Source organism: Jatropha curcas, chromosome 3, assembly GCF_041381405.1.
Source record: "Jatropha curcas cultivar XTBG-Jc1 chromosome 3, XTBG_Jcur_1.0, whole genome shotgun sequence".
NCBI classification, from domain to species: Eukaryota; Viridiplantae; Streptophyta; class Magnoliopsida; order Malpighiales; family Euphorbiaceae; genus Jatropha; species Jatropha curcas.
Window position 1 is genome coordinate 25,426,251 of NC_143153.1, and position 131,542 is coordinate 25,557,792.

The 131,542-nt window shown below is 32.8% G+C and overlaps 9 protein-coding genes, 2 long non-coding RNA genes and 1 other non-coding gene across 18 annotated transcripts; 9 read left to right on the top strand and 3 right to left on the bottom strand.

Moving 5' to 3' along the window:
* The first annotated feature begins 30,155 nt into the window (after positions 1-30,155).
* On the top strand, positions 30,156-31,808 carry LOC119370735 (uncharacterized). Its single transcript, XM_089719289.1, has 3 exons — positions 30,156-30,470; positions 30,546-31,397; positions 31,557-31,808. Exons 1-3 carry the CDS (start codon positions 30,156-30,158, stop codon positions 31,806-31,808), a joined length of 1,419 nt encoding a protein of 472 aa, XP_089575415.1.
* A 5,444-nt stretch (positions 31,809-37,252) lies between these two features.
* LOC105636571 (zinc finger A20 and AN1 domain-containing stress-associated protein 8) lies at positions 37,253-38,135 on the top strand. The gene has a single exon (XM_012219879.4). It carries the CDS (start codon positions 37,602-37,604, stop codon positions 38,001-38,003), a length of 402 nt encoding a protein of 133 aa, XP_012075269.1. The 5' UTR covers positions 37,253-37,601; the 3' UTR covers positions 38,004-38,135.
* A 4,577-nt stretch (positions 38,136-42,712) lies between these two features.
* LOC105636570 (spatacsin carboxy-terminus protein) lies at positions 42,713-68,344 on the top strand. Its single transcript, XM_012219878.4, has 27 exons — positions 42,713-42,888; positions 42,986-43,065; positions 44,692-44,881; positions 45,096-47,249; positions 49,699-49,774; positions 50,518-50,640; positions 51,864-52,110; positions 52,200-52,688; positions 52,763-52,948; positions 53,050-53,346; positions 53,641-54,288; positions 55,529-55,913; positions 56,039-56,166; positions 56,917-57,087; positions 57,467-57,667; positions 58,791-59,348; positions 59,502-59,561; positions 59,665-59,984; positions 60,211-60,634; positions 62,361-62,828; positions 64,223-64,339; positions 64,432-64,553; positions 64,648-65,380; positions 65,532-65,786; positions 66,077-66,259; positions 66,824-67,165; positions 67,294-68,344. Exons 3-27 carry the CDS (start codon positions 44,707-44,709, stop codon positions 68,041-68,043), a joined length of 9,612 nt encoding a protein of 3,203 aa, XP_012075268.1. The 5' UTR covers positions 42,713-42,888; positions 42,986-43,065; positions 44,692-44,706; the 3' UTR covers positions 68,044-68,344.
* A 3,881-nt stretch (positions 68,345-72,225) lies between these two features.
* SAMC1 (S-adenosylmethionine carrier 1) lies at positions 72,226-78,474 on the top strand. 5 transcript variants are annotated; one of them, XM_012219876.4, is made up of 13 exons: positions 72,226-72,365; positions 72,453-72,531; positions 72,759-72,869; positions 73,075-73,161; positions 73,714-73,786; positions 74,588-74,678; positions 75,041-75,094; positions 75,165-75,260; positions 75,512-75,601; positions 76,266-76,317; positions 77,023-77,084; positions 77,169-77,249; positions 78,023-78,474. In XM_012219876.4, the coding sequence occupies exons 2-13, from the start codon at positions 72,477-72,479 to the stop codon at positions 78,146-78,148; spliced, it is 978 nt and encodes a 325-aa protein (XP_012075266.1). In that variant the 5' UTR covers positions 72,226-72,365; positions 72,453-72,476; the 3' UTR covers positions 78,149-78,474. The 5 variants fall into 5 exon arrangements, with proteins under 5 accessions (XP_012075266.1, XP_012075267.1, XP_020535959.1 ...); XM_012219877.4 differs by having other exon boundaries at positions 72,264-72,365; positions 72,472-72,531; XM_020680300.3 differs by having other exon boundaries at positions 72,273-72,370.
* Positions 78,475-79,272: 798 nt separating this feature from the next.
* Positions 79,273-82,224, top strand: LOC105636633 (glucan endo-1,3-beta-glucosidase 8). Its single transcript, XM_012219956.4, has 2 exons — positions 79,273-80,108; positions 81,066-82,224. The coding sequence occupies exons 1-2, from the start codon at positions 79,732-79,734 to the stop codon at positions 82,171-82,173; spliced, it is 1,485 nt and encodes a 494-aa protein (XP_012075346.1). The 5' UTR covers positions 79,273-79,731; the 3' UTR covers positions 82,174-82,224.
* Positions 82,225-82,907: 683 nt separating this feature from the next.
* On the top strand, positions 82,908-82,979 carry TRNAK-UUU (transfer RNA lysine (anticodon UUU)). Its single transcript has one exon. It is a non-coding gene; the product is annotated as a tRNA-Lys (tRNA).
* Positions 82,980-85,594: 2,615 nt separating this feature from the next.
* On the top strand, positions 85,595-91,907 carry LOC105636568 (tRNA(His) guanylyltransferase 1). Of its 3 annotated transcripts, none has more exons than XM_089719471.1 (13): positions 85,595-86,205; positions 86,507-86,638; positions 86,746-86,790; positions 87,492-87,661; positions 87,825-87,910; positions 88,289-88,396; positions 88,717-88,973; positions 89,481-89,612; positions 89,713-89,757; positions 89,896-90,065; positions 90,289-90,374; positions 90,523-90,628; positions 91,409-91,907. In XM_089719471.1, exons 1-13 carry the CDS (start codon positions 86,102-86,104, stop codon positions 91,447-91,449), a joined length of 1,482 nt encoding a protein of 493 aa, XP_089575597.1. In that variant the 5' UTR covers positions 85,595-86,101; the 3' UTR covers positions 91,450-91,907. The 3 variants fall into 3 exon arrangements, with proteins under 3 accessions (XP_089575597.1, XP_089575598.1, XP_089575596.1); XM_089719472.1 differs by having other exon boundaries at positions 85,596-86,205; positions 87,551-87,661; positions 90,523-90,621; XM_089719470.1 differs by having other exon boundaries at positions 85,597-86,205; positions 90,523-90,621.
* Positions 91,908-93,294: 1,387 nt separating this feature from the next.
* Positions 93,295-96,464, bottom strand: LOC105636567 (violaxanthin de-epoxidase-like protein). The gene is made up of 3 exons (XM_012219871.4): positions 96,132-96,464; positions 95,358-95,753; positions 93,295-94,758 (listed from the first exon to the last, which is right to left on the bottom strand). Exons 2-3 carry the CDS (start codon positions 95,664-95,666, stop codon positions 93,445-93,447), a joined length of 1,623 nt encoding a protein of 540 aa, XP_012075261.1. The 5' UTR covers positions 95,667-95,753; positions 96,132-96,464; the 3' UTR covers positions 93,295-93,444.
* A 3,994-nt stretch (positions 96,465-100,458) lies between these two features.
* Positions 100,459-102,070, bottom strand: LOC119371099 (uncharacterized). Its single transcript, XR_005178674.2, has 2 exons — positions 101,691-102,070; positions 100,459-101,570 (listed from the first exon to the last, which is right to left on the bottom strand). It is a non-coding gene; the product is annotated as an uncharacterized LOC119371099 (long non-coding RNA).
* A 616-nt stretch (positions 102,071-102,686) lies between these two features.
* Positions 102,687-105,402, bottom strand: LOC105636566 (Tetratricopeptide repeat (TPR)-like superfamily protein). The gene is made up of 4 exons (XM_012219870.4): positions 104,607-105,402; positions 103,778-103,924; positions 103,610-103,690; positions 102,687-103,188 (listed from the first exon to the last, which is right to left on the bottom strand). Exons 1-4 carry the CDS (start codon positions 105,246-105,248, stop codon positions 103,003-103,005), a joined length of 1,056 nt encoding a protein of 351 aa, XP_012075260.1. The 5' UTR covers positions 105,249-105,402; the 3' UTR covers positions 102,687-103,002.
* An 11,561-nt stretch (positions 105,403-116,963) lies between these two features.
* Positions 116,964-119,280, top strand: LOC149497793 (uncharacterized). The gene is made up of 3 exons (XR_016320178.1): positions 116,964-117,389; positions 118,149-118,214; positions 119,068-119,280. It is a non-coding gene; the product is annotated as an uncharacterized LOC149497793 (long non-coding RNA).
* A 1,400-nt stretch (positions 119,281-120,680) lies between these two features.
* On the top strand, positions 120,681-122,706 carry LOC149497794 (uncharacterized). The gene is made up of 5 exons (XM_089719290.1): positions 120,681-120,945; positions 121,062-121,277; positions 121,378-121,533; positions 121,816-122,022; positions 122,490-122,706. Exons 1-5 carry the CDS (start codon positions 120,691-120,693, stop codon positions 122,694-122,696), a joined length of 1,041 nt encoding a protein of 346 aa, XP_089575416.1. The 5' UTR covers positions 120,681-120,690; the 3' UTR covers positions 122,697-122,706.
* The last annotated feature ends 8,836 nt before the right edge of the window (positions 122,707-131,542 follow it).

Genomic DNA, 131,542 nt, shown 5'->3' on the forward strand with positions numbered 1-131,542 from the left:
AGAAGGTAGAGGGCTACTGCTGATAAACAACAGTAGCCCAAACTAAAACTAGGTTAAAAAACTAGAGAAAAAAAGAGAGAAAGGAGGAGGATTAGGGTTTTCTATCAAAGTTTTTTTTTTTAGTAAATAGGTTCAGTTTGATGCAACTAGTAGTATATATAATAATTCTTAATTGGCTAGTCGTGAATAGCCTCAATTGTGGAATAAAGAATTATGCCATACTTACATAATCTTTAAAATAAATCGATGCAATTTAGGAAAAATCAATAGAAGAACATCAATTCAAATCCTAAATTTTGAAATTGATAAATATTAAGATAGATTGAAAATTCTCACTATTTCTTAAAGTTTATAGACTTAAAATTTTTTCTTTTTTAAGAATATATTAAGATTGTATTAATCATTTTAAATCAATACAAATTAATAATATAAATGAAATAGGATCCATTTTTTAAAAATCAGACATAAAATAAATTTATTGTAACAAAAATAGCACAACAAAATTTGTTGATCTAATATGAAATTCTAATTAAAAACTGAAAAGTAGACTTGAAAAAATTGATAAATCTTTTTTTTTTTACTATAAAAGGGTACTTTTTTCTATTTATTAATATTTAACTGTGAAAATATATTTATTTTTAATAGAAAGACGAAATAGTTTGATCTAAATATTAAATACTACTTATAGGATTTATCAAAATAGAAAGACGAGTTAGGAAATTAGATAAAACATAAAGGGCTAGACAGTACGTTCTCCTCAAAGAAATTGCCTAGCTTAATTTGATAGACACAACTTCAAGTCTTGTATAATAATGTAAGTCGAAGAAAAATTTATTGATATTAAATCGGAGACCACTTGAAATTAATTTATAAAATATTTGATATTTTTATTGAAATATTACACTATAATTTAAAATCCGTTAAAAAATAAAAAAAATAAAAACAAATAATTTCTTTATATTAATATAATAAATTAATTGAATGGCGTGGAGAGGTAACAATGTGACATAAAGTTTTTTTTTTCAAAAAAAAAAAAAAAAAAAACAAAGAAAGAGAGACAATGCACATTCTGTAGTCTTTTCTGGGTTCTGCCTTCTGCATATAAAGGACATGTCATCATCAAAATATAATATATAAAAAAAAAAAACATAACTTTCATTTCTTAAAAAAAAGGGGGAAAAAAAAAAAAGAAAAGAAAAAGCCGAAGCTGGACTCCATGGCCAAGTGTCGAGGTTATAAATCCCATGGAATGATTACAGCACGCTCTGTGAAAGAAACAGAGACAAGCGGAGAGCTTTCTGTACAAAAATTCCAAACCCAAAATTTTAAAAAGCTTTGTAGATTCTGCAGCCATATTTGATATTCCATGCCTCTCCCATACCCTGCCATTACTCTTCTCTTCTACTTGACTACTCCTAACTCTGCATCATTACTTTTCCCACGTGCTTTCCTGCTTCTAAGTGTGTGGATTAAATACCCTCGAATGCTTTCTGTTATACTCAAATATATTAATCATAATATTTTTATATAATTTGTTGATTTTATTTTCATTGTAATATTTGTATTTCTGTTAATTGGTAGTAAAATGTATTCGTTATTTGCATAACATGTAAAAAAATCTGAAAGCGTGAATTAATATTTAGTCTCTATTTATACTCCATTAAATTAAATTAATTTAGACCCTTTTAAAATTTAATTATATAATTTTGTTTTTTTTTCAATACACTTGAATATAATCCATCTTTTCTTTTTAATCTGTTCTAAAATATAGTCTACTTTTCTTTTTTTTTTTTACATTATATTTATCATTAAATTGTCTATTATACCCTTATTAAATTTATCTTATTTTCAATAATCGTCATTAATTCTTATTTATTAGTCTAATATAATAATTGCTCATGTGTTATTTAAGATATACATAATAGGAAAATTATATGAATAAAATTATTTTTTAACTATAATAATTGTTATTTTCTTAATTTGTGTGAAAATATAATATGAACTATCTTTTTAGGAAAGGAAGTATCATATTTAAAGTGGTTTGAATTAGCTTAAAATGGTAAGACACACTTGAATTTAATGAATGGTCCATAAAGTCATGTGTTCAACATTTAAAAAAGTACTCTGAGAGAGAAATAGTTTCTAATTACAAAGAGATTAGTTTCATAACTAACTAGACGGTTGGGAATATTTATGAGAAAACTAAAAAAAAAAAAAAAAAAAAAACTTAAATTGATGGAATGTGAAATTCAATTGTAGTAGATAATATTTGCACTTATTTTCATTTTTTTCTATTTACCATCTAGGTTCAAAATTAAACCTACAGTAATTCAGTAAAGATTGGCCTAACGTTTATTTTTTAATATTCTAATATTATTTTATTTTAATTTCAACATAAATTATGATTTAATATTATGAAAAATCTAAACATAATAATTCTAACCACTACTTAATATTATAAAAAAGAAAAATAAACGAATAAATAATGATCAACGACAATATCTAATGCATGTCATAAAAAATTAGCATAGTTTAAACGAGCATCTCAACATCGCTAAACCAATTAAATAGTATATAATGTGAGGAAAATATTTATTTAGATCAGATTCATGACTTTACTCATAAACTAAATTAATAAAATTAAAAATTATTATTGAAAATGAAGGTATTATTGGTATTTTTTATTATACACTTAAAAAAAATATAAAGTCAAAATATTTTTTTAAAAAAAATTTTAATTTTATTGATTCAATGAATATGTGGAATCATGTAACAACGGAGCAGGGGAACGTGGCAGGTTAGTTTGTTATATATGTGTATATGAATATTCTTTTATATCAAAGTATCACAAGAAAAAATCATCGCTGTTTTGGTTTATATGAAAAAAACGTTTAAATTTTTTTAAAAAAATAGGAAAAATAATATAAAAGAGGAAAACGTAGTTGAAAATTGAGAAGGGGCAGTGAGTAGTGGAAAATGGTGGATGTGTCAGTCAGGGGAGATAATCTTTAGCTGACACTGCGTGCGCCACTCTCCCGAGCAAAGATTGGCAGCCGTACAATGGTGTCAATAGTGGCGCGTGGAGTTCACACTCTGCTACTCTGCATAATTTGCAGACTCGGTTTGACTATCTCTGCAACTGCAAAAACTACCACCCCCATTTTGTTTTTTTTTTTTTTCAATTTACATGTAACTATTGTTTGAAGTTTGAACCGGTGTGATCCATTGATAATATTAAAGAATAAATTAATTTTTTATAACATCATTTAAAAAATATTAAAATTATATAAAATTAAAACGCCATTTTTTTTTAATTTACGTATAATTAGTGTTAGAACTAGCGTAATCCACAGAATAATATTAAAGAATAAATTTATTTTTTATAACAGCATTTAAAAATATTAAAATTATATAATAAAATAATAAATTATATCTCATTGAGATATAGCGAAAAATTACAATGCTAAGATTTGTCTTTTTAAATATCTTGTAAAGTCTTTGATAAGATATGCAATAATAAAAACTGTACATAGTATAATCTACATAAAAAAATTCATACACACTATTAATGAATAGTGATAATAATTTTCAGAATTTAACTAATTATATTGAAATAAGAAATTAAGTATATTTTTTATTTATTTGAAATATTAATGTATTACTTATTTAGTGTAGTGTGTCCTAAGCGTGTGAATATCCTACTTTTTTAAAAATTATCATATCTTGTACGTTTCCGTATCTTATATACCGTATCCATGCAACCTAATTCTTGGTATATAAGACTATTCCATATACTAAGCTAATCCATCAAGGTTTCTTTTTACTACCAATAAAAAATGAAGTGGTTTTTTTTTAATTTATTTTGTGTCATTGAAATAAGAAATTAAGTATTTTTTTTATTTTATGTTTATAATTTATTATAAGTGATTGTTCATTTATTTGAAATATTAATATATTATTTATTTAGTGTAATATATCCTAAGCGTATGGATGTTTTACCTTTTCTTAAAAATTATTGTATCTCATATATTTCCGTATCTCATGACCCATGTATGTGTAATCAAGCTCCTGGTATATCAGGCTACTTTATACACCAAGCTAATCAATCAAGGATTTTTCTTTTTTTAATAAAAAATAAAGTTTTTTTTTTAATTTATTTTTGTGTCATTGAAATAAGAAATCGAGTATATTTTATCTTCATCATTTATTATAAATGATTTTTTATTTTATTTGAAATATTAATATATTATTTATTTAGTGTAATATATTTTAAGAGTGTGAATTTCTTACTTTTTTTAAAAATTATCGTATCTTGTATCCCATAACCATGCAATATAACTCCTGATATATGAGACTACTTCATACACCAAGCTAATCAAATAAGATTTTTTGTTATTACCGATAAAAATTGAAGTGTTTTTTTAAATTTATTTTTGTATCATTGAATTAAGAAATTAAGTATTTTTTGTTTTATGTTTATGATTTATTATAAATGATTGTTTATTTATTTGCAATATTAATGTATTACTTATTTAGTGTATTGTGTCTTGAGCGTGTGAAAGTTCTGTCTTTTTTTAAAAATTATTGTATCCTGTATAATTCTGTACCACGTAACTTGTGTCTGTGCAACCTAACTCCTGCTATATGAGATTACTCTATACACCAAATTAATCAACCAAGGTTTTTCCTTATTACCAATAAAAAATATAGTGATTTTTTTCAAATTTATTTTTGTGTCATTGAAATAAGAAATCAAGCATATTTTATCTTTATGATTTATTATAAATGATTGTTTATTTATTTGAAATATTAATGTATTACTTATTTAGTGTAGTGTGTTCTAAGAGTTTGGATGTCCTACTTTTTTTAAAAATTATCGTATCTCGTACGTTTCTATATCTCATGTCCCATGTCCATGCAACCTAACTCCTGGTATATGAGACTACTCTATACATCAAGCTAATCAAGCAAGATTTTTTTTTTTATTACAAAAAAATGAAGTTTTCTTTAATTTATTTTTGCGTCGTTGAATTAAGAAATTAAGTATTTTTTGTTTTATTTTATGATTTATTATAAATAACAAAGATTTTTTTATGACCAATAAAAATGAAGTGATTTTTTTAATTTGTTTTTATGTCATTGAAATAAGCAAATTTTTATTTTTATTTTATGTTTATGATTTATTTTAAATCATTATTTATTTATTTGAAATGTTAATGTATTATTTATTTTGTGTATTGTGTCCTAAACGTGTGGATATCCTATATTTTTTAAAAATTATCGTATCTCGTACGTTCTTGTATCTCGTGTCCTGTGTCTATGTAATCTAACTCTTGGTTTATGAGACTACTCAATACACCAAGCTAATCTGATTTTTTTATTACCAATAAAAAATACAATATTTTTTTAATTTGTTTTTGTCATTGAAATAAGAATTTTTTTTTATTTTTTATTTATACTTTATTATAAATGATTATTTATTTATTTGCAATATTAATGTATTGCTTATTTAGTATAGTATATCCTAAGCGAATGAATGTCCTACTTTTTAAAAATTATCGTATCCGTATGTTTCCGTATAAAAAGAGAGTTGGGAAAATGTCAAAATATAAAAAATAATAAAATAATAAAAAGCTGTAAGTGTATATTATTGTTGGTCCTTGATAGACTTATTTGTAAGTGTATGAAATCACAAACAAGAAATAAAGACCGAGTAGAGTATAATCCAATGAAGATTGCATACCAAGTACTAAAATTGTATTAACCTACTATTATTTAAACGACAATAAAAAGAACAACTGTCAAAATAAAAGAGTTAAATTAAAGCAATGAATAAGAAATCAAGAGTAATTATTAAAAAGAAATCAAAGTTTAAAGGTTATTAAGGATTTTACCTTCACTTAATTTTATCCAGTTTATCCTATTAGTTTAATAATCAATTTTCATTATTCAAGGAGGAGAAATACGCTAAAATCGCCAATAAGCTATCTGGATATTTTATTAGCTATTTTTGCCCAATTCAATTACCCATCTCTCAATGGCGCAGCCAAACATAGATTAAATCGTTGAGTTCCTCTGATTATTCAAGAATCCACAAATTAAAGCCTTTAATTTTATGGAAACCTCCCACGAGTTAAACCATCTAACTTTCGCATCAAGTTATTATTCCCATGAAATTTATTACCATGTTCATATAAAAAACCCTTCTCTTGATATTGATTAATGAAATAAATCAATCCGGGAAAGAAACTCTATCTAGAAGCATTAAGATCAATAATAAATTTTACTTAAATAAATAAAATAAAATCTAATATTATAAACTGGGTTTGAATTGAAGTTACATTATATCCCTAGTAAAAAGATTTAGTTCGACATAGTAAATAAATCAAACCCAATTAAATTTCTAAATAATCCCATAAAAATAACAAACAAAAAGAGAGTTTAGAAATAAAAACTAGTCAAGGCTTGACTTGAGTGGCTTCCTTGAATCTTGATGTCAACTTGAATACTTGAAGTCTTAAAGAGAAAAAACTAAAAAAAGAATAGAACAAAGATCTAAGATCCAAGATTTGATGATTCGATTGCTATTAGTAATCTCCCTTTATATAGATTTCGTAAGATGTCTTTGAATCCGCGTAGGAAACTAGTTGGCCTAATTAAAAAGGAATATTATTTGAGTAGGAAATTGATTTGTGTTGTATTCCTTCCCAATTAGAAGTCTTCTTTGACCAAATAGGCTAGAACTCAAACAAGGTAAGTCTTATATAATTCTCATACAAATTCATGCACAAGACACACTCAGGCTTCAAATCTACACGTGCTAAATAATTAAATTCAACCCACTTGAATTTTCAGTTTTCTTGGAGGACACGGCCGTGGTGTCTGACACGGCCAGGCCGTGTACTTTACTGAATTGGCCATATTGAGCTTTTATCTCCCTATTTTAGCTCCAACCTTTTTTGATGTAAATTTTGACTATTTTCCTGCTAAAAACCCTTCAAATCAGGCTCACCAAGAATCAATAAAATTTAATTAAAAACATAAATAAATCCAAACAAAACTAATTAGAGTAATTAAAAATACTAAAAATCCTAATAAAAACTATAATAAAAATACTATAAAAATGAGACTTATCATCCCTACTGTAGAAAATGTAAAGATCTAATTTGATTGATTTTTTTAGAAAACATTTGTGGTAATTAATTGTTGGTCAAAAATTTAATTGTTGGTCCCTACTTTCCTATTTTTGGTTTTTTAATTTTTAATAGTTAATCAAATTTGTTGGTCCCTACTGTTCCTTCTCATACCTGGCAATTTCAGAGATTTACACTTGGTTTCCATATAATGTAAACTATTCTGCTTTAATATATTATATACATTTTCTTAGGCTGCTAGCATCGCTTCAGTTTTAAACTACTAATTCTAGTTATAAGAAAGGTGAAAACAAAAATAGATCGCTTTTAGGCAATTCTTTTAAGACAATCTTAGAATAGTTGATTTTGATTCTATCCTGGTTTGAAACTAGAATTAGATAATCTTTTTCAAGTTTTTATTTTTTAGTTTTGTAGCTTGAATGAATAATTAATAAATACTATTGAAAAAGATAAAATCAATTTAATAAAGTCTTAAAATCTATTTAAAAAATTATAATAAAAAAATAAATTAAGAGTTTCTTTATATATTTATTTTTAAAATTTCAAATTGCAAGTGTGAGATTTAAATCTAAATCATTGATTTCGATTTTAAAAAGTGAGAAATTGAAATCGGACCATGAACATAAAATTTTAGTTATGGTTTGAAACTAAAAACCTTTAACCATAGTTTGATGTCAATTTTAACCGATTTCATTCAATTTCATTTCGATGTACAACCGAACCATGATTATGCTCGAACCTTATGCTCTTTGAAACATAATATCAAATAAATACAAAATTATAATATCCTAAACCGTGCATGATAAAAAGATTTTAAAACTCTATTCCAGGGTATCTTTTAAGATAACAAGTCAAAATATTATTTGTATTATTTATAATATTTGGTGATAGTATTATATTAATTTTGGAAAAGCGAATCCCGAAACATTATCCTGTTAATATATAGTGAATTAAATTTTACTAGAATACTTAATACTTTCTTCGTCCCATTTTGTTTGCATGGTTTGACAAAACGTGCATATTAAGAATTCAGTCTATAAAAGTTATTTTACATTTCTTTACTCTTAATAACACATTAAGATACTAAAACCCATTCATTCAATAAATAATTATAAAGGTTATTATGGAAAAAATAATTATTTATATGGCTAAATTTAGAAACATTGCAAATATTTTGGGACATCCAAAAAAGAAATAACAAATAAACAAAATGAGACGGAAATATTTGCAAAGTTTCTCAATTTGTTAATATAAAAAATTACTTTTCCCATAATAACTTTTATAATTGTTCATTAAATGAAAGACTTTTATTAATATTTTCATAAGTTATTAAGTGTAAAGAAGTGCGAAATAACTGTTGTTGACTAAATTCTTAATAGGCTTGTTTTGTCAAACCATGACAAGTAAAATGAGACGGAAAGAGTAATATTAATGAACACCTCAAAATTTGAAAAAAAAATATTTTTTTCCAATTGTCTCGAAATATATGTTATTGATACTTATCTTCATTATACTCATTTTCTTTGCTAGATACCAAAAATTCTTAAATAAAGGGATATTGTATTTTAAAATTTAATTTTTTTTTTTTTCATTTCATCGTGAAGGGGTGATAAAACCTAAAAATAACTAATAATTTGTTTAAGTAAATGGCACCAACTCTATAAGCATCTAGCAACTAGCAAGTCATCAATTAAGAAAGAGACTTTATAAGCAACCCTATTAAATATTTGATCTTCTATGTGCTATGAGTTTAAAATTGATTTATTGGGGTTATCAAAAGTTATCAAGTCAACAAATTAAATTTTATTTCTTTTTTTTATCAGCAAATTATGTTCTTTTATTAATTATAAATCAAAGAAAAATTAGAATATGCAAGAATAGTAAAACCAAACCAATAAGTCCCAATCGAGAAGAATATCCTCCAAAAAAAACCTTAGCTGTTTCTCTCTCTCTCTTTTCTTGTGTCGTTCTAAATTTTGTTTCTAAATCATCGTCGACCGTCTTCTTTAGTTGGCGGTGGTTTTTTTTCAACCCTCACTATCGTTTTTTTTATTATTTTATTTTCTTTAGTTTTCTTTTTAATAATTTTCAAACGTATAATCGTTTGGAATAAAATTTAAATTTTATCTCTCAGATTAAATGTTTTTGGTACCCTTTTATTGGGATATTTATTTCTCTCATTTCGTGAAGTTGTTTCTCATTATTTAGGAGTTTTTATTTGAATTTATTTCTCTGACAGTTCGAAGTACAAGACGGATTATTGGTTGATTGTGGTTGGAAACTTCATATCTTTAAGTTTGGGTAAGCTTCTTTTACCAATGAAGTCTGATAATGCAGTCTGTTTCTCCATTAAAGTTTGTTATATTAAACTCTCCTACGGGCGTCAATTGTAACAAGTTTCCGAAAAAACAATATTCGAAGCAATACTGCAGAAGGTTTCTTTTGTCGACTGGTGCAAAATGGACCAGTTTTTACTCGAAAGATTAAACTCTTTTGCCAAGATCAAGAACATCTCCAAATATAAAGTTTAAATTTTTTATATTTGTATTTTTTATTTTTACAGGAATATTATTATGATGTGCTCTGCTTATATTAATTATTAATGAATTATTAATTTTTTTAAAAAAAAAACCAATAGGTCCCTAATACATCCAACTTATGGTGCAAATGATAAGCGAAAAAAATCTAGAAAATCTCAATAATAAGAAAATAAATTACCTCTTAAGATAAGAAATTAAATTTTATTTCTATACGTTAATAAATTTTATTACAGCACTTTTTTTATTAAATTGAAATAAATTTTCATTAAATGTATTTTTTATTCATTAAAATATAGAAAATTAAATTTCAATTAAATCCAGGAATGATGTTGGAGATATATAAATATAATAATTCGTTTCATTTTTCACTTACCTTCCATATCCGAAATAATAACACGGGAAATTTTATAAGCTGGTCTGGTTCAAACAAGGTCATTCAATTTTTTTTTTAAATATTGTGAAAAGTTTCCTCAGAGTTTGTAAATATGTATTTGGTCAGGAATTATATTTTTCACAAGAATATATTTGTTTTACCTTAGCTTAATGATTAAAAAAAAATACAAATCTTTTTAAACTATATTACAATAACGTTTCAAACTAAATTATCTATTATACTCTAATTTTAAAAATTTTTCCAATTACACCTGTTAGATTAAGATTGAAATTAAAATATATAACTTATTATTTTTATGCAAAAAAGAAGTCTTATTTATTTTTTACCCCTACCATTTATCGCCCAACTCAACTTTATTATACCTCCATCGAATTGTCATTAATTACAAAAAATATAAGTTTTAATTTTAAGTAAATGGATATAATTTCCAATTAATATTAGAAATTGTGATAAAATATTATGTTTTTGAAAGATCAAGCTATAATAAGGGTTTAACTATTTTTTTAAGCTTTAATACCATTTTGAAATTCAAGCACAACCTTAAAATTACTAGCTACCTTTATTTGGATGGAGGGAAAGAAGGATTATTAAGATAAGGTATGGTATGGTATTGTAGATTAAGGTTAATATTAATATATTAATATAATGAAGTTAGTAATATCGTGTTGCTTTTAGTAATAATGAAAAGTAAAATTGAATATAAATATTATATTGCCCTTTTTAGGATATTATTTCAGATAAATAGATTTTTTTTAGAATTATTTTTAATAAAATATTAAAATAATTCTTGGTAAACTAAAATTTCAAAGATATTAAAATATAAAATTTTATTGAGAAGAAATAAATAGGACAAAATGGGGTTTTTAATAAATATAAATAGAGAATATGGGAAACAAAAAACTTTTAACCCTTCCCGAGTCCCGAAACCCTTCATACAAATAGAGCAAAGATAGAGGTAATAAGTTATAGGCTCCACGCGTAAATCCACCGGGTATATATTTTTCGGATATATTCAACTTTTATTTTGATCTACTAAATATTTAAATATAGAAAATTAGATTAATTAAATATTTTTTTGACTTATTGAACGCCTTAACTTGTAAAATTAGATCGATTAAACATATATTGAATAATTAAAAAATATAAACATCATTATTTCAAAAGTTATATTAACCACACATGAAGTTAATATTTTATATATAAAGGTTAAAAACCTTTAAAATTATTATTTTCAATGCAAAGAGATGTGAAATCATTATAAAAAGTAAAGTTCAAGATGCCACGAGGTCGATTTTAAAATTTAGCATACCGCACAATTTTTTTTATTAAAATTTAAGAGTTAAATTATGTATGACTATAAGTTATAAGAAAGTTTTGAAATATTTACATAGAGCATATGAGATAAAAGGAATGAAATGGGTTTACTTTGTATTATTAGAATAGTTAGACAATGATTTAATCTATCAAATCCATCAAAATGAAGCTTGCTTAGCTTAGGGCTCAAATTATGATTAGATTATCTTTTAGGGGGTTGGATGTTGTGAGTAAGTAATGAATGTTTTTGGGACTCCATTAAACTGAAATTTTATTGGGTGATATTGGGCATTAAAGTCACTAAATAAACACTACTTTCTCTTTTATAATCTTTCATTTTATAATCCGTTCATGTGTCAAAATAATTACCTACCAATTGAAAAGTTATCACTATATCAGCTTGGTGGCATAATTTGAATTGGGGGTAACAAATGATTGGGGAAAGCAACAAAATCAAACCCTAGTCCTTTTGGGGTTTTGGACATAATTAGGGTTATTTTGATTTGGGACCTACCCTAAAGTGAGAGATTCATATGCCATAAAAGTCTTTTGCTATAATGACCAATGTTTGCCATTACAAGTTACTATGTTTAAGTTTTCTAACAATGTAATTATATTTGATATAATAAGGTTTGACATTAACACATCCATCCAATAGCATATTATTCTGTGACAAACTTATTATATATATAATATTTAGCTGAATATATAAATTAATTTTTTAATATTGTAATTTTAATTTTGTGGCACTTTAAAATTTGTGGATGACCCGTCGTGTATTTTTTGCGATTCACAGTAAACCTGACTAATCCCTCTCGTGCTTGGAAGCAATGGGACTGGCTCATGAAAATTTGTATTGTGGAGATCGAACTCATGACCTAATTCATGATGATCAACTCTCCAAAGTGCTATTTGCCACTAACCTATCCCATTGCATTCACCATTTTCCTCTATGGTTCATGTACCTTGGATACTCTATCATTGAGCAAGAATTTCCAATGGTTTGATGCATCCAATCATAACATATCTTACACTTATTTGGAGGATCTAATCCGTTGACTTGGTATGTTTTCTACATAGGCATTTGTCTTGGACTAAGTTAACAAATGAAGTATTTAGATTGGATTTTCTTGGAGTTATTAGTTGTTTATTTGGACTTTGTTTGTTTGCAAAAAAATATTATGGTTTTTGATTTACTAAACTATAAAAATGTTAAACTTACAAAAAACAAAGTTATATCTTTTCAATTTATTATTAAATAACAAAAATATGAAAATAATATGGTAGCGACAATTGATAATTGTCGCGGGATCACTAGTGATCAATGGTAACTATTAATGGCTATTTGGTCATTAATAATAATAACAATGAATATTATAGTTTAACGATAGTAATAGGTGTCCCATAAAAGATATTAGGCCATGTACGGAAGATTCAATGAGTTTGTTTAGCTAGTCATTTTGAAGATCTATTAATTTTTTCAAATTCACTTTCTAATTTTCATTAAAATTTCTTATTTGATGAGCGTATAATATTTTAATTATAATAATTTTGCTTTATGTCAAGTATTCAGCAGAGGGTTATGTCTTCGCTGCATTATTTGTATTGATTTGAAGTTTTTAATGAAATTCTAATATATTATACTCAGAAAAACAATAGTAATAGGGACATTTTTATATCATTTACTTTTACCACAAACTTTGCAAATATTTTAAAATTTAATTTTTTTAAAAAAATAGAAAATTATTTTGTTGAAAAGAAGAGAAAATGGTTTTGTAAATGATTTAGTTGTTTCTTTAATTAGAAATATTTTTTCATTGATCAATAATTTTTTCAATCCAACGCAAAAATTTATTTTCTGTTTTTAGGAATTTTAGAAAACTTTCATTCATTCTTACAATTTGAAACCATTTAAAATATCTTAATCATAATAAATAAAACTTTGAAAAACCCATAAAAACTTTGATTTTGTTATGAAATTAGTGAATGACTACATGGATTAGAAATCTATATTCCTAATCAGTGAGAACTTTATCTTCTTAATTTTTGTAGGACTCTATTAGAGTTCCACCTATGTACGGTTTTTCATAAATAAGAATTACACTCTTATATTCTCTCTTTATTCTCCTTATTCTCTCTTTACTTTCTTTATTTTTCTATTATTTTATAACAAATTTATAGTTAATCTAATAAATTTATTAATTAAACCGAAGAGTTTTTTTATTAACTAGTAAACTTATATGGGTTTATTGATATAAAAAAATAAATGAAGAATTTAATTATTTTAGAATAAAAATTTATACAAATCAGAATATTAATTAAATTAAAATTTTGATAAAAATTAAAAATAATATAAAATACCACGTTGCTATCTAACAATTCTCAATATTATGCAAGATTACCAAACATACTATATTTTTCCTTAGGTAAACATCCAAACCTTCATTAATTTTTTTTCCTAATATATCCTTATTAAATCTAATATCCACAATAATTATAAGTCCATTCTAAATGAGGTGTTATCTATTCCCGATAATTTTTGAAACGGGTAAAACTATGGTAGAAAATAAAAAATTTCTCTATCAATGAAGAAATCTTTATAGCCATTGGATTTATATGATTTTCATATAAACCATTGGATTTAATTCTAATAATAATATTTGCTATTTGTAAGTTATGTTAATAATATATTACCCACATTATTATTAAATATATAATTGATTTTATGAATAAAAAAATTTTCAATTTAATGTTTTTTAAAAATATAAATGAAAATGATTAATTCTCCTATCTAAAACAATACATTAAAATTTTTTTTTTCTCTTTAATATTGTAAATAAGTTAACTATACCTTCTCAAAATTTAAAAAAAAAAAATAAGCTAGCAAAAAAAATATTTTTAATATTTTCAATATTAAAATGATATGACCATAATTAACTACTTTATAATTTAGACTATCACTTGACATACTGTTTAATAGTATATGGACTATTTATTTTATGTATTTTTTTACTTTTTTTATTTTAATTAGTTCTTTTAATTCTCCTTTACTTGATTTTTAACATCATAACATATTTTAAAAACTATAGAATGTGATTAAAATAAATTTCATTCAAAATATTATTAAAATAAATAAATAAATAATTTATAGATAGAGAATGAAGAGAAAAATAATAGATTTGTATGAATTAAAGAATAACATTTTCAAAAAAAAAAATAAAAAAATAAATGCATTTAAAAATCATGATGTATAATAACATCTTTTATATATATTTACAAAGAAGAAAGTTCTTCTAAGACAAAAGCAAAATAAAATCAAAAGTAAAAAAAAAAAAAAATATATATATATATATATATATATATACACACAATAGGTTATAATTACTTTCTATACTAGGTTACCATACCATATGGCACACCAACACAACTTGTCTACTTATGCAGAATTTTTAAATTTGGTACCATAGTAAAACAAGCCATTTGAAATACCTAACATTACCTTAAAAAAACATATTTATTATTACTTCTTGTTGTCAATATCTAAAATGCTCGATACATAAATTTACCATTTTACTTTTTATGAAAAATCTTGTGACACCTTTAACTTTTATTTTGATCCATTAAACACTTTAATTTATAAAATTGGACATATTAATTAACCCAATAAACATCTAAATTTATAAAATTAGATTGATTAAATAATTATTAAATGGTTGAAAAATATAATAATTATTGTTCTAAAATTTATATTAATCACGTATTAAATCAATATTTTACATATAAAAATCAAAAAAATTTTAAAATTATTATTTTTAGGATAAGGAGATGTAAGATTATTACAAGAAAGTAAAGTTCAGGATGTCACAAAATTTTCTAGTCAAAGTTCAGAGGTTAAATTATATATGCAGATGTTTCTAAAGCATACAACCACAGTTGCTAAACACAGCCCAATCCGAGGAGTCAATCCAAAATACCAATAAACTGGATTCAAAATTACGCTAGTTTTGCTTTGAAACATGTAAGGAAGAGAATTGACTTGAATCAGCTAACCATCGTTGAACCGATTGAACTGCATAGACCCAATTAATCCGGCCATCTTTTTGATATTTTAATTATTTATTATTTTTTTTATTTTTATTTAAATGGTGCAATAACTGTGCCATTAACCTAGGCATAGCCAGTTCAGTGAACCGCCGGTTCCGATTCACTGAACCGCCGGTTCGAGATGTTTAAAATTTTGAACAGGAACCGACTCTTGAACCTCCGGTTCCGGCACGGTTCGACACGGTTCCAGTGAACCGACGGTTCCAATTACGGTTCCGATTCGATTCCGGCATTACGCAAATTTTTAAAAAAATAATAAAATTTTGATTCCGAATTCATAAATAAATAATAAATTTAAAATGTTTAAATTTTATTAACTAAATAAATTATTATAAAATTTTAAAAGAAAAACTTCTATTAACTAACTTAGAACTATTATTACATTAAATTTACAAATTGTGCTAATTCACTAATATAGAAAACTATAAATGGAATATAAAATTAATGGAATGAGTTGGAAATTATTATTTTCAAATTCTAAGAAAATTATTAAAAAAATCAAATGAAGTCAATTTATGAATGGAAAAAATTGAGATTAGAGAAAGAATTTGGAATTGGATGTAAGAAAATAAAAAATGAACAATAGATAATTCCAATATTAAGGAAAATAAAGATAGAAAAACTAATGAACTATGGAAATTTGAGAGAATTTTGATTGAAAATAAGAGAAGAGTTAGGATATAATTGGTTCTGAAATAAAAAATCATCAACTCATCATATTTATACATGTTTCTTATTTATTAGTTTCCCAAATTGTCCCTTATAACAGAAAAATAACAGCTATATTTTTGGATAATTTAGTAAATTACAGTAAATAAATAAATAAATAAATAATTAAAAAATAAATAAAATTTATTTACCAAAAGATAAATAAAAAACACCTATCATATCAAAAACTATCCATTACACTCTTTTTTTGTACACTTGAAAGTTTTTTTTTTATATATAAATCAACTATTTATGTACCATTTTTTGTATATATTAAGTTAAAAAATGTGTATTTTTTCACCACTTTTTATAACTTATGTACCATTGTACTTCTCTTCACCATAAATCAAATTAACTACAATCAAATCAAGTGATACAATTTTTTTTATAAAAATTTTAACCTACAATTTTTTTGCGCATCCGGTTCGAACCGGACTGGAACCGTCGTTCCGGTTCATATTTTAACATTCATATGAACCTTAACTGGCCCTTGAACCGCCGGTTCCGGTCCGGTTTCAATTCGTCTACAGTACGGTTAGATTCCAGTTCGGTTTTAATTAGAACTAAACTGGTGGCCATGTCTACATTAACCCATCGATTAATAACATTGCATGTAACCCAAGCAAGTGAAATTAATCATGTGGATATTTTAAATTTTAGGAAATTGTCGATCTAAAGCACTGTTCTCAAACTCCACCACGCCGGCCGATTGGATCGGTTTAAATGGAAATCGGGCTCTAGTTCTGTCACGACCCGATTCCACGGGCCGGACCGGCACTAGGGCCCAGGTAAGCTTAAGGCCCCCGAGGCCCGTAGTAAGCCTGGAACACTAAAATTTGTTATCTTAATATAAATTTCAAATATTCAGCCCATATTACAAAAAAAAAATAATAATAAACCTCAAGATTTTATTTCATCTCATTTCTAATATAGGCTCACAGAATCATTTCGTCTATGATAATACACGACTAAATGTAAGTAAATTCTTCAACTGCGGAGTCACTAACTGTTTGATATACATAGTCTTTTATACATGCAGTTACATAGTGAAATAATTATGGAACTAAGGAAAATTTCTTTGGTGCCTTGCGTCGAAGAAACGTAACTTAAATCGAACTAAAGAGGAACTTACTTCCTGAAAAAATGAAACAAGACATGTGAGTTTTTCCTAAAGTGATAATTATTGCACAACACATACAGTCACACAAATGTGTAAACATATCAATCTAGTCATCCGACTAGTTATATGCTCACGCAGCCAGTCACACAAATGGCATGTCACCAACACTCACAAACAATATCACCTTCAAATAATCACATCACGTGGAAATTGGTCTGTGGCGTCACCGAAACCTCCGATGAGCCGTCCTCTCACATGGCCCATCCTCTCATAACGTGTGCACCAGGGAGCCGATCCCCCATACTGGCCGACCGGTCTAATCCTCACTTGACCAGCCCTCTCATTGTTTTTCCATTCTCTCTTTTCTTTTCCCATACCAACAGGAGGCAACCCGGTCGTCTCCATCAAATCTAGATCATCAGGCGCTCACAACAGGAGGCCACCCTGCGGGCTGCGATCAAACCTAGATTATCAGGTGCGCCCAATAAAGAAGCCAACCTGTGGTTTTCCATATCATACAAATCACAACAGTAGGTACACACGGGGGCGCCGATCTCCCATTTACCCGGCCGACGGTCCAACCGTCCTCACAAACCCGTGGTGACCCACTTCATCCCAATTCCACACAGCAAAGCACAGCATTATCACAACACAATCAATCAAACATTGCAATTAAATGCAGACATATTGATCAGCTACATATCGAAATGTAATGCACGACTAGACATTCATACTCAAATGCAAACAAATAAATAAATAATATTGACAATAAACAACAATGATGAAATAAATAATTAATTGAATAATTAAATGAACAATCATAATAATAATAAAATAATCAGAGCACTTTATTTATTAAATAACAAGTCAAAGAATTAATCTAAATAAACTTATTGATTATGTTATTAATTAAATCTAGAATAGGTTCTACCGAAATTTCGGCACCACCTCCCCTAAAAAAATGAGATTATCTACCTGCTTAAATATCAGCAATATTATGTCCATCAACCATTACACACCCAGCCCATCCTTCGGGCAATCAAACAAATTAATTTCCCTTCCTCCGTCCAAAATAATCACATCAATATTTAATCGTCAATGTCAAACCTCAACTTATTATATAACATTAAGTAAGTAAATAAGTAAATAAGCAAATAAGCGAAAAATAGCTATTTGATTAACCTCCACACGTTACTAGTTAAACAATTTAATATGAATCCTTAACAATCATATAAAACTATAGCTTATGTATTTAATAATCATCAACTAAATTCGGAGTTTTTCGATACCAAAATTATATATTACACATGTTTCGGCTTCTAATAACAACTAATACATATTCACAAACCATATAAGAATATTTATTAAATCATAAGCTTAGTAGAATTACACACCTAACCGCTCTTAACCGACTAAGCACTCATTTTACTTTTCTTATGCATAATCAACTAGTTTTAGACTAATAGCTACCTAAATATCTAATTAACTATTTCCAATTTATGTTTCACATTTTGATTACCAACTATTATCTTAAAGGACTTAAATTCTAAAGTTTCAAAATTTATTGTATATAACTAAAGCAAATAGTGATTTTAATTACACACCCATAATCTAATATAATCACAACTCTAATAATTATATCCTAGGCTCACATTCTCCTAAAAATTCTTCAACTAATTCACAGCATATTATTATAAATTTGGAATTTATACCGAGAATTAGGAACGGAGCCTAAGAGCGTACCAATTGAAATTTGGGCGAAGATTCCACGATCAGCATGAAGAGAAGAGAATTCTGCCTCTCAGGGTCTCGCCGGAGTGTCGCCGGCCGGTCACCGGACCGCCGCCGCCGGCCGTCGTGCACGGGGGCCGGAAAGTCGATTCTACCCAGAATTTCACGTTATCCACACCAAATTGCTAGAAATTCCTTAGGGAGCCCAAATCTGACGCTTGTTTGTTGAACCAGTAGCTCATTTGGCCGGAAAACGGAAAGAAAAGCAGAAAATGGGGGCTGTGTAAATCGGTCTAACGCAACCCAAGCGCCCCCCCCTTGCTGCGCTAACGACGCCGACACGAAGTGTGAGAGAGATCGGAGAGTTGTCGCCGATGAGAAGGACCGCTCGACTGGTCTACAATCGCCGGAGACGCGACTGTCTCGAGCGAAATGGAATCGCGACTCGCTCGTGATTCCCATGCTTTGCCGGAATCGGAGACGAGGGAGGAGAGGGAGAAGCTCGCCGTCGATGAAGGAGAGGACTGGAGCCGTTTGGTGATGATAAGGTCGCCGGAAAGTCCGTGGAGGGAGGAAGAAGAGAGAGGGGGAGTCGCGCGCTGTTGCTGGCGCAAGGAAGAAGAAGGGAAAAGAAAAAAAGGAAAAAAAAGAAAAAGAAAAGAAAAAAGAAAAGAAAAATCTTGGGCTTCTAGACCATTCCGGTTCGATTCGAACCGGTTTGGTCTAATTTAATGATTCGGCTCGATTTTACTCGGTTTACAGGGTTTTTCACTAGGTCTTCGAATAATCAATTTGCGTTTCGGGTCCGGTTCAATTTATTTTACTTATTTTAATTAGGTTTCATAACATTTCCTCCATTAGCTAAATAAAAATAAAAATAATAATAATAAAAAAAAAAATAGTTAGTAATCATATTTGATTTAGGACAATTAATTTATATATATATATACATAATAGATTAATTGCTGGACTTTCATTTTATTACTCGAAAATTTAACTGTTCTCGGTTTCAAAATTTTCGACATTATATTTAGGCTTGGGCCCAATTTGCAAAACTTGAACTCAAATTAAGATTGTTCACTATTTACGGCCTATACCGTTAAAAATTCAAATTTTGATTTAATAAAAAATTCAAATGTTTTGAAAATAAAAATTCAGGGTGTTTCAATCTGCCCCCCTTAAGACAATTCGTCCTCGAATTGAAATCTAGTAGGAGAGATTAAGAATGAACACACAGAGAATTTCAAAGCCATAAGAATTTACTTCCAACACCAAGGGCACAGCTCGAGAGTAGATAATATGAACCTAGGAAAGAAAAGGGTCAAGTATTCTAATTGTAATCCTCTCGCCAACCATCTTATTTAGTGCCACCTAGCTAACACTCATAAGAGTTTGAGTTTATTACCTAAATCTCCAATCACTATCTTTAGACAGCTACTGAAATCTTTAGAAAATCTTTCATTGAATAAAATTTAACAATAAAACCAGGTTTAACAGGAAAGTACATATCATATATCATAGATTTTTCTCAAAATCATGTAACTTCATTTGAAAATTTCAATTTTATTAGACATTCGTCTGTGAAGGCCAAACATGATTTACAAAGGCAAACAATTGTAATTATGATTTACTTACAATCATAAGAATTAACTCGTTTAATTACATATATGAGTACCAAAACTTTTCTTAATCAAAAGTTCAGAAATCACTACTTTAATCCAATACTTTAAGAAAAATCGTCTTGTAACTTTCGTTGTCTATTAGTATCACAGGGCGACTCAAGCTCATTCTCTTTAACTTAATCTCTCAAATTACCATAAAACTTATCACCTAATGGACTTTCACAATAACACCTTTTATCTCTCCTAGCTCTTATATTTTTAATAACTTTTCATTCCACAAATGTTGCTATTAGTTCGTCCTAAGGATATTAAATATTCTTATTAATTATTTTGCCCACTTGGTTTCTTTCATACTACTAGTCCTCATCACTCACGACTTACATAATCACTAACATTTTTAACCTATCATTTATTATGTACCCTAAATATTCACCTTATACCTAATACTCATCAATACTAAGGTTTTTAATAAAATTTCTTAATTCTTGACCTAATGCTGCCTTACCATTCAGATATCACATCAAATCGATCTCATTAACTCCTTCGAGTTTGATTTACATATACAATTAACTTCTTTACTCTTTTGTCCATATCCTCCTGGATTACAATTTCAAACCATAATGCTAACCTTTTAATTAGTCTTATTTAACTAAGTGTTAGGCACCATATGTGGAGCTATTAACTTAGCATCTATCTATTGCTAACTTATATCAAATTCAGATTCAACTCACTTGTCTCATGTAACATCCCTTCCCAGTCCACCCGTTAACTCAAATGAACCGAGCTGAGACGCTACAATCTGGTTGAACCTATGTCCTTTCATGCTAATATCATGTTGTATGCTGATTATGATGTCAAGCTTATCACAAAAGTATGAAAATCAAGAAGGGCTACTTACTTGGATAGAGTTCTAGGTTGAAGTTAGTGTTTAAATCACATGAAAATGGATGGAGAAAGGAAGGAGATGAAGAGAAAGATGAAAGGAGATGAAGAGGAAGATGAAGATGAAGAAGACGTTGAAGATGAAGATGAAGAAAATGAAGAAGGCAAACTGAAATGGAAGTCTCGTGTAGTCCAAATTTATCTTTGATTGTGTGTTAAAAATTACCAAATAGTACCTATATTTTCCATATGTTACATTTTAATACCTAAACTTTATATTTTAGTGCAAGTAAGTCCTACTCCTTATACTTTGATCTTTTTGTTTCATTCAAGTAAGTCCACTTCTTTTACTTATTTAAGTTACATCCCATTCTACCCCACTCTGGATTTAAATGGCTCGAACCGGGTTCTTGTTCGGCCCAACTCGACTCGACTCTATGCAACGATTCGATTCAGTAGGATGTTACATCTCACCTATCCTTGACCTCATATTTGACTTTAGAATTTTTCAACAAATCCTTTTCTTATCTAAGCCTAGTAAAATATTCATGAATTCTTCTAAATTTTTTTTTTTTTCTGCTACTTACTCCTCATATATACATTACAACTCGTCATATATCATTCCTTATACCCTTAAATTCTCCAAGTTCATTGCTAATGTTATTTCTTCCATTTATTACATTAAACAATCCTATATTCCAAATCTAATCGCCACTTAACTTCTATACCAAGATTGGCTACGCGACGTTTCTAGCGTTCATGTTCTCAACTTGACTATTAACTGTCTACTTACTTATTATTATCACCACCAGTCTTATTCTTCTTTTTCCAATCTTCTTTCAAATTTTACTATCCTTGTAGTCATTTCATTTTATGATCTGGTCCAATTGGCCCCATGATATAAATAGACAACTTTCAAAAATAATTTTCTATATAAATAATCAATTTCAAATTATTTATCATAACACAATTTGAATTCAAAATTAAAAAGGGGTTTTAAATTTTAAATATCAAATATCAAGTAAATAAAATAATTAAAAGATTATCTTTTGAATAAATTCTAAAGAAATTCAGTAGCCGAGCTGAATACTAAAATGCCGATTCCTAATCACTCAAAGTTCATCAATCCGCCATTCAAATGAAAAACCTATTTATTCTCTACACTATCCTATTCACTGTAGGAATAGAGCTCACATGAAAAGTAATGCATTGGCTGATCAGGCCAATCCACTACTATCCAAGTATTACTCCATTCCCTAGCCTAAGGGTTGATACCTGCTTTAGCCCCTACAGGCATTGTGATATATTTATCTTATTGTCTGATACTTTCACTTCAAACCTTGAATTACTCCTTCTATAATCCTTGATCTACGCTATAGGTGTGGATTTTCCCACCTCATAGGGACCAGTGCGTCCACCATCCCTAGGGACTAAAAATCACACAGTTCCTATCCTTATGTTGGTTACGGCCGATCCCAACATAAGGAAATTTCCTATACTCCGCAGTTGTGTCCTAGAACCCTAACCTAAGCTCTGATACCAACTTTGTCACGACCCGATTCCACGGGCCGGACCGGCACTAGGGCCCAGGTAAGCTTAAGGCCCCCGAGGCCCGTAGTAAGCCTGGAACACTAAAATTTGTTATCTTAATATAAATTTCAAATATTCAGCCCATATTACAAAAAAATAATAATAATAAACCTCAAGATTTTATTTCATCTCATTTCTAATATAGGCTCACAGAATCATTTCGTCTATGATAATACACGACTAAATGTAAGTAAATTCTTCAACTGCGGAGTCACTAACTATTTGATATACATAGTCTTTTATACATGCAGTTACATAGTGAAATAATTATGGAACTAAGGAAAATTTCTTTGGTGCCTTGCGTCGAAGAAACGTAACCTAAATCGAACTAAAGAGGAACTTACTTCCTGAAAAAATGAAACAAGACATGTGAGTTTTTCCTAAAGTGATAATTATTGCACAACACATACAGTCACACAAATGTGTAAACATATCAATCTAGTCATCCGACTAGTTATATGCTCACGCAGCCAGTCACACAAATGGCATGTCACCAGCACTCACAAACAATATCACCTTCAAATAATCACATCACGTGGAAATTGGTCTGTGGCGTCACCGAAACCCCCGATGAGCCGTCCTCTCACATGGCCCCCTCTCATAACGTGTGCACCAGGGAGCCGATCCCCCATACTGGCCGACCGGTCTAATCCTCACTTGACCAGCCCTCTCATTGTTTTTCCATTCTCTCTTTTCTTTTCCCATACCAACAGGAGGCAACCCGGTCGTCTCCATCAAATCTAGATCATCAGGCGCTCACAACAGGAGGCCACCCTGCGGGCTGCGATCAAACCTAGATTATCAGGTGCGCCCAATAAAGAAGCCAACCTGTGGTTTTCCATATCATACAAATCACAACAGTAGGTACACACGGGGGCGCCGATCTCCCATTTACCCGGCCGACGGTCCAACCGTCCTCACAAACCCGTGGTGACCCACTTCATCCCAATTCCACACAGCAAAGCACAGCTTATCACAACACAATCAATCAAACATTGCAATTAAATGCAGACATATTGATCAGCTACATATCGAAATGTAATGCACGACTAGACATTCATACTCAAATGCAAACAAATAAATAAATAATATTGACAATAAACAACAATGATGAAATAAATAATTAATTGAATAATTAAATGAACAATCATAATAATAATAAAATAATCAGAGCACTTTATTTATTAAATAACAAGTCAAAGAATTAATCTAAATAAACTTATTGATTATGTTATTAATTAAATCTAGAATAGGTTCTACCGAAATTTCGGCACCACCTCCCCTAAAAAAATGAGATTATCTACCTGCTTAAATATCAGCAATATTATGTCCATCAACCATTACACACCCAGCCCATCCTTCGGGCAATCAAACAAATTAATTTCCCTTCCTCCGTCCAAAATAATCACATCAATATTTAATCGTCAATGTCAAACCTCAACTTATTATATAACATTAAGTAAGTAAATAAGTAAATAAGCAAATAAGCGAAAAATAGCTATTTGATTAACCTCCACACGTTACTAGTTAAACAATTTAATATGAATCCTTAACAATCATATAAAACTATAGCTTATGTATTTAATAATCATCAACTAAATTCGGAGTTTTTCGATACCAAAATTATATATTACACATGTTTCGGCTTCTAATAACAACTAATACATATTCACAAACCATATAAGAATATTTATTAAATCATAAGCTTAGTAGAATTACACACCTAACCGCTCTTAACCGACTAAGCACTCATTTTACTTTTCTTATGCATAATCAACTAGTTTTAGACTAATAGCTACCTAAATATCTAATTAACTATTTCCAATTTATGTTTCACATTTTGATTACCAACTATTATCTTAAAGGACTTAAATTCTAAAGTTTCAAAATTTATTGTATATAACTAAAGCAAATAGTGATTTTAATTACACACCCATAATCTAATATAATCACAACTCTAATAATTATATCCTAGGCTCACATTCTCCTAAAAATTCTTCAACTAATTCACAGCATATTATTATAAATTTGGAATTTATACCGAGAATTAGGAACGGAGCCTAAGAGCGTACCAATTGAAATTTGGGCGAAGATTCCACGATCAGCAAGAAGAGAAGAGAATTCTGCCTCTCAGGGTCTCGCCGGAGTGTCGCCGGCCGGTCACCGGACCGCCGCCGCCGGCCGTCGTGCACGGGGGCCGGAAAGTCGATTCTACCCAAAATTTCACGTTATCCACACCAAATTGCTAGAAATTCCTTAGGGAGCCCAAATCTGACGCTTGTTTGTTGAACCAGTAGCTCATTTGGCCGGAAAACGGAAAGAAAAGCAGAAAATGGGGGCTGTGTAAATCGGTCTAACGCAACCCAAGCGCCCCCCCCTTGCTGCGCTAACGACGCCGACACGAAGTGTGAGAGAGATCGGAGAGTTGTCGCCGATGAGAAGGACCGCTCGACTGGTCTACAATCGCCGGAGACGCGACTGTCTCGAGCGAAATGGAATCGCGACTCGCTCGTGATTCCCATGCTTTGCCGGAATCGGAGACGAGGGAGGAGAGGGAGAAGCTCGCCGTCGATGAAGGAGAGGACTGGAGCCGTTTGGTGATGATAAGGTCGCCGGAAAGTCCGTGGAGGGAGGAAGAAGAGAGAGGGGGAGTCGCGCGCTGTTGCTGGCGCAAGGAAGAAGAAGGGAAAAGAAAAAAAGGAAAAAAAAGAAAAAGAAAAGAAAAAAGAAAAGAAAAATCTTGGGCTTCTAGACCATTCCGGTTCGATTCGAACCGGTTTGGTCTAATTTAATGATTCGGCTCGATTTTACTCGGTTTACAGGGTTTTTCACTAGGTCTTCAAATAATCAATTTGCGTTTCGGGTCCGGTTCAATTTATTTTACTTATTTTAATTAGGTTTCATAACATTTCCTCCATTAGCTAAATAAAAATAATAATAATAATAAAAAAAAAAATAGTTAGTAATCATATTTGATTTAGGACAATTAATTTATATATATATATACATAATAGATTAATTGCTGGACTTTCATTTTATTACTCGAAAATTTAACTGTTCTCGGTTTCAAAATTTTCGACATTATATTTAGGCTTGGGCCCAATTTGCAAAACTTGAACTCAAATTAAGATTGTTCACTATTTACGGCCTATACCGTTAAAAATTCAAATTTTGATTTAATAAAAAATTCAAATGTTTTGAAAATAAAAATTCAGGGTGTTTCAAGTTCAGTTCGAATTGGATATTAAAATAGTGGCTTAAAAATTGGTGTGATCTAATGATAACTTAGTGTCAACTGATGAACGAAACCGTAATTAGTACGGTTCAAAATCTAGTTTTTCTTCAACATATGGAAGCCTTTAAACTTTGAATTTCTTAAAAATTTGGATACTGCTTTTTTAACTTTGGCCCAGAGAAGCCCAAAAGTTTCATTATTTTAATCAAAATAATTAAATTGCCTAATTTCAAAGTCAAATGTGAAAAATAATATTATATTTTATGGTAATTGATTGATTTGTAATTTAATACTAAATTTAGTCATTATTTTTTTTTTATTCTTTTATAAAAACCAAATTTGAGCCTTTTTCTTTTAGTTCATATTAAAGTTATTTTTTAACATATATTTTTAAATGTATTTAATAAATATATTTAAATATTTTATATACAAATCCAATTGAATCATATTAAATTCGATTTATCTCTATGGTTCAGTTAATCCCTACTTTAATGAATTTATTTTTCTTTTTAAAGTGTAACTCACTAATAGTAATATCAAAATTACAAATAATCACCAGATATAGAACTTTACCATTCGTAACTAATAGAATTCGGTGATTATTTAACAAAACAAAAGAATTTATATTCTTTTGAATAATGAAACTAAAATTCAAAAATATAATATTAGATCTTTCCACTTGGAATTGATCTTGATAAAAAATATAAATTTTCATAGTAGCAATTAATCTGTTAATTGATTTGAACGATAAAATAATAATTTATCTGGATCTTCTATATCTGGATTGCTCTTCCAAGAATTTGCAACATATGACGAACACAGATGAGTGTCGCCATGTGTCAATAACATCAATGGAGAAATAGGCCACACTATTGGACTTCATTGATCGAAGATCCATACATGCAAATCAAAATATATCCAACTAAAAAAAATCAAATATCGTATTTTTATTTAGTAACAAACCCTCACAAAGAAGGGACAAAAACTCTAAATATGAAGACTAAATAACAATAATAAAAAGAAGACAAATCTATTATAAAAAAATATATCTGATTAGTTTATTAAAGTGAAAAAAAAAATGAAGCAAAAGAAAAAATAAAAGATAGGGCTACCGCTAATAAATAGCAGCAGCCCAAACTAAAGAACTAGAAATAGAGAGAAAGAGGGACTAGGGTTTTATGCACTTAGGAATATCCTTCATCAATTAATTGACCGATCCAATTATTAAACCCTAATCTAAAATTCTGAGAAAACACGCAGCTAAAGATATATATATAAAACAATAATAAGAAATTAATAGAGGTTTAGTAGAAGTAATAGCAATAGGTAATAATACAAATTTCCTTATTAAATTAGCATTCTGCTGTATGGGAAATAGCAATTTAAGTCTCTATTTAAGAATAATTTGTCTCAAAAGTACTTTTCAGATCTTTTAAATATTTTGAACGCTTAAGAAAATTTATCAACATAAGATATTTCTATGATTAAAAAAAAAAAGTCATTTTAAAGGGAAAAAAAAATTTTTGGAATATTAATAATCTTAGGGAAATTTATTATTTAGTCCCTCAGGTTTTACATAATTAACCAACTAATCTCAAGTTTTGCGCAAATATCTAGCTAGTCCCTCAGGTTTAACTCCGTCTAATTAAAAGGTCATTCCGTCCAAAAAGTTGGTTTTTTCCGTTAATTGAAGACTAAAAGACTAAAACACCCCTCCCTAACTGACGTGGACAAGTATGACCTTCCAAGCGAGGGAAACTGTAGGTCAGACTGTCCTAGAGACGGAACTCTCTCACGCAAAAACGTCTTCATCTCCAGTGGAAGTGATGAAGAATCCATGCTAGAAAATGATGTTTATTGACGAAACGAATTGAGTGGTCGTTGCATGTAGTGCTTTGTTTGCGTGGAATCACAGTCTTAAAGCTTCGTTTTGAGGTAAATACCACATACTCAGACCCACTTCATTTTTTGCTTGAAAAAAAATTGAAAATCAATATTATTGAGGATGTTTATGATGATGATTTTTGGTATATTGAAATGCTTAAGCATCGTTATGAGTTGTTTTGTGTGTAATGATAATGTATTGAGGGTTTTTGCAGACGTTTTGTGTGTAATGATAATGATAATGATAATGCTTAATCATAATGTATTGAGGGTTTTTTGTAACACCTGTGTTAAATTACAATGTAGGAAAACTTGAATTTGATGGCTTTGCCTGAAAGTTACACCATTGGGGTCATATATTAAGGGGATACAGTGTATTTGTATGATGCACAACCTGACAGAATGAGTTACATTGTCCTCTTACAAAACTTATGCAAAGTTCACAAGATAAAGGATGGGAATGTGGATATTAAATGCTCTGAAAATATAGAATAGAGAATGATGCAGACGTTACTCTAATGTTTGAAAGATTCAAGGACACTGATTATATTGAACTGAATTTGGTTAGGAGGCAAGGTGAACCGAGTGTTGTTATGCTAAATGTGTTCCACAGTCAGGTGGCAGATAATATGAGTTTACATAATGAAAATTTGCAGCCTAATAGGGAAGTTCCAGGAAATGGTGTTGGGGAGGCAGAAAGTAATATTGGGTTACAAACTGAGATAAGTGGGGATGTTGGAGATGTGACCATTATTGAGCAAGAAAATGTAGGTGTTGGGATTGGAAATACAGAGGGTACAGGTAGTGGTAAGGGGAAGGGGGCAGAAATGTTGATAGGATCACAGATGTGGGATATTGTGCTGGCTGACAACACTGAGTATTCAGGCTATGTAAACCAGTTAGGCAGGGGAAAAGGGAGGGGGAGAGGGCGATATAGAGGCAGGGCAAATGTTCATGAGGCCAATGTGAATAGGGACAATAGGAAGGGGAAAAGAGCAATTGCAGTTGGAGCCTCTTACAGCTTTAGAGATAGAGTACAAGAACAACAACCATTGGAGTGGGAGGGGGGAGAAACAGAAACTGTTGTTGATAGTCAGTCCACAGATGATGACTATGTCTTTTCTGATACTGAAGATGAGAGTAGTGAAGCTGAAACACCTGAGGTAATGGAAACAGATCCAGAAGAGGAAGTTGACTTCAATGGTGATGTTGATGATGGTCCCAGTGATGTTGATACTGACAAGGAACAGTCAGCTCAAAGTAGTGACATGGAGTTTAATGCACCAAGAAGGAGAGGACCTAAAAAGAAAACACGAGATCCTTGGAAGAAAATATATGACAATATATTTGAAACACCAGTTGAAGGTGATATTGAATTCAGAGTTGGGCATGCATTCTTAACTGTTGATAGTTGTAGGGAAGCTTTAAGGGATTATGCTGTTAGGGGAGGGTTCATACTGAGGATGATCAAGAATGATAGTAGAAGAGTGATAGCAAAATGTAAGGGGGAGGGCTGCACATTTAGGTTCCATGCTAGTGTGGCTCCAGACTTAATGAGTTTTGTAGTAAAAACCATACAACCTGAGCATACATGCATGAGGCCATTAAACAACAAGAATCCCAATGCAACAACAAAGTGGGTGAAGAAGAAACTGGAATCTCAATTGGCTGCTGATCCAGGAATGAGCTATGCTTTAATGCAAGCTGAGTTAAAGGCAAAATGGGGCATTGAGACTGAATAATGGCAGCTTCATAGGGCAAGGACAGCTGCTAGAGAGCAACTTGCAGGTTCACACGTTGAGAGCTACAATAAGTTGCATGAATACATTGCACAAGTTCAAATGTCAAACCTTGGAACTTTTATCAAATTTGAATCAATGCCAAGGAACAATTTGGATGAGCCACTTGTCTTTAGCTCCATTTTCATATGTTTTGAAGCAATGAAAGTGGGATTTTTGGAGGGATGTAGGCCTCTCATTGGATTGGATGGATGCTTCCTGAAGGGCCCTTTTGGAGGATGTTTACTGAGTGCTGTTACACTAGATGGGAATAAGGGGGTGTTCCCACTAGCTTTTGCAATTGTTCAAAATGAATGCACTGCAACATGGACCTTCTTCCTTGACTGTCTTAGACAGTGCACTGGACCGGGATGTGATTCAAAGCCATGGACATTCATTTCAGACAGACAAAAGGTAATTTCCTCCAAAGTATTTCATATTTCACTTTCAACTATTTAGCTAATGATGTTGAATTCTTTTTGAACATAGGGATTGCTTGAGGCTGTGAGGACACAGTTTGAAGGTTCAATCCACAGATATTGTTGTCAACATTTGTTAATGAACTTCAAGAAGCACTTTCCAGGGGTGATGTTGAGGAAGGAACTTTGGATGGCAGCTAAGTCTAGCCATAGTTATGCATTTAAGCAGCATATGAAGAATGTTGAGGCTAAGAATGAGGGAAGGGCTGTAAAATGGTTACTGGATATTCCTATTTCACATTGGAGTAGACATGCCTTTCATCCAGCAGCTAAAAGCGTTGATGTGACAAATAACATGACAGAGAGTTTCAACAGTTGGCTTGGAAACTTGAGGAACAAACCTATTGTTGAGCTAATAGACTTTATTAGGCAGAAATGCATGGTTATGCTTCATAAAAGGTTTGCAGTGGCTTTTGCTTGGGAAGGGAGAGTAACTCCAAAATGCAAGAGTACATTGAACATATTGATAAAAGAATCTAGACAATGCAAGATACTACCAAGCAATAATAATGAGTTTGAGGTGAGAGAGGGGCCTGTGGCTTTTGCTGTTGACATTGGGAAAAGGACATGCACCTGCAATTATTGGGAGATTTCAGGTCTTCCATGTAAACATGCTTGCATTGCACTTGGATACATGAGACTCAATCTTGAAGACTTTTGTCACGAGTATTTCACAGTAGAGAAGTATGTAAAGGCCTACAAAGGAGTCATTCATCCAATTCCAAATTACAACATCCCACCACAAACTGACTTTCCATTCCTAAAGCCTTCAACCGTTAAAAGGAAGCCTGGCAAACCAAGAGAAAGGAGAAAACTTCAAGAGGAAGAAGCTCCTCCAAGCACAGCTAAAAGATCTTGCACAGTTAGGTGTGTGACATGTAAGCAACTAGGCAATAATAAGAGAACATGCGAGCAAGCCCCACCAACCATATCTCAGGCCAGATTCACTTTTGCAATCTCAATAATTACTATGATGTTTTATACTATGTGAATACTTACTACGTACCATTTGTTTTATTAGAGGAACAAACAACTTATGCAAAGAGGAGGAAAAAATTCATCTGGATCTGATGCTATTGTGGAAAGAGGTGCTGCTTCTGCTATGGGAAGAGGTGTTATTGCAACAAGAGGGAGAGGTGTTGCTGCAACAAGAGACAGAGGTGCTTCTGCTTTGAGAGGGAGAGGTGCTTCTGGTTTGAGAGGGAGAGGTCCTTCTAGTTTGAGAGGGAGAGGAGCTTCTAGTTTGAGAGGGAGAGGACATCCTATATCGTGAATACTAATATTTTGGTATGTGTTAAGAATGATAGCAGATTTGGTTTTTTGGTTCAAATGTTGAAGATGGTTTTTTTTGTGAACTAATATGATGCGGATGTTCTTTTGGGTTGTTGAGGTGTTGCAGATGGTATTTTGGGCTTCACATCTTGCAGTATGGATATCCTGCTATGTGCATTTTGTGTGAAGAGGTGCTGCTGCTGACAACAGATTGAAAAGTTAGGGAGAACAAGGAATCTTTTGATTTTCTAGCAAGCACAGTAACAAATGTGTAACTTTTTTTTTTTTTGTATTGTGTCTGTCTTTTTCTTGACAGCAAACATGCAAGTGTGGACCAAGTTTGATTTGAGTAGGGTTTTTGTGATGCACATTATGTAAATATGTTGTTTTTGTCTTTTGTGAATTGCAAACATTTGACTAATGACAATGGCACTATTTGTAACCACTCTTCTGCATGGGAGCCAAGTTTGAATTAATATGTTTGCTTTGCAGTTGCTATACTTAAGAAAAAGTACACATTTCATTGCAGAACGTATATTACATTCAAGTCATCTTCAAATTGACTGTGCCCAGCTGAGCTACTAACATTCAACAACTAACCCACCACATTAACACAGCCAACTACAAAAACAACATAAACTACAAAAAACTAACCAAACTTGTGACATCCTACTCCGAGTCGAGTCTTAGCATAGAGTTGAGTAGTCGAGTTGAGTCGAGTTGAACCAAACCCGGTTGGGGTAGAATGAGATTGTAAGTGGATTTGAGTGAGAGAAAAAGATTAAAGCATATAGGTGAGGAGTGATTTGCATTAAAAGATTGAGCTTGGGTATTAAGTTGTAGCCTGTTAACAATTGAGGTACCATTTAAAACTTCTACACACAAATCCTTTGATTTTGATGGCCTACCCATAATACCCATTTCACTTTTCCATTTTCATGTTTATCTTCATCTTCTTCCTTTCCTCTTCCACCTTACTTTCAATATTCATGGTAGTTAAGCCTTAACTTTAACTTCTCTTTTATCCAAGTAAGTAAACCTTCTTGAAGTTCATAATTGAATCATTTGGTGCTATTATTTTAGAATTCATAAGAATTCTTATTTATAGGTGAAGGGAGTTCTAAGAGTGTAGAGAAAAGAAGCTAAGAGGAGCTCAAGCTTTTGGAGTAAAGGTTTGATATCTCTTGTTATTTTTTATTTTCTTTGCATGAGAATTGTGTGGTGTGTTGCTATTGAGACAATCTTGCTTCATGTTGAGTGGGAGGACTGGTAATGGTGAGAAAACAGGGGAAAACAGGGGAGGTATTGAATAAATGAAGTAAAGAGTAGAGTTTATGTTGAAACAGGTTTTGTTGGAAATTTTACCAGTAGCTTCATCTTGATTTTGACCCCATTTATTGATGGAATTAGGAAGTGTCATAGAAGAGTTATTTGTTCCTCTATGTGTTAGCTTTACATGGGTTTTTGAATCATCCAAATTGGAGTTGTATATTGAGAGATATGACCAAAAGCGTACAGACAGTGCAGGCTGGAAGCGCGCGCGCGAATTGCATGATGAGTTCGCGTTGCCTTCTCGCGCTCGCGAATTTGACCTACGCGCTCGCGACTTTCACCTGAAACTCTCTGACTCTTATTTAGCACATCTCGCGCTCGTGACTTTCAAGTATGCGGTCGCGACTTTCAAGTACGCGGTCGCGACTTGTGCTCGCAAACTCTCTGACTCTCATTTGGCACATCTCGCGCTCGCAACTGTGAAGTGCGCGCTCGCGTACTTGGCCCTTGGCCTGTAAGCGCTCGCGACCTTCATAGCGCGCTCGCGAATTTAGCCTGAGAACTCACTGTCTCTCATTTGGCACTTCTCGCGCTCGCGACTTTCAAGTACGCGCTCGCGACTTGTGCCCGATAACTCACTGTCTCTCATTTTGCATTCTACGCGCTCGCGACTTGTGTTTTCATGCACTTTTGGATTTCTTTTTCAATGCAATTGTATTTCTTCGCTTCACTTATATGCCTCCAATCATTTTAACATCAAATACAACATTAGAACATGTATCAAAACAACATTCAAGGATGCAAATGATGTGAAATCAAATAAACATTATGATGCAAATGAAGTTATGAACTATTAATGTGATGTTGTGTTATATTATTGCTATACCAACATTATGCTCCATTGAGGTTAGGTAGAAACCATGTAGATAAGGCTATGTCGCGACATAGGATAGCAGATCTGCACCTCATACAGTTTGGTACTCCGGCTACAGGCCGTTGAGTGGATATGATTATATGGGCCATAGCAGCCAAGCATACAGTATTCATCCAGTTTCATACAGTTTTTCTTATCACTTCGGTTTCACTATAACCTTATGGAGCCATACAGATATCTTGACATAACATTTCATGAATTATACAGTATTATAAACAGTACAAAAGATAATCAAAGTATCATAATGTGTGAGCTTATATGTGCCATATATGTTTACATGGTTGGTTCTTTCTATATATATATGTGCTTATTTGTTTCTTTATATGTTGAGAATCCACTGAGCATTATTTGCTCAGCGAGTTACCTGTTTAACTCGCAGGTTTTGAGATTGGATCATAGAGAGTCGGCTTACAACTGCTGCAGTTCATCTGTAGAAGACTCAGTCTTCAGGGTAGCTACTCATTTTAATGTGTACCTTTTGTCTCTCCTTCTATGGCATGTACAGGGCACTTAGTTGGGCCCATTTCATTTTTGTAAACTAGTATCATGTTTTGTAAGTATAAATTACATTATTTTTGTAAACAGTACCAGCATGTTATTATATTCAATATACAGTATGTTTTCAGCATGTCAGACCATACAGTCAACCAGTTTGTAGCGTCTCGACTCGGTTCATTCGAGTTTACGGGTGGACCGGGAAGGGATGTTACAAAACTACCCTAAATACATAAAAAAAAAATTATTATTCACAATCCTCTGTTACCCTTGAACAGCAACATTACAAGTAAGGTGAAAAGCATCATGATAGCCATCAAGCATATGAAAATCAACTTCTTTAGGCTGCCAATCTCCGACTCCAAGCACTCCTTTTTTCCTCCAATGGTCACAATCTCACTGTACATTTTCATCATCTCCCTCTTCATGTACAACATCTCTTCCTTAAATTCAAACAAGTCAGTAGCTACACTTCTTTGCCTCACTTCGACTTCGCTTCCTTGAGATCGATCTGATGAATCTATAGCTTTACACCAACCAAGAAAAGACCCGCATGCATTTTCAATACAGTAATAATACAGTCGATTTTTGTTTTTTTGTGTCTCTGAGATCCTAATGCCTGCTTTTTTCCCACACTTGCAATACATATTCACATACCTTTCTTCACATGCTCCATCGGCTGCGCTTGAAGAAGACATGTACGCTGTCGCTTGTTACCTACAAATGAAATGGAGATGAGTTTGTTTTTTTCCTTTCTTCCTTTCTCTGCGTTTTTGTGAGAATGAAATTTCGTCAAACCTTGTTGATAGTAATAGGAGCTTCAGTAAGGGCATTCTTTGTCATTACAGAATGTCTGCCTTTGTTTTGTACTGATTTTAACGGAAAAAAACCAACTTTTCGGACAGAAGGATCTTTTAATTAGACGGAGTTAAACCTGAGGGACTAGCTAGATATTTGCACAAAACTTGGGATTAGTTGGTTAATTATGTAAAATCTGAGGGACTAAATAATAATTTCCCATAATCTTATCATCAAGCACTTGTCATTGTCAACTACACTCGCTAATCAACAACAACTATCAAAATTCTATCGTTTTTATGTACATTTTTCATATTTAATAATAAATTTTTAAAATATGCAAATTGTGTTATAAATTAAATTTTTTTACCTTTTTAATTAATTTTTATATTGTAAAAAATAAAATAAATTATTTAGAAAATGTTTTATAAAAATATTTTTTCAACAAAAGGTTTAACCTTCAATTTCACCACGAATTTTTCGAGTAGTTGCAAGTTCACTCTAAATTAATCTTTGTAATCTAGATACTTTGAACTTATCAATTTAGTTGTAATTACACCCTAATTTGAATTAACATCAAACATATTATTTTTACATCTTAAAATTAGTTTTAAATTGATTTTTTTATTATTATATGAATACTTGGGTATGATTTTATTATTTATTGTTTGAATATTTAGGTATTAAGTCTTTTTTTTATATTATTAATTACAATTTCAGTTTATTTTTAAAGTGTAATTGCAATAAATCGATAAATTCAGGGTATTGTAATTCACTTTTAGGATGCAATTGCATTCTAAAAAGCAAATTAATGTATAATTGCAATTAAATTGATAAGTTCAGAGTGTTCAGATACTAAAATCGATTTAGAGTAAAATTACAACAATTCGAAAATTTCGGGTCAAAAAATAAATATAACCTAAATATCTCCAATAATTGTCTTCCTAGTTCGCCCTATAATCTAAATAAGAATATGCATTAGTTGCGTTGGGCCGAAGAATCATCTTACAATCGAACTTGGGCCTAGGACCCAACAATTGGACCACGGTCAACAGAACCATATGACCGGAGCAAACTGCCCTTGATCAGATTTTGTTTACTTGCAATTTATTCTTCTCATAAAAATTAATTTCAAAATTCTTATCCATAATGCACCTCTTTTTTTTTTTCAACACGTAGGAGTATATTAAGCTTTTAAAAAATAATATGAGACCAAATTGCCCCAACACTGTCAGCATTCAAAAACAATCCCGCTTTATTAGTAAGCGCGTGCAAAATTCTCAACCACAGAGGATTCCCACCGCGTAAGAGGCTAAACAATCTGCCCTTATTGGATTGAGAAAAGTAAAGTAGGATCGCTCTTGAATGTGAAATACAACCGGTGCCATTCTTACTTTTAAAAATTAGTCTAAAATTTTTTTATAGTTTATTTTCAATAGATTAATTTTTTTTTTTTACTATTAAGTACTTTATAAAACAACGAAAATATATTTTTTTTAAAAAAGTACATGGACGGATTAATTATATTTTTTAAACTATAGGGATCATATTGTAATTTTTTGATATAATATTTTAGTATCTCTTTTCTGACTCTTTTATTTTCTTATTAACTTAACAGAGAATATATAAAAAAATAAATAGAAAAACCTAATAATATAACGGAAACAAAAAATGGAGACAAATTGTTATATTTCAAATAAAATAGACATGAATTAATTATATTTCGTAAATCATAGGGATCGTAATATACTTCTTTCAACCGGATTTAGTTATAAAAAACCTTTTATTTAAAATAAGATAGATTATTACTATTACCAAAAGAATAATAATTGTCCTCGTTCAAAAAAATAAAAAGGCCTTTTAGGCAAATGTATAATTATGAAATTTAATGAAAAATTAATAATAATAATAATACTGCAAAGAAACGTCTACTACCGTATGTGAACGGGTCCACAAAACCAACCAAACCTTTCCCAACTTTCACCTCCTACCTTTCTTCCTCCTTCCAAAACCTTCTTCAACACACAACTCTCTTTTACAGACACACACCAGCACAAATTCTCTCTCTCTCCAGACTCTTTTTCCCGTCCTTTATCGATCATCGACAAATCCTAGCCGTCCATATTCAGGTTCTGTTTTCTTTTTTTTATTAATTTCTCATATTCTTAGATCAGATCCGATCCATGTTCTTATCAGTCGCTGAATAATTTTTTTAAAAAAATTTGTATTTATTTCTTTTATTTGATAATTGTAAGAACTGTTTTTTTTTTTTTTAAAAAAATTTTACGAATAATAATGGAGCAAGAATCTCAAAACGCACCATTTTATTGCGTTAACAACTGCGGTTTCTTTGGAAATGCCAAAACTAATAACCTCTGCTCCAAGTGCTACAAAAAATTCCTTTTAAAACAACCACAACAAACTCAAATCGAATCAACAATTGCTCCTGTCGCTGGCGGAGAACAGACAGGTGCCAATTCATCGGAGAATCGACCTCCGGCGGCGGCCAACAGGTGCAGCTTCTGTAGGAAACGTGTAGGGTTGACGGGATTCAATTGCCGGTGCGGGCAGACGTTTTGTTCGCTGCACCGTTACTCGGACAAGCATAACTGCGTTTTCGACTACAAGAGTGCCGGACAAGACGCCATTGCTAAAGCTAATCCTATTGTGAAGGCGGAGAAGATGGATAAGATATAATAATGGAGGCTGCGTTTACAAGTATGTAATTAAATATTAATTTGATCTGTTTCTTTCTGCACGGTACAAATATCTCTATTTCGTGCTAAAATTATATTTGGAGATTTAATATATGCAATTATGTTCTTTGCATTATAATTGCAATTATAATTATAAAAACAAAGTGAAATAGTCTTAGGGTATATGAGATTAAGAATCGATATATTTAATTTAAATTTTTTTTTAGTATATTAAAATAATTTAAGAGAGAGTTAGTATAAATAGAACAAATTCATCGTCTATCTCAAAGATTTCAAAAATTTTTTAAAATCTAATTGTATTAATCTTATACACCAAGCTGTAAAATAATATATGAATTATTGAATTAATTCACGTAAAAATTTAATATTTTGACAAAAATTAATTTTTATACTGTTAGAAATTTTTTAAAATTAATCTGATTATTTTTTAGAATTCTTATGGTTGATTTCAATTAAATATTGATTTAATTAAATAAAAAAAAGAAAAAAATTTTAAAATAGTTGAAGAATTGAAGAAATAAATATTTTCTCCATGAGCTGCATGTGGGGGCCGTGCAGTGAGCCTATCTCGATAGTGCTGCCTCCTTGCGTGGGCCCAATAGCTGCCTCCTTGCGCGAGCTCCGAAAGCCGACTTATGTCTTGGCTGGCGGTGGCTGTTAATTTACGATTTTAAATAAATACTCTTGTGATTTTCCGGCGAGACCAGTCACCGTTCAGTTAAGATACAAGAAGCGTCTTTCGACTACATTGCGACTATTTTGGGGATACGTGATGGCCAGCGGGGCCTTTCAACTGCCAGCAGCAGTGATGTTTTAACAAAGAAGAAAATAATTTTGTAGAAAATGATGCATTTTACATTTTGCTCCCTCATTTTTTAATTTTTTAATTAGCTCACAAACGTTTTAATTTGTTCAATTAGGTCAGACATCAACTTTGTCATTGTAATTTCATCGAATCAATCAAAATTTATAAAAAAAAAACCTCACTAATTTCATAAAGAAATCCTTCAATTATTCTTTTAAAAACTAACACAATCCTAATCTAATATATCTCTTATTTTATAAATAGTTTACTTCATGAGAAATTACCTTCTTATCCTTATATTTTGATAAAATATACGATGTTGCATCGTATATTTTTTTAAAAAACTTATTTTATCAAATCATTTTCATATATTTTATAAAATAAATTATTTTAATTGTATCTTTTATTTTTCATTACATTGTTATATCGATCTATTATATTTTTGTTTTTTCATCAATATTTGTAATGACTTTATTGGTTAAAAAATTATTATTTTATTTCTTGTCAAAATTAACTAATTTGTCCCATATTCTTTGTAATCATTTATACTTTTTAATGAAAAAAGTGCAAAAATGGAAAAAGACATAATGATATAACATTGAAACGGAGGTAAAAGAAATCCTAAGATAAAATCATAACTTTTTCAATTTAAATTGTATAAGTTAATATGAATGAGATATAGAGTTGAGCTCTAATGAGCCCGAGCTTGACTCTAGTGAGTTTGAGCTTAGCGTGAGCTTTTGAGCGGTAACATTTTTCAAAATATTATCTTATCTAAATATATGATTTTGCCTCTATATTTTTTAAAATAAATTATTTTAATCTTTGTCTTTTATTTTCATTATATTGTTATATCATTTTATGAAATTTTTTATTTTCCCGTTAATATTTGTAATAATTTTATTGATTGAAAAAAAATTTTTTTTTTTCAAATTTAACTAATTTGTCCCGTATGTTTTATAATCATTCATACTTTTTAATGAAAAAAGAGCAAAAAATATCGGAAAATGATATATCATTATAACAGATGTAAAAGAAATCCTAAGATAATTTAAATTATATAAGTCAATATGAATGAATGAGATATAGAGTTGAGTTCTAGAGAGCTCAAACTTGGCATGAGCTTAATTGTGCTTTTGGTGATATTTAATTTAAACGAACAATTAAAAATAAGAAAAACTATGAAAGTTTGGTAAAATAAAAGTTTTAAAAAATTAAACAATGAAAATTTGATAAAAATAATTTTAAAAACTAATTTTTAAAATAATAAAAGTTTATTCTCATATTTTTCTGTTATTAAATTTTTTCATTATCATTTTAAATTTACTATAACACAATAAAGATATTTATTTTTAAAAATTCATAATATAATTTTTATTTCTTTAGAATTAAAAACTCATATTATTGAGGGTTATCCTTAATAACAAAATGTAAAATAGAGGACGAGACTTCCTCTACCCAGATACGAGCATCCAAGGAAAAAGAAGCCAACTTAGATAGCTCATGAGTGGCTTGATTACCTGATCTAATGCAATTAAAACTAATAGAATCTGAAAGCATAAAACAAAGCGACATAATTCTCTTCCCATAATCAGCCTCATGGAATTCAAATGAGTTCGTCCGCACCCCCTTGCAGCGAAGGCAGACGCATCAACATTGATTTTCACAAAACTTGGCGCTGGCGGACTCCGTGTAGCAGCGGAACAATCGGGCTTGTTGCTGGACTCACCCACATTAGCATCCTAGAAATCATGAAGACACGACAGACCAAGTCCCACGATTTGTTCCTCTGATAACGATTTATGTTGAAACGTCCGCACATTCCTTGCCCTCCATGTCGACCAAGCAATCATAAAAACAAATCTAACTGCTGATTTGCATAATTTCTAGCAAGCACATGTAACCAATCGACAAACTGAAAATTTGCGGCTTGACCTATATTTAAACACAGTGGAGACAGCAACCATGCATTTCGAGGTCGCATGCAGTCCTTCAACACATTAGAGATAGACTCAATTCCTAATCCACAGATGGAACAAATGGGGTCAAGAGAGATACCTTTACGCACAGGGCACTTGAAACAGGAAGATACTACTTACACACTTGGAAAATGAATTATAATTATTAAGTCTCGAGTATATATATATATATATATATATATAAGTACGATTAATCAGTATAACATTGAATGGGAAAAAATGGTTATGACAAATTACCATCTATTTTAATTGACTAACAAATAAAATAAGAAATTATTATTTATAAAAAATCTTTAATCAAATTGGTTATGTCTCTTACTTAAACCAAAATAAAAGACTAATATTTATTATTAATTAAATTAGGAATTTTGATATTAATTTATGTCGGATTAATATTTTAGTTTCCTAATATTAATTAGTAGACAATCTTATTACATAAATAATTAATTATTTTATATTAATTTAAGTTACTGAAAAATCTACATAACATTCAAATAAAACTATTAAAAAATAAAATGATAAATAATAAATGATAAATTGATAGCTATAACTAATCGTATGTTAACTAATTCTTATAATAAAACAATTCAATTAAAAAAATTAAAAAAAATTAATACTTATTATTTAAATTTATTTTTGTAGTTCCAATAGTAAAATATACTACTTATTAAAAATATCTTAATTAGAAATTATAATTATAACTCAACTATAAATCTTACAAAATTACCACTTTATCATATAATCAATATATATATATATATATACATATCATTTCTATAGAAAAAGATTACCATAAAATATTTTATTTTTCTTTGGCTATAAAATTTATTATTACTTTACATCAAAGACTTTTCACCTTATTTTATTACTTCTTGATCTTAGAGGTATTATTTTACCTAGGTTACTATTATTTTTATTTTTTCATCTCATTTTAATCATAAAGTTTTGTTTTGCATTCCATTTTAATAATTTTTATAAGATTCATTTTTTTTCATACATATTATAATACTTACAATAAGATATTAAATAAAAAATACTTAATGCTTGTCTTTTTTTTTTTTTCCCAATAACTTATTACCGATAACCATATTAAAAACTATAACGAGTACTAGTTGCACAGTAAGAAAGAATTCATAAAATAATTATAAATTTAATAAAGTAAAAATTTAATATAATGAGAAGTTTTATACTAATTAAAATTTTAAATTAATATCCTATTATAGAAGTTTTGTCATATTTTAATTAGAAATTATAATTGTATTATTGAAATTTTGTTCGATTTTAGTTAGAAATTATATATTGTATATTGCCACATATGTATAATTATTTTATCAATGCAAGTTTTATTTATTTTTTTATTGAGGATTTCTTTATTTTCATTATCAAGAGTACGTCGTCGTACTCGAGTTATTATTATCCATTTATTGATGTATTAATTTTAATTCATTATTATATATATTGCAATGTTATTTGTTAGCATTGTAAAAAAAAAAAATATTCATTATCAATTGTAATTAAATTTTGATATTCTATAAATTTTATTTTACGTTTGCATAAAATATTATAATTTATATTTATTTTATGAATTATTATGATCTTTTCATTTTTAATTTGTAAATATTTTTATTCAATTTTTATAGAAAGAGATATAAATTTAATACGAAGAAAATCATATGAGATATTTTATCTAATTATCAATCACTTTGTATAATTTTTCTTAATATTTTTAAATAGATAGTAATTATTTTTTTATTTACTTTAGAATAGATAAAAAAAAATTAATTGAAAGCTATTGTGTTTCAGTTTCTAGGTTAGATTTAGAAAAAAAAAAAAAATCGCAGTATATTCATGTACCGGCAAATAATAACAACAAAATTTTTCTAAAAAAACAAAAAAATAATAATAACAACAAAACTCTCTTATTCCCTCCCTCTTTCCGCTCTGTCAATCGCCTTTCATCTTTCCAGATCAAAAGATACACCTTCTACGTATTTCTACTCAGCTCTCTCCCTCTCTCATATCTTTCTTTCTATTCCGTTTTGTGGAGAAACGCCGTTGAAGTTTACGCGCGGTTACAGATTGTGAGTTCGTCCTCCTTTTTGATTTATTTTCAATTACTCTGATTTTTCAATTCATTTCTGATATCTGATTTCTACATCGTTTTTAATTCGGTGTCAGAGTATCTCAATCTCTTTCATGGAGTTACAAATTGTAAGAATTTTTGTTTACTTTTGAAGGATTGTGGAACCATTCTCCAGGTATTTCTTTTTTTTCTCCCCCAAATTGAATTCTCTTACTGGATTAAAGGTTATTTGTAATATGTGATTCATTAGGATTAACAGTAGATATTGTTTTTTTTGTTTAAAGTGCAATCTTTCTTAAATTGGTCTTTTTATCTTGGAAATAAGCTTATTTATCTTGGAAATAAGCTTCTACTAGGTGTCTTCTTAAGAGTGAGTGATAGTAGATGTCTTCTTATGAGTGGAAATGGGAATTTATTACTCATGCAGTAATGGCTAATGGCAATGGAAGAAATCTAGGACTACACTTGGCAAGTTATTACTAATACAGATTTATCCTTGCTTTGAAATTCTAACGTAGTTGATTAGATGTAGTTCTATTTCAGTATGGATCATAGCTATTGCTATTGACTTTCTAAATTTCGTAATTTCTTCAGGATATGTTGGCAGACTATGAATTACTAATATTTACTAAGAGGTCCTATTACAGAGGGGCTGTTACTATTTTTTTTTCTCTTCCTTTTTTTATTCAGACTTAATTATTATTGAAAAATTAATTGATTTTGTTTGCTTTGTACATAAATTTTGCAATGAATAATTGCTTCTTGATTATACTATTCACAATGAATTGATGGGCTTAGCAGATTGCAATTTTAATCATTAATTTTAATCTCCATGCTATATTGGTTTTGCTAACGGTTTTCATGGATATGAGTATGACGTTGAGTAACATATGCAATTCGTGTAAATTCTTGCTATGGTTGTTATAATTGTTCTGCAATTTAGAAATAGATATGGGAAAAAAGGTTTCATTTCCGGAACTTGATGATTAAGCAAGTGTATAGGTTCATTTACAGAAGATGAGGTTAAAATGGAGTTAGAGTGCATTTTTTACGAAATAGAAATCTGGTTGTTAGAGAATTGTTTAAAGTCAATTCCATGGCAAAAATTTATATGCTTTGTTGGTTTGGATATTAAAATCTGATTGTTGATATCATTTGCGTATTTACTATGATTAAATTGATTTTGAAAACCTGTAACTCTTCTATTTGGCGAAATGATTTGTTCACCTATTTTTCATGTGAATGTTTTGATTTTTGTCACTATATATTGGCTTCTTTTTTCCCCCACAGTTTGCTTTATTTTATAAGTAACTTAAATAAACACATTTTCAAAATAAAAGATTTCACCTGAAAAAAAAAAAAGCTACACCCTGCATAATAAAGCATTGGCTTGCTTTCTAATTTGTGATAATTCAGAGGGTAATGAAAAACAGAGGCTACTTTATTTTCTTTATAGGAGGACAAAGCCGATAGGTAGGAGCTCCCTTTCTTTTTTAGGTTAACTGTTACTTTCAACTGATTATGGCTTAGTGTTTTTGTGTTAAACTTGCCGTTTTAGAAATTGAATTTGATCGACGGACATTCAATGAGTTGTGGTGACCATTTTGATGTGTTTAACACTTTCCTCTCTGTACCCCTCCAACCCAAAAAGGAAGGAGGGGGTGGAGTGGGGTTGGTGCTTTAAATTAGCTCAGATCTAGCATAATGTTGTTTCCTTTTAATAACTGGCTTTCTGAACTTGCTGACGTTATTTAGTTCCACAATTCTTATTTTTTGCATTTGTTTTGCTTGGTTTTCATAGGGTATTAGGTCCACAATGGATTACTTTCTTGACGGTGAGACTCCAGCTACCCTGCAGCTCCACAGATGGGGCCCCTCTGAGTTTCCACTGAACTTATCAGAGTTTCGTGAAGCTTTTATTTCTCCGACAAGGGAGCTTCTATTAATTCTGTCTTATCAATGTGAAGCTTTGCTGCTTCCTTTGGTTACTGGTGAATATTTCAGAGCCTTCATCTTTCCATATACTTTAATCCTTGTATGTTTAAATATTTTGTTATGATGTATTTTTGTTTGCATGTTCATTCGCTGCGTGTACCATAGAGTATATCTTGCTACTTTATGCTTGTGTACTGTGAATTGGATTTTGATTGTTGTGGTTGCAAAAACTTAGCATCCTTTTACCTTTTCTTCCATTCATTTTGGCAGGGGAGCCCATTGACAACATTTCAGAAATCTGCCACAATGAATGTGTAGAAAATGATCCTTTGACCACTTTCTGTTCCCGATCATCATTGGAATCTTCAACTCCTGCTCATGCATCAGCAGATGGTCTCGATAATGGTTTTTCTGTTGAGCATAAATTTTCAAGATCTAATAGTTACCCTTATGTTTGTGATGTGAACTCACTGGCTTGGGGTGTATGTGGGGATACCTATAATCTGCATGAAGATGTTTTGTTCAGAGAGTTTTTATTCGTGTGCAGTGGCTATGGTGTCACAGTGCATGCTTTTCGTGACCCTGGTAAAACTGCAATGAGCAGATCCTCATTGGAGGGTGATTATGGGCAGGGGAGGTGGGTGGAATGGGGCCCTTCCTCTACATCAGCTCAAAATATCAAATCTCAGGACTCTTGCAGCTTGTATTCTGGAGGCACTAGCTCTAATCCAGTTGTTAGCAAGAGCAATGGAGATAGAGAGTCTTTGCAGGATGTGTACAAAGAAAAAGGTGTTGCTTCAAAGAGGTGGCTGCATTCATTTTTCACTAAAGCTGAAACTATAAAATCTGATGGTAACATCTGGACTAGGTTTCCGGAGAAGCCATCATTTCCATGCTGTGCAAAGGTTGTTTCATTTAGCATTCTTGATAAGAATTTGCCAGTTCTTGACTTTCTTTCTCATGGAAACTCTGCGTCTAACATGGAAGAAAGTCAGCGTGAAACTGGTTTGGATCCAGTTAGTAGTATGATAGCTTCTGATAGTTTTGGTGCCAATTCATACAAATGTTCCAGAGTGTTTTCCAGCAATTCACATTGCCTAATTGGATTTGTTTTAACATTAACAGATTCAGATTCTCTTTTTGTCCATACTCCAAATGAGATTGAAAGAAGCAAGATAAATATTCTGCTTCTTGTGGCTAGGTTAGGTACTTTGGGAATCCAGTGGGTTTCCATGGTGAAGCTTGCAGAAAGTGTAAATGTAGACCCTATGACTGAGTGGACTGACTTTTGCTTTTCTGATGACCTTCTTGTTTGCCTAAAGGCTTCTGGTTCAATTAATTTTTATGCTGCAATGTCGGGCAAGTGTGTTGGGCATGTGGATGTTTTTCAAGCTTGTGGATTTAACCCTCGATCTAGCAGACAGCTGCAGCAAAAAGTGTCTGTAGTTGATACACAAATTAAATCTGTTGATGAAATTCATGAAAAGTTAACTTCTCAACATGGCGATTTATTTGGTAGAGGAATATTTAGAAAGTTGCTTGTTGCTGCCCATACTTCCTTGTTAGCTGTAGTTGATGAATATGGTATTATTTATGTTGTTTGTGCTGGTGACTATCTGCCAGATAATTACTATGCATATGAGAAGCTACTTCCGCATTTTCAACATTTTGGGCTTGGCATATTTGTTGGTTGGGAAGTTGGTGGTTCTGAAATAGGCCACCAGAGGGTATATCCTAATAAGTCATTCATGAGGAAAGGAGATGCACCATGTGCGGATTATAATGGCAGTAAGTCACTCTGGACGATCCAGCAAGGGAACATGCATGGCCTGGGTTCCCAGGGTGACTTTTGCTCAAATGTCTTTTCTGCTGCATCAGAATGTAAGTCTTGTGATCCTAAGGGACATTCACATCCGATGCGGAAAATTTTTCTTCCCCCAGAAAGATTCAGTGAGGACGATTGTATCTGTTTTTCACCTTTGGGAATCACTCGGCTTACCAAGAAGCACAATATTAAGAATCAAAGGACTGCTAATCTCATTCACTTAAATCGGCATATGGGTTTAGTGGTTCATGATGACAGATATTTGGATTCTGGGGGAAAAATGTTTTATTGTGGAGGGGACGAAGAAGCCTCTGTTGGAGAAGCAATTGGTTGCTCTTTTCAGGGATGTTTTTATTTAGTGAACAAAGCTGGCCTTTCAGTTGTTCTTCCCTCTATGTCTTTTTCATCTAATTTCCTTCCTGTTGAAACTATTGGATATCGGCAGCGCAGTTTCTATACAGACACTGTTTCTCCAGCAAGAAGAACTCTTCAAATAATGGAATCAAAAGAGCTCTTCTCAGCTTGGAAGGTTGAAGTTTTGGATAGAGTTCTTATTTATGAAGGCCCTGAAGAGGCTGATCGTCTATGTTTGGAAAATGGTGAGGACATTATAGCTTTTCTAGCTTGCCGTAACATAGCATTCATTGCATATTAGTAAATACTTGGTTTTCATAATTCTATAATACATAGTTGCTGCAGTCTCTTGCAAAATTTGAACATTTAAAATTAATTCTGCTTTCCTTTCAAAGTTTGTTAATTGGTCTATATTTGTATAATGTTTAATTTTGTTATGTCAAATAATTCCTCTCAACTTTAACCAATAGGATATCTTGAAGCATTTAGTTTGGTAAGTTTTTTTCTTAGCAATGATAGCTGAAGGGAGATGTGTCTGTGTTGGTCTTGTGATCATATTCCTAATAACCTAAGAATATGTACTAGTAACTGGTGACTGTGGACTTCAAATGGATTAAGGTTTCAAAATTTTGAAATCTGGAAATGAAGGCTACGTTCTATATAAGCAAAGGAGTTTCCTGTTCAGACGAGAAGCAGTGGCTTTATTGAGGCATTCCCTTTAGCACCATGTGAGGCCGGGTGAGGTTGGAGGTTCTTGGGTCAAGAACCATATTGTATTCAATTATCCCTCCCACAAATTTGTGTAGATAGTCCTCTCTTTGAGAACATCCCAATCATTTTAGCATTGTGTTCTGAGGACCAATTTAGAGGAAAATAGATTATTCTCTACCTCTTCCCCTATGAGTTGCTTTCTACTACAACATCGGTTAAATATCCATCATTTGTTACAATGAGCCTTTGGTACTCTAATACAATTCCAATATATTAGGCTTTGAAATCTGCAACATTCATGTCTCCATGTCCTTCCTCTCCCACCTTCTCAATTGGGGTTTATTCTTCTCTTTCTTGTTTCAGTGTTCTTCATTTGATTTATTTCCGTTTGGCGCCAATCGAGACAAAAAATGATCTTGTCAATTTCAACTCTATCTTCCTTGGTTCCTTCTTTCTCATTTCTCTAAGTATCACTGGCTTCTATATTTACCATTCTACAGAAATATATATGAATTGCAATTTTACTAGTGCAAGGGAAGTGAGCAAATTAGATGTCGCACAGTAGTACAGCCTTGTAATTTTCTCTAGGCTTCAATTGAACCTGCTGCGATGTATGACATTGACGAGAACACTTAGATGGATGTATGGAAGTGTAAGAAATGGATCGAATGGTAAATGAATGCACATGTAGGATGGTGAGAGTGGCAGTCATTAAAGATAAGTCCTGAGAGAAACAGTGACTTGGTTTTGGCTTGCCTATCATTGACTAGCAACTGAGCTTGTCTGGCATGTCAAGCATATCAAAGTCATGATACTTGGGAAAGACAACTGATAGATTTTGGCAGGCTGAGGTAGTGAAGTGGGAGTTGCGGCCCCAGATCTCTCTTAAGATTTGACCTAAATGGAGAGAGACAAATTTGTTTTTATACAAATAAATTTCTCTGGTACAATTAATCTTATTTGCTGCTCTTACAGTTCTTTGCTCAAGCCAAAGAACTGGAAAACGTCAATTGTCTTGACTAGAGAAAATGTATGGTGACAGAAAATTTTTCATCTTGTTGTTTACAATAAATTTACTAGAAAAAAAGAGAGTTAACATGAAAACTTGATGATAAATGTGCTTACATTTTTTTACATTTCCCAAATGTAAGATTTGATTTTCATATTTGAGTAAAGGTGCCTTCCATTTTTTATATGCGACTGTGATGGCCATTGTAATTACTAGGTCATTACTTGATTTGGGGGAGCTTAAGGGTGCCTTCTGGCCATAATTGCATGGATTGTTTCATCAGTGTTATGAGTGTTAGACATGGTGGAAGAGCTTAAGACTATGATTATGAGGCTGGTAATTGAACTGCAACAGGTCCTAATAATAAGAACTGTACCAATTTCCATTTGACATTCTAAATTAATGAAAGATATTAAGCTGGTTTTCTATTGCACCAAGTCAATAAGTAATGGACATGCGTATTGGTAGTAATCTGCGTGCATGGTTGGATGTGGAATATTTTAATTGTGTATGACAGTATAAGCTTCTCAACTGTAGTTGGTTATTAGTCCTATAAGTTAAAGGTTTGATTTTTCACTCTTCTTTCCTTCCATTCCATGCATTTGCAGAACTTTGGGAGTATATTTTTTTATTTTATTTTTAATACTTTTTAATTGTCAGACTTGGAAGTGAAGTCACTTAGTTTGGCCTAGGTTTTATTGACCTTCTTTTCTGTTTTTGTATCAAGAGCATATGCAAGTGGTGTGTTTAGAAAAAAAAGAAAAAAGAACAAATTGATGAGAATACTAAGACAAATTTGTGGAAACCAATAATGGGGGGGAGATGGAAGGGTGTAAGGAATAAATGCATCCGCAGGAAGGTGGAAGCCAACTTTTGCTTTTTAAATTTTATCATAAAAATGCTTGGTCATTACCATTGATTTTCTGAATTTAAGTCTGAATATACTCATGAAACTTGTATTACTACCATGTCAGGCTGGGACATAAAAAATTCCAGGATACGTCGGCTACAAATGGCACTGGACTACCTGAAATTTGATGAAATAGAACAGTAAGATTATTGATTTCTATGTTTTTATTTTGATACTTAACATCCTTATTTTGTACTCCAATCCCACTGAACAATTAACATTCACAATTACACATAACTTAAGTTTGGGATCACATTGGACTCTTGTTGCACTTCTCTGCTTCACTCAATTTGCTTTGATCTTGTTGTTGTCATTGTTCCTCAGTTTCTCTTCCTTTGAACGATAAAGCATAGTTATTTGAAGCATGTGATTTGCAACAAATGTATGCTATCTTGGCAAACTACAGTTTGATGACTTCTACTTCCATTGCGAAGATTGCAATGCATTTGTTACTGCTTAACTTGAAACTCTCAAAATCTAGAATGGTCCTCCATAGCTCCATTTCTTATTAACATTAAGTTGGGTTTCATCCATTATAATTATGTTATCAGCGAACATCATACACCAACTGTTATCCTTTTCCAATTTCTTCATCAATTCATTTCTGGCCAAATTAAAAAGTCAAGATCTCAAGGTCAATCCTGTGTAATCTGACTATGATAGGAAATATTGAAATATTTTAGGTAAAGTGCATTGAACAATCTAAAGTATGCAGGATTTGCTAATAACAAAATATTCGTCTAATCTCCTTATGAACTTGGCTTGGCTTCATCCATTCACATAATATTCAATGCCTCAATGAGCACCGCATAATTGGGGGCAATGCCATGTCTGTCTGGAACATATTGTGGCTAATTGCTTCGTTAACTTTTGGCATTGACAGATCTCTAGAAATGCTTGCGAGTGTTAATTTGGCTGAAGAAGGCATCTTGAGATTGCTGTTTGCTTCTGTATATTTGATGTGTCATAAAAATGGAAGTGACAGTGAGGTTTCTGCTGCATCAAGGTAAAATATTTTAACAAGTTGCATTAATTTTCATAATTATGCCGAGTTTCTTGCCAGTTATAAAGTGGTAGAAAGCTATGCCACCTGACCTTGCTTAATGTGGTCTATTGCATGGTATGCTTGTCTATTTCACATTTGTACAAATTTTGGCACTTCTATGCTACGTATCTGGATCTTGATGTATGTGAATTTGATTTAAATTGTGAAATGATTGATTGATTATGTATTGTCTGTATATTTCTAGATTAAGTCTTCAGGTTTTTCTGATTTTTGGTTTTGTTTCTTTTTCTGAATTGATGGCTACACAGAAGAAATTCTATGTTTTTACCCACATTAAGTTGGTTTATCTTTGAAATCAAAATTTCCCTATGCTTTATGGTTCCTTAAACTGGCTGGTTAGCTTGAACTTGGAATGGGTTGGATTGAGCTTGCATCTTTTTAGTTGACTAGAACTATATGTACTGTAATCCATCTGAGTGACTTATTTACCAAAATAGCATTTCAACAAGTTCTGAGGTTCAGCTGTCACGACTGTTTAGGCCAAACTGTGTTTGTGTTAATGGCTTTTATAGATAGTATTTTTACATCTCTGTTCCCTTCCATTTTTTGATTGTTTATTGAGCAATAACATAAATTTTACTCATGAGTAGAGTCTCGAGTTATTAAGGGGTGTCAAAATGGATTCAGCACGAACTTGCCCGACAGGCGACACGATTAGGATAAAAAACAACACGACCCATTTAATGATCATGTCAAATATTTAAACACGAACATGACACGAAAATTAAGCAAGTGACATGAACACGACATGTATAACCCGTTTAATTAAATGGGTCACATATGAGTCAAAAAATTCAACCAAATTTAATTAAATGGGTCGTATACGGATCTGAAACACGACAGATATAACCCACTTAATATGTTTATATATTATATGAAATTATATTTTTATCCTTAAATAGACGGATTAGATGAGTCAACCTGAGGCGACCGTTTAAACTTGTGCAATATACGGGTCACCGTTTATGACACGAATTCATTTAGACTCTACCCTAATCCATTTAATTTTCATGTTAGGCGAATCGTGTTCTTGTGTCATGATCCTTTTTGACATCCTTAGAGGTATAGTTAATAATGATATTTCAGCTTAAGTGATTTTTCTGTTGGCTGTTGGATTAACTACTTATGATCATTTTTTCCTTTTTTTCAAATCCTTATTGCAGGATTCTTGCATTGGCCACTTGCTTCACAACCAAAATGATTCGAAATTTTGCTCTACTTCGGCAAAAAAATGGCACATTACAAAATTTTAGGAAGACCCAGTTGCCCTCTCTTCCACCAGTTTTACCAGAAAAGGTAAACAAAATGGAGGGCTCAAGAAGGCTTCATGATATGGCTCGCCTTTTGGAGATCATCCGGAATCTTCAGTATCGACTTAGAGCAAAAGTGAAAAAGCCTGGCCAGGGATTGGTATGCTATTGTGTGTGCTCAAAACACGCTTTAAAATTGCTAGCTTCTTATCCATTGCTTACCACATATTACCTTTTCTTGATGTATAGGCGGATGCTGGTGAGGCATTAAATTTCATGGATGCTGATTTTTCAGAGGATGAATGTCAAACTTCAGTTATTCCTGCTAATGCTGTATCAATGGAGACACTAAACCAACAAGAACTTTCAATTTCTGTGTCCATGGGCTCCAAGAATGAGAAGCTTGCGTTGATGTCCAAGGATGCCTTGGATTCTGATTCCCATTTGGATCAAGATGATTCTACCGCAGTGTCAGAATTTGTGACACAAGCTGGAAATTTGGGAAGGAAAGTATTTCCCTTGGAAAATCCTCAGGAGATGATTGCACGATGGAAGTTAGATAATATGGACCTTAAAACTGTGGTTAAAGATGCTCTTCTCTCTGGTCGTCTGCCTTTAGCAGTTCTTCAATTACATCTTCATCGTTCAAGAGACTTAGATACTGATGAGGAGCCTTCTGATACTTTTAAAGAAGTTCGTGATGTTGGAAGAGCCATTGCTTATGACCTATTTTTAAAGGTAGCTTATTTATTGTTTACATAAGTGATCGTAAAATAATGAATGTGTCTCCATTAAGCATGTATGATTAACAGGGTGAAACTGCGCATGCTATTGCAACATTGCAAAGGCTTGGAGAGGACATTGAAACCTGCCTCAAGCAGTTGCTATTTGGTACAGTGAGGAGATCCCTCCGGAATCAAGTTGCAGAAGAGGTGAGAAGATATGGTTACCTGGGACCATATGACTGGAAGATGTTGGAGATATTATCACTAATAGAGGTATTTCGTAATTCTCTGCTATATTTTTTTCTTTTGAGCTATGGTTTGATTTTGGATTTCATTCTCTGACGAGGCTTTTCTCTTGCTTTCTTCCTGGAAAGAGGCTGTATCCTAGCAGTAGTTTCTGGAAAACCTTTCTTGGTCGGCAGAAGGCATTGATGAAAGCCACATCAACTTCAAATTCAACCAGTGGAATTACGCTACAGTTATTATATACGCATCTATTTGGCAATCTTACCATTGACTGTGGTGAGATAGATGGAGTTGTTTTAGGCTCATGGACAAGCATCAACGAAAATACTCCTGACCCTGTGGTTGATGAAGATACTGCTCACGCTGGATACTGGAATGCTGCTGCAGTGTGGTCTAGTGTCTGGGATCAGAGAACTATTGATCGTGTAAGTGTCTTATTTTATTCTTTTATTCTTCTTTGATTTGTGGTGGGAATGCACCATGATGTTGTGAAGCCACAGTGAAGGAAAGAAAAATATCAGTCTGCGGTAAGATTCTCATGTCATGGATCTGAATTGCATCTTCTTTTGTGCCAATAAAGCTTTTTTCTCTATATTGAGTTGCTATAGCATGTGCCAACTATATGACATTTATGACATTTTTTTCTTTGAATGATCACTTGATGGATTCAAGAATCTTGGCATGAAGCTTGTCCTACTTAATTATTTCTTGCTATGCAGATAGTTATGGATCAACCGCTCCTTATGGGTGTTCATGTATTATGGGAATCTCAGCTGGAGTATCATTTATGCCATAATGACTGGGAGGAGGTTTTTAAACTTTTGGACCTTATTCCTACATCTGTTTTATCAGTTGGAAGCCTTCAAATCACTTTGGATGACTTAAAGCATTCACCAGCTGTTGGATGTAGCAGTGAACTTCCTGAGTACAGCAATTATATATGCCCTATTGAAGAAGTAGATGCAGTATGCATGGATGTTCCAGGAGTCAAAATATTCAGGTTTTCTGTAGATTCAATGTGCTCCATGTGGTTAAGGATACTGATGGAACAGGAGCTTGCGAAGAAATTTATTTTTTTAAAAGATTATTGGGAAGGCACTGCAGAAATTGTAGCTTTACTAGCTCGTTCAGGCTTCATAACTAGCAAATTTAATAAAATGTCATCAGAGGATCATTCTGTGAAGAGTTTGTCTGATCTGAGTGCATCAAGTGGTGGAAATTTTGATTTTGATACCACACAAGCTTTGCATAAATTAGTCGTGCATCATTGTGTGCAATATAACTTGCCAAACTTCTTGGAGCTATATCTTGACCATCACAAATTGGTGCTGGACAGTGATTCACTCTACTTTTTACAGGAAGCAACAGTAAGTTTCTCACATCCAATGAGTTACTGTTCTCTAAGTGGTATTCTTGATTGCATTACATATAAATAGCATTTCATTTGCACCTATCTGTATATGTGGTTTTGGGAAGTTTCTACTCTTGCTTTTTTGTTTCATTTTGTCTATCTTCTGAAGCTCTCTTTGATGAGTGAATTATTTACTAGAGATGGAATTATCTATATATTGAAAAATGTGGTGAGCTTCTGTGTGTATGCATGAGCATGTGATGGTTGCCTATATTTTTTAAGTGTAATTTGCAATTTAATTGACTTTTCTAGGAGTTTTGTTATTTTTTAAGTAATAGCATCATTTATCATTTGAACCTGCATGTTGAAAAGTTTATTCTGCAATGTATTGGCTTATAATGACTCATTTGTAATCATATTAGAATGTATTTTTCTGGAAAAATAATAAAAAAAGACCGTTTTCTCTTCTACTTTCGGAACTTATTCAGTAGACATATTTTACTTTAGAATGTAAATTTTTTTTCCAAGAACTAACATTATGCATCTTCCAGTAACAAACTGCGATTATGTATTTCAAAATGCAAATACTCTCCCCTTTGTCCCTCTCTCCTTTGTTCTGCCAAATTCTGTTGGACTGAATGGGGATATCTTTTCTTCTCCAGTGGAGGGTGTCATATCATATCTACCAAATTTGATATTAATTTCACCAGTGGTTGTTGAACTTAGAAGTTTATCATGTCAAAATTCTGGTTGAAATTCTACAAAAACCTTGTAATTATGAACTTGTCATAACACAATCAAAGTTGGTTACACTGAAATTATATTGAAACTCAATGATAAGTACAAGAGGCCATGGGCAATTTAGGCCTCCAAATCTTTCGTATGTTTTATTCTGTGGAAAAGAATCATTTTGGTTATGCTGATGTAATTAATATGAATAACCTAGCATACCCGTTCTGTTCTTTTTGTAGTCATCTGGCAAGATCTGGTTTGATACCATTTCTTTGACACCATCTTTTTCAACCAACAATGTGCTGGTTGGGTTGTTAAGTGACCTCAATCTTTGTAAGGATAAGTTCGATCCCAAGAAGTGCATTTGCTGTGAGGCCCAAACACTTCTACACACCTCCTGATTTCTACCAAAAAAAAAAAAAAAAAAAAAAATGAAAAAAATTGTGATACAATGTGGCTTATTGACTGCAGTGAATAATTTAAGCATTCACTCGTGATTTATTTTGTTTTGTACATCTTTTCAGGGAGATTGCCAATGGGCAAAATGGTTGCTTCTATCTAGGATTAAGGGTCATGAATATGATGCATCATTTTGTAATGCTCGGTCTATAATGTCGCATGATAGCAACCTCAGTGTTCTGGAGATTGATGAAATAATTCGTACTGTTGATGATATTGCGGAAGGAGGGGGTGAAATGGCAGCTTTAGCAACTCTGATGTATGCCCCTAATCCAATTCAAAATTGCTTGAGTAGTGGCAGTGTGTTAAGGCATAGTCGCTCCACATCTCAGTGCACTTTGGAAAACCTTAGGCCAATTTTACAACGCTTTCCTACATTGTGGCGAACACTTGTAGCCGCAAGTTTTGGACAAGAGACTTCTAATTTCTTGGGCTCGAAAACAAACAATGGTTGGTTTGAACTTCATACTCTTTTGTCCTTCTGTGGGTTACGCATTAATCAGCCCTATAATGTTTAATTTTCTGTAGCATATTCTTCCATTTGCAATTTTTGATTTATTCATATTGAAATTCAGCCCTGTCAAACTACTTGTGTTGGCGTGACAATATCTTCTTCTCTTCTGCCCGTGATACTTCACTTCTACAAATGCTGCCATCTTGGTTTCCTAAAACTGTGCGGAGGTTGATTCAACTGTATATCCAGGTGTACTTTCCTTTTCTGATACACATATGAATTTCTTTTGGATGGTTTTATGATTTATTTTCCAGTTTGCTACTTGCTAGCTGTATTGATATTGCAATAAAGGCAACTGGCCATAATTACAAGTGATTCTTTTCTATGTATTAGTTTTATGCACCAGTTTCAACATTTATATCAATTGTGGCCAACTCTAGAAAACAAGAATAAAAGCATACTAATTACGAGCTAAGAACCTCCTAGTTTATCTTGAAGTTGTACCTGTATGTTTCCCTGCAAGTCCGTTGCATCTTTCTCTGCAACAATCTCTCTGTACTTGTTCATTTTCTTCTCTTGTTGCATTATTTTTATGTTATATTTGGGTCATGCTGATGTCCTTGACATCAGTTCCACAATTCCAACTATACCATTGCTTGTATAGTTTACTGTCACTAAATGTGAGATGTGTTCTAAATAAGCTTTAGATGGGCAATGGTATCTCTAGCTTAAGGCTCTCTTAGGCTGGCAATGATTGATGCAAATGTTAAAGGTGGTGCACATACTGTATATGACTAACAGCATTTGTGATAATGAAAATTGGACAAAAGTTTTGGATTTTATCACTATTAAACTATGTGCCATTTCCTTTTCCTTAGTTATAAATCCTGTAACCTTATATTAATGCAAAGCGTACTGATTTTGTATTGCCTTAACATTAATGTTTAGTGCATTTTTGCAAATTGTTGAACTAATGGTGATGTTTGCATGATATTGTAGGGTCCTCTTGGATGGCAATCGTTCTCAGGCCTGCCTATAGGAGAGTCTTTGTTGGATAGAGAAATTGATTTTTACATACATGCTGATGAAAGTACTGAGATAAGTGCTGTCTCCTGGGAAGCAACAATACAAAAGCATGTTCAAGAGGAACTTTATGATTCCTCACTTGGGGTATTTGCATCTTTTTCTCCTAAGTACTTAATTTTGTTCATTATCATATCTAGTTTAATATTAATGTATTCATGCAAAACAAATTTTTCCTAATGAATTTTCTTTAGTGCATGTTACTTTGATGCATGGATGTATTCTGAAAATGTGAGTTGCAATATCAGTGGTCTACTTGAAAATGGAATTTCTTACTTGTAATCCTGATGCTGGATATGTTGGCATATAGGCTAGAGTAGGCAACATCTCATCCCACATGTCTTTAATTTTTTTTTAATACATAAAAAACATAGGATTTTCTTAATCATTTGTTTTCTTTATATTGTCCTTCTGCCCAGTATAATATTTGTTTATAGTGGTTATTATCTAATGGTTTTACATTCAGGAAACTGGACATGGGCTTGAGCACCATTTGCATCGTGGCCGTGCACTTGCAGCTTTTAATCATATTCTTGGTGTTAGAGTTCAAAAGTTGAAACTGGAAGGCCAATCTGGTGCTACATCACATGGACAAACAAATGTCCAATCGGATGTGCAAAAACTTCTAGCACCTATAGCACACAGTGAAGAGGCTATTCTTTCATCTGTAAGGATTGATTTCTTTCCATAGAGCTTTGTACTTGCTGGATTAATTGGTTTCAGTCTCAAGGGGATCTAGAAAATTAACCATGTGTATAATAGTATTATGTGAAGGTTGTCATTTAAGGGCTTTTATTCAAATCAATGGTAGTAATATTCAATTTCCAACTGTAGGAGTATGCAATTGCAGCCATGCATGTGAAAATGTGGAATTAGGACCATTTCCAGATTTCTTTTTCATTTGCATTAACTGGAGCAAAACTGGATAGACTTTCAATTTAACATCAGATGCCTTACAAAGTCGGAAAAGTGCCGTAAATCTTGCTATCCAGCCTTTATTGCTTCAAATTTTATTATTATTTCTTTCCATTTGGCAGATCCAGTGAAGAGATTGCAGTAATTTGTTCTGTTTTTTAATCTCTGTCACTTGAGTCAATATATATTGATTGGACCGTAAAAATCAAAAAGTTTTTGGTGCAGAGGGCTACAAAAAATTGAAATCTATTAAAAGTGTTGGATATAAGAATATTTGGATGCTTGCAGAATGGCAATCAAATTTTGCTGTTTATGATATGCTACATGCTTTAGTTAAATTTTGCATGATACTCCCTTAATTTGCATTGAAGAGAGAGAGAGAGAGAGAGAGACAAACACAGAAATTGTTGATCTCAACTTTTGGAAATTACTAATTTCCTTTTTAGTTTAATGATATAATAGCACCCTGCTCTGTGGTTTCAAAACTGTAATCAGGTACCCTGGTATGTGCAGTGGGCTTACCTTGTGCACATGATAGCGAGGTCTATATCCAGACATGCTTCTTCATAGGGTGTTTGATCTGCAATTATAAAACCAGATTATGCATTAAAGTCAATGAAACTTCTGGGGAAGTCCATATAATTTGTGCTTCAAATTTTCGTGTGAATAGTTATAGACTTTTAAGTGATTCCACATTCTAAAATCTTTTATAACTAGACAAATGAAGACCAAATGAATTCCATTCACATGATGATGCAGGCCAGGTTTAATTATTTTTATTTTTCTTTATGGTCATTGGATGCAAATATCTTTTCTTTTAAGATTAACTCTGTTAAACTCAATGATGCACTAATACGTATCTTCTGGCGCTTCAGGTCATCCCACTTGCAATTACTCATTTTCAGGATTCTGTTCTGGTGGCATCATGTGCTTTTCTATTGGAGCTTTGTGGTTTGTCCGTAAGCATGCTTCGTGTAGACATTGCTGCCTTGAGGCGGATATCTTCATTTCACAAATTAAATCAAAGTAATGAGAAATATGGTCAATTTTCACCTAAATACTCTGCATTGCATGTGTCTGATGGAGCTGGCATGATAGATTCTCTGGCTAGATCACTAGCAGATGAATATCTGCGGAAGGATAGTGCAAGTGATGCTAAGCTAAAGAGGGCAACAGGTTTCTTGTCAAGCGAACGCTCTTCTCGAGCTCTCATGCTAGTCCTACAGCATTTGGAAAAGGCTAGCTTACCAGGGATGATGGATGGAAGGACAAGTGGATCTTGGCTGCTAACTGGTAATGGTGATGGAGCTGAATTAAGGGCTTACCAGAAAGCTGCAAGTCAACGCTGGAATTTAGTTAAAGTTTTCTGTCAGATGCACCAGCTTCCCTTAAGCACAAAATACCTTGCTGTATTGGCAAGAGATAATGATTGGGTTTGTCTCTTTCCCTTGATCTGTACAAAAAATTAAAATAAAATAAGGAATCATGAATCAGAGAGATGATTGCTTTGTCTCTTTTTTTGCTTGATTTTGACTTTTGAGTAACTTGTTCATGGCTTAATCTTATGTTCTTGTGTATGTTATAAGGTTGGATTTCTGTCTGAAGCTCAGAGTGGTGGATACTCTTTTGATACAGTTATTCAAGTGGTGAGTCTTTTTAGGTATTTATTAATTTTTCAACTAAGTCTTTTGCAAACAACTTTCGATAAAATTTACCTCATCTAAATTGTTATATAACTAACTATTTCAGGCAACCAAGGAATTTAGTGATCCCCGCCTCAAAATTCATATTTTAACAGTCTTGAAAGGCATGCAATCAAGAAAGAAAGCTGGTTCTCCTTCTTACTCAGATATAGTGGAAGAGACGTCCTGTTCAAATGATAGTGTACTCATACCTGTTGAACTCTTTAGAATTTTAGCAGATTGTGAGAAGCAAAAAGATCCTGGAGAGGCCCTCTTGAGGAAGGCAAAAGAGATGTCGTGGTCACTTTTGGCAATGGTAGCATCATGCTTTCCAGATGTGTCTCCATTATCCTGCCTAACAGTTTGGCTGGAGATTACAGCAGCAAGGTTATCACCAACTCCAAGTAACATAATGCTTTTGTGATATTTTCTTATCCTTTTTCAAGTTTTCGGACACTTGGGCATTTGAACTGAGAGTCATTTTACCGTCTGGGTTCACATTAATGTGCACTTCTATCCACTACTTATTCTATTATTATATGTGTTCTTTTGGAATATATTTGATTTGCATGATTTTGTGGAATCCATCTGATTTTGATAGTTGTATTTACAGGGAAACTTCAGCCATCAAGGTGAATAACATTGCTTCCCAGGTTGCTGATAATGTTGGATCAGCTGTGGAAGCTACCAATTCCCTGCCAGTGGGTAATAGGGCTGTAACATTTCATTACAACCGGCAGAATCCAAAACGTAGACGTCTCTTGGAGCCCATCTCTGTGGATCCATTGGTTGCGACTGCTGATGGGTCAAGAACTCATAGTCCAAAAGTATCTGTAGCAAAAGTAACTGGTGAAGAGGAAAGAAAAGATGGAGTCAGTGAACATATTAATTTATCAAATGATTCCGAAGAAGGGCCGCTGTCTCTCTCAAAGATGGTGGCAGTGCTTTGTGAACAACACTTGTTTCTGCCGTTGTTAAAAGCTTTTGAAATGTTTCTCCCTTCATGTCCTTTGCTGCCTTTCATCCGTGCGCTACAGGTCTGTGAGCCAACTTATAACACTTCCTATTCATTTCATTGGTTCCTTAAGATGAAAATAACTCTTTCTGTTGTAATTATGGTTCTTTCTCTATTAGAGTAGAACCTTCTTTTTCGCCCTTTAATATACTGCTCCTGCTGTGGAACATGTATACTGATTTTCTGTTGTGGCGCCATAAGGGTCATTGTTTACACACCATAGGTAAAAGCCTGGAGCATCCATGTCAATGTTCAATGTCTGTTATGCTTAATATTTTTAGTTTAATTTGCATCTGTCGTAATTCTGCCCTTTATTCAAGCAATTTTTCTTCTAGTTGGATCAACCTAGCATACCCTAAGAGTATTACAAAGTAATGTATGAAGACCAAACTGAGAGATGAATGTCTGACGTACAGCGGACTGCTCTACATATATCCATATATTTGTTAAGCATACTGAATTAAAAGTGATTTACATGGAGTGCATTATGAATAAGTGTATGCTGAAAAAATGTGCAGAAAATCCTCTAAGCCATCTGCCATTATCTTTTGGGTGACTAACCTTAATGGTTTTTCATTCAGATCCTTATGCTATGTTTGGGAAGAGGAAGTAAAATAAGGGTTTAAACTAACACTATTCACTTTGCTCCCATTGGAGTGAAAAATAGGCTAGAAAGGTGTAAAATAAATTTATTTCACACCCTCCTTAACATTTTCACCCAAACCAAACAAGGGATATTGAAACTTCCAAGGCATTTTCATTATTTAACGTCCATCCAAACATCCATTATTATATTAATTCTTTATATAGGTCATCTGCTTGTTTCAGTCGATTTTCCATCCAAGAAACAATGTCTTACCACCTGATATCACTGTGGTCTTGACATCTTGCTCACCAAAACAGATGACAGCAAATTTGAAAAATTGAATGATTGTAGTCTGAATCAAATCGAAATTGAAATAGCTATGCTGACAGTATCTTTATTCTTTTAAACCAAGGATGGCCAGGCAGTAAATGTTCTCTTAATTTTGCCTTCCTTATTTTGTTAAGAAACTTCGACCACAATGTATTATAAAAAGGCCAATGAAGTTTCATCTTTTGGAGGACCAGAACACAATGGTTTATGTTTAGTATTTATGGATATGCATGCAGCTATATCTGTATTTAGGTATACAAGGTGTTTTGGTGCGTGGTTCAAATAACTAAACACAAACACACAATGTATGCATGCTTGTTTAGCATGATACTACATAGTCAGTGTTTCCAGGATTTTGTTCCTTATTAATGGAGGCGTATTGCATTCCATTTTATTTATGAATTTTGATTGATAATAAAAACTTGCTTGTCTTTTCAAGTTCTATCAGGAACTTTTATGATTGTATGATTTTGGAACTTTGGAAGGTGCTCTTTTTTTGTTTGCCTTAGTGCACAGATGGAAAACCAAAAGTATCTATGTTCCCTCCCCCACTTCTGTTGCTTTCTTACTTCTGTGAGCTATTAACTGGATGTGGTGAACAGAAACTTTGCAGTATTAGGAAAAATTCAGAGTATGGATTCAATTTTGTTGATACTCTTGTGGAAACCACTATCGGTCATTCATATAATCTAGAATTCTTTTCCTTTCTTTCACTGTTAACATTTGAGTCAAAACTGTTAAAGTGGGTTCTGAAACATGAATAATTATGATTTGATTCCGATAGAAACTCAATTCTCTTTTTTCGTTTTCCACTTTCATTTTTTTTTTTCAGGCATTTTCACAAATGCGGCTATCTGAAGCTTCAGCTCATCTGGGTTCCTTTTCTGCCAGGATAATTGATGAAGCATCCGCTTTCCAATCAAGTATTGGAAGAGAAGGGCAGACTGGAGCATCATGGTTAAGTTCCACTGCTGTAAAAGCTGCCAATTCCATGCTTTCCACTTGTCCATCTCCTTATGAAAAAAGATGCTTGCTACAGCTCCTTGCTGCAACTGACTTTGGCGACGGAGGATCAGCAGCTACATATTATCGACGACTTTATTGGAAAATTAACTTGGCGGAGCCTCTGTTACGGAAGGATGATGGTCTACATCTTGGGAATGAGACCCTAGATGATGCTTCACTTTTAACTGCACTAGAAAATAATGGACATTGGGAGCAAGCACGCAACTGGGCCAAGCAATTGGAGGCCAGTGGCGGACCATGGAAGTCTGCTGTTCACCATGTTACTGAAACTCAGGTACTATTTCTTTGATACATATTTCAGCTTGGTCTGGATATTTGTCTTTTTATTAAAAAATTAACTTAAATAAGAAAAGAGAAGAATACAACCTGAAGGATAGAAAAGAGAAGAATACAACCTGAAGGATAAAAAATCCTCTTATTTAAAGAACAGAGACCAACGGGCATTAGAAAGAGTAAACGAGCGTTAGAAAGAGTAAACTATGTAACACCCTATTAAAAAATCAACTTAAATAAGAAAAGAGAAGAATACAACCTGAAGGATAAGAAATCCTCTTATTTAAAGAAAAGAGACCAACGAGCATTAGAAAGAGTAAACCAGCGTTAGAAAGAGTAAACTATGTAACACCTGCCAACCTAGCTCAATAACATGTGTAGGCATTTGATTGGAATCCTTGCAAGTGCAAGCCAGCAATTGAGACAAGAAAACTGACTTATCTCATAAAAAGCAAAACAAAAATTATTCTGGACTACACAAAATGTATAATTCCAATGGATGTTGGTCTCCTTTCTGGCAAACCCTCTCCAATAAAATTAAGATCACCGAGGTTCTTGGGCTTACTCAACTCTTTTCAAAACACTTCACCTCACAATATAAAGAAAAGAAGAATCCTCCTCTTCCACGACAGCTAACAAACAATCAGTGTCTTAGGTTAGGTTAAATTTCGGAAACCTATTAATCTATGGTAAAATTAACATTTGGATATTCACTTTCTTCAAATAGAATTGAATGGTTAACTTTTCATTAGCTGATGTTTTAGTTCCTTTCATCAACTTGTATAAATTTCAGTCCCTCACTTGGTTAAATAAAATAACTTTTTCGGTTCCTGAAATTTTAGATCAAACAGGTTTAATTCCACAAACAAGTGGAGTAGATGGTGAATGTTAAAAATTTGACTGAATGGTTTTTCCATAAAACTCTAATGCTAGTTTAACAAAGAATTAAAAGTTGTACTTGAATCTGACTCAAGGATGATGCTATTCACCTTTTTTTTTTTTTTTAATTTTAAGAAAAAAAGAGGAACCTAGTTTTATTGTTATTATTTGAATGAGTCAAGGAATTTTTGAATATTACTCTTCATGTCATGAATATACAAAGAACTGCAAACTAGTCAAAAGTCTTTACTGTAGGCAGTACACAAGCTTTAAAAATTTGATGGATGCAGCACTCGAGGAAAACAGAACATAGAAAAGATTATCTTTAGGAGAGGATTCATTAGATGTTCACAAAACTACAAAGCTTCCTGTTTACCTGGATGACGAGTGATATGCTTACTACAGAATAAGTAACAAAACAATTGGCATTATCTTTCTGACACTGCTTCGATTTTGTACTGGTATCAATATGGACCTCTTGACTCATTTTTGTTCCTTTTTCTTTTCAACCTCCAGGCTGAATCCATGGTAACTGAATGGAAGGAGTTTCTTTGGGATGTTCCTGAAGAGAGAGTTGCTTTGTGGGGCCATTGTCAGACACTGTTCATAAGATATTCCTTTCCTCCTTTACAGGTGTGCTTATTTACTATTAGGAAAATGAGAATGAAGTTTTTGCCTACTTGCTACTAATGTGTTAATTATCTCTGGTTGTGCATGGTTTACAGGCTGGGTTATTTTTCCTAAAACATGCTGAAGCAGTGGAGAAAGATCTTCCAGCAAGAGAGCTTCATGAACTGCTTCTGCTTTCTCTTCAGTGGTTAAGCGGAATGATAACTCTGTCTAATCCGTAAGTGGTTTTGTTGACATTTCAAATTTCCATGCACGTCTTGGCATATGACTATCTTTTTTTTACCTGTGGCATTGTGTGATGTTTTTTTCAGTGTTTATCCCATAAATCTTCTCCGAGAAATTGAGACCAGAGTATGGCTCTTGGCAGTAGAATCAGAAGCTCAGGTAAAGAGTGATGGAGATTTCACAACCACCACTTCCAGCCGGGATCCTGTAAATGGAAATACTTCCAATATCATTGACAAGACTGCAAATTTAATAACAAAGATGGACATTCATATAAATTCAATGAGTAATAGAACTGTTGAGAAACATGATGCGAGGGAAAACATATTAGGACTTCAGAAGAACCAAGTACTGGATGCCAGCACTCCAACAGCAGGATTCAGTTTGAAGGCAAAGAGGAGGGCCAAAACTTATTTGCCATCAAGACGACCGTTTATGGAGTCGACAGATAAAAATGCTGATCCTGAAGATGTTTCGGTTGGTCACACTTCCAAAAATGACTTGCAGTTGCAAGATGAAAACTTCAAGTTAGAAATTTCTTTTTCTAAATGGGAGGAAAGGGTTGGACCTGCAGAGCTAGAAAGGGCTGTTCTTTCTCTACTGGAGTTTGGACAAATAGCAGCTGCCAAGCAACTCCAGCATAAGCTGTCTCCAGAAAGCACTCCTTCAGAGTTTGTGCTTGTTGATGCTGCTCTAAAGCTTGCTGCTATCTCAACTCCTTGTAGCAAAGTTTCTCCGTCAGAGCTTGATGAGGAAGTGCATTCTGTTGTTCAGGCGTATAATATATTCACTGATCAGCATCTGGTCGATCCACTAGAGGTTGTCCAATTATCTCATGTTCTTGTGTTCTCTCTCTCTCTCTCTCTCTCTCTCTCTCTCTCTAATCTTAATCATACGAAGTATGTGCTTATTCATTTTATATTGGCTTTTCTAACAATATATTTTGTATGATCTGAATATGCAAATGAAGGTGTTGGAGAGTTTAACAACTATATTTACTGAGGGTAGTGGACGCGGTCTGTGTAAGAGAATAGTAGCTGTCGTAAAAGCTGCAAATATTCTGGGTCTCTCTTTTTCCGAGGCATTTGAGAAGCAGCCAATTGAATTGCTGCAGCTTCTTTCTCTTAAAGCACAGGAGTCATTTGAAGAAGCTTCTTTGTTAGTACAAACTCATTCCATGCCAGCAGCAAGTATTGCACAGATTCTGGCTGAATCCTTTTTAAAGGTAGACCTTTGCTTGCAAATTGCATTCTCATTCCCATGTTTTATCTTTAAACTAATTTTAAAGGCATGTGGCGTTTGCATCCAGAAAAATAAATGCAATCAGGAGACTAAAAGTTAAAACTATCTTTCTAAGTTGATCCATCTTAGCCGCCTGATCTGCATCTTGGCATCACAATTCAATCTCTATCTGAGGCTGAGCTTTTCATTTCTTGTATTTTGGCTTTATTTGCATTACACCACTTCAGAAAGTGGCATTCCTCAGTTTTCTCGTCTTTTGCATATTGGCTTCAGGGTATATTGGCTGCACATCGTGGGGGATATATGGATTCTCAGAAGGAAGAAGGACCTGCTCCTCTATTGTGGAGATTTTCAGACTTTTTAAAGTGGGCTGAGCTTTGCCCTTCTCAACCTGAAATTGGCCATGCATTGATGCGTTTGGTGATCACAGGACAAGAAATTCCACATGCATGTGAGGTAAATCATTTATCATAAAAGGTGAATGGTAATCTGGTACATACGTATAATGCTTTTTGAATTTTAGAAATCAGAACTACTTAGTGTTTATAGTTGTTGCTGCTATCGTTTTCCTTTTGGTAATAACAATGGTGGTGTTTCTTACTTCTTATTATATTATCATCATTATAATACGGTGAAATTCATAGTGATCCACAGATGGTAAAAAATTTGTCTCTCGCTAAGAGATTCATGTAGCTTTCTTTATCATGTGGATTTATGATTATTGGAGTTCTTTTCAGTGTCAACTAATAACAAACAGTTAATTGTGATGTCTTCTGGCTAGTGTGGAAATGGAATAATTTAAATCAATGCTTGTTTTATCATTGATATTCTACTCGTTAGGTCAATAATTCAATTGTACCTACAGGATCCTCATAATAATGCTTGCCCAATTTATAAGAAATCAATCAATAGTAGAAATAATGTATTACAAGTATAATATGATTTTTTTAATGTTTTCTTGATTTTGCATGATCCTTTTTTGAGTGACTAGCTTTTCTTTTACTGGAATTTTGTGTTCAGGTGGAGCTTCTTATTCTGTCTCACCATTTCTACAAGTCATCAGCTTGCCTTGATGGAGTTGATGTCTTGGTAGCTCTTGCTGCCACTAGAGTTGAAGCCTATGTCTCTGAGGGTGATTTTCCATGTTTGGCTCGATTGATAACTGGGGTTGGCAATTTCCATGCCCTTAATTTCATTCTTGGAATTCTCATAGAAAATGGTCAGCTGGATCTTCTACTTCAGAAGTATTCAGCTGCTGCAGACACAAATGCAGGCACTGCTGAGGCTGTAAGAGGATTTCGGATGGCTGTTTTGACATCATTAAAGCATTTCAACCCAAAAGATCTGGATGCATTTGCTGTGGTTGGTATATGCATGAGTTGATATATTTTCTGGCATAACCTGTTTATATATTTCTTTTATGTGCTTGGTTTAAATGCAAAGAAGTGTATTTTTCCTCTGGATCATGTGCATGTTTTTCTTCTTTCCAGGTGTATAACCACTTTGACATGAAGCACGAAACAGCTTCTCTTTTAGAGTCACGAGCGTGGCAGTCTTGTGAGCAATGGTTTCATCGTTATGACAAGGATCAGAATGAAGATCTCCTTGAATCTATGCGGTATTTCATTGAAGCAGCTGAAGTTCACTCTTCCATTGATGCTGGCAATAAAACTTGCAGAACTTGTGCTCAGGCTTCCCTTGTTTCCCTTCAAATTCGAATGCCGGATTCCAGGTGGCTAAGTTTATCTGAAACCAATGCCAGGCGATTATTGGTAGAGCAATCCCGTTTTCAAGAGGCCTTAATTGTTGCCGAAGCGTATGGTCTCAACCAACCAAGTGAGTGGGCTTTGGTGCTTTGGAATCAGATGCTAAAGCCAGAACTAACACAAGAATTTGTGGCTGAATTTGTTGCTGTTCTTCCACTCCAACCTTCAATGCTCGTGGAACTGGCTAGATTCTATAGGGCTGAGGTAGCAGCCAGAGGTGACCAATCGCAATTCTCAGTGTGGCTGACCGGGGGAGGGTTACCTGCAGAATGGGCTAAATACTTGGGCAGATCATTCCGATGCTTGTTGAAGAGGACTAGGGATCTGCGGTTAAGGTTACAGCTCGCTACAATAGCAACTGGTTTTGGTGACATTATCGATGCATGTGTCAAGGCACTCGACAAGGTTCCTGATACTGCCAGCCCCCTTGTACTGAGGAGAGGTCACGGTGGAGCTTACCTCCCATTGATGTGAAATGCTATTGCACTCTAAATTCTAATATAGCACGGCGGTTTATATATACCCCCTAATTTCTTGGGGAATACACAGCTGGGGGCAATGGAGGAGTGAATGTAGATTAGCTTGTTAGTTAGATGGGATGGGAAATCTTGTAAATACCAAAGCTAAAAACCTTGTTTATTCTTGCTTTTTCCTTTTCCAATACTTTGGAGGGCAACTTGTATTTTCAATTATACAGTGAGGGAGGGCAATGTTCATTTTTGTAAGAGAAAGATACATGCATATATTATATTCTTTTTGTTTGTGTTTGTATTGATGATATTTTGCAAAAAAATTTTGAATTTGAATAATAAAATATTTCTCATAGTTAATTAAAAGCTTGAGGAATTCCATTGAATTAGAAAAGTTCGGTTTTATGTTGGGGTGATTGAGATGTTTGTTGATGATGGGAATGGGACTTGGTTGATGTGGATTGCCTGATAGATGGGCTTTATAAATTTTAAACAGGCAGTAGAACAATTTAGTTTTAAGGGAGATTGTGAAGAAATTTCGGAATAATAGATCGAGTTAGTTTTTCTTTAATGCTCTCTTAAGTAGTGAATCTATTTTTTTCTTCACGAGTATGGTATCTTCTTTATATTATTATTCTATACATAGCCTATCTAGGACCGGATGATACAACTCTGATCTGAGACTCTACTAGCAGCATTGTCTAGCTTAGCTCTTTGTAGTCTCTGACTGATTTCTTTCAATGCTTTTCTCATAATCATGCATTCAACATAATATCCTTGTGTATTATATATCATTATTGCAAATTGATTATGTGCTGCATAGGAGCGTCATCAAACCGCCTAAATCGATCTAAATGAATTCAAACTGATTTAAAATTGCAGTTTTAAAAAATAACCGCCTAAATCGATCTAAATTAATTCAAACTGATTTTAAATTGCAGTTTTAAAAAATTTGATGATCGAGTTTGATTTTATAAAATTAAAAAGATCAAGTTTTTGGTTTGGTTATGGTTTTGAGGTTAAGATCATCCAAACCGAATCAAACCATTATATATATATATATATATATATATATATATATATATATATTAACTTTTAAATTTAATTCATTTTTTTTGGATAATTTATACTGGATAATAAGTTATGTTATTTGTTTATATTGAATGATAATTGGATGCTAATTTCTTATGAAATTAGGTAAAGTATATTTTTATTAAAATTTCAAATATTAAATATTCATGGAAAATTATATTAATATACATGCATATACAAATTACTTGTTAGCAAAACTATGGTTTTTTTATAATTTTTTCAGCAATAAATGTAAAAATAAATCAAAACTTAAATTCTATATTTAGAAATTGCTTAATTAACGTCTTATTGAATACGTGACTTTTTTAAACCATATTAAGAATAAACAAATAAAAATTAATTTAAAAACTTGCAATAGCTACTCAAAATCATGTATATTGCATTGTATTGTTTAGTTTGTATAAACACATCTTTCATTCTTTGTATAATGTTAATTTCTTTTTTTTCTTGTTACCTAAATGAATCAAAACGTTTTATTTTTCTTCTTTCAAACTGTCCAAACCGCCAAATCAAATCGCCACTAAATGTTTGGTTTGGTTTGAAAATTTTTTATGGTTAGGTTGATTTTCAAACCATCACTTTAAGTTTGATTTTGATTATCATATTTAAATTGAACCAAATCGACCCGCGGATAACCCTAGTGCTATATATAATTGCATAAATTGTTAGGCATCAGTTCTGATATCAGTTGTTGGACATCAGCTCTGATATCACTTATTGGGCCCTTTCAACCAATTAAGAGAAAATTGACGCAGCGGAATAGTAGAAATAGGACACACAGAAATTTACGTGGTTCACCTTCAACTGTTTAGGCTACGTCCACGAGACAAACTCCGAATCATTCTTCCACTATTAAAAAATAGTAGGTACACAAAGAGAGTAATACAAAAATAGTGGCACTCAAAGTGTTTCCCAAAAACATCCCAAAATAATTTCCTCACTATTTTTTTCTCCCATAATTTTAGGAAACCCTTCCTCAAACTCCATAACCTCTCTCTCTACATTTTTTTCTCTCGTTTCTGGTGCATTGTGTAGAGGTACATCTGCCTCTATTTATAGGCGAGGATACGAGAGAGGTAATGTGAGAGCCGTGTGTGAGTTACACACGGCTCTCCATTTATGTTGATTGCCAACCTTTGAATAACTTTTGCTGCCAATTTTGATTTCTTCTAAAACAATGAGTGTTTTATTTTTTCAAATATATGTTGGTCCCACATGTCGGAGGGACCCCACAGCATAAATGGGTGACATTAGTTAGACTTGAATCATTTTCTTGAATATATTCGTGGTTGGTTGGATGGTATTGGGGGACGAAGCAGGACCATCGATGGATGTGGTTAAAAAAATCTGCGCATTGGGGTGAACTACCATACTGTATACTAGATTTGAGGAATTCTCGCATCGGGGCTAGCTACCAATATTGTATGTTGGATTTGGGAAAATAACGTGTTCACGCATCAGAATTAGCTACTCATATTGAATGCTGGAATGTCCATGCACTGGGTAGCTACCCATACTGTATGCTGGACATGTGAATATTAAGAGACTGTGATACTTGTCGACTAAAGCCGTCACTGTTTGATTTTGTAAATTTGTTGTTGTTGTGACATTTAAGTGATATTCTGACTATGAGAGATGTCTATCAATGGGTAAGTATTGTGAGGTATCATTTGCTGTGACTTCTGCATTTAGTGCATATAAGTCTTTTATTATCTGTAAAATAGATTAGAAGTTTCGTAATTTACCAAAAACATAAATGATATCAATAAGTATATTATATAATGATGATGTTCTAAAAATTGATGATTGATATCTGCTGAGTTTTACTGTTCGATTTATAACAGATTGATGCGAGCTGGAGAGCCCTAAATATGCTATCTACATAATTGATATGATTTGGTATATACTCTCAAGTAGTTATTATTGTTGTAATCTAGTTTTAGCATTGGTCTTCAATTTCATGCTGTTAGCAGCGGCCAAATGTATAGATTTACCTAGGGGTGGCCATATTACGGTTCCTGAAACTGGAACCGGTCCGAACCGGAACCGAAACAGGTGGGAACCGGAACCGGTCCGAACCAGAATCAGAACCGGATATTTCCGGCTCGGTTCCAGTTCCAGTATTGTTGGAATCGCAAACCGGCGGTTCCACAAACCAGTCAGAACTAGATGGAACCGCTGGTTCTCCGGCCGGTTAGAACCGCTGGTTCGAACCGGTTCGAACCAACGGTTCTAGCCGTTTGAACCTTTTAAATTTTTTTTTTTAAAAATTTTGTTGGCAACTTAACTACGTGAGCTTTGATTCCTGTAAACTCCAGAGGATACGTAGGCAACTTAATTTTTTTTTTTAAAAAAAAAAATTAAGTTTAAGCCCTTTTTTTAAAAAAAAAATTATGTTCAAACTTTTTTAAACAAAAAATAAATTCAGTTGAAGACTTTTTTTTTAAAAAATAATTAAGTTCAAGACTTAAAAAAAATAAATTTAATTGAAGCATTTTTTAATTTTTTAGGCGTATTTTTTTTAAGAAATAACTTTCACAAATTTTTTAAATTTTGAAAACTGGTCTTCAAAATTTAAAATTTAAAATTATGCGATTCGCCGGAAAACCGATCGGAACCGTCGGTTTTAAAACCGTTAAGGAACCGGAACCGTTTGGTTGAAAACCGGAACCGGAACCGAAAATTTTTGGTTCGGTTCCGGAACCGTGGCCATGCCTAGATTTACCCCGGAAGTTTATGCAATTTACCTTGTGACACTCTCTAATTTGCGAGGGACTTATCACAATTCTATAATTTTACATTTCAGTAATAACTATACTCTTCAGCAAAATGAAATAATCTGCAAGAATTTAATCATAACCATATATTTTTACATTTTATTTTAGCGAGCGAGATAATTATTATTAAAATGTAAAAATGTAAAATTATGATAGATTTTTCATAAATTTAAAAATGACACAAAACAAATCAAATTTATGCATTACGTCTGTTAGCTCTGATCCTTTTAATGCCCTGTGCCAAACCGACGTTGTAGAGCTAGGGGTTTCAATTTGTCCTCGGGTTTTCTTCATTCAAAAACAAACTTAACCTTTTTCAATTGGATTGGATATGGCCTAATCGATGTTTGTGACTCGGCCCAATATATTAGCATGAAATAAAAGGAACTGAACGATCCTTTCAAAAGGAGCTCTTCTTGCCAAACAAAAGCTGCTCTTCCGCCATCTTCATACTCGTGTATAGTTATACTCTCTCTTTCTCTCATCCACATCCATTTTCATTTCTGGGTTCATAGTTTTGATAAATTCAGTTCGTAATTTGCAGTAGTTTTTCATCTGGACAGCTTTAATGGGTCCTTTGACGTTAGCTATCGATGCAAAAAGCTCTTCCAATGTCTCCTCAGGTAAATTCCATTTTTGTTTTAAAGTAATATCTAAACTTTGAGTTTTCCTTCGAATGTTTCTTTGATTGTTCTTGTTTTTATTTATTTTACAGTATAATGTGAACGTAATTAGTGTAATTGGAGATGGAGATTACCATAATTTTGTTTTTCTTTTCTTTTTTTTCCCCTAAATTTTCCTCCCTGGGAATTTATTTAAAAATTAACTTACCATTTTTTGGGTTTTGCAGATGCACCATTTAACAAAATTCAAAGTTCCTCTCAGCTGGAAGCAAGAAAGGCTTTTGCATCAATCAGCACGCAAGAAGAAAAACCATTTGATTTTTTGCGTACTTTATTTGGTATACATCAAATCTTTATTACTATTATTTTTTTTTTTATATTTAAAAGCAAAGTTGTTTTTTTAAAATTTGCAGTTGTCAAGTGTTGTTTCAATGGAAGTGGATGAGCTCTTATTTTTTTTAGTGTGTTTTTTGATTTTTGAAGGAAGTTATATGCCCCACTTACTGTATGAATGTTTCTAACTGGTCTGGGGAATTTTTGTAGAGGGAGTCATAGCAGGAGGTGCAGCTGGTGTTGTTGTGGAAACAGCATTATATCCAATCGATACGATAAAGACAAGACTGCAGGCAGGTTAAATAAGTGATGTTTCATATTTGATGTTGGAAATTAACTTTAGGATTTTTCTGTTATCTTAAGTTCTTCTATGATTGTTTTGATTAAGGGATTGTACTCTGTCATTATTAGCTAGGTAAAGTTGGCTTTATTTGTATTTGTACTTTTACCCAGTTTTCTATGCTAGGCAATGGCCCTTTTGTTGCTACTGATATCCATGAATCACATTTGGCATGATAGCTAACCTAGTTCCATAAAAATTTGTGTGATCAATGATTTTCATGAAAGTTTAATCTCCTGTTGATAACTATTCAGATCTCTTTCTGGTAAAAGATTGAGATGCTCTAATCATAGGTTTCTTAATAGACACTGCTTATTTTCTCCTCCTTATTGTTTAGTTGCTTCTTCAAAGAATTGAACTAGTTTTAGCATGTGTTTGATGCAGAAAAGTATTAACTTGTTAATATTAAATATTTTAATGCATCCTCAATTAACTTTGTTTCACAATTTATAAAAGCAGTAGACAATAGCATGCTGAATTACAATCGAATCTATCTATTTTCTAGGCAGCTCATGGTGGTGGGAAAATAATTTTGAAAGGTCTTTACTCTGGATTGGCTGGAAATATTGCTGGTGTCTTACCGTAAGTATCCTTGCAGAGTGTGCTAATATTTCTAGGTTTATTTTACAAATTGGATGGATGGTTATTTAATCACTTGAAAAGAAGTTTTTCAAGTTCAGATAAGTGGCATGTCCATATCTAAGATTGTTATATATCAACTTTCATGAAGACAATTCAAATCATGTAACTCCACCATAATATTATGGGGATCCAATCTTAATGTTACTATTTATAGGGGTCTCTCTCTCTCTTTCTCTCTCTCTCATGTTTATGGTCACTTTTTCTGCTTATCCATTTGTGTGCATCCATCCATTATCCACACAGTACAGAAGTCTCTATTGTCTAGCTGATCATGTTCTATGCTTGCCTATTTGTTTGCAGCTTGTGTGTGCATTCACTCAAAGCACAAACTGTTGTCACCTTGCGCCTGCTAAAAAATTTAGGAAAAAACATAAATTGCAATTAGTCTGCTTCAGGATTCACTGCTTAGCTTTTGCTATTGGCTGCTAATTCTGATTAAACTAGGTTTATAATCTGCTGGATTATCAGTAGTTTACTTTGGCAAATTATGCAATTCTGGAAGTATAGAGATATTTCTCCTCTTCAACTTTCAGTGCGTTCACTTTGTTGTCGTGAGGAATTGTAGGGAGGCATTTAACTCAACTATTGTGGTGTTATGATTACTTTAGAAATTCTTTCTATGCAAAGTTATTTGACTTCATCTAATATTGAAAGGTTTTAGTTTCCACATAACTTTTTTCTGTACATCTGTTATTACTCCTTGCTTCATCATTAGTAGGTAATTTGCTTCTTCTTGCTCAGGGCTTCTGCATTATTTGTTGGAGTATATGAGCCTACGAAGCAGAAACTGCTGAGGATGTTACCTGAAAATCTTAGCGCTGTAGCTCATCTAGTAAGATTTTTTCCTTGTTCTTTTCAAAATCTTATGTCATGTGATTGAATATTCCTATTTGTTTAATCTTTATTAATTTTTTTAAGCCCAAATACATTAGGGGTGCACAATAGTTTCAGTGCTCCACACTTTCCCTGAGATCAGAATTCCTGACATTTCATAGTTTTTGATTCTCCTTGGTTTGCATCTTCTGTCATATCAGGTGCCCAGGTTCGAAGGTCATTTTGTATATGAACTTAAATAATTTCATATGATAACCCTCCTGATTTTAGTTGCATTTAAGGTTTGTTGTGGTAGGGTATTTCCCCATTCATGGATATCATTTTCTTGCATTGTGATATGGGATTCTTGACTTTATACAGACTGCAGGTGCTGTGGGAGGGGTTGCTGCTTCTCTCATTCGAGTTCCGACAGAGGTATTAAGTAATGCTTTGTGAACTATTAGTTCGCATTCATATCTTTTTGAGTTTTTAAAATAATCTCCAGGTTGTTAAGCAAAGGATGCAGACTGGTCAGTTTACTTCAGCACCTAATGCTGTGCGCCTTATTATCTCTAGGGAAGGTTTTAAGGGGCTTTATGCAGTAAGTAATCCCTTCGATTTAAACTCAAGTATCAACCTACATCTATTTACAATCTAAGATCTCATATTTGCTACTCTGAATTAGCAAAATTTATACTGACAATTTTATTTCAAGTTATAGTAAAGATTGAAAAGGTTCTTTTTAGGACTAAAAGGTTTCTGTCGTTTTTTCTCTGTAATTATTTATGGCTGTGAATTTATGACAAATGCACTCCATATATCTTTCATTTTATCTTTTTGACTTGAGTGTAGGGATATGGATCATTTTTACTGCGAGATTTGCCATTTGATGCAGTTCAATTTTGTATCTATGAACAACTTCGGATAGGCTACAAAGTGGCGGTATGCTCCTCATTCTTCATAGAAGTGTGTCATGTAATCTTGTTGCTTGAAAGTTTGTGGTTCCTTCATCATGCATCACACTTTTCATTTGAATGCCAGTTTGCTATTTGAATAATGCTTAGTTTCATTTGCTGATAGATTATCATATGCAAAATAGATTATTGATCATCATTAATCCCTAGCCCATATGTATACTATACATATTTCAGAAAGGCATACTAGTATGGTCTTCATGAACCTGGAAATTGTCACTTGGCCTTGCATGAGCACATTTTCATTGGACTCTAATATGAAAAAACGGGATCATGTTGATTTCCACTGTTGCTTTATCCTGGGTGTTCCCATTATCGTTCAGATTCTATATATGAAAATGTGATATTTTCCCCTGCATTTTTCTTTGTGTATTTTTGCACATAGGTTATCAAAACACGTAAGTTAACGTAAGCCAGTTCTATAAAGAACCATTCTTCCCAATGAAGCAGTATTGTTAGTTACCTTATATGATTCCAACTTTCCAAGTGCATACATCTTTTATGTGGAACTATTGACAATATAGAATTAGCATTTAAATGGCACTATTTTACCCATTTCTATAGAAAAACAATAAAGGGGAGCATGTTCCTGTTAATATGTAACTCTCTTTTTCTTGGCTTTATTTTGGCAGGCACAAAGAGAATTGAATGATCCAGAAAATGCTATTATTGGTGCTTTTGCTGGTAACAATCTTAATTTTATGCTTACAACTGGAGTTGGTCATATGATGAACGCCCTCTATGCAGTTCTAACATTGTCAAGATATTAACTCGTAACGTTTTAATTGAATTGCTTGCTTTTCCTTCCTCCAATATGCATGCTTTGACTTGGTTGAGGAAACTTACTAATAGCCAGCTCCATAGTCTAATACATAGAGCTAATTGTGGAAGATTTAGTGAGAAATGAGATTATAAATTTCCAAGTTTTACGTGCACAATATGACAGCTGGACATGTGATGTAGCTCCAGGGTCACATGAACTTTGAAGGAACAACTGTCTATATGAACTTATTAGGAATGATTTTTGCCTTTTATGGTAACTTTTATCATCATGTTTATACAAAAATGTAAGAGTTTAAGTGAGAAACAAGGTAATAAATTTTGCCAATTACATGAATAGCATGATTGCTGTCCATGTGACAGCTTCTAGTTCATATGAACTTGAGAGAGCAATTTTTTTATTGGTGGACTCATGCATGATTTTTACCCGTTTACTGTTCTTTTTACACTCAGTTGTCATGAATAGATTTCCATGGTTTTTTTTTTCCATTTTATGAAGATCTTACTCTCATCTTACTAGCCAAGACGTGTCTCATTCTCTTAGCTTTCTTATGCACATAATGTAATTTATCAATCCTATGCATATTGAATATTTATTTTATTTTATAGGTGCATTAACTGGAGCTATAACTACACCACTTGATGTGATTAAGACAAGATTAATGGTTCAGGTAGTTTCAATGTCTCATTCTGCTGTTCTTTATATCTTGGAGCCCATTTCTTAACCTTTTTGGTCATATTATTATTCTCTGTAGGGTTCAGCTAACCAGTACAAAGGCATCTTTGATTGTGTTCAAACTGTTGTTAGAGAAGAAGGACCCAATGCTCTTCTAAAGGTACATATTATCAATAATACTGTTTCATCTTAGAAGTTAAATATCCAAATTAGATGCTTTCTTACAGAATCTATGATGCTATTATTTGAGGGTAACCGTGCTGTCACCAATGAGCTTGAGGGTATATTTCTACTCCCTCTGTTTCAAAATACAAGTCGTTTAAGGTTTTTGCATAAAAATTAAGGAAGCAATTAATTCTCCTAGATTATAACAAACTCAAGGATAATTTATCTTTTATCTCAAACCCAATAGTTGATTGTGAAGTATTTATTTTATTTAGTATAAACAAGGACAACATTGGAAAAATACATTTATTACTTCTTGAAATACACAAAACGACTTATATTTTGGGATAAAATAACAAACTAAAAACGACTTATATTTTGGGACAGACGGAGTATTACATAGTGTGAAAAAAAAAGGAACTTATATTGTATCACAATATGTCATGACTTGAGATTTTTTGTTTTTGTTAATCATATTATTTCTATTAGCTGCTGAACTCACTTAGGTCTTCTTTAGTCATTTTTGGATCATTCAAGACTTTTGCAATCATATATTAGATGTGCTTGTAAAAAAATTCATGTTCATTTTAGAATAAGACTGATAAGGTCCCATTAACTGAAAAAATAGGAAATAAATTATGAGAATTAGAGGGATATGAAATGGTGATTGGTGTGAGAATGATACACTACCAACCTAAAATTGAACAATCTCAGCACATGGGGAGAAATTTCATTTCCTTTTCTTGTTTTTGGTGTCTGACATTGCAGGGCCTAGGTCCAAGAGTTCTGTGGATAGGCATTGGTGGTTCCATCTTCTTTGGTGTATTGGAAAGCACAAAACGGTTTCTCTCTCAGAGGCGTCTTACACCTAGTCAACAATCGAAAAGCGATTAATAATGGTGAACTTGGAGGCTTTTGTCCACTGATGGCATTATTATGCACATTCCTTTGAAGAAACTGAGAAGATTAACGCTTGAAGCTGTTAAGCATCATCTTGCTATCCTTGCTGCTGTGTTGCGCCTGGAGTTCCATGGCTTCAAGCTCAATTATAGTGGAGAAGACATATGAAGGATTTCATCAAATCCCTCATTAAGATTGACAATGAAGTTGTTCTATTTTGACATTTTGTTTAACAGGGAATACACGCGAGGCTTGTACATGCAGCAGGTTGTTATTTTATAGGAAAGTAATTTCCTAGTAATACAGCATATTTCAGCTGATTGCAAGATTGCTTGATACACACGCACCACACACGTATTTACATGCATGCATGCATGCATACATACTGTATATGGGGCCAGCCCTACATTTATATGTGCACTATACATAGAGATATAGTATGTGTATACGTGGGGTGTGTGTTTATTTATTTATTTTAAGCCAAATAAATAATTTCGTCTATTTATTGAGAAAAATTTTGCGGCGGGTTGCTTTTAAATTACAAAACTTTTTTAACATTGCATATTTCTCTGCATTACTAAATAACAATTTTTATGGTTTTTAATTTTTGTAATTAAAATATAAATTTGATATATAGTTAATACAATTTCTGAAACAATAAATTTCATATCTTTATAAGTATCTAACAAAATTCATCTAATTTATAAATTGTAGCATTCAATGGTTGTATGTTCCGCAGTGAATTTATGCATTTCGTGTTTTATTTTTACATGTTAGCGTCATAAATTAATAAAAGAATATTTTCTGGTCTTTGCTTAATTTACGAGGTGTAAGCAATAAATAGTTATAACTGCTAAATAGGAATCATTTCCCCAAAAATGTCATGAAAGCCTGTGATTTTTGTCTAAACCGTTGAATCAAGCCTTAATATTCTTGAATTTCGTTTGTCTTTCTAACCGTTCATAGGGTAGTAGACAAAATAAGCATTTTTTGCACCTGACAGATAATCGTTGTGAAAAAGAAAAGGACAAAGAAAAAGAAAACATCTAACTTGGTCTTCAACTTAGTTAGTTTCAATTAAACTGTAAGGTACATAGTCTCTTCCCTCCAAAAATATCCGATGAACCAAAAAAAGAAAAGAGAGTAACAATCAAGTTTTAAGGATATGAAACCAATCATTCATTTGTGGATCACGTTAAATATTTTCTTTCTTCAATTTCTTGTTTGCCGAACAAGAAATTGTTATGGCTGTCAGTTAGACCCTCCAACCGCTACCTCTGTCAAAGATTCATCTTCTTGTTACATATAAAGTTGAAAAGAATTGCATACTCTCTCTACGCTTCTTTGGAAAATTTCCAATTCTGACTGCTAAATTTAGCAAATTAATCAGCTATGTTATAAAACAAACTCATTATCAACTAACCATGCATTTAAATCCCTTTTTCTCATCCCTATAAAATATCACCCAAAAAAAGAAAATTGCAAGAATTTTCATTTTAATTCTTTTAATTTGCTTTTTCATTGTTTCTTGCAGAAATTTAGTTATCATCATTTTCCATTCCTATCAAGCTTGAAACATGACGCGAGCCTGCAATTTGCAGTTATGGAGTTATTGTTGTATTATTATGGTTTGGTTGGTGTTCTCGTTCAATATTATGCAAGCGTTTTCGTCTATTGTTCCAGGTCTAGGTGTAAACTGGGGAAATATAGCATCACATCCATTGAATCCTAACATAGTGGTTCAAATGTTAAAGGATAATGGGATCAAAAGGGTTAAGCTTTTTGATTTTGATTCTTGGACCTTAAATTGCTTGGCTGGTTCAGGGATTGAAGTTATGGTTGCTATTCCTAATAAATTATTGGAAGATATGGCTACTAGTTATGATCATGCTAAAGATTGGGTCAAAGATAATGTTGCTGAGTATTTAAAAGATAAAGGAGGTGTTGATATCAGGTTAGTGACCTCATATATTTTAATTTCCTATCATTAGTTTAATTAAATATGCTCTAAAAATATAAAGTTTTCATCTTTTTTTTTTTTTTTTTTTCAAACTAAGATTCAATTTTTATTAGATTTATCGTTCAAAAACTAAATTATGCTCTCAGAATCAAAGAGATCTGACCTCAATAGACATAAAACTTGTGTGAAAATAACTATGATTCTGGTTACGATGCATATTGGTTCAGGGTTTGGTTCTTCAATATTAAGTTTTTTCTTAGAATTTATTATTAATAATAATATTTATCTTGTTGATAAAAAAAATGGAAAAAAAAGAAAAATAACAAGAACAATTATGAATCCCAGACCAATCTCATACCGGTATAGGAGTACTCAGAAAAACCTAAAAACAATATTCAATTTTCTAAGTTACATGAAGGCAGAGCCTTTTATAATCTTTTGAAAGGAAATCTATCCCGTGTTTGAAATAAATTAATTCTACAATTATGAAATTTATTTATAAATTCAAATTTCTGTGTGTCGCATAAAAAAATGATGGATTTGAATAACTAAATAAAATTCTATAAAGAAAAGTGAATTTTCTAAATGAATTTTAAAAATTTAAACAACTCGTAACTTTACGACAAAATTCTGCATTTGTTAACCTTCTAAAATTATTATGTCAATGATATTTAAAAAAATAAAAGAAATTGAATTTTTAATTTTTGAATTTATTTCAAACATAAAAGTAAAATACATTTACAAATGAATTCTGTTAGAATCCATTTATTAATGAATTTTACATTTTGAATTCTACTGGTCTCAGTAAACATACAAGTTGGTATGAAAATACCTCTCATCTTTACTAACAATTTGGTAATAAAGTTATCCTTAGAGTTTCATTTTTAATGTATGTTTGAAACGTTATTGTTCTCTTTTTCATTAATCTTGATTTTTGGGTTGTCTTTATAGATATGTAGCTGTTGGTAATGAACCGTTCTTGAAGGCCTATGATGGTGAGTATCTTAAAACAACATTCCCAGCTTTAAAAAACATACAAAAAGCTCTTAATGAACACAAACTTGGAGACAAGATCAAAGCCACCATACCATTTAACGCAGATGTTTACGATGGAAACAAACCATCAGAGGGTAATTTTCGTAGTGATGTGAGAGATGTTATGCAAAAAATTGTCAAATTTCTCCATCAACATAAAGCTCCATTTGTTGTCAATATTTACCCTTTCATTAGCGTTTATCAATCCTCAGGCTTCCCTCTAGATTACGCATTCTTCGAAGGCAGTAGCAGAAAAGTAAGCGACAAAAACGTCAGTTACAGTAATGTTTTTGATGCAAATTATGACACTCTTGTCTGGTCATTAGAAAAAGCTGGAGTTCCTAATTTAGAAATTTTAGTTGGTGAAATTGGTTGGCCAACAGACGGTAGCCCGTATGCAAACACTCAGTATGCTGGAAGATTTTATGATGGTTTATTAAGAAGATTAGCTTCCAAGAAAGGAACCCCATTAAGGCCGGGTATAATAATTGTATATCTTTTTGGTTTACTTGATGAAGACATGAAAAGTATTGAACCAGGCAATTTTGAAAGGCACTGGGGTATTTATCGCTACGACGGGCAACCGAAATTCCCCATAGATTTATCAGGACAAGGTAAGAATAAAATGTTAGTTGCAGCAAAAGGAGTGCAATACTTGCCTAAACAATGGTGTGTTTTAAGTGAAGATGTTATTGATGCTAATAATAACTTGATACCGGCTGGGTTAACTTATGCTTGCTCTAGATCAGATTGTACAAGCTTAACTTATGGATCTTCTTGTGGAAGCATGCAGCTTAGGTCTAATGTTTCTTATGCTTTTAATATGTATTTTCAAATGAACGATCAAGATGTGGCTGCTTGTGATTTTAATGGGTTAGGTACTATTGTTACTCGTAATGCCTCTCAAGGCACTTGTCTTTTCCCTATTCAAATTGTTAGTGAAGGAGAGAGGGTTAAGTTGTTGCATGGAGGCAGCATTTCTTTTCTAGGATTATTTTTATTGTCCTTTTTTATATTATTGTAATATGGATAAGAATTATTCTTTATAATAATGAACTACTTTTCTTTTCTTTTCTTTTCTTTTCTTTTCTTTTCTTTTCTTAGATGAATGTTGATGTTATTTTATTACTTGTGTATAGAAGTGATAAAGCCTACAAACTTTGAAACCATTGCAGAAATTATTTGTTTTGAGAGTATATATATATATACACACACACATTTCATGTGTTATTGTTTAATCGTTCTTCCAATCATCACACAAGTTAATAAGTTATCAAGTATATGTTTTTTCCATAATTTGTGTAACTTTTATAGGGGAATTGAAGTTAATTTGAATTCCTTCTGTATACAATATTGGTGATATTATTTGATGGGGTAGAATCAAGAAAGGGGAATGAGATATTTCAGTTGTACGGTCTCAAATCTATTGGAACTTCAAAAGTTAATGTCAAATACACAAGAAAAGAAAAAAATAATGATGACATTTACGTGATTTGTACATACTCTTATTATTATTATTCATTGATATAATTACATTATTAAGAACTTACAAATTCATACATTCTCAAACACATTCAAATATAATAAATTATCTATTATCTTAACACCAACTTTTATAAGAAAATTGAAGAGGAACGATAAGAATGGTATAAATTCATTGTTCTGGTTAACAAATAAATAATCATCTCCATTTTACCTTGTTTTGATGATTATTATCTAATTTATTTAATATATTTGCTATAAGCATTTAATAAATAAGCCATCTTAGCTCAGTGGTAGAGCGCGTGGCTTTTAACCACGTGGTCGTGGGTTCGATCCCCACAGACGGCGTTTTCTATATACCATTCATTGTTTTAATCTGTAAAAATTAATTTATTCTTTTTTTACTCTTGACTCGTTAAAACATTAATAAAAATTGAATAATCACAAGGATTATCATAGGAAATTTAAAAACCTTATAAACATTTGGGATCCAGAAAAAAAAAAACCACTCTTAACTCATTAAGATATTAATAAAAATTATTCATTTAATGAATAATCACAAGGATTATCATAGGAAATTTAAGAACCTTATAAATATTCCATAAAAAAAAAACAGCAAACAAAATAGGATGGAAGGAGTATATTTTTTTTTATTTCATTGAGTTTTTTTTTTATATAAAATCTTTATTAAATTAAAAATAAATGAACTTTTTTATTTTGTTTTTTATATTCATTAAATGAGCTCTTTTTATATTTTATTTTATTATTTAAAATTTTATATACATAATTTTATTTATATTATAGTGATATTGTTTGTTTATAATATAATGATATTTTCGTTACATACTTTTGACTTAATTTTAATTTATTACTAAATTTTTTCGTAGACATAATTTTTTATCCGTGATAACGATATTGTTGTTTTTTCCTTATTGACTTAAATATTTATCAATTTAATTAATATATTTTTAATTTTAATATTTATTCTTTTCTTAATATTGAGTTAAAACCAATATTCTTAATTTGTCTAAATTGAAATTTTAAATAAGATTCCTCACAAAACTGTCATATTAAGTTCTATAAATACAAAATATCATAATATAAATATGATATTTTTTCTTTTCAATGTTTTGTTTCTTTGGCCTTTATTTATATCAATTCTGCTCGTGGCTAGCTTTATCTGTTTATTTATTTTTTAATCATATCATAATAAAAGTGATAAGTAATAGAATTTTATTAAAGGGGAAAATAATATTTAACTTATGATATTTGAGTTCAATATTTTATTTTTAAAATCGGAGAATTTAATTGAAAATTCTTGGGTCACAGATGTGTCCCTTGTGAAATAAATAAATAATAAATAATCAAATTTTAGGAAAGTCACTAAATGAAAGCTATATAAATAAATATATTTCAAGTGTGTGTTTGTGAATTCTTATTGTTGCGTAATTTTCAGATTGAAACATATTTTCACTGATCAAGCTTAAGCCAAATCCGTTGAGCTTAAATTCGCCTTGATTTATAATTAATGAATTAAATTCAAACTGAATCTGAGTTTATATATTTTTAATTCGAACTATGAATAGACATGGCCATATTACGGTTCTGGGAATCGGAACCGTCGGTTCGAACCGACCGGAACCGTAACCAGAACCGGAGAGAACCGGAATCGGGCTGAACCGGAACCGGAACCAAAAAATTTCGGTTAGGTTCCGGTTCCAAATTTTCTGGAACCGAAACCGGCGGTTTCAGAGAACCAGCCGGAACTGGATTGGAACCGCCAGTTCTCCGGTCGGTTCGAACCGGCGGTTCTAGCCGTTGTAAACTGTCATACTTTTTTTTTTTTTTTTTTTTTTTTTCGTGATTTACTGACAATGATGGAAGAAAAAGCTGCTACCTTTTACGTGGAATGGAACAATACTTATTCCTGTCGATGGATGAGTGGACTTCATGCTGAAACTATATATATATATATATATATATTTTTTTTTTTTTTTTTTGCTTTTACAATTGTTTTTAATTTTACCCATTTATTTATTTGTTTATTTGTTTATAATATAACAAGGATGCAGATAAAGTAGCTAGGACTGTTCTGTTCAGATATGGTCCAACACAATCATATTTGAACAATCATTGTATCGGTTAAAGTTAAAAAAACCAAATCGGACCGATCCATTTCAATTTTTCAGTTCAGTTTATGATTTTAGACTATGTAGATTTTTTGGTTTTCAATTATGTTATCGAAAACAAGTCATATTTACTCAAAAATGGAATGAAATTGGTTGCAATTTGATTGGATTTGATACTTTATAAATGTAGTTTGATTCTTTATATATACTAAAAAAAATTCAGGAACTTACAAATTTTAATATTTATATTTTTGAAGAAAACTTACAGTTGAAGTATTTTTAATATTTATGTTCAAGTCTTTAAAAAAATAAATTTAATTGAAGTATTTTTTAATTTTTTAGGTGTATTTTTTAATTTTTTATGTTCAAATAATTTTTTTTTAAACCGGTCTTCAAAATTTAAAATTATGCGATTCGCCGAAAAATCGATCGGAATCGTCGGTTTCGTAACCGGATCGGAACCGGAACCGAAACCGAAACCGGAACCGGACGGTTCTAAACCGGAACCGGACGGTTCTAAACCGGAACCAAAACCGGATCTTTTCGGTTCAGTTCCGATTCCAATTTTTTTTGGAACCGGAACCGCCGGTTCCGGAACCGTGGCCATGACTAACTATGAATTTATATTTAGCTCAAGTGAGCCGATTTCAAATAATTTATTATCGAATCTACATATTTTTTAATCATCGGAACTCTAAGCTTGAATTCAGCTCGAGCTAAGCCCGATGTCAAATATTTTATTATCCAGCTCAGCAGTTCTCATTTGGCTCGGCTCGGCTCGTTCATAGCCATACAATCTCGGTTTCTGGTTGCCTTTTATGTTATATCAAAATTTTCTTACTAGCCGTTTCACAAACAACCCGCTCTGTATACACATACTTATGCTGACAACGTAACAGTCCCCTCCCTACTCGGCTACTCCCTCCATTTTCTTTTTGTCTTTAGCTTTTGGCCTAAGACAGTTGCCTCAGTAGCCACCGCCCACCGCCTCCTGCCTCCAGGCCTTGCAGTTGCAGCTCTCCCCTGCCCGCTAACAACTTTATATCCGAGTGACGGGTGCATAATTCTCTGCAAATGCAATATTACGTGATCTTGTTGCCATTTTTGTGATCGGTTTCAAGTTCTGTAGTGAGGAATGAATGTTGGTTTGTTTGAGGCAAATTTTGTTTTGTAATTGCAGGCTAAATTAATACTCAAAGTTAACTTGTAGTGTAGATTCTATTATGGCTAATTGGAGTCTTGATGAGCAATGCTCTGTATTATATACCTTAGGTTTTATGCACACCATTTGTTCGATGAATGGCGTGTGAGAAAAATTGATACAGCAGAGTGAAAAAAGTAATGGCAAACAGCAAATACGAGTACGTGAAATCATTTGAGGTTGAAGATGAGATTATGTTCCCTAACCTCATTGTTGTTCAAATTGATGGCCGCCACTTTAGAAGGTAAGCTAAAACCTTTTGGAATTCTTTACTAACTAATCTTTTAGGCCTTGTTTGGTTTATGAAATAACAGGAATAGGTAGGGAACAGATTAGCTCTTAGCTTTGGTCTAAATTTAGGTGTGGAATAATTTTTCTATGAAATAACTTTCTCAAATTTTGCTTGAAGTTTCAAGTATGTAATACAAAATCATTAAACGTAAATTGTATAAAAAGTGAATTCCCTTTTTCTATTCCATTTCACAAACCGAACAAGGCATTAGTTATTTTGAACATGTTTAACATTTTGTTTTTGCTTTGAAAAGATTCTCTGAGGTCCATGAATTTGAGAGGCCAAACGACGAGAAAGCCTTGAATTTGATGAACGCATGTGCAACTTTTATTCTAGAAGAGTATCCTGACATTGTCTTCTCCTATGGCTTCAGCGACAAATATAGGTGCTTATATTTTCATTTGTTTTTGTTCATTGTTGAATTATCTCCTCCTTCGTAATCTGGCATCATTTGCTTGTCTAAGTGATAATCTTTATTTATATTAACTGCAGTTTTGTTTTCAAGAAGACAACAAGGTTCTACCAAAGGCGAGCAAGGTTTATATTCTTTCTCTTTTTGGTGTATGATGTGTGTCTTTATTTTTTTTTTCATAGAGGTTAAGAGCTATTTTTCTTGTGTCTACTAACATGGAGGGAACTAATCTTTTTATTGTTTTGAGCTATAAAATCTTGTGGTAATTGCATTCTTCTATCGTTAAATGCCTACAGTAAAGCGCATTAATCATTTGTATTTTTATTTTTAAAAAAAAGAAATGATAAGAAGAGAAAATAAAATAGATCGAAAATCATATCTCTAACAGATTCTTTCCTCCTTTTAACCTTGTATCTGATCATCTTTAATTGCTGATTCCTCTTTCAATATTATTACTACTCCAATGAGTCAGTTTTGAAATTACACTTCATTTTGCATGTAATTTACTTGTTATGAAGCGAAGGATATCCAAACTAAAGTGTAAATATTATTAACTCATTCCTAAAGTTACCTTTATCAGGGGAAGCAGCTAAGCAAGATTAGAATAATATATGAATTAATTTGTAAGTTTTAGTTGTTTGATAAACTTGAGGAAAGATTTTTTTTTTTTTTTTTCTAGTTCCCTATAGGCTATACTATTGCTTTGTAGCTGGTTATTGTGGCAATTTCATTTGAAACTCACCCGTGGTACTTTTTTTTTTCCTCAAATTTGTTTACTTTGGATTGTAGATTTATTGTTTTCTTGTTCTGCAATTTGAATGTGCAGCAAAATTATATCCCTTATTGTATCTCTTTTCTCTTCCATATATGCTACAAAATGGAAAGAGTTCTTCCCCCAAAAAGAGATGAGATACCCCCCTTCATTCCATGGGCGGGTTATATGTTGTGCATCAATAGAGGTTCTCCAAGAATATCTTGCTTGGAGACAGAAAGACTGTAAGTGTTCAAACAAAGTTACTGAACTAACACTTATTGTTAACTCAAACGAAAAACATCATTTTTGAAGAAACTGAACTTCTAAACTACAAGGTTGATAACATAACATTCTTTCTTTTTTTTTTTTTTTTTTTTTTTTTTTTTTTTTTTTTTTGTCTCACAGGCCATGTTAATAACCAGCATAATACTTGTTTTTGGAAGCTGGTTGAAAGTGGGAAGACTGAAATGGAAGCACAAGCAATTTTAAAGGCAGTTTTTTCTCAGTCTCCATATCATCTTTTAATGTCCTAATCTATTTGCAATATGTACACACAAATAATCACCTATATGTACATATGTATATGCAAACGTTTTCTACTTTATGTTAACTCTTATATTGAGTTCTGAACATGTTCTCTTTCAACTTCTAGTCTCATTTTTATGTCTCTCTTTTTACTTTTCTCCCCCTTCCTGTCACTCTTTCATTCTTATGAACTTTTCTTTTGGCGTTTATGTTATCCTCTTCTATTTTGATTTATTTGCTTTTTAAATTCATCTTCAAATATCATTTTCGTTTCCTAATCATGCATATAATATGCATTTTAATCATACATATTTCTCCCTGAATTCATTTTCAATTTTCTGCAGGGCACTCAAAAGCAAGAGAAAAATGAACTACTCTTTCAACAGTTTGGTGTTAACTATAAAAAACTACCTGAGATGTTCCGTCAAGGATCTTGTGTTTTCATGACACAGGTTATTTCCATTCTCTTCCGAGAATAACTATGTTTTTCATATTTTCAATATTTCATTTACACGTTGGCATAGGAAAAATTGGATATTCTATTGTTCATTTATATATTTTCCTAAGGACTACATGTTCTTATTCAGTCTTCCTAGATGATATTGAGTAGAGGGATGGAATCTTGCTATCAACTTGGATATAGTTCGATAATCTCCATCTTATATGAATTGATGACCTATTTTAATTGCTAGTTCATTTGATAAATGCTTTTGGTCTATCTTGCATATTTCTTATAATTTTGTAAGCCAAGACCTCTTTTGGAACACTACAGGAGGAAGATATTGCAAAATATAGTGAGGATGGTACCCCTGTAAAAAGATTTCGGAGAAAGGGAAAAATAGTCCATTCAGAGAACATTGCTGGGAGAAACTTTTGGAATGGGCACCAAAGTCTTGTCAATGCTCTGGGTGGTTTTGCAGTAGACCTTGGCAAAATTAGCCCTGATTATATTAGGTCTTTCCTATTTGAAAGCAAATTGATGCCATCTACTTGGATTGTGATTAGAATTGATGGATGCCACTTTCACAGGTAAGTTAAGCAATATTATTCTTTAATTTTATTGAGCAATTCTTTCTTGCCACTAGGCTCAGTGCAGTCCAAGTGTGGCTTTCCTGAAATAAGTGAAAATCATTTACACCTAATTCTTTTATTTAATTTATAGCTTAGGAAAATGCAACCCCTTGATTAAGTTGATTCACTTTATGGATTGACAATCTAAGTCTCGGGGATAAGTTTCATGTACTCTGCTTCTTGCTCTTGCATTGGGTGCAAATTGTAATGCAACTTCAAAGTAGTAATAAGTTTCATATTTTGAGACCCTTCAATTTCAAAATTAGACGTCAGTTTTGAGTCAATGCATGACTAAGAAATTGAAATAAAATTAGAAGAAAAAATTGGAGAGGGGCATAATTATTTTTCCTATGTGTTACAATTAACTGTAAACTCCATAGACCTTATTATCAGGTCTCTGATACTTGAAACTTTCTTCTGTTGCTAGCCTGCCAATAACTAATTCAGTTTTGTTGCTTGAGGTAGATTCTGTGAAGTTCATGAATTTGAGAAGCCCAATGATGAGCGAGCTCTGAATCTTATGAATTCTTGTGCAGTAGCTGTTTTGCAAGAGTTTCAAGATGTTATTTTTTCTTATGGTGTCAGTGATGAGTACAGGTGCTAGATTTGTGATTTGTAATCTTTAATTTGAGGGATCAAGTTTATGTTCGAAAGATTTCTATGTCGGTGTTCTCATTTTTGGTTGCTTTATTTTCAGCTTTGTTTTGAAGAAAGATTCTAAATTTTGTCAGAGGCAAGCTAGGTATATCTTATGTTCCATGAGCTTATTTATGCTTCTTTTTTTTTTCCTGTTGGTGTGTTGCTTGAGCTCTGCTTTGCAAGTCATCATCCTGACATTTATTTTGGATCAGTACATTCATTCTCTATATCGCTTGTGCAGTAACATTGTTTCTGTCATCGTTTCATTCTTCTCCTCAACATATGTCATGAATTGGAAATCTTTCTTCCAACAGAAAGAACTGAAGTATCCACCCTCTTTTGATGGAAGGGCTATATGCTATCCATCAACTGAGATTCTTCGAGATTATCTGTCTTGGAGACAAGTTGATTGTGAGTAGTCTTTGCTAAATTTATTAATTTCTGGAAGTGTTCTAACTAGAATTTTTCAAACTGTAACACATTTGTTTTTATTGATTGGTTGGTATTTGAATGGTCCATTTCCAGCACTGGACCTTGAGTTTCAAGCTTTCTAGCATTTTTTTAGTTATATTTTTTAACATGATTGAAAGCACAACATCAGTGCTGTAATCTTCCATTGGCTGTGGTGTTTTAGGTCACATCAACAATCAATACAATACTTGTTTTTGGGCACTCGTTAAATCTGGGAAAAGCAAAAGTGAGGCTCAACATATTTTAAAGGTCTTACATCTCTCTTCTCTCTCTCTCTTTCCGTATAAAAAATTTTATTGTTCCTATTTTGACGCTTGTTAACCATATTTTGGCGTGGAAGTTTACTGTGTCATGGCTAAATAAGTCAGCACTCAATTTTATTTCACAACTTCTACAGGGTACTCAAACCCGAGAGAAAAATGAGATACTTGCTCAATTTGGTATTGACTACAACTCATCATCAGTCATTTTCCGCCAAGGTTCCTCTGTTTTCAGGGTAAAAGGTTTTTCTTCCTCAATATAGTATACCTTTGTGATAAATTATATGCTGCCAATAATTAGTTCCATCAACGCATAACACTATATTTTATATTTGAAAATTGGCTTGGAGAGAATATCTGTAATTCTTAAGTTTGCTTGGTAGTTGAGATCATCACAAACAAATAGGAAAATAATATATCGCACCTTGAAGTACCACCCAAAGGTGAATCCACAACATGTACCCCCTTCTGCAAACTAGCATGTATTCACCTTTTGCATATCATCCTTAGTTATGGCACTGTGCTTCCTTCTATGGGTGGTCTGCCTGCAGTCTGTTACTATAATCTGTTACATTCTTTTATCATACTTTCCAATTATTCTTCTCCATCTCCAACACTCATCCCTGCCACCCTGCATTTTCCTCCTCATTCAAAATGATAAAAGAGGACTACAGTGGGAATTCCTTGCTGATCAATTGGAGTAATCGAGTTTTTATATATTCCTGCCAATTTGTCCTTTATTCAAAATTCAAACACTATGTTATTTGAAAGATTGTAGTATTATTTTGCCTTCGTTTTCAATAAGGATGATTTTCAATGGCTCATAAAGCCAACTGCAAGAAACCAGAGGACAGTATATTTTTCGTGCATAGCAAGTTGATGTTTATTGTAAAATTTGACGTGTTTCTCATATTTCAAAAGAGGGTTAAAAGTGATTCTTCACCTTTGACTATTTTATTGTTGCTATGAGTAACATTACTTGCTATTTTATTTGCAGAAGCTAAGATTTTGTTTTGTATGCAGGAGGAGGGTATTTTGATACAAGAGGATGGAGAATCTACTGAAAAACTTGGGAATAAGGTAACAGTAGAACATTGCAACATAATTGAGCAGAGTTTTTGGAAAGCACACCCTACCATCCTCGCTTGAAAGTCCTACATACAAGGTGTAACATCTTGGACCTAGCAAGATATTGTCCACTTTGAGCGCAGCCTGCACAAGTTTGTTCCTGGGTCAGAGCCTCACTTCTAATCCAAAAAATGTCTTGCTAGTTTAAAGCTTGCTCTTTTGTTACGTACATCACTTCCATATTATGATTGGCCGATGTAGGATTTGCCTAAAGGCAAGCAAACATCTCAAGTTAGCACCTTATCGGTATGGATTTTACACAAGGAGTAACGAACTCCTTCACTTGTCATTTATTTACTTGGATTGGTTGTTTATAAATATTTGCCATATGTGCACATTCATCAATTTTGCCGAATAGAAGCCATTATTAGACCTTTTGCAGAGGTCGTTTTTATTTTTGGGAATGCTAAGGAATGAAAAGTAAGCGGTTTGCCTCAATGACATTAATTTAACCCAAGTATGGAAAACTATTACCATATGTATTGTTAATTGTTTGCTAAACTGATTTAGGCTGCCTGAAGGTGCCAAAAAGAATATTGAAAATGTTTTTTGGGATAAAAGAGAATTAAAAGCTAGTTGGCGATCCAGTAGTAACAATGACTTTGTAAGAATTTGATATCTAATTGGAAAAACAGCAATCAAAAGAAAAAAGAACGAAACAATCGCATAAGTGCAATTTTTAACTAACAAGCTGGTGTGTAACTCCAATTTTAACTAACAAAATGGTGCTAACTCCAATTCAATGGGGAGGCATCATATTTCTTTTCTTGTAGCCGCAGCCAGCATTAGCATCATAAGTTGTGTAGTTTGATAGAGGGTCATCTCTAGCGATTAAAAATTTTTAGCAACAATGTGAAAAACGAGAAGATTTGAGTTTGAATCCTCTTAATAATAAAAGTTTTTACACATTTGACGAGTTCAGATGACACCTTTCAATTATTGTGAAGTCCACAATAAACTTGAACCACAAGATGCATGAAATATTGCATATTTTGAAAAAATATCTAGTAATAGAAAAATATAGAAAATTATGTTTAATACAATAAATTGTTTTAAAAGATGCATGAAGTATTGCATTTACTCAATATATGTCTATAATTAAAAAATTATATTTAATAAGTGTAATTTTACAAGTTGAAATGTCGACCATATGTAATTTATTTTACTAATTAAAGAATTTAATTAGCCAGCCTAAAAGTTGATGATTTTCTAGTGAAAATTCAGATATCAATTTATATATTGAGAATATGATAAACACTGGTAGCATATTGTACTCCAATCTACTTTTAGAACTATAACAATCTTTAGATTGAGAGATGTAAGCTCTTGACAGAATAAAGAAAAATAATTTCTTCAAACAGAAAAAGACCCATAAGAGGGAAGCCCTCCCAGCAGGGATTTTCTCCATCATCTTTATAGATGATAAAGATGGAACACTCGACTTCTTGTTTAAAGATGGAACACTCGACTTCTTGTTTAATGGACCTGAGTGCTTTCCACTTAGACCAGCTTCCGTTGTTCAAATAGATAGTCCATCTTTCCTTTTTTATTTGTCCCAAAATATAATTCCCTTTCCTTTTTTTGCATTATAGTTAATCCTTAAATTGTTTACTATACCCTTATTAAATTTTATTTTATTTTCAATAACCCTCATTAATTCTTACTTATTATTCCATATAATAATTGGTCATGCATTATTTAAGATGAACATAATAAAAAAGTTATATGAATAAAATTGTCCTTTAACCATAATAACTGTTATTTCTTAATCTGTATGAAAATAGAGGGTGAACTATCTTTTTAGAACGGAAAGTATAAACAATATAATGCATTTTACACAATCTTTGAAATGACTAATTAATCAAAGTTTATAAGCCCAATCTAATTGCTATTAAATCTTTCGAGTCTCAGTTTAAAGCATTCACCTGTATTCACAAAGCTGTGCATTTCCAGTTCTCAGCTTTAACTTCAATTTTAGAATGCAAACTGGAGCCTTCTGGGATTCCCAGTGGAGGATCTTGGCATGAACAATTATCAACTGTAAAAAGCTCCCACTCTTTAATCCCACACTTCGCCAATGCAGAAACCAGTCTGTTCTTTTCCTTCTCATTTGGGTACATTCCATCTGCACTAACAAGCACAGCCCCTGTATATGACTGTCCAGCAACTCGAGCAGCGCCAGTGTAATGAAACAAGCCCCAACTAAAATCATCAGACACATCCACAATTGTCCAAAACTCATTTGAAACAACTCCATTATCTAATACACTAAAGTAAAACGTTCCGGGAGTTTTTCCTCTCTTGACTCGATATTTTCGTCTCCTCCAAACCATTTCCCCCTCTAGTGTTTGAACCTGGAAAACTGGCTCATACCAAAATGATCCTTTTGCTTTCCCCCTATAGAACAACTGGTACTGGCACGGGAATTGATCGTAAGCTGGGTTTTGCCCTGCCACAACTCTCCAACTCCAACCAAGATCCCCTAACCAACCCACAAAAAGATCCTCAGCTTTTTCATGGCACAAGTCTTCTCCCTGAAACTTAACCAACGGAGGCACGTAAGGCTTTTCTGGGATTTTTGCATCTAATTCAAGACAATTGTTCTTCTGCAACACACATAGAGAAAACGCCTCTAGGTTTGGACTTTCATAAGAAGCAATACACCGATAATTACAAACTTGATCAACTGGACTACAGTTGTTCAAACATTGCAGAGCTTTCCTGCATTTAGGATCTAATAGGCAGTTTAGTATCTGTGGCCCGCAGTTCCTAACCATGCAATTCAAGGTGGAAAAACCTTTTGACCTTAGGTTCTTCAAAATTGGCACTGGTCTAATATATGCATTGATTATAACCAACAAACAAAACCTAATATCATCTGAATTATGCCGGTCCCATGCTTCCCATACAGTTTTCACTACTTCCATTGATTCCTTGATTTTCTTAGACCGAGAAACTCCAATAATTTTTCCAAATAAAGTCCCATTAGTTTCATTCTGAATGTAATATCCTCCTAGTTTGTTTGCAAGATTCGGAGATGAGTCGAAGCAGATTATGTTTTGAACACTTTTGCTATTGGATTGGATCCACTTGACTGATTCTTGATTTGAAATGGCAACTATCAGTAATATATCTGCACGGCTCAATTCCTTTTGCAGAGCTTCAGTTTGATTATTAGATTGGCATAGGTTATCAGTGAACACAAGCATGTCATACCCTTCATCTACCCATTTTAACCTTTTTGCCTGCTTCCACAACATTAAATTACTAAAAAAGGTCCCATTCCAAATAATTAATCTTTAGAAAATCAAATTTGATTTAATTAGAGCATTATAAAATTTTAATCAAAATAGAAAACTGGATTTCTTGTTTGCCAAATAAGAAAATGAAAGAACTAATGAGTTTTAGCTCAATGGTGCTAAATAATCTGTGGAGCTAAGAGATCTCAAGTTTGAATCTCAGTAGAAGCCAAATTAACCACAATAAAAAGTAATAAGAAGAAATAAAATCCTATTATTCTTGTTTCATTTCTACTGGAAAAAAGGAAAAAGAAAAGTTGTTATAGTCTCTCAAAAACTACAAGCATTTTCTCTAAATCAAATCAAGAAAAACATTCAATCCCTCTGTACAATAAACCTATTTAACAAAAGCCAAAAATAACGGCACAATTTCCACATAAAGATAAAAGAAGGAGAGCTCATCTTTAACAATTGCCCTCTGCAAATTGTAATCAAAAACAAAAAAACCAAAAAATACTGCTCTACAAATTTTGTTTAAGCATATTTTATGAAGATTTTGAACAAACAATATAATTCAAACAGTCAGTTGATACTTGAATACTTACAGTATGGAGCATGACCTCCTCCCAAGTGGCGCATTTTAAAGGGCTGATGCTTCCTTTCCCGACGAGGGCCACAATTCTCACCGGTGAATCGGATTGGTTCTCCGTAGCCACACTTGCCGTCTCCAAAACAGCGGGAATGTTAGTTTCTTGACGGTTAACAGTTTTGGCGCGAAAAGGAAATGACAGTTGCATCGGAGCTGGATACCGGCGGTGGTTAGCCGGAGGAAAAGGGTGCATCGACGCAATGAACCGGCGGTTCAGCAAAAAACCGGATTTCAGATTGAGAGGTGGTGTTGTTTCCAGAGACATGGATAGGTGATAGCTGTCTAAAGTCCAGACTACCGAATGTTGTAGACTGATGATGTTACTTCGCACGGCTTAAAACATGACCAGAAACTGTAAAACTAGTTACGTGTCACATCTTATAATAACAACAGTTAAAAAAAACCTAGTCAATCTCATTTAGATTATTTAGATTTAATAGGTAAATTCGAGTTTCGAAAATGGCAAAAATATAATATATATTTTTTAAACTATTTCAAAGGTGAGTATCTTGTTTGAAAATGTGATTGAAAAAAAAGGATAAAGTGCCATTTAGTCCCTGGATTTAGTCGAATTAACTGTTTCGTCCCTCTATTTTGGAGAACCAATTAAAAAAATCCACGCTATTTATTTCCGTCAAAGGAAATGGTTCTTCCGTCACAGGTATACTACTTTTCGTTAATTTTTAATAAAAAGACAAATATATTCTTTAAGACAAATATAATTACTCACATTACCCATTTGTTTCCTCTCTCACATATTGTGCTTTCTCCTTCCTTTCTCCATCCTTTATAATACAACGCCCTCTTTTCCTTCTCCATTTGCATTCTATCTTCTGCTGCTGACACTACCATAATCTCTACTCACATCCATTCATTCATTTCTCTCTCTCCGCATCAGATCCCTTTCTGACATCGCCACTGCCAAACCTAAACCAAATTTTCACAGATGAAAAATATTCTTAATTTTTGAGATGAAACAAAGCGTAATCAACAATAGATTATGGAATATCCAGAGTAATCGAAGGATTTGAGATAGTATATTTCATTATTGAATGGCGTCTGCTTGTGATAGATCTTTTAAGACAGTAAGCAAACCTTTTCCTCAGTGGCTCTTGCCCTATTTTTGCTAGGACTGGCCTAAAAATGTATTGGCCAAATACTGGATGCCAAGTTTGGCGCTTCTGTAAGTGGTCCTCTCTGGCTCGTGCAATTCTGGGCCCAGGCATACTTCCCTGAGATTGCTGGGTTTTTGTTTTTTTTTTTTTTTTATTTAAATTTTATCTTTTAATTGTTGTTCAATTATGCTTCAAGGAAAATAATAAAATTTTGGCATTAGTTTGACTATTCTTTCGTGACTCTGTTCCTCCGTTTAATGATTTATAAGTTCTATTTTCATTTTAGATAATATTCAAGTAATTTGTCTAATTAAACTCACTGAATCTATTTCTTTTTTTCAAATTTCGTTTGTGTTAATATTAAATTTATGCATGTGTTTCTACAAAGATGGATCGCTCGACTTTTTACTTAATAGATTTAAGTTCTTTCCACTCAGACCAACTAATCGTCTTTGTTCAAGGTTAAGTTTCTTTTTTATACAACTATAAAACAATATAAGGATATTGTACTAAATGTCAATTTTTGAAACTTAATTTTAATAAAATGTCAGTTTGATTTTGAGATTTAAATTGTTGTCATTTATAATATGTTTTTACGGCCTAACCATCAATTTCACCTTGAACTTTTCGAGTAGTTGCAACTTTACCCTAAATCGATCTTTGTACTCTGAGTATCCTAAACTTATTAACCTAGTTGTAATTACACTCTAATTTGCTTTTAGGGTGCAGTTACACCCCAAAAGTAAAATAGAGTACTATAAACTTATCGATTCGTCGCAAGGTTACCCTAAAAACAAATTAAGGTTGGAATTATAAATTAAAATAATATAAAAATTGACTTCATAAACAATCCAAACTTAAGTTAAATGTAATACATAACATTTGAATTAAAAGAAAGAATTTATCATTTTGTCTCTTCTATCCTTCAACTTATTATTTTTCTCCCGCTCATAAAACATTAAATAATGGCTACAACAATAGTGATAAAAGAATTATCATATTTGTTTCGTCTTACCTTGAATTAGTATCCAACTCATTATTTTTGCATCTTAAAATTGGTTAAAGATATAATCTTGATTTTTTTTATTTATTATACGAATAATTGGGTTTGATTTTATTATTTATTGTTTAAATATTTAGATTGGTTATGGAGTCAATTTTTTTTACGTTGTTTTAATTAAAATTCCAACCTTATTACTTTTAGGTGCAACTGGAACAAATCGACAAGTTTAAAGTATTATAATTTATTTTTAGGGTCAATTGCACCCTAAAAGTAAATTAGTATGTAATTGCAACTAGTTTGATAAGTTTAGGGTGCTTATGGTACAAAGGTTGATTTAAAGTAAAATTGCAACTGCTGGAAATATTGAGGGTGAAATTGAAGGTTAGGCCATATTTTTACTATTTTGTCCTTTTTATTGATAAGGCATTAGTTTATTAATATTTCAGTTTCTTAATACGTTTTCCTTTTGTATTAATTTCCTATTTTCACTATTATTTACTTTTTTCACTATTATTTACTTTTTTTTTCAGTTTGTTAATATTTTTCTGTTGCCTTTTTTTTTCAGTTTGTTAATATTTTTCTGTTGCTTTTTTATTGTTCAGCCCTCATTATTTACTTTTCGTTCTTTCTCCTTTTGGTGTCGTCCATTATTTTTTTTATCATTTTTTATCATTTTGCTGTCGTTCTTTTCATTATAGGTATTGTTCTACGGTTTCATTTTTTATTTCATAAGCTATGTTGATTTTTATTTTTGATATGTTGTTTATCATTAGAAATATCTCTATCAGTTTTCTATACAGTCATATACTCACAGAATTGATATATGTTTTTATTGGATTGATACTGATACAATATATATATACACTGTATTTACTTTATTTGATTCAACGTGTTAATTGATGTGTGTATGTGTGTGTATATATATCTATCTATTATGTATTTAATTGATTTTACAATATTTACTGATACAGCATATATATACTGTATATATCAAATATATCGTACTTACCGTCGTCGCAGGTCGTCAATTGTCGTCACTAGTCGTCATCGTCATAGTTGAATCAAATAAGCTATATAGGAATTTGCTCTTACAGATTTCGTGTTTCCTTATCTTTCCTTGTATTTCTTTTTTTTTTTTATTGTTTCCTTTTTTCAGCATTTTCTTTTTTTTTTTCGGTGTTTCCTTTTTTCAGCATTTCATTTTTTTTAGTATTTCATTTTTTCAGTGTTTTCCATTTCTCTTGCAAGGTCAGTTTTTGTATTTTTTTTTTTTTTAAAAGATTAAAATCTCATTATTTAAGAGAAAAAATCCAACATAAAATGGGGAGTACTATCCCAAATGACATGGCGAGCATGACGATAGGCAGCTCTAGCTAGAGTATGAGCTCCTATATTAGCTTGCCTACGAACCCAACGGACCTCAAAATCAGGGCGAAGTCCTAGTAAATAGAGACAATCTGAAATTACAAGACCAAAAAAAGAATCTGGAGCACTAGAGTTGAGAGCAAAAATAACAAGTTGCGAGTCCACATAAAAACATCCTGGATTGTGGAAGAAGTGCACAGCAAAAAGTAGGCCTTGACGAAGAGCAATCGCCTCAACTATGGCCGAGTCCGGTGTACCTTCATAGTAACCTGAAATAGCTTTAAAAAAAATACCTTCATCATCTTCAAATGTAATACCATATCCAGACTCTTTTGATGCAGCAAAAATGGCGCCATCTGTATGTCCATGCCAATTTTTTGCGTGAGTAGGATCTGGCAAATTGATGACTAGACTTGGGCTTTGGAGAGTGGTGGGGACTTGTGCTAGTGTTGGTGTAGACAAAGTTGATGCAGAGGGAAGGTGAATCATTACTGCACTGTTTGACCCTTTGAACTTTAGATTGCTACTAGGATTGGGCTGGTGTATCAAACCCACTTGAGTATGCCTCTGAGCTGTAGTGAAATTTTGTCCAGTTTTTGTATTATTGAAATTTTTTTGACTGAATTTGTTATTATTATTTTAATAAGTATTCTTTCCAGACGTTTTGTTAAAATTGAAACTTCATTATGACATTTGTTAAATTGTCCCAACAATATAATGCATTTTTCACGATACTTTGAAATGACTAATTAATCAAAGTTTATAAGCCCAATCGAATTGCCATTAAATCTTTTTAAGTCTCAGTTTAAAACATTCACCTGTATTCACAAAGCCGTGCAGTTCCAGTTCTCAGCTTTAACTACAATCTTAGAGTGCAAAGTGGAGCCTTCTGGGATTCCTAGTGGAGGATCTTGGCATGAACAATTATCAACTGTCTAAAGTTCCCATTCTTTAATCCCACACTTCTCCAGTGCAGAAACCATTGGCTTATTCTCCTTCCCATTTGGATCCATTCCATCTGGACTAACAAGCACAGCCCCTGTATATGACTGTCCAACAACTCGAGCAGCACCACTATAATGAAACAAGCCCCAGCTAAAATCATCAGACACATCCACAATTGTCCAAAACTTATTTGAAACAACTCCATTATCTAATACACTGTCGTGAAACGTTCCAGGAACTTTTCCTCTCTTGACTCGATATTTTTGTCTCCTCCAAACCATTTTCCCCTCTAATGTTTGAACCTGGAAAACTGGCTCATACCAAAATGATCCTTTTGCCTTCTCCCTATAGAACATTAAATTACTAAAGGTGCCATTCCAAATAAGTTAATTTTTTAGAAAATCAATTTTAATTTAATGAGAGTATTAAAAAATTTTAATCAAAATAGTTGTACCATAATTAGAGTTATTCAAACATTAAGAAATTGTAAAAAAAGAAAATTGGATTTCTCGTTTGCCAAAGAAGAAAATAAAATAACTAATGAGTTTCCTATTAATGGTACTAAGTTGTCTATGGGAATGAGATCTCTCGAGTTTGAATCTCAATAGAAGCCAAATTAATCCAAAATAAAAAACAATAAAAAGAAATAAAATCATATTTCTGAATAAACACTCCTGTTTCATCTCTACTGGAAAAAAAAAAGGAAATAAAGGGAAACTTATAATTGTACCCTTATATTTTATCCAAATCAACTACTTTACACTTATATTTTTTAAATAGACTACAATGCCCTCGTGTTTTCAGTTTGTTAAAGAGTGTCCCCTTCTGTTCATTTTATACACTTTCAGACGTTAAATTGTTATGAAATAACTTTAATGACCATAATTAAAAGATAAAATCATTTTTCTTTTAAAATCAAATTTATGTCTTGTCGGAAAGTCGTTAGTGCCGCTGCTTACGGCGGCCGGCAAATTAGGTTATCTGAAAATCTTTTAACCTAATCACTAAAGTGATTAGAATTTTATGGGAAACTCAATTTTTTCATTTATTTTCCTTTTTAATTACCATTCAAAACTGATATCAAGAAATTCTCAAACCTCAAAACTTTTAAACCCAAACTTCACCAATCTTCCATAAAACTAAAATTTGCTAAGAAAAATATATCATCTAACAAAACCACAACAAATTGATGATATTAATATATATTCTCCAATCTTACAACCAAATACCATCATCTCTTCTTCTTCTTATTCTTTTCTTGTTTTAGAGAGATAAATTAGAGAGAGAAAGTTTTGGACTTGTTTGCTGGAAGAGAAAGAGAGGAAGAAGAAGACAGTATTTTGGTGAAAAAAATTTTTCTCTCTCTGTAGACTGTTAGGCTTTTCTTTGACTTATTTTTTAAAAGTGCGAAAAATGGACGGAAGGAATACTTAGTATAACGGACTAAAACCGAGGATAGAGTAGTGTATTTAAAAAAAAATACAAAGTTAGAGTAGTTAATTTCGACAAAAACATTGGGTACGATTATAATTTTCCCAAAAAAAATTGTATATAGTCTCTCAAAAACTATCAAGCATTTTCTCTAAATCAAATCAAGAAAACATTCTATTCATCTGTATTATCAACAGATGAACAATTAATAATAAAAACCGCCAAACAACTGCACAATTTCCATATTCCAACAATTTCCATATAAAGATAAAAGAAGGAGAGCTCATCTTCAACAATTGCCCTCTGCTAACTGTAATCAAAAACAAATAACCAAAAAATACTGCTCAACAAATTTTGTTTAAGCATTTTTTATGAAGATTTTGAACAAACTATATAATTCAAACAGTCAGTCGAATACTCAAATACTTACAGTATGGAGCATGACCTCCAGCCAAGTGGCGCATTTTAGAGGGCTGACGCTTCCTTCCACCACGAGGGCCAAAATTCTCACCGGTGACTCGGATTGGTTCTCCGTCGCCACACTTGCCGTCTCCAAAACCGCGGAAATTTTAGTTCTTGACTGTTAACAGTTTTGGCGCGAAAAGGAAATGACAGTTGTATAGGAGCTGGATAACGGCGGTGGTTAAACAGAGGAAAAGGGTGCATGGACGCAGTGAACCGGCGGTTGAAGGAAAACCCGGATTTCAGATTGAGAGGTGTTGTTGTTTCCAGAGACATGGTTAGGTGATATGCTGTCCAAAGTCCAAAGATACCGAATATTGTAGACTGATAACAGAATCTGTAAAATTCGTTACCTGTCACAAAAAAAAAAAAAAAAAAAAAAAAAAAAAAAAAAATAACGAGCTAAGCCGATTAAAAAATTTAATTAAACAAAATTATTTAATTTCATTTAATTTTTTTTTATACTATCACAATTATCCTCGCTCCCTGTCGGATGCAAAAGGCTTGACCTTTAACTTCGAAATTGCTCTTTACCATTCAGATTTTTAATAAGTTTGAGTTTTTAAAATGATAAAAATAATAATAATATGTATTTTTCAAATATAATATGTGAATGAGTGGAGTTTTGAAATAGAGAACTGAAGGGTGAGGTTTCGATTGTTCACTATTTTTTTAATATTATTGGATTAACTTTCTTATGTTTGGTTTGCAATAAATTGTTGCAATTGGTTGGGTGCCTACATGATGTCAATCAATTTATCCCAAGTGAAATGAATTTCATAGAGTTGAACATGTAATTGTTTGTTAAATTCCAACAACAATAATTTTGAAAATTATAAATGAAATCTATAAAATTATGGAATTTACTTTGCTGTTTATGTATTGCATAGAGGAAAATTTCTCAACGGTAACCCAATTGTATTATTCTCAATCCAAAAAAAGATACCATATTCAAAGCTCAATCTTGGTCAAGAAGTAGAACCTCCAATTCTGCTCTCCATTATTATCTGGATTTGAACCCTTAAATTCACATCCCAATCAAAAAACAGTGGTACTCATAACAGCTTAATCGAAATGCTTTACTCCTAAATTAGATGCCAATCCTAGAATATGGACACACCAAGCATACCATCAAGCTTCTTTCCATAAATTATTCTCTATATTGCTATGAAAAGAAAATTTAAATTATTCTACATTTCCAAAATTGTCTCACCGCAGTACATGTATTTACCATCGAAAGCAACCTTCCAAGCCAAAACAAGATGAGAGAAGCTGGTGCATTACTTCCTGTATGAGAATTCAGCTTCAAACTCCTTTTGAAACTGTTCCTGAGATTCAGTTTTTGCTGCCAATACAACATCATCGAGAAATCCTCTTTGTGGAAATTCTTCAGGCACAAGGCTCCGATACATCTCAAACTGTTCTGCAGCTTCTTTTTTTCTGTCCAACAGACTGTATACTATTCCCTGCCACACATTGGCATAAATTGTTAGTTGAAAAAAAGTTACTTCTAAGTTTAGATATGTTCATTAACTGCATTCACTGCAGTTAAGAGACATGTTCCATGTCAAGTTTCATATGAGTAACAGCAACTGCTACTGCTGTTTACTAATGCAGAAGTAGAAGAGTATGGCACAGGCATCAAACCAAAAAAAAGTGAAAGAACTTAAGACTTAAGGGAGTTCTTGTTATTTTCAATTACTAATAAAGAATCTCTTTTCCTAATTCACCAATGACGTTGGGTTGATGGAGTGCTATATCTTTTGTGTATTCAAAGCCAACCAGACTTTTGACCACCCAAAGTCTTTGCAGACTGGATAACTTTAGTATTACCCATTACAGGGTTAGTAACTAACAATGATAACTACACAATATAAACAAAGGTACCTGGCAAAGATAAGGCCGAAAATCTCGAGGATTCTCATTCACCAGATCCTGGAACCTCTTCAAACCTTCTTCCAATTGCCCCTGGAATATTAGTGCAAAGTAAGAAAAAACATAGAAATGAACTGATATGCTGATAATTTTGAGCAAATATAGACTGCCAGGATTCACCTTCACAACATGCATTTGTGCAATTAGAATTCTAATATTTCTCTCCTCAATGACTCTATTTTCACGACAAGCAACTTCCAAAGCCTTATTCAACATCTCAAAGACAGCTGGACCATCGAGATTTTTGTGCATCACCATAGCGAGACCCTATAAAATTATGAGAAAAAAAAAAAGGAGTCACAATATCAGCTTTAATTCACCATCAAGCAGGAAAAGCCTTAAAAATGAATAAGGTGTTTGCATTAACAGAGAAATCTAATGGTGAATGAACATATTCTAAGATCAGGCTGCAAGTGCATGAACAGAATAACCAAAAAGTTCACATTTCAATATTGGAGCAACTTTAAAATCAGGTAGCCCTGGATCATAAGTCCCAATCTAAGCAAGGAATATTGATGCCAGCCAAAAGAACTACCAAGTATTAGTTAAAAATTGCAGTCCTCCGCCATTAAAATCGAAAATATAAATGAAAACTCACCGTTCGCCTCAAAACTCACATGTATGCCTAATCCTAATGGTAATACACTTACCCCTTTCTGGTAGAACCAAGATAAATCTAAAAGTTATTTCAATTAGGACGGTTTCACTGATGATAAACTCGATAGGACGTTCCCATAGAACTTGAAAAGAGCTTTGAAGTTCAGAATTTATTTTTGTCATAAAGTATGTAGCTTTAAAGAAATGGTTTCATACTTGTCTATGTATTCTGAATGGTCAAACTCTGTTTTGCTCTATGTTAATTTTCCATACAGAAATGCACCTCTTTTATCATGCACATTAAGCACAAGAAATTAACTGAAAACAAGAACTCTAGGTCAAGATAACATACATGCAAAGCTCTAAGCAAAAGAGGCCTCTCCTCCAAAATTTCTTTAAACAATCTTTTAGCCTTACTCAATTCCCCCATCATTTCATAACAAAGTGCCTCCAAAAGCCTCCACTCTATTTCCTCTGGCTCAATCTTAATCAATCTGTCCACATATTTCAAAGCTTCCTTAGTCTTTCTTTTCCTCATCTTCCCATATACAAGCACCTTCAATGCCTCCACATTTCTTGGCTCTTTCACCAAAAGTTCTTCATACATCGCTTCATCTTCACTTTTCCCCATCTGGGAATCTTCCTTTTCCTCCACATTTGGAATCGACTCACTTTCTTGAGCAGGAAGAGCCAAACTGGGTCTAGTATTATAACCAAACGAACCCATGAGAATAAACGCCCCAAAAATGGAAATTAGTACTTTGTCATACAAAAATTTGGCAAGGAATCCATTTGTTTTCGAGAGATTTGAAATGGGTAGGTGATGAATTGGCGATAAAGAGAGCTTCGAGTAGATGTGGAATTTGGGGATTCTGGCTCGGTGCGGAATGACGGATAATGGAAGCTTTAGCGAAATGGAGCCATTTTGGATTGGGATTTTGGGGCTGTGAAAATGTAAGTTAGTATACAAAGAGGATGTTTCGATTGAACGCATTTTCAGCACGAATCGGTTGGTTTGTTTCGAAAAGGAAGAAAATGTAGAAGAAGAAAACAATGAGTTTCTAAATTCAAAACCCCCAATAGGGTTTTAGCGTTTCGGTAAACTGTAATGCTCTTCGCGCGCGCTAGGCGACCGACCTCTAAGAATAATCAAAATTTTAATTGTACGCCGATTACAATGAATAATATACCCTTCTTACATTGGCTACCAAAAGTTCAATTTATCACTCAAAAATACCGAAATTTTAATTTATGTTAAATACTTCATTGGAACAACCATTATAGAGTAGTCCGACAGTAACCAAGACAAAATATTTATATTTCTTAGCGCTTGAGCTTTTGCTAATGCCGGAGAAAAACAACCCTACAATGATGATGCTACAGCTGATACAAATCCGCCATGACAGTTTGAAATTACGGCACCAAAAGCTCCATGGCCAACAGAGGGGAGGAGAGCTGCATCAAAATTTATTTTAAAGGTGCCAGTAGGTGGCGGGAGCCATTGATTATCCGCAAAAACACCTAGACCTAAATCAGACGACTTTAGCTGGGCTTTCTTCCAAGAGGCTAGCATGCTTCTAGCTCGAGTAATCACATGATAAGGTTCTTCTTCTACTTGGTTCCATTTCAATTCATTACGGCTCAACCAAACACTCCAAAGTCCCATAATAAAACTCTCAAAGAACTCAATCTCCGACACCTTGTGGAAATGTTCTAGCATCTGTAAGAAATTTGGAAAAATTCCAATATTGGCTGAACACCAAAAAACTGCCAATAAAAGCTTGCTCTTGGACACTCAACAAGAGCATGAACTAATGTTTCAGCAGCACCACAGTAATCACATCCTATATCAAGCTCCAATCCCCTTCTTTCCAGAGTTGCTTTGACTGGCAGAATGTCTCTACAACACCTCCAGAGGAAATGCCTCACTTTCATCGGAACTTTCAGTGACCAAAGAGTTGTCCAAAAACCCGACTTCCAAGCTTCTTCAGTTTCCACATAATGAGATGCTATTATTCTGTATCCGGATTTCACGGAATATATCCCCGAGTCTGTCCAATGCCATATAAGGATGTCGTCCTGAACGGTTGTAGCTAAAGGAATAGAGGTAATAGCTTCAGCAATTGAAGGGTTGAAAAGACCATTTATCAGTGGCAAATTCCAAGCACGATCCCCTTGTGCCAAAATAAGATCTGAAACCCTTATATGCTCAAAACCAGGAAGGATAGGCAAGTTAACCCGAAACTGATTATCCCTCAGTAGCCACTGTTCAGTCCAGACATTAACTGATTGGCCATCTCCAATTCGCCACCGGAAACCTGAACAAATAGCATCCTTAGCTGCACAAATTCCTCTCCATACAAAACTTGGATTTCTGCCAGCGCCTGCACCAAGGAAATCCCCACTTGGGAAATATTTAGATTTGAAAGAACTATAAAAGAGAGAATTTGTATTGTGTAAAAGTCTCCAGCAGTGCTTTCTTAGCATGGCTAGATTGAAGCTGCGCAAATGTCTAAAACTCAAACCTCCTTCTTCCTTTGCTACGCACAACCTTTCCCAACTCAACCATCTCATCTTCCCTCCCCACCAATAAGAATTCATTAACCTCTGTAACTCCTCTAAAATAGATATCGGTATAAGGAAAGCACTCATACAGAAGGAAGGAATAGCTTGTGCCACAGCCTTTATTAGCACCTCTTTACTCGCTTTGGATAAAAGTTTCTGGTTCCAACCACTAACCAACTTCCTCACACGATCCTTCAAGAAAGAAAAAATACGCCTCTTGTCCCGACCAACTAATGAGGGCAGGCCGAGATATCTTCCATGGTTCAGAGGAGCCATCACATCAAAAACCCCTTTAACAGCATCCTTATCCACTTCAGAAGTATTAGAGCTGAAGAAAATACCTAATTTTTGCCAATTAACTACTTGACCTGAGGCTGCTTCATAAGTAATTAGAATATGTTTAATCTCTAGAGCTTGAATCTGTGATGCCTCAAAAAAGAACAAACTATCATCTGCAAACAATAAGTGAGATAACCGAGGAGCAGTTCTCTATACTCTACAGCCTTGGATACGACCTTCATTTTCAGACCTACTAAATAGCTTTGACAGGCCTTCAACACAGAGTATAAATAAATAGGGAGATAATGGACAGCCTTGTCTCAACCCCTTTTTGGGATAATTGGGCCAACCTCATCACCATTCACTCCAACCTAGTATTTAATAGAGGAAACACACAACATGATCAAGTCAACCCAGCGCTGACTAAAACCCAATCCCTGCATAACAGCTGTAGATAGCACCAATTTACTTTGTCATAGGCTTTAGAAATATCTACTTTCAGTGCGCAAGCTCCTTGTCGACCTTTCATTCTTGTTTGCATAGAGTGGATTAACTCAAAAGCAACTAACACATCATTTGAAAGCAATCGGCCCGGGACAAAAGCTGACTGAGATAATATCGGTAACCCATCTTCTTTTTTCTTTTCCTCATTTACTCTATTTTGTTAGGTGGGTAGATGCAGACGAGACTATTAATTTTGTACCTTTTTTTTCTTTTTACCTCTACACCCTACTTTCGTCTTCTTCTTCTTCTTTCTCGATCTCTTTGTGTTCTTTTTTTCCCCTCGTTTGTGGCGGATAATTATCTCCCATATGATAAATCCATGATTTTCAATTTGTTGTTGGGTCTATCCACCCATTGAAAATTACATTTAGTAGAATATTCTCAAGCAAAGAGGAGAGGCAGAGCGAAGGGTTCCTGGGAATAGCTACTTTAATGGAAGCTTGGGTAGGATTCAGAAAGTTGGTAGTTCTTACGATAGGCCTTGGGTTTCTATCAAATGATACCACCATTGCTTCTCTCCTCTCAACTATAATTTTTGTTGGCTTCTCTATTGTTTGGAGTTCTGAGGTTTAGTAGTGATTGGGTATCAAGCCATTTTGAATAAGAGAGATTGATTAAACTTATTAGAAGGGCAATAAACGAATTTTTTTTTTCAAAAAAATTCATCTAAAGAAGGAATTTCTATTTATTTCCTAAAAAATGAGGGAAATCAAAGGTGAAATTCATCGCTATTTATTTTGCCTTTGTTGGGTTTTGGGATTTCTAGTAAAAGGTAGGGAAAATGTGAGAATGGAGGTGATAAATAATACAAAAAAAAAAAGTTTCTTTTTTGTACTGTTGAGTTAATGAGATTGTTCTATAGTACTATTAAATGACAAGGCAAAATTTTTTTTTGAAAGAATAGTGCTATTTAGCTCATGGTGATCTTGGATCATGGTATTTCAAATGACAGATATAACCTTAAGTGATTTTGGAGAGATGATGCGGAACCCAAAAGAAAATGAATTCCTAAAACCCTTAATCGAATGGATCGGATCAAAGATCAAGATGAAGTTTGCCTCTATGGCACCCCTCGTTTATAATGAATGGAAACATCAATAATCGAAATTTAAGAACAAGATAATGCCACAACAAGTTGATAAGTCTACCTTAATTCTTGATGCAATTAGAGGAAGCAATATCTCACTATCACTCTAAGCAAAGGAACATGCAAGGCATGAACAATTTCTGTAATTCAATTTGATCAAAGCTGTTTGTTTACAAAAAAGATGAGAATATTTATACTAAAACCTAAACATAATGGGCTAACTTTATGGAATAGACCCATTAACAAAAGGCCCATGCAAAAATAACAAAGAGGCTTAGGCAACTAAAGCATAAAAGGATAAAAACACGTCCAAGTTTGACCCTAGCACGCCCTGGGCGTGCTACCTAGCACCCCCGTGGTACAAGAGGCAGACTCTAGCACTTCTAGGGTGTGCTACTCAGCACGGGCGTGCCACACCATTAGCACATGCCTCCAACATTGTAAGAAGCCTAGGTGTGCCTTCAAGTTTCACACAACAGTTGTTAAAAGCTCGATCATGAAGCTCTTGTGAAACTTGATCTTGGACATATAAGGACATGGCTGCCCCATATCGCTTGGCACGGCTCCGTGTAATTGGCCCACTAGGAAGCACTAACGGATTTCCTATGTTGTTCTCTATGCTTCCATTGATGAGTGGTAGAAGATCCGTATCATTCCCCCCTTTCCTTAAAAAGATTTTTCCTCAAATCTGCATCCATGTCAAAAGGAGACAAATCACTAACATTAAAAGTAGCGGAAACACCATACTCACCTGGTAAGTCGATCTTGTAGGCGTTGTCATTAACGCGCTTCAAGACTTGAAATGGACCATCTCCACGTGTATCAACCTTAGTCTTCTGTTCGTTGGGAAACCTCTCCTTTCAAAAATGTACCCAAACCCAATCTCCAGGTTTAAACAAGACATGCATCCTTCCCTTGCTCGCTCGGTCTGCATACTATTTATTCCTCCTTTTTATGTCTATATAAGCTTTAGCCTTAGCGTGCATTTCCCTGACTAAGGCGGCCTTCTTCTCACCATCAGAAAACTCCTGCAATAAAGAAACAAAGCTAGAAGGCAGAGAAGAAGTGTCAATGTTAGGCAAATTAAGTAAAAACTCCTTAAACCGAATCATCAAGATCGGCCTACCCTCACTAACATTGCTTCGGGTCACTCTCTTTCTCATATACAAAGTTTATTTCTTTCTCTCCTCTCTCGTGTTTCACTCACCATTGGGCCATTAATTTATTTCTTTTCACTCTTGGCCTCTTTTCCCTCTTTTCAAAACTCTTTTCACACTTTTGTTCTCTCAGACTCGAAACCTCACTCCCATTTTCCCTCAAAGTTGAAGCCTCTTTCTCAGATAACTTCTTTTGATCAGTAGATGCTTCAAATTCCTGCAAAGGATCATCAAACACACTAGGCAAAGATGGGTTAAGATCATTAGTGGCCAAATAAACTCCCTTGCACAAAGGTACAAGTATAGGCTGATTGTTGTACAAAGCATGTTTCACCTCACTTGTCCTAGCTATCAAACTCACATTCTTTTCTTTTTCTTTTCCCTCTTCCTTTTTATGTGCACTCTATGTATTTTCACTCATTTTATTTTCACTTTCTTATTCTTTCTTGACAGCCTCAAATCTCATCTTTTGCTTTTTACATTGGTCTTCACACACTTCTTTTGAGGAAAGTGGTGTTAGAATGTTCCTCCCATCCTTTGTGAATGAATACCTGTTGAGGTATTCTACACTTTTCCCTTCGTGCACCCTTCTTGCTAATTTGTTGTGTAAATCCCTAAAGTAATGAACACGGACAAATTTTTGGTGCATCCACTCCTTCATGGTCTCCCATTGTGGCACAAATTGCATTCCCTTCTTTCTTCTCTTTAACAACAACTGTTCCCACTAGAACATAACATACCCCTTAAACTCAACAGCTGCAAGGTGAGACTTCTGCTCCTCTGAATAATTATGGCATTTGAAAATTTCCTCAACCTTTATTTCCCATTCAAGGTACTCTTCAGCATTATTGTTACCATAAAATTTCAGAATATTCATTTTAATTGATCGCAAGTCGCCATCAATTGTACCAACTTTAGGATTATCAGTCTCCTCATCTTCAGGAGTTTGAAATCTAGTTGGTGGAGTAGTATTTGGACCAGCTCTTATTGCATTGGAGCTTTGGGTGGCTTTAATCTCCTGCAACACCTCTCTCATATCTTTGAGGAAACTGTTATAGTTTCGAAACTGCCCTTGAATCGACTCTATGAAGAGCTTCAATTGGGGGTCTTGAATTTGACCTCAATCCTCACTAGTTTCTCTAGATTTTCCTGTACTCATGGTTAGTACTTAAAGAAGAAATTACAAAAGAAATAAGGTTAAGGTAAGAGCACTCCCTCATATGCTTCCACTCCTTAACACTCCTTACAAATCCTCCAATTCTACTTCAGAATTCCAGGTTAACCAACCAATCTCAAAGAATATTTAGATAATAAGGAAATAAACCTTAACAAAGAAAAGTAAGCACAACTCTAGAAAGAAGACTCAAAAACGCAAATGGATAGTAGCAAAAGAACAAAAACAATGTATCACTTAACTATCAATTAGAGTGTAGTAAACAAGCAAATACACCCTAACAATGTATGGAAGCAAAGGAAGCACAAATCAAAAAAATATCAGAAACTAGAATAAAAAAGAAGGCGAATTCTGGATATAATAGATGAATTTAGCTCACCACAAGGCAAACTAAATATGGATCTATTTAAAACTACCCCAAACAAAGCAAGCAAACAAAGAAAATCTAAGAAAAAAAAAAATTTTTTTAAAAGGTCAGAGCCTAGCACATGCGTGCTTGTATGGTTTGGATCAAAAATGAGAGTCAGAGCCTAGCACGGGTGTGCTAGTTGTGAAGCACAGGTGTGCTGAAATGTAGCCTCTCTTAACCTACAAATGTAACTCAATTTAGGTAGGGTAAGGCTTTAGCAAGGGAAAAGTGAATAGTTTGAGTCCTAAATAGTCCCACAAGGTGATCAATACCTTTTAATTCCCAATAATTGCAACAATTAATTTTTTTAAAATGATTGGACAAGCCTAAAGTCTCAAATTTCCAGATTTTTTTTTCTCTTTTTTTTTTTTTTTTTTTTGAATTAGGCTCTCCTAAGGTCTCAAATTTTCTAGATTCTTTGGGTTTTTTTCTTTTAATCAAGGAACCAAGGCAAAACTAAAAGAAGATTCAAGAAGAAGAATTTTGATCTAAGAAGAAATCAAGAACAAGAAACTCAAACCCTAATACTAAGATACCAGAACTTACCTTCAATCTTTAATTTGGCTCTGATACCAAATGAGGCGGAACCCAAAAGGAAATGAATTACTAGAACCCCTAATCGAATGGATCAGATTAAAAATCAAGATGAAGTTTGCCTCTGTGGCACCCCTCGTTTATAATGAAACGGAAAGACCAACAATCTAGATTTAAGAACAAGATAAACGCTATAAAAAGTTGATAAGTCTACCTTAATTCTTGATGCAATTAGAGGAAGCAATATCTCACTATCACTCTAAGCAAGGAACATGCAAGGCATGAACAATTTCTGTAATTCAATTTGATCAAAGCTGTTTGTTTACAAAGAAGATGAGAATACTTATACCAAAACTTAAAGATAATGGGCTAACTTTATGGAATAGACCCATTAACAAAAGGCCCATACAAAAATAACAAAGAGGCTAAGCCATCTAAAGCATAAAAGGATAAAAACATGTCCAAGTTAGACCCTAGCACGCCCTGCGCGTGCTACCTAGTACCCCCTGGGCGTGCTACCTAGCACCCCCGTGCTATAAGAGGCAGACTCTAGCACCCCCAGGGTGTGCTACTCAGCACGGGCGTGCCATACCATTAGCACATGCCTCCAACATTGTAAGAAGCCTAGGTGTGCCTTCAAGTTCTGCACAACACCTGTTAAAAGCTTGATCATGAAGCTCTTATGAAACTTGATCTTGGACATATAAGGACATGGCTGCCCCATATCGCTTGGCACGGCTCCGTGTAATTGGCCCACTAGGAAGCACCAACGGATCTCCTATGTTGTTCTCCATGCTTCCATTGATGAGTGGTGGTGGATCCGTATCAAGAGATAAATGGGTAGAAAGAAATTTAATTTTGGAGGAAAATGTATGCATTAAATATATGCTCCCATAATTAATTATTTTACTTCACTTTATCACATAATTAATTATATATATCGTTGAAAATAATGACAATCATTAATTTTGTTGCCATGATTAATTTGATTCAAGCTAATCAAAATAACTTATACACATAATAAAAATTTTAAGTCTAAAATAAATTCTACAAGGATTGTAAACACCAAAATATTTATTAATTTTTAATAATTTTACGAAAGTGTGTATATATATTGCAACAAAATAATTTTCAATCAAGTTTTATTAAAAAAATCGGTTTTTATTAAGAAAATCTAATTTTGTCCAGTTTTATCAAGAAAATCCATTTTTTATCATCGGTTCAACCTGATTTTCTAAAAAAATTCAATTTTTCTTTTCAAAAGTCGGTCAAACTTGATAATCGAACCGAACAACCAATTGATTTTGGTTTAACTGGTTTGACTAGTCAATCCGATCCAATACTTTTTTTATTTGAGAGGATACAAAATCCTAGCATATGAATCCTTTTAATAAAAATTTTTAAGTCTAAATTCTATATAAAAATTTTAACCAAAGTATGGATCCTACCTTTGTTCATGCCTAATCGAAAATTTTTTAAGTTGACTAAATTTAATTTAATTATTGTGTGACCAAGTGCAACTTAAACTAATTGTTACCTAATCTTGTTCTAATTTGATTGTCTTAATTTAATTTAGTTCTAAGTATGACTTTATCGATCACTACTTGATTTAATTTCCAGTAGATTGATTTACTTTAATTTAATTTTAAGTGTGATTTAATTTAATTCAAATTAGATTGTCTAATTAATTTGATTCAAGTGTGACTACTCATTTGTTACTTTGTTTTAACTTTAATTTAGATATCTTAATTTAATTTGATTTTTAAATATGATTTAATAGAGTGTAAGTTCCTTTGAAAAAAAAAAAAAAAGAATGTAAAGTAACCATTCAAATTTTTGTCTTTATCTATATGCATTAAAATTTATATGTAGAGAACATGCTATAGACTTAAAATAAGAAAATGAATAAAAAGTGTCAAAATGATTTGTACAAGGATTGATCCCGAGATTTTACTTATACTCATGCCAAAATGTATGCTTATATGTCATTTGAGTATTAACTCTCCAGTGTGACTTAATCAATGGTTACTTAGTTTAATTTAATTTTAGGTGTAACTTAATTTAATTTGAATTAGATTATCTAAAATTAATTTGATTCAAGTGTGACAAGTGTGATTTATTTAATTGTTACTTCGTTAAATTTCAATTTAAATGTACCTTCAAAAAAATTTTGAATGTAATTTAACTTAATTGTTAAATGGGACTTCATAAAGTATAAAGAAAACTTAAATGAGGGCAGTCTAGTGGAAAGAATACTAGTGTATTAATCATCATTGTTTTGGTCATGGTTAAATCTTTTATTTGCTCATTTTTTTTACTATTCATTCATCATTTTGCCACCTCATCTACAAACAAAATACTTATTTTCGTGGTTGGTAGTTAAATATCCAATATATGTTTAACATACACTTCTTATCACAATAATTCTTATTTTTCTGATTTATGATTAAATTTTTAATTCATCTAATTTAACAATCTTTATACATACAAAATTTCATAAAATATTAATAATTTTTTTTATACATTTCACAACTTAATTATTCTTTAATGCACTTATCAAAGCAATGGAATTTATATGCAGAACTAGTTTTCAAGTATAACAAATATTACTTATTTAATTGGTACTTAATTTAATTTTAATTTGAATGTCTTAATTTCATTTGATTTTAAATATAACAAAATGTAGATTAAAAGTATCATGTTAAAGGAAAATTAAGTGTATATGATTATTTACATTTCATAAATCATAAGACACGTGGAAAAATATGATTTGTTAATTGATGAGGTAAAAATAAAACCAATGTCCTACATGTGTATTGATAATCTCATCCATTTAATGCGTTGTCAGGAGTTATTAAACGATGAAAGAGAAATATTTGAAATTCAAATTTTAAATCTCTCTCCATGTGAAACCTACCAATTTTATGTGAGGAGAAAAGTGACATTTGACATACTAAATTTGGATAAAAGTATCATTTTAAGTGCTATGATCTTGAATTACCATGAGCCAAAAACATTTTCCCTTTTTTAAAATAGTACTTAAATGACAAGGCAAAATTTTTTTGAAACTTAATGATAAGACAAAATTAATTATAATGTATCTAGATAAAGATTAAGGTACATTAATTTCAAATTTAAATAAATTATGCTTAGGATGGTTTACGATGCAAATGATTACGTTTGGGGCATTTAATTAAAAAGGGTAGGTGGATTCTATTTATGAGTGCTGACGTTGAAACTTTAGGGCGGGAGAGAGAAATAACCTTCACATGGGAGAGCGAGAGAGAGAGAGAGTTAGTAGAGTCTAACTTGACATGGCTGCTTTTTTAAATTTCCGATGCTCCATGTCAACTTTCCGTCTAATGTCAAACAGTTGTTCTGACGGAAGAATTTTATTGTAACATCAATTAAATTTTTGGTATTTTTGCGTAATAAATTAAAATTTTAGTACATTATTGTAATAAAGGGTGAAATTAAGCCAAAATTTAAGTAGTAGTAATGAAAAAATTATTTTAATTTAGAGAAATTACTATATCCATCCCTCTTTGACAACATTAATTACTGTAAAGCCCGTAAATATTTTTATTAGTAAAAATTTGATAATGGTTGCTGTTAAAATGTAAAAATACCATTTAAGATTTAATTATTTTTACATATTATGATTCAAATTTTATATATTTTTAATTGCTAAGAAAAATATGTTTCATTTTAATATATTATATGAATAAAATATATTAATTAATTGTTGGAATAATATTCAATAAAAAAAAAAAAGGAAAGGAGTGACCACCAGTGAGAGCTCATTGGTGGCCACATGTGGAAAAAGAAAAGAGAGCTTTTAGGTTTTAAGTTTTGAGACAGAGGGAGAGAGAGAGAACATAAAAAAGCTCCAAAATAACTACGAATAATTAACTAGCACCTGATATAAAAAAAACTTCGTAATATATTTCATTATCCAATATTATATAACTACTACTCGCTCTATTTCACTTTAATAGCTACATATGGGCAGTTTACCTAGTACCACTTTAAGTGCTCATTTAAGATTTTGAGAGTTTTTTTTTTTCCAAGTTTACCCATATTTATTAAGTGATTTGTAGCAAACTTAAATAGAGAGCTTTTAATTTTAAGAAAGGGTAATTTAGATATTGTATGATATATTTTTAGAGAATCAATGTGTTATAATCATTTTATTAACCTTTGTGAAAAGATTAAATTTTGCTATTAAATTGAAATGGAGGAAGTAATAAATTAGCACAGCACCTGCTACAAAAAAAGCTCAAAAATATACCAAATGGAATCAACAACACCAATCAACTCAATCAAACAGCCCCAAAACAATCACTACAGTTTTGATAAATGTATAAAACATTATTGATGTTTGTCTTCATCTCAAACCAAACTAAATTTAAATTCTACAATCACCAAAATAATAAAGTTAAAATATAATTTCTTTTATTATTGACAATTAGTTCTCATCTTTGGATAATTTTAGAGATGCATGCACATTGTCCCACAGCAATTTAATATATTTTGAAATATTATCTTTAAGATATGTATTTCACAGTCAAATAAAAAGATAATTTAATTACCAACAAAGTGTGGTCTGATTGGTCTTATCACTTATGTAACTTTTACCACAAAAATAGTTAACGAGTAAAAGGGAGAGCAGGTTTATCCCAAGATAAATTTTGATAAATTTTTCTTGTTTTTCCTTTTTTATTTCAGTAAATTAAAACTTCACTCTTACTGAAACAACTCGAATTTTTTATTTTCAAAGATTTTCCAATTAAATTTAATAAACCGACAGCCTGGAAATTTATTTCAATATTTTAATGCGAACACTGTAAGAAACCAAACCGAAAACCGATTGAAAAAGCCGAAAACCAATCGAAAATCAAAGATTTGGGTCGAATCGAACCGAATCGAACCGGTTCGACCCAAACCATCTAGAAAATTCCCTTTCTTTTTTTTTTTTTTTTTTTCCAGCGCTGCACCTCTCTACTCCTCACCATCACAACAGCGCCTCCTCCTTCCTCTTCTTCTTCTTCTTCTTCTTTCTTTCTTTCTTTCTTTCTTTCCCTTTTCTTCTTCCTCTCTTCTTCTTTCTTGCTGTGACTGCGCCTGCGCCGACCTTAGCCAGCAACAGCAGATGCGCGATCCACAGCCAGTCGCACCGCCTCCATCGCTCGCAGCACCGCCTCGCCGCTCCTCCGCGCTCCACAGCCAGCGGCTCCGCCTGCAGCAGCGCGTCATCCTCGGCCAGATCGCAGCGCCACAGCTCCTCGAGTTCATCGCGCCACCATCCTTGCTGTCCAGTAGATCGCGCCACTTGCTCGCAGTCCCGATGTGCGTAGCTCCGATCCGGCACGCGTGAAAATTTCCGATCTAGCAAAAAATCCGACAAAAAAAAAAATTTATTCGAGGTATACATTACTTTAAATACATTTTAGTCAATTAAATTAATTTTATTAATGGTAGTTAATTAAATTTAGTACTTTTAGTTAGCTTAATTTTAATAATTTTAGTTGATTACTTTGATTTTAGTAATTTAGTTAATGAGATTGATTTTAGCAATCTTGATTAATTAATTTAATTTAGCAATTTTGATTAGTTAATTAATTTAATTTGGTTAGATATTAGTTTAATTATTTGATTCATTAAATTAATTTAATTTAGTGTTGATCCATTGATTAATAAAAATTACTTGATTGATTAAAATTAAATTCAAGTAATAAATGAATTTGTTAGGAAATGATAAAATATAGAATTAAAGAAACATTTATAAATTTATGTTGATATGAAGACTATGGAGGATGGGAGAAAGTGAATTGATTGATTGCCCGATGGATGGACTGTGTGGTTTGGAATTATTGGTATATTGTTGATATTTTAACAGGTAGATAGTCCAATTTTTAGGGAAAATGTTGCCGAAATTTCGGTAGAAAATAAAGTAAATTTCAATGGAAATTAAAATAAATTTTGGTAGGAAATAGAATAGATTTCAGAAGAAAATAAATAAAATAGAGTTAGATAGAGAAATAAAAAATTTATTACAGAAAGGAAATTAAAATCGAGATTAAATTATGTAGAAAAATTTAGAATATAAAATAAAATTCTTAGAAGGGTAAAGAAATATTTTGTCTAATAGAATTATTTCTTTGTGTCATTCTTACTTTGCGTAGATCGCCCGGGTCCATCTAGTGCTCCTCCAGGATAGAATCAAAACTAGAACTTCGCTCTCCATCACTGTGAGTAATAATAAATAATGCATATCAACACTGTATTTGCATAACATTTATTTATAAACATTATATTTTTATTTATATATTTACAATATATTATAAGTATTTTCTTATATATATTATGTTACGATCACCATAATTATACATATATATAATTGTGCATTTGGATGAAATTGGCATATTATGATGAATGAATTGTCTGATTATTTGTGCTGTGGCTATGATGTGATTTGTTTGTGTGGAATTGGGATGAAGTGGGTCACCATGGGTTTGTGAGAATGGTATATGTGATATGGATCCTGAATATGATATGAAATTTGGCCGGGTAAATGGGAGATCGGCGCCCCCGTGTGCACCTACTGCTATGATTTGTGTGATATGGAAAACCACAGGTTGGTTTCTTTATTGGGCGCACCTGATAATCTAGATTGATCGCAGCCCGCAGGGTGGCTTCCTGTTGTGAGCGCCTGATGATCTAGATTTGATGGAGACGACCGGGTTACCTCCTGTTGGTAGGGAAAAGAAAAGAGAGAATGGAAAAACAATGAGAGGGCTGGTCAAGTGAAGATTAGACCGGTCGGCCAGTACTGGGGATCGGCTCCCTGGTGCACACGTGAGAGGATGAGCCATGTGGGAGGACGGCTCATCAGGGGTTCGGTGACTCCACTGACTAATTTCCACGTGATATGATTATTTGAAGGTGATATTGTTTGTGGGTGCTGATGTAATGTCATATGATTGACTGTTGTGTGTTCATTCAGTATACTAGGGTGCATTTCGCTTGACTGTATGTGGTGTGTATTATTTATTATTATTCACTGAGTTGCAAAACTCACCTCCTTCTCTCCAAACCTCCCAGGTACTAGGAAGCAGCTGATTCGACTGAAGCTCTGCAATCTTCTCCGCAGAGTTATAAATGTAAACTTTATATTTCTGTTATTTAATTTTGGATGTATAAGTTACTCTATTATCAGATTTTTTTTTTGAACTCCGCAGTTATAGGGTTGTGTATTACTATTGGACTTATTGTTAGCATTACACTATAAATTAAATATTATGTAATTAACTGCAAGTGAACTAATAAGCCCATAATCTGATTATAATTTATTGTGAATAGGTCCTGGTTAGATATTCTGTGTTAATTGAGATTGAGGCTTACTGTTTTGATGAATTAATTGGGCAAGATAGGTAGACAGATTGGATAATTTAGGCTTACTACGGGCCTAGGAGGCCTTAAGCTTACCTGGGCTCTAGTGTCGGTCCGGCCCACGGAATCTGGTCGTGACACTTACAATCTTACATGTCATTCTCCGTTGTCAATATAAATATTTAGCATTAAATCATAAATACATATTAGCATATTTTGCAAAACATTTTGAATTAATGTGGGGTAAAAAATAACACTTGTTGGAGGAAATGTAGAACTTCAATTAGGATATTTTCTTTTTGTGCTGCTAGCTTAGTCTGTCTGTTTATATTTAGGCAATGAGTTCTAATTTTCAATTTTAGGTAGTTTTACTGGATTCACAAAATTAAGTTTGGATATAAATTTGCCTGCCTCCTCAAAATCTTACATATGCTCATAGTGCACCATATAAGCTCTATCTAGTTCATACCACAGATGCAGCTCATACAATACATAATAATATGCTACACAATTCGAATTCGAGTCATCATATCTTACGGCTTACATTAATAAGAAGACCAATCACACCACATTACACTTGATTAATAAAAAATAAGCGAATTTCATCCTATAAATTTAAAATAAAACATTGAGAGAATTTATTGACATTTACTTGTTTCCTCGACACATTTTCTTAAATGCAGCTTTTTATTATTATAATAACAAAAATATTTTTTCTTGTTAGAATCTCCATTCGTACATTCTACCAAGGATTCACAAGTGACCTTGTTCTGTATAAGAAGGCTGGTCACTTCTGCAAATTAAACAAAACAACAACAGAAATTAGGATCAATTAGAATCATCTCATACTAATGTATCAAATTGGTGAAAAATAAAGGTATCACTGTCTATTTATTAGTAGATAAAAGACTAAAATAGGAATATTTTTTGAAAACCTATATTTTTATTGTTTTGATCCATATTACTCCAACAGATTATAAACCATTGGATCAAATACCATTCAATCTTACCGTTTAAAATAAACCTTTTAATCATATATTGAATATCTTCTAGAGAGCAATTTTTTAAATTAATAATCATGCAAGTTGAGATCAAATATTCAAATTCTGGCAAGATATATTTTCTTTTTTTATTTTTTATTTTTTTATTTTTGATTCTCCGGAATATCAGGCAAAGAATGGGTTGACTTTACTTGGAGTAGGGAGCAAGTGCCAAATTGTTGACTTTTTAATTTAATTTTTTTGCCCTTTACTAAATAGACTCATTAATTAGTTATAAAATATAATTACTTATCATTCAAATTCTTGTAACCAAGATCGAGTAAAGCTTGATTTCATGGACAACTTGAAAGCTAATTCCATCCAAACTGTGTTTTATCCTGTAACTGAAGAAGACAACAATTGCAAAAATGGCAATACCAACTCAGTTAATGCATGTCAGGTTCCAAAGAGAGTTCATCATTTCTACGATGTCAAGTTCTTTTCAAGCGAAGACCGAACCTGCAGATTTAGAATTGAAGAGTTAGAGAAGCTTATTAATTGTATTAATCTAGAACGACTCGAACTATACAAGAAACTAGAAGAAAGACAGGTTTGCATTGCAATGATCATGATTCTTGCTTGACCTAAAAGATTATTGTTTCATACATTAAAAACTTCTTAATTTGCTTTGAAGGTAGCTAATACATCTGGTTTGGATAATAGCAGTTTGAAAGAAATGAGGAAAGGTTAAGGATGGAACGCCTACTCAAAAGAGAAAGTGAACTAAAAACAGATCTTCTCTGGCAAAAGAGAAAGCTACTTCTGTTGCAACACGCTGTAAGCAAGCCAAGTTTTGCTGATAATGCGTATCGCGAAAGGGCTATTAGATCATGCTCATCAATGGAAGAAGAAACTAGTTTCCAAGCAAGAATGAGGGCAAGGGTAAGTTAATCGATTAGATTTACTAGTTTGCTTTGTAACCCATTTAATATAATTTGATTTGGGTTTTTATGTTGGATTATTCTTGTAAAATGGAAATCAGAACTTGCGTTTTCACTTGCTTCATGGAACTAATACTTTGGCTAAAGAGAGAGAGATTTTTAGGGAGACCAATAATGAAAGCCCAAATGGAGCTAGTGATTCAAGCTTGTCAGAGGAAGATCCTATAGATTTGGTAAGAGATGTAATATTTTTCTTGGTAACATTATAAGTATGCAATTTCTAGGGAAAGACATACATATATCATGTATATGAGTCCCTACCATATACCAAAGCAATTAAAACTACCCGAGATGGTGGCTTGGTGGTGAAGCCCTTGTCATCTGCCTGCTTGATCAGGGTTTGATCCTTCATGAGCACGAGCTTAGCCCACTTGAAGTGGGCTTCCTCAGGCCGGGCTTTTGCCATCATGGATTTGGTAAATGAATAGTCTCATGCACCAGATATAAGTATGTCTTAATAACAATTTCTAATGGTATGTATGGAAACGGGGATTGGAGAGCAGATTTGGCAATTGTATTGGCATAGCTGGCAATGGCCTAAAAATGAACAAGTTTGGATTAGGCAAATCCATGAAGAGGTCAAATTGCTCAAATGGACAAAAGAGAAATCTATTGCTAATGCTGCTGCAAAGGCAAGCATTTGGGATGCTTTTGGATCAAAACAAACACTACAAGAAAAAATCAAGGTAAAAGCTTCTATTGAATTTTCGAATATGAACTGACTTTTTTTTTTTCTTTTTATCATGACCAAACACATAAATTCACCCTTATATTTCGCATAAAAAACCTTGTTTAATTTTAAATTTGACTATTGAATATTTCAATTTACAAATTATTTTTGAATACAACAACTTAATTATAAAATTAGATCTATTAAACACTTATTGGATAATTGAAAATTGTCAAAATTATTGCTCTAAAATGTACTAACCATACATCAAATTAATATTTTGCACGTAAAAGTCAAAATCACCAAAAAATTATTATTGCTAGTAAAGAGATGTGCACAATGTTATCAAAATTCACAACTTCAGGGATATAATAGATCTCCTATAAAATTTAAAGTGCCACAAGATTGTTTTCATAAAGTACAAGGTGAGCTTATGAATTTGGCCTTTTTGTCATATTTTCTTATAATTCCAGCTTATTGCAGATTATCAAAAAAGAATCTGAGGAAATAAGAAAGGAGCATTTAGCACTCAGACCCAAAATTAAGCAGACGATGAGAAATATGGAAAAGAAGAAAAAGTATTTAATTTCTACAGAGAAACAATTGGCAGCAATAAACCAAAGAAGGGTTGAAGTTTACAAATGTATTGATACATTAAGACAACATCACAATTATACAAAGATGGAATGATGATATGAGCCTATTGGAATCTAATAAAATTGATTTGATTTCCATTCATTACCAAGTATTTCCTTTTCTTTTTCTTTTATCCCTTTTCTTGTTTGGCTGAGATTGATATACTTGCCATGTGCATGATGAAGTGCGAGCAAATCAACTTTTATAAGTATTCATCTTTGACTATAAATTGATAGTTCAGCTTCATAATATGTTAATGAAGATGAATTAGATGAATAATCTTAAAATTTAGAAATACAATGATGCGAAAAAATCCTGGTCCCTCTCCTTTTTCTATCGTATCTCTAGTCTTCTCCCTAATTTTATTTTCTACTCTTTCTTTCACTTTCACATTCTTTTGCTTTCAGTTTAATAAACACAGATCTATTTTATAACATATTTGTCCTATTCTTATTTTCGTTTTTATTGTTTTGTTTCCATGTTTAGAGTTTTTTAATTTGTCTCGTCTTTGTGAGGGTGGTCCCCTCTTTGTGAGGATTTATTACTAAATAAAAATATCATATTTGATTTTGTTCAATTAGAGATTTTACTTCCTAATTTATAGGTGTGGATTTTCAATCAATAGAGTCTGGTAGTGCGGCTTATTCCTCCATTGATGCTATTAACGCATAGTGGTAGATACTCATTTGTGTTCGTCATATGTTATAAATTCTTGGAAAAACAATCCAAGTATAAAAGATCTAGAGAAATTATTTTTCATCCAAATCAATTAACAAACTAGTTATTACTATGAAGATTTATATTTTTTATAAAGATTAACTCCAAGCGGAAAGATTTAATATTATATTTTTAAATTTTAGTTTCATTATTCAAAAGACCATAAATTCTTTTATTTCGTTAAAAGATCAACGAAATAAAGTTATATGTATGGTATATATGATTATTTATAATTGTTGATATTTATTGATGATGAATTACATTTCAAAAAAAAACAATGATATTAAAAAAATAATATTTATTTACTGTTGACTTGTGTTCGGTCGAAAATTAGTCGGATCAGGCTAGTTGGGTCCTACGTCTATCAGGCTGCCAATGGCATGTTGATTGGGTAGTGCTGATTAACAGGTCGTGGGCCGTTAGTTCAAGAAAGAGGAAGAGAATTGAATAGATAAACAAGAGAGGACAAAGAACTAGGTGAGAATATAGAGAGAAATTACAAACATTAGAAGGGTAAAAGATGAGAGAGAAAGAGGAGAGAGAGATATATAATAAATGCTAGTGCATTCAAGTTGTTTTGTCTTGAATTTCATGTTATTTATAATACAGAGATAGAGTGCACAATTACATTTCAAAACAAAAATAAAATGATGTTAAAAAAATAATGGTTATAATATTATAATTACTGTTAACTTATTATTCGATCTAATTGGATGAGACTCATTGGGTCTTACGTCTATCAGGTTGCCAATGGTATTATGATTGGATAGTGCCGATTAACAAGTCATGGGCCATTAGTCCAAGAAAGGGGAAGAGAAATAAATAGACAGGAGATGACAAAGAGCTAGGTGAGAATACATAGAGAAATTACAAAAATTAAGATGGTAAAAGATGAGAGTGAAAGAGGAGAGAGAGACAATGGGAGAAGGATAAAGTAAATGCTAGTGCATTTAAGTTTATTTATCTTGAATTTTATGCCATTTATAATATAGAGATAGAGTGCACAATTACATTTCAACAAAAAAAAAAAAAAAATACAATGATGTTAAAAAAATAATATTTATAATATTATAATTAATGTTAACTTAATGTTCGGTCTAAAATTAGTTGGATCGAGCTCGTTGGGTCTTATGTCTATCAAGCTGCCAATGGCATGTTGATTGGGTACCGCGGATTAATAAGTCAGTGGGTCGTTAGTCCAAGAAAGGAGAAGAGAAATAGATAGACAGGAGAGGACAAAGAACTAGATGAGAATATATATAGAGATAAATTATAAAATTAGGAGGGTAAAAAAATGAGAGAGAAAGAGGAGAGGGAGAGAGTGAATTGGAGAGAGATAAAGTAAATGCTAACGCATTGAAGTTAGTTTATCTTGAATTTCAAGTCATTTATGATATAGAGATAGAGTGCACAAGGGGTCGCTACTCCCTCCACTTTAAGTCTTATTGATGATATGCTCACCCATGCACGTATGATAAAAACCCTAGGTAATACACATCATCCCAACTCCGGGTCACAATCACAAAATAATTTAAATCATTGAGTCATTTCAATGCACATTTCATAAGGTATACATATGTGTATGTTATTTATTTAATTATATATTCATGAACAGCAACATACACGAATGATGTGGATTATCTAACGCTACTCATATTATAAGGCTTTTACTCTATGCCATTCCTATTCCCAAACTCTTTCATTTACCAAGATATTATTCATTAGTTTCCTAAAATTTTTAAAGAGTTGAAAATCTCTAGATAGACCTATTTATTAGTTATTTTTAGCTATTTAATTTGTTATTCTAATCTACTTATTAGTTTCTTATACTTAATTATATTCAAATAATGAAGATTTTATCTTAGGCTGAATATATTATTTACCCCTGAACTAATGCAAAAAAGTTTTGTGGCCTCATTTATTTTGAAAATGATCGTATGGCCCCTTAAATTTTACTTTTTATAATATTTTTATACCTTGCCATGTTGAAAAATGGAAATTGCAATGCACACGCCGTTAAGGGAGTGATGGATAAAAAAGTGTCCAACATGGACTTTGCCATAAGCATATATTTTTAATTATAAAAAACTCTTTTGAGACCAACCAAATATTAAATAGAATCCTTAAATATCAAATATTCTTATTAAAATAGTACTTTAACACTGCAATTTCCCTTCTTTCCTTCATCAAATTAAGGTAAAAACCCGCTTGTTTTCTAATCAAAGATTTGTATTTTTTTTTTTTCCTTTTCATTTGAGCTGCAGTCTTGATATTTTCTACACTTAGTTTGTAGGGGTAGCCACGCTGGTTTCAAAAAATTTAGAATTAGAATCGAACCGAAAATTGACAGTCTTAATTATGGTTTGGAACCGAACGGTTACAGTTTCGATTCTAGTTCCTTAATGGTTTCAAATCAATAGTTTCGGCTGGTTCCTCGATTGATTTTCTGGCACTATAAAATCAAAAGTTAGGGAATATTTTTTTTGTTGAAAATTTAAAATTTAAATATTTATGAAATAATTTTTAGAAAAAACTTAAAGAAAAAATAAAAAAGGCTTAACTTAATTTATTTATTAAAAAAAAGGTTTGAATTTTTTTCTTTTTAGAAAAAGGGCTTGAACTTAATTTTTTTTTTTTTTAGAAAATGCTTAAACTTTTATTTATTTTTTTTAAATGAAAAGGGAATATTTATAGTAAATTCAAAAAATAAATTTTTCACAAATATCCTTAAAACTAACTGTTACCTAGTTTTAGGAGGGTTAATTTGGAAATTTCACAAAAACTTTTAAAAAAATAAAAAAAAATTTATCAAAATCGGGCAGAAACGCCGGTTCTAACTGATTGTAAAAATCACTGGTTTCAATTGGTTCCTGCCGGTTCTTGGAACCGCCGGTTCACGGTTCCTCAAAAGTTGAAATTGGAATCAGACCGCAGACCTCCTGTTTCAGTTTCGGTTCTCATCATTTCCAAACCGGCAGTTCCAATTCTAAAAACCAAGAAATTGCCACCCCTGCTGGTTTGTATAACTCATGACTACCATCTAGCATCAAACCTTCAAATATAATTCCTCAATCTGGATTTCTTAAACATCTTCTTTGGCAACTACATCAAATCTTATTTCCAATCATTTCTTGGTTGTAATCACCCACACACAAGTTATCAATTAATACTAAACTCCACATAAAAATTTAAAAATTTTCTCAATCAATTCTAATTTATTTATAGCTGAGAATTTTTCAAAATTAAAAAGTTTGAGTTCAGCAGATCTAAAATAATAAAAAAAAAGTCTCTGGATAAAAATCATTAGGCAGGATAGAAAAATCAATAAAAATAATTAATAAAAAAAATCAAGATATTTTATGAAAAACCCATTTGAGTTTAGACCTAAAAACCCCCAAAGCAAGAGCTAAAAAAAAGTCTCTTTACCTCAAATCGCCATGGCTTTTGAAAACAAAGAATATGAAGAAGACTGAAAGAAGAAAAGCAACAGCAAAAACAAAGAATATGAAGAAGAAGAAGAAGAATAGGTACGAGTAAAAAAAAAAATTGAAAATAATTTTTAGATTCAAAAATTATTTTTTCCGTTAAAATTGAAACATAATAGACTTACCTTCTTTAACGAACGCACGTATAGTTTTCTACAATTTAGAAGCCTGAGATTATTGTTAGCAAAAGAAGATTGCGCAGAAAATACAGATCACGCGATTTTTTTTTCTCTATGCTCTAATTTCAAATCAAACTCATTTTCTTCTTTAAAAAAATAAAACTAGCTCATTGTTTTATGATAGTTTTGCTCAATGAAGGATTTTGTGTGCTAGATTATGAATGAGAGAACGTGCAGTGTTTAGAGATGGGATAAATATGAAGATGGCGGTGTTGTGTTGGTGGTGCTGTGCGAGTGGGACCCACACAGTTTGAAAAGAAAAAAATAAGAAAGAAAAAAAACACGTGCCGTTTGAAAAAGCAAAAGGTTGATCGCTAATCATTCAAAGTTAGGCAACCAACTACGAAATTAATGGAGAGCCGTGTGTAACAAACACACAACTCTCTCATTCCCTCTCCTATTTAGGAGAGGATGTTTCTCAATTTAGATGTACCAACAACACGTGAGAGAAGAATTAGAGTTCTTAAAACTAAGGGTTTAAAAAAATAGTGAAGACTATTGGGGTGTTTTTTGGGAAACACTTGTGAGTGCCACTATTTTATATTACTCTCTTTGTAAGCCCTAAACAGTTGAGGGTGAACCACGTAAATTTCTGTGTGTCCCAATTTTAATTTTTCTACTGCTTAATTATTCTCGTATTTTTATTGTCGGTATCCTAACAAGTGGTATCAAAGCCTGGTTCAGCCAGTCAGATAGCGGTACCAGATCCGTGGATATATTTTGAAAATAAATATACCACGAAGACGAGAAAATTACGACGAGTCCGTTGGTGCAGTCCGCTCGGAAAGATATTGCAAAATCAACTTAGTGATGAATAGTAAAATAGTAACTCGCAGTTGATGGTGAATAGTTAGTATTGACGTTACTGTTGCTGAGCTTAAGCCCAGCGCTATTCACGTATAGTACTATTCACGTATAGTACTATTTACGTGTACAGTTACTATTCTCATATACTATTACTATTCACTTATACAGTTACTATTCACTCAAAAGTCATGGAAGCCAGAACGAGCAAAATGATCAGTCTAAATGGCGCAAATTACCATATATGGAGAAATAAAACGAGAGATCTCCTTATGGTAACCAAAATGCATCTACCCGTGTTTGGTTCAAGCAAACCGGAAGACAAGACTGATGAAGAATGGGCTTTCGAGCATGAACAAGTTTGTGGTTATATTCGACAATTTGTCGATGATAATGTGTACAACCACATCTGTAACGAGACTCACGCTAGAACATTATGGGACAAGCTTGAACAACTATATGCCTCAAAATCCGACAACAACCAATTATTTTATTTGACAAAGCTGATGAATTTCAAATACCAAGAAGGTACTTCTATAGCAGATCACTTGAGTAAAATGCAGGCGACTATTCACCAGCTGTCAAATATGGGCATAAAATTTTATGATAAAATCCTCGGCCTTATGGTGCTTGCCTCCTTACCAGAGTCTTGGGAGACTCTGAAGATATCAATTACAAACTCTACACCACATAGTGGAGTTAGCTGGGAATTTGTTAAAAATGCTGTTTTGAATGAAGAAATGAGACGTAAAGCACAGAATCCTTCTTCATCTCAGTCAGACATTTTTTTAGCTGATGCTAAAAGAAATAACTAGCCCAGAGAGAGGAGCCAATCTAGAAGTTCAAATATAAGAGATAAGAGCAGGGGTAAATCAAACAAATTTGCCAATATTGTGTGCCATCATTGTGGGAAGAAGGGGCACATTAAAAGGTATTGCCAGAAGTTCAAAAGTGATCATGAGAAGATCAAAGGCAAGGCAAAGAAAGAAGAAAGCAGTGATGATGAAGCCAATGTTATTGCTGAGTTCCAACTGTTCATTGAAGACACTATCAATCTTGCAACCCAGGAGACCAATTGGGTAATTGATAGTGGGGCTACACTTCATGCAACATCCCGGAGAGAGAATTTTTCATCTTACACACCAGAAAATTTGGGTGTGGTCAAGATAGCAGACGGCAAACTGTTGAAAGTCGTCGGTAAGGGTGACATTTGCCTGGAAACAGAAAATGGTTTGAGATTAATTTTAAAAGATGTCGTGCATGTACCAGACATGCATTCTAATTTAATCTCGGTTGGCAGACTTGATGATGAAAATTTCTGTAGCACCTTCAGAAATGGTGAGTGGAAACTCTCAAAAGGTTCCATGGTGGTAGCCAATGGAAAGAAAGATCCAAAGCTGTACGTGATGCATGCGAAGCTCTCCCGAGATACTTTAAATGTAGCGGAGGATGACAGTATAGTTGAATTGTGGCATAAACGACTAAGCCACATGAGTGAGAAAGGAATGACAACTCTAGTTAAAAACAACATGCTATCTGGATTGGATAAAGTCCATTTAGAGAAATGTTCTGATTGTATGGCAGGAAAGCAGAATAGAGTAGCTTTTAAGATTTCTCAGCCTTCCAAAATGAAGAATGTGTTAGATCTGGTACATTCAGATCTATGTGGACCATTGACGATGTCATATGGTGGAAATCGATACTTCGTAACATTTATCGATGACCATTCTAGGAAGACCTGGGTGTACACTTTGAAGTCTAAAGATCAAGTTTTAGATGTTTTTAAACAATTTCTAAACTTGGTTGAGCGACAAACAGGCAAAAAGCTGAATTGCATCAGAACAGATAATGGTGGAGAATACACTGGGCCATTTGATGCTTTCTGCAAAGAGCATGGTATTCGACATCAAACAACACCTCCCAAGACGCCGCAATTGAATGGTTTGGCTGAGAGGATGAATAGAACTTTGATGGAGAGAGTCAGATGTTTACTCTCACATGCAAAGTTGTCTAAAAGATTTTGGGGTGAAGCTCTTCTTACAACAGTTCATCTTATAAATCGTTCACCTTGTGTTCCTCTACAGTATGATACTCCAGAAAGAGTATGGTTAGGAAAGGATGTTTCCTATGATCATTTGCGGGTGTTTGGTTCCAAAGCCTTCGTGCATATTCCTAAGGATGAGAGGTCTAAGCTTGATGTCAAAACTCGACAATGTGTATTCATTGGCTATGGCCAAGATCAATTTGGCTATAGATTTTATGATCCAGTCCAGAAAAAGATGATAAGAAGTAGAGATGTTGTATTTGTTGAAAATCAAACTATTGAAGATGTTGAAAAGACTCAGAAGCAAGTTGCCGATAGATCTGAAATTGATTCAACGGATGTGCAAATAGTTCCTCCAGCAACAGAACAAAGACAAGTTGGAGATGAAGAAACTATTCCACAAGAACAAGAGCCAGAGTTAGAAAATCCAGAAGTTCCTCATCAGAATGAACCAGAAGAAGATTTTGATGGTGTTCATGTTCAGCCACCAGCACCAGAAGGTTCTCAAACATTAAGAAGGTCTAGTAGAGTCAGACAACCATCTACTAGATATTCAACAAATGAATATGTATTGATAACTGACGGGGGAGAACCTGAATGCTTTGAAGAAGCAATGGAAAGTGAACACAAAAGAAACTGGATTGAAGCCATGCAAGATGAAATGAAATCCTTGCATGAGAATAAAACATTTGACCTGGTAAAGTTGCCCAAAGGCAAGAAAGCTTTGAAGAACAAGTGGGTGTTCAGGATCAAGCAGGAAGAACACAGCTCCCAACCACGATTCAAAGTTAGACTGGTTGTGAAAGGATTCAATCAAAGAAAGGGTATAGATTTTGATGAGATTTTTTCACCAGTTGTGAAAATGACATCCATTCGGACAGTGCTCGAAATGGCCGCCAGTTTTGATCTGGAAATCGAGCAAATGGATGTAAAGACTGCCTTCCTACATGGAGATTTGGAAGAAGAAATATACATGGAGCAGCCAGAGGGTTTCATAAAAAAGGGGAAAGAAGATTATGTTTGTAAACTGAAGAAGAGCCTGTACGGCTTGAAGCAGGCACCAAGACAGTGGTACAAGAAGTTTGAATCTGTTATGGGGGAGCAAGGTTACAAAAAGACCACTTCAGATCACTGTGTCTTCATAAAGAAATTCTCTGATGATGACTACATTATTCTCTTGCTCTATGTAGATGATATGTTGATTGTTGGTCAGAATTCTGTCAGAATTAATAGCTTGAAGAAACAGCTAAGTAAGTCTTTTACTATGAAAGACTTGGGACCAGCAAAGCAAATTCTTGGTATGAAGATTACGAGAAATCGAAGAACCAAGAAATTATGGTTGTCACAAGAGAAGTACATTGAGAAAGTACTTCAAAGGTTCAAAATGGAGAATGCTAAAGCGGTTAGTTGTCCTCTTGCTAATCACTTTAAATTAAGCTCAAAACAATGCCCTTCTACCGATGGAGAGAAGGAAGAGATGGAAAAGATCCCATATGCTTCAGCAGTTGGAAGCTTAATGTATGCCATGGTCTGTACACGGCCAGATATTGCTTACTCAATCGGAGTAGTGAGTCGGTTTCTTTCAAATCTGGGAAAGGAACATTGGGCTGCAGTGAAATGGATCTTCAGGTATCTTCGAGGTACGACCAAAGTATGTTTATGCTTTGGAGA

What these genes read in the sequence shown, in the direction of transcription:
- LOC105636568 (XM_089719470.1), top strand. Translation starts at nt 86,102, where the DNA reads ATGGCAAACAGCAAATACGAGTACGTGAAATCATTTGAGGTTGAAGAT. An exon ending in GGCTTCAGCGACAAATATAG is followed by an intron (nt 86,639 to 86,745) that starts GTGCTTATATTT and finishes TATTAACTGCAG; the next exon opens with TTTTGTTTTCAAGAAGACAA. An exon ending in TTCTACCAAAGGCGAGCAAG is followed by an intron (nt 86,791 to 87,491) that starts GTTTATATTCTT and finishes TTGAATGTGCAG; the next exon opens with CAAAATTATATCCCTTATTG.
- LOC105636570 (XM_012219878.4), top strand. Translation starts at nt 44,707, where the DNA reads ATGGATTACTTTCTTGACGGTGAGACTCCAGCTACCCTGCAGCTCCAC. An exon ending in ACTTTTTACAGGAAGCAACA is followed by an intron (nt 54,289 to 55,528) that starts GTAAGTTTCTCA and finishes ACATCTTTTCAG; the next exon opens with GGAGATTGCCAATGGGCAAA. An exon ending in ATTCCTTTCCTCCTTTACAG is followed by an intron (nt 64,340 to 64,431) that starts GTGTGCTTATTT and finishes CATGGTTTACAG; the next exon opens with GCTGGGTTATTTTTCCTAAA.
- LOC105636633 (XM_012219956.4), top strand. Translation starts at nt 79,732, where the DNA reads ATGACGCGAGCCTGCAATTTGCAGTTATGGAGTTATTGTTGTATTATT. An exon ending in AAAGGAGGTGTTGATATCAG is followed by an intron (nt 80,109 to 81,065) that starts GTTAGTGACCTC and finishes TTGTCTTTATAG; the next exon opens with ATATGTAGCTGTTGGTAATG.
- LOC149497794 (XM_089719290.1), top strand. Translation starts at nt 120,691, where the DNA reads ATGGACAACTTGAAAGCTAATTCCATCCAAACTGTGTTTTATCCTGTA. An exon ending in AAGCAAGAATGAGGGCAAGG is followed by an intron (nt 121,278 to 121,377) that starts GTAAGTTAATCG and finishes AATGGAAATCAG; the next exon opens with AACTTGCGTTTTCACTTGCT. An exon ending in CACTACAAGAAAAAATCAAG is followed by an intron (nt 122,023 to 122,489) that starts GTAAAAGCTTCT and finishes AGCTTATTGCAG; the next exon opens with ATTATCAAAAAAGAATCTGA.
- LOC105636567 (XM_012219871.4), bottom strand. Translation starts at nt 95,666, where the DNA reads ATGTCTCTGGAAACAACACCACCTCTCAATCTGAAATCCGGTTTTTTG. An exon ending in AGGAGGTCATGCTCCATACT is followed by an intron (nt 94,759 to 95,357) that starts GTAAGTATTCAA and finishes TTGTGGAAGCAG; the next exon opens with GCAAAAAGGTTAAAATGGGT.
- LOC105636571 (XM_012219879.4), top strand. Translation starts at nt 37,602, where the DNA reads ATGGAGCAAGAATCTCAAAACGCACCATTTTATTGCGTTAACAACTGC.
- LOC119370735 (XM_089719289.1), top strand. Translation starts at nt 30,156, where the DNA reads ATGCCAAGGAACAATTTGGATGAGCCACTTGTCTTTAGCTCCATTTTC. An exon ending in TCATTTCAGACAGACAAAAG is followed by an intron (nt 30,471 to 30,545) that starts GTAATTTCCTCC and finishes TTTTGAACATAG; the next exon opens with GGATTGCTTGAGGCTGTGAG. An exon ending in CAGCTAAAAGATCTTGCACA is followed by an intron (nt 31,398 to 31,556) that starts GTTAGGTGTGTG and finishes TTGTTTTATTAG; the next exon opens with AGGAACAAACAACTTATGCA.
- LOC105636566 (XM_012219870.4), bottom strand. Translation starts at nt 105,248, where the DNA reads ATGCGTTCAATCGAAACATCCTCTTTGTATACTAACTTACATTTTCAC. An exon ending in TTTTGCTTAGAGCTTTGCAT is followed by an intron (nt 103,925 to 104,606) that starts GTATGTTATCTT and finishes ATAATTTTATAG; the next exon opens with GGTCTCGCTATGGTGATGCA. An exon ending in TTCGGCCTTATCTTTGCCAG is followed by an intron (nt 103,189 to 103,609) that starts GTACCTTTGTTT and finishes AATGTGTGGCAG; the next exon opens with GGAATAGTATACAGTCTGTT.
- SAMC1 (XM_012219876.4), top strand. Translation starts at nt 72,477, where the DNA reads ATGGGTCCTTTGACGTTAGCTATCGATGCAAAAAGCTCTTCCAATGTC. An exon ending in TCATTCGAGTTCCGACAGAG is followed by an intron (nt 75,095 to 75,164) that starts GTATTAAGTAAT and finishes AATAATCTCCAG; the next exon opens with GTTGTTAAGCAAAGGATGCA. An exon ending in GGATAGGCTACAAAGTGGCG is followed by an intron (nt 75,602 to 76,265) that starts GTATGCTCCTCA and finishes TTATTTTGGCAG; the next exon opens with GCACAAAGAGAATTGAATGA.